This window comes from Antedon bifida, chromosome 8, assembly GCF_963402885.1.
Source record: "Antedon bifida chromosome 8, ecAntBifi1.1, whole genome shotgun sequence".
Classification (NCBI taxonomy): domain Eukaryota; kingdom Metazoa; phylum Echinodermata; class Crinoidea; order Comatulida; family Antedonidae; genus Antedon; species Antedon bifida.
In genome coordinates this window covers 18,106,538-18,220,043 of record NC_136233.1, presented here as the reverse complement: position 1 = coordinate 18,220,043, position 113,506 = coordinate 18,106,538, and the positions used below count along the sequence as shown (strand labels likewise).

The 113,506-nt window shown below is 33.1% G+C and overlaps 7 protein-coding genes and 1 long non-coding RNA gene across 9 annotated transcripts; 3 read left to right on the top strand and 5 right to left on the bottom strand.

Moving 5' to 3' along the window:
- Nucleotides 1–5,882: 5,882 nt before the first annotated feature.
- LOC144849657 (BOS complex subunit NOMO1-like) lies at nt 5,883–23,784 on the top strand. The gene is made up of 25 exons (XM_078706644.1): nt 5,883–6,048; nt 6,658–6,793; nt 7,173–7,273; nt 8,479–8,585; nt 8,936–9,161; nt 9,479–9,613; nt 9,782–9,871; nt 10,184–10,240; nt 10,725–10,924; nt 11,235–11,400; nt 11,770–11,911; nt 12,194–12,328; nt 12,644–12,777; nt 13,146–13,294; nt 13,935–14,189; nt 14,302–14,384; nt 14,568–14,733; nt 14,988–15,114; nt 15,638–15,814; nt 16,853–17,059; nt 17,382–17,588; nt 19,733–19,834; nt 20,150–20,269; nt 20,640–20,732; nt 21,473–23,784. Exons 1-25 carry the CDS (start codon nt 5,911–5,913, stop codon nt 21,599–21,601), a joined length of 3,582 nt encoding a protein of 1,193 aa, XP_078562770.1. The 5' UTR covers nt 5,883–5,910; the 3' UTR covers nt 21,602–23,784.
- Nucleotides 23,785–24,772: 988 nt separating this feature from the next.
- LOC144850038 (short transient receptor potential channel 4-like) lies at nt 24,773–41,306 on the top strand. The gene is made up of 16 exons (XM_078707203.1): nt 24,773–24,862; nt 25,705–25,891; nt 26,207–26,325; nt 27,274–27,381; nt 27,932–28,228; nt 28,505–28,618; nt 28,811–28,998; nt 29,212–29,381; nt 29,755–29,894; nt 30,078–30,649; nt 30,969–31,167; nt 32,389–32,571; nt 34,745–34,786; nt 36,283–36,401; nt 38,242–39,168; nt 39,330–41,306. Exons 2-15 carry the CDS (start codon nt 25,717–25,719, stop codon nt 38,474–38,476), a joined length of 2,661 nt encoding a protein of 886 aa, XP_078563329.1. The 5' UTR covers nt 24,773–24,862; nt 25,705–25,716; the 3' UTR covers nt 38,477–39,168; nt 39,330–41,306.
- Nucleotides 41,307–45,900: 4,594 nt separating this feature from the next.
- Nucleotides 45,901–82,729, top strand: LOC144850308 (neuromedin-B receptor-like). Its single transcript, XM_078707561.1, has 2 exons — nt 45,901–45,916; nt 81,518–82,729. The coding sequence occupies exon 2, from the start codon at nt 81,527–81,529 to the stop codon at nt 82,625–82,627; it is 1,101 nt and encodes a 366-aa protein (XP_078563687.1). The 5' UTR covers nt 45,901–45,916; nt 81,518–81,526; the 3' UTR covers nt 82,628–82,729.
- A 3,857-nt stretch (nt 82,730–86,586) lies between these two features.
- LOC144849609 (bifunctional peptidase and (3S)-lysyl hydroxylase JMJD7-like) lies at nt 86,587–94,096 on the bottom strand. 2 transcript variants are annotated; one of them, XM_078706575.1, is made up of 9 exons: nt 94,067–94,096; nt 93,345–93,535; nt 92,580–92,745; nt 90,910–91,066; nt 90,045–90,236; nt 89,309–89,441; nt 88,784–88,941; nt 88,390–88,563; nt 86,587–87,465 (listed from the first exon to the last, which is right to left on the bottom strand). In XM_078706575.1, the coding sequence occupies exons 2-9, from the start codon at nt 93,517–93,519 to the stop codon at nt 87,316–87,318; spliced, it is 1,305 nt and encodes a 434-aa protein (XP_078562701.1). In that variant the 5' UTR covers nt 93,520–93,535; nt 94,067–94,096; the 3' UTR covers nt 86,587–87,315. The 2 variants fall into 2 exon arrangements, with proteins under 2 accessions (XP_078562701.1, XP_078562700.1); XM_078706574.1 differs by lacking the exon at nt 94,067–94,096 and adding an exon at nt 93,972–93,997.
- Nucleotides 94,097–94,954: 858 nt separating this feature from the next.
- LOC144850312 (uncharacterized) lies at nt 94,955–97,053 on the bottom strand. Its single transcript, XR_013614068.1, has 3 exons — nt 96,918–97,053; nt 96,559–96,588; nt 94,955–95,788 (listed from the first exon to the last, which is right to left on the bottom strand). It is a non-coding gene; the product is annotated as an uncharacterized LOC144850312 (long non-coding RNA).
- Nucleotides 97,054–98,188: 1,135 nt separating this feature from the next.
- LOC144850594 (protein sax-3-like) lies at nt 98,189–100,242 on the bottom strand. Its single transcript, XM_078707911.1, has 4 exons — nt 100,086–100,242; nt 99,113–99,397; nt 98,457–98,750; nt 98,189–98,331 (listed from the first exon to the last, which is right to left on the bottom strand). The coding sequence occupies exons 1-4, from the start codon at nt 100,132–100,134 to the stop codon at nt 98,225–98,227; spliced, it is 735 nt and encodes a 244-aa protein (XP_078564037.1). The 5' UTR covers nt 100,135–100,242; the 3' UTR covers nt 98,189–98,224.
- A 365-nt stretch (nt 100,243–100,607) lies between these two features.
- LOC144849692 (platelet-activating factor acetylhydrolase-like) lies at nt 100,608–107,599 on the bottom strand. Its single transcript, XM_078706700.1, has 9 exons — nt 107,436–107,599; nt 105,807–105,967; nt 105,404–105,575; nt 104,862–105,000; nt 104,251–104,364; nt 103,572–103,663; nt 102,880–103,059; nt 102,204–102,352; nt 100,608–102,049 (listed from the first exon to the last, which is right to left on the bottom strand). The coding sequence occupies exons 1-9, from the start codon at nt 107,537–107,539 to the stop codon at nt 101,934–101,936; spliced, it is 1,227 nt and encodes a 408-aa protein (XP_078562826.1). The 5' UTR covers nt 107,540–107,599; the 3' UTR covers nt 100,608–101,933.
- Nucleotides 107,600–110,781: 3,182 nt separating this feature from the next.
- LOC144850520 (adenosine receptor A3-like) lies at nt 110,782–111,972 on the bottom strand. The gene has a single exon (XM_078707806.1). It carries the CDS (start codon nt 111,961–111,963, stop codon nt 110,920–110,922), a length of 1,044 nt encoding a protein of 347 aa, XP_078563932.1. The 5' UTR covers nt 111,964–111,972; the 3' UTR covers nt 110,782–110,919.
- Nucleotides 111,973–113,506: the final 1,534 nt, after the last annotated feature.

Genomic DNA, 113,506 nt, shown 5'->3' with positions numbered 1-113,506 from the left:
CATTATTAGCTCTGCCCCAACCATGGTGGGCTAGTACTGGAGACTTAATATTTAATTTCATATGTTAATGAACTATATGTGCACTTTCCGGGGACAAGCTCTATTGTCCCTGGTGAGTCTTATATAGTTTGTTTCATATAATTTAAAATCATGTAAAGTGCCATTTTTTTTGGGCGGGAACCTATGCAGCTCTATTTTTTAAAATTATCTTTGCTCAGCCCCAAGCATGGTGGGGTACTGAAGAGTCTTATACATGTTTGAAAAAATAATAGATGTCATTGCCGGAGACCTTGCAGCTCTATTTTAAACAGTTTGGTATGCCGTGCGTTGTTATGCAAATGAGTTTGTGCAGGTGTGTTATGGGCAAGATGGTATGTTAGTCATTCGCGGTCAACACGCCACACTGTTAAATTTTGATGTTGTTAATCTTTACATTAGAAGATTGTTCAAATCATGTAAATAAATCATTTTCCGACCGGGAACCTATCTGCTCCCCTCTTTTAGTTTGCAAAAGTAATCTCGAAAAGAACTCCATGTGGAAAAGAAGCCCACCCAAGAGTACTAAAAATGAAGGAACACATGGGCTTCTTTTCGAGGTTTTATAGCAGTCTATTTAATGGAAAATAATGCCATGCAACTTTGTTTCCGATTGTTTAGGCCTGACATTTACAACCCTCAAAATATCTCTCTTTCAAATTGTTATGCAATGGTTGTGCATGTGTAGTGGGAAAGATGGTATTGTTAGTCATTCGCGGTCAACACGCCACACCGTTACATTTTGATTTTGTTAATGTTGCTACATTGGTAGCGAAAATGTCCGATTCATGCAAGATATTCTATTGTAAAATGTTATGAATAAACTTTAATGGTAGTTGATGTGTATGGCCGCACCGTCCCCAGAATAAACATGTTTTAAACAGATAGTTTGTCTTCGATGGTCTCGAAAAGAACTCCATGTGGAAAAGAAGCCCACCCAAGAGTACTAAAAATGAAGGAACACATGGGCTTCTTTTCGAGGTTTTATAGCAGTCTATTTAATGGAAAATAATTCCATGCAAGTTAAAATTTTTTTTTTTACATTAGAAGATTGTTCAAATTATGTAAATAAAACATTTTCTGGCTGGGAACCTCTCAGCTCCCCTCTTTTAGTTTGCAAAAGTAAACTCGAAAAGAACTTCATGTGGAAAAGAAGCCCACCCAAGAGTTCCAAAAATGATGGAGCACATGGGCTTCTTTTCAATGGAAAATAATGCCATGCAACTTTGTTTCTGATTTTAAAAAAGGTACACTTGTGTTAGGCCTGATATTTACAACCCTCAAAATATCTCTCTTTTAAAATAAAAGAAAAACAATATTCATTATTTTATTTATTTATTTTTTATTTATTTTTTTTTTATTAAAAAAAAAAAAAATATCCGTAGAGGTTCGAACCCAATCTACTAAAGCTGAGAGCACCTAAACCTGAGCATTACCCGTTAGGCCACAACGTAGTACATGACTGAACAGCTGATAATAGTCTATTTATACGTGTATTACGTAATTCATCAGTACGTCATAACTATCATATTAACCTTATTGAAACCAAAATGATCAGTTAGCTCAGTCGCCTGAGCGTCGTGTTGACAACACGTATGTCGTGGGTTCGATTCCCACGCTGGTCGGTGGAATAGAGTTAAAGGCATGCGGCCACTGTGTTTGGGGTTCACAGAATTATACGTCCCCCTTTCCACCACACATCATGAGGCGACAACATCAATGCATCTGGTGATGTGCTGGAAACGACCCCAAAAGGCTGTGGCAGGGCCTTAGTGCTGAGGCAGGGAGAGCACATTTAACATCTTTTTTTTTATTTAATTTTTTTTTTTCAACCCGTATTCGATCTCGTAAATTTTAGGTTTGCCGCCCTCAATTTAAAAAGAAATTGAATTTATATTTTCATCGCAGGTGTACAAAACGGTTTGGTATGCCGTGCGTTGTTATGCAATGATTGTGCAGGTGTAGTGGGAAAGATGGTATTGTTAGTCATTCGCGGTCAACACGCCACACTGTTAAATTTTGATTTTGTTAATCAATGTTGCTACATTGGTAGCGAAAATGTCCGATTCATGCAAGATATCTATTGTAAAAATGTTATGAATAAACTTTGATGGTAGTTGCTGTGTATGGCCGCACCGTCCCCAGAATAAACATGTTTTAAACAGATAGTTTGTCTTCGATGGTTTTTGTATGGGGATAATGGAGAGTTAAATAAGATCAAATATAGAACATTTGCAAAGATGCCGATTTTTAGACCAATTTCGAAGCTTAGACTAATTCCGCCGCCGGGCTAGGTCTTAGGTATATACGAAGTCGAGTGGGGTACTGATGTTTGAAAAAATAATAGATGTCATTTCCGGAGACCTTGCAGCTCTATTTTAAACAGTTTGGTATGCCGTGCGTTGTTATGCAAATGAGTTTGTGCAGGTGTATTATGGGCAAGATGGTATGTTAGTCATTCGCGGTCAACACGCCACACTGTTAAATTTTGATGTTGTTAATCTTTACATTAGAAGATTGTTCAAATCATGTAAATAAATCATTTTCTGGCCGGGAACCTATCAGCTCCCCTCTTTTAGTTTGCAAAAGTAATCTCGAAAAGAACTCCATGTGGAAAAGAAGCCCTACCAAGAGTACTAAAAATGAAGGAGCACATGGGCTTCTGTTCGAGGTTTTATGGCAGTCTATTTAATGGAAAATAATGCCATGCAACTTTGTTTCTGATTTTAAAAAAGGTCCACTTGTGTTAGGCCTGACATTTACAACCCTCAAAATATCTCTCTTTTAAAATAAAAGAAAAACAATATTCATTATTTTATTTATTTATTTTTTATTTATTTTTTTTTTATTTCAAAAAAAAAAATATCCGTAGAGGTTCGAACCCAATCTACTAGAGCTGAGAGCACCTAAACCTGAGCATTACCCGTTAGGCCACAAAGTAGTACATGACTGAACAGCTGATAATAGTCTATTTATACGTGTATTACGTAATTCATCAGTACGTCATAACTATCATATTAACCTTATTGAAACCAAAATGATCAGTTAGCTCAGTCGCCTGAGCGTCGTGTTGACAACACGTATGTCGTGGGTTCGATTCCCACGCTGGTCGGTGGAATAGAGTTAAAGGCATGCGGCCACTGTGTTTGGGGTTCACAGAATTATACGTCCCCCTTTCCACCACACATCATGAGGCGACAACATCAATGCATCTGGTGATGTGCTGGAAACGACCCCAAAAGGCTGTGGCAGGGCCTTAGTGCTGAGGCAGGGAGAGCACATTTGACATCTTTTTTTTTTTTTTTTTTTTTTCAACCCGTATTCGATCTCGTAAATTTTAGGTTTGCCGCCCTCAATTTTAAAAGAAATTGAATTTATATTTTCATCGCAGGTGTACGAAACGGTTTGGTATGCCGTGCGTTGTTATGCAATGGTTGTGCAGGTGTAGTGGGAAAGATGGTATTGTTAGTCATTCGCGGTCAACACGCCACACTGTTTAATCTTGATTTTGTTAATCAATGTTGCTACATTGGTAGCGACAATGTCCGATTCATGCAAGATATTCTATGGTAAAATGTTATGAATAAACTTTGATGGTAGTTGCTATATTTCATATGTTAATGAACTATATGTGCACTTTCCGGGGACAAGCTCTATTGTCCCTGGTGAGTCTTATATAGTTTGTTTCATATAATTTAAAATCATGTAAAGTGCCATTTTTTTTGGGCGGGAACCTATGCAGCTCTATTTTTTAAAATTATCTTTGCTCAGCCCCAAGCATGGTGGGGTACTGAAGAGTCTTATACATGTTTGAAAAAATAATAGATGTCATTTCCGGATACCTTGCAGCTCTATTTTAAACAGTTTGGTATGCCGTGCGTTGTTATGCAAATGAGTTTGTGCAGGTGTATTATGGGCAAGATGGTATGTTAGTCATTCGCGGTCAACACGCCACACTGTTAAATTTTGATGTTGTTTACAGTTACTTTACAGTAGAATATTGTTCAAATCATGTAAATAAATCATTTTCTGGCCGGGAACCTATCAGCTCCCCTCTTTTAGTTTGCAAAAGTAATCTCGAAAAGAACTCCATGTGGAAAAGAAGCCCACCCAAGAGTACTAAAAATGAAGGAACACATGGGCTTCTTTTCGAGGTTTTATAGCAGTCTATTTAATGGAAAATAATGCCATGCAACTTTGTTTCTGATTGTTTAGGCCTGACATTTACAACCCTCAAAATATCTCTCTTTCAAATTGTTATGCAATGGTTGTGCATGTGTAGTGGGAAAGATGGTATTGTTAGTCATTCGCGGTCAACACGCCACACTGTTAAATTTTGATGCAAGATATTCTATTGTAAAATGTTATGAATAAACTTTGATGGTAGTTGATGTGTGGCCGCACCGTCCCCAGAATAAACATGTTTTAAACAGATAGTTTGTCTTCGATGGTTTTTGTATGGGGATAATGGAGAGTAAAATAAGATTAAATATAGAACATTTGCAAAGATGCCGATTTTTAGACCAATTTCGAAGCTTAGACTAATTCCGCCGCCGGGCTAGGCCTTAGGTATATACGAAGTCGAGTTTTAAAGTAGAAAACCCCACCTAAAATGTTGAAGTCGCATCTGGATAGTTGAAATTTTAACATTATCATAATTATCATAGGTGATTATGTATAGTTATAAGTATAAGTGCAATTCTTGGCTCTATTTTCATTATTAGCTCTGCCACAACCATGGTGGGCTAGTACTGGAGACTTAATATTTAATTTCATATTTCCATGAATAGGTGCACTCTCCGGGGACACTAAATAAGTATTTATCTTAGACAAACTCAAGTTATTAAAATAACTGATATGGCTTGAAACTAATTGTTATAGAGTACCGATATTTAACATATATACCTGGAAGTTTGAAATATTTTCAGAAGTATTTTTCAAAATTCAAACATGATGTGGATCCCGTAATTTCACCTATGTTACACTGTATATAGATATAGGCCTACAGCTAGTACACTGTAGAGTATAGGGCATATATTCTATGACACATAATAGGCACCAATCAGCACCATAAGCATCATATCAGGTCACAGGATTGCATAAATCAATATTTTGCAGTAATATTTAACATACATGCATGTTTTTAAAAAATTAAATATCAGTATAATTATAAAAATGATCACCTAAAATTCGTCAAAGTGACGAATTAAATTCTAGTTCTCGATGTTTTTGTATGTGACTATTTCGCTGTGCTCCACCACTGGTGCCAAATTGGATCTACTGGAGCACAGTGTATTAACATACGAAAATATATTGAAACTTAATTGGGTCCACTTATTGACATACTAAAAGATATTAACATTCAGTAACTTATTTCTAGTTTACATCACTGTGCTCCACTGGTACCAAATTGGGTCCACTTGAGCACAGTGTATTAACATACGAAAAGATATTGAAACTTAAATGACTTTATTTCTATTTCATATCACTGTGCTCCACTGGCGCCAAATTGGATCCACTTGAGCACAGTGTATTAACATACGAAAAGATATTAAAATTTAGTGACTTTATTTCTATTTTATATCACTGTGCTACCCTGGTGTTAAATTGGGTCCACTTGAGCAGTTACCGTAGTACAATTTCTATTATTGAATATTAATAAAGACATAAATGGCGCTCCGTAGAGAAGTAGAGGATGCTCCAGTCGCCAGAATGACGCTCTGAATATACCTCACCATGGGGTATGTTTAGAGAGGTATATTTACAGTACGTAATGTAGCTCTGCCATGGTTTTGCTACCGATTACGTACTCCATATATACCTCGGTTCACAGTGTGAGAACCGGCTTTTAAAAAAGTAGCGAAGGCATTTAAAATGCAATTTAAATTCAATGTTTTGGCCTTTTGGGCTTTATATTTAATAAAACTTATATTCCCAGCATTTTGTCAAGAGTTTATAGGATGTGGAGGGTTTGTTAAATCAGACATAGAAATAAATTACTCCCGTATTCAGGTAAGTAAATTAGCCAGGCCAGTAAAGCCTAGCGCCCTTGCTAGAGAGGTCCAGGCAGTCCGCCAGGAGCCAGTTAGTTAGCCGGCCTACATCACGATCCGGTTACACTTAGGCCTAGGATAGATAACTTAGGCGCCCAGGAAAATAAACTCTATAGCCTCTCTAGACCTAGCTTTATGGCAGGTTTTCGTTGGTTGATAAGAAGATATGATGAATTATATTTAAATTTTATTTTCCAAAATTAATTTTATTTTTATGTATGACGATGACATGTAGTGTAGGCGCGCCTAGCTAGGCCTACATGATTTGCAATTTGGATTGATTGAGTATTTGGATTCAAAATTGCGTAGCACGATATGTAAGAGAGCAATTCATTTTCCAGCATTGTTTGATAAAACCACACATCCTATATAATATAAATGTAGGATATATAAGTACTGTATATAGAATAGAATAATAAATTGATTTTTTTCAACAAACTTGTTGGTTTAAATTAAAAGCATTTGGTGGAGAAATCATTTCACAATTTCAAGTGGTGCAAATCTTTCAAATCATGCAATGATAATAAACTGTAGGGTACAGAATGAAATTTATTTTATTTATTTTCAGGTTAAAGTTTATAATAAACAAGGTGCTCTGAAATACCATACAGACTGTGCTCCCAACAATGGGTACTTCATGATACCTATTTATGACAAGGGGGAGTTTGTATTGAAGATAGAACCACCGGAAGGTTGGACTTTTGGTGAGGAGCGATGTATAATTATGTGTAGTTTAACACATTTCTTGTAGATTAAGATACAAACTCACATTGCATGTTCCCTTTAGGAGGCTGAATGTCTGTCAAAATGGATTGTTTTGTAGACTAAAGTAAATTATATAATTCTCTTTTAGTTATTGATGATGGCCTTGATATTTTTTCTGATTCATTGAATCAGTTTAAGAACAAAGTGTTAAGTTTATTATAATTTTCAAATGCTACCTTTTTATCTTTTTGGCATCGTTCATGTATTTGTATCTGTTTTGTGTTTACCCTCCTGTTAATTGGCGAATTTCTTTTGCTGTTGGTTGGGTTTGGAAATAAAAAATAAAAATAAAATTTGAATATAAATTTATCTCCACAGAACCAAGAGATGTTAAATTAAACATTGATGGTAAAACTGATGTCTGCAGTCGCGGAGAAGATATTAATTTCAAATTTATGGGTTTTGCTGTTGAAGGAAAGGTACTTTTATCCATAATAACAATATGAAAAAATATTATTATTACAAACTTGTAGGACTTTAGGAAAGGAGTTTTAGAAATCTATTAACTTTTGCCGAAAAACAATATGAACAAAAAAAATAATGATATCACTAAATAAGTAAAGAGAATATAAATAAACCATAAAAAAAATATGGTAATGATATGATGTCATCGTGTCCATGTATGGGCACATCAAATTTTTTGTCACATAAAGTTTAATGTAGAGCTTAAGACTTCTATTCTTAGACTTCCATTAAAGGCCAGGTGCGGGCAAAAAATTTCTATTGATCATACATTCCAATAATTATCGATCTATAGTTTCCCCTATGTTTCATAATTATTAGGATTTTTATTTGTGTTACACAAGCTTGTTGACAATAAGCACTTTCTTATCAGTGGGGGGATAGTTCAAATTACACAGTAAAATCTCTATTCTTTTGTACACAAATTTTGTAAATAGAGAGGAATTTTAAAAAGCTATGAAAAATAAACGGTGTGGTAAAAATTGTTAACAGATGACTAAATATATGTAATATAACTAGAATTTTACATTTCTGATATTTTTATTCAACTTCAGATTTTTATTTTCATGCTATAGCAAAAATTATCCACCGTATATCCATCATCTTTTTTCACCTTCTAGGGAGTCACCAGATATGTTATTACATTAGGTTAAACTACCTAACTACTGAAAAAAAGGCTTCCTGGTTTTTATGGCAGAATTTTGCCAAATTTTGTATTTGACCATATTAAGGGAAATTCATGTTTTTTCGTCTTGATTTCTGTTACAAATATTTGATTTATATACAATTAACCAGATATTATATTTAAAATTCATGCCTGTACCTGAGCTTTAAGCTAATTTTGCATAAGGCCTATTATGCCTTACTGTTATCTTAGTTTAATCATTCTTTTGTGTGTGGAAAATATCAATAAAATAGTTATGCAGGTATGTTCCAAGTCCCACCACTGAAAAATGTCTTGGAACTCATCAACTGACACTGTAGGTGAGGGAAATACATCTCGCTCTGATTACCATGTTTACAGGATACATGATTTATTATTACGCTTCATTACATTAATACAATGTAAGGATATAGTCAGGGAACTTTAAAAGGATAATTTAATTTCAAAATAACAGTTCTGTACCCATTTTTTAACAATGTTTTTTAATCTTACACTCAGGTCATCAGCAAAGGTCAAAGTGTAGGACCAAAGGATCTTGTTGTTTCCATGGCATTGAAGGGAGGTCAGGTGAAACCATTGACAACAGCCACTGACAATACTGGAAAGTATGGCCACTGAATGAAATAAAAAAAAATATTTAGTGGAACTCATCATTTAAAATTGTTAAAAAAAATAGCTGTTGAAAATAAACTAATTAATTATGCATAAATGAAATATTGTGAAACAAAAGTAATAAATAATATATTTAGAGACTTAATTATGCATAAAAGAACTGTAATAAAATGTGTAAAAGAATAAAAGTACTGTATAGATAATATAAGAGTCATGATAAGGCCTATACAGATTTTTTTTATTTTTGCAAAAAAAAAAAATGACTTTATTTTTGTTTGAAAAATAAAAGCTAAATTTTGTGTAATATACAGTAAATGTTTTTACAAATTTCTGTTCATCATAGGTTTAAGTTTCCAATGATTTTACCTGGTGAATACATTGTAACTGCTACACATCCAGTTTGGAAATTTGAAAAGCATTCAACAACTATCACAGTTGACAAAGATACTGTTGTCCTTAGTGATGCACTCATCATTGCAGGATATGATGTCAGAGGTCAGGTGTCGAGTGAGGGAGAAATGGTCCCAAATGTTAAGTTTGTGTTGCTGTCTGACACAATGAAGCCACAAGTAAGAGATTTTGTAATTGTCTGAAATAAATATAATTTTAATCGGTAGAAGGTAAATCCTAATCTACAGGAAACTTTATCAAAAGTCTGTTTTTAAATTCTGAGTTTGCCACTATATTTGGTGTCCACACTAGTTATTTTGTCCATCTGCAAGCAAGGTCACATGACAAAACTCTTATCTGATATGTTGAGTTCACAAACCTCATCAAACTACAGTTTTTCATCTATTGGGTAATGGTATTGATAGCATGGCAAGGTAAACAGTATTGTTTTTTGCTTATGAAATTACCTATTTTTATAACAAATTTGCTTTTGCAGGATGTGTCTGATTGTCAGAAAAAAGCTCCTGCTGGTTTCCAGAATTCTGGCGGCAAGACATTCCTGTGTTATGTTCAATCTGATGCATCTGGTCTGTTCGTATTCCCAAGTCTACCAATTGGAAAATACTCAGTGGTGAGGTTCACTGTATAGTATACTAGTTTATAAATCTCTTTCACATTGCCCAAGTCCGAGAGATTACCAGTGAAAGACCTTATACTGTACTGCAGAATATTGGTATTATTTTTGTACTGAATAAGTTATTTTTTTTTCTATTTTATTGTTCATTAATTTCCATTGCAGGTTCCATTCCATCGAAGTGACCTTACAACCTTTGACCTGACTCCAGCTAATTTAGACATCACTGTTGGCCATTCTAGTTTAAAGCTTAGTGTAAGTAATCTAATCGCAGATAATTATTATTGTTTAAAAGCTATTGGATGGGCTTCTTTTCAAACTCATGATTGTAGTTTCCAAATATACTCCCTTTTGTCACATAAAGTTTGATAGTGTAGACAGAGCTGCATATAATATGGCTTCTGAAGGCATAGTATATTACCAATTGTAAATTACTTGATATAAGTGTCAATGGTATATATATCAAAATTACTTATTTCCAAAAAGATGGGAATGATGTTTCTGAAGATTATCACAAGGCTTCTTTTAAACAGACTATTTACCAGTACATTGTGTATTGCTTTACAGACTCCATTCAAAATTGAAGGATTTTCTGTGATTGGCAGAGTGGTTAACTCTGTGAAGGTAAGGAAAAGTACTCAACACATGTATGATATTACCTATTATATGTTACCTATTTATATATATTGTTGTTACAACTTCATTATAGCTTTTTGTATTCACTTGTGACTATCATTCAGAGCCAAACACCTGAAGATTGAGTTCATACTCATGAAACAGCCTGTAGTGCAATAAAATGTTCAGTTGGTAATTTACTAGCGTCTTTATCATTTATTTATATTTGGCTCTACATTTTGTATCGAGCACTTTCGCTTTCATGATCTGCGTTAAATTTACCACGATTTATATTATTGTTATATATAATTAGTAGTGGCATAAGTTTAAATTGAACTATAATGATCATCCAGTTGGACAACTTTTTCAGTGGCTCAAATAAACAACCAATATTGCTGTTGAAAGCTTCTATGTAGAGAACAAACGTAAATGTCCCAAAATATCCTCTATGGAAGAGTTTACCTATAGTCATACCATCATTTTTTCGAATTAGGGCAAAGGTATAGCGGGCGTGACAGTGACCGTCAACAAACAGACACCAACCACCACAAAAGCAGATGGATCCTTCCGTCTTGAAAAGATGAAATCAGGTCACTATATGATCAGTGCCGTCAAAGAGCACTACCACTTCAATGAACTAACCACCAAGATTACTGCCAATACACCAGAGCTTGCAGACATTGTCGCAGCCAGGTATGTGTAATATGCTAACAACAGGATTTTGTCTGATGATCTAAAGCTTTGTCCACACTATCAAACTTGTTTGACAAAAGTGTGATGTGCCCAAATATGATAGTGATATGATGTCATCGTATCCATGTATGGGCACATCAAATTTTTTTGTCACATCAAGTTTTATAGTGTAGACAGAGCTTTAGCATCTCAGATGGCAGGCTGTACAGACTAATGTATAGGAATGTAAACATAATCATCTCAGAACAATCACTAAGCTCTCATATTAAACATATTGATTTTTAATATAACCTTTATTTTCTATTTCAAGATTTGATTTGTGTGGCCATCTTCAAATTGATCAATGGCCATCTGGTCTGGCAAAGCGATCTCACAAAGTTGTTGTGGCAGGAAAAGAAATTAAACCGATGTCAAAGACAATTGATAAGGAAGGGAAGTTTTGTCTTGATGTTGCACCAGGAACATACACTGTCAAGGTAAATAAATTAGATAACTAAAATGTTAATTTAATGTACATTTGCTCATATAACTCAATTCATACAATTTATGATTGAAAAATTAGAGTTGTTTTAGGACAGGAAACATTTTCTCTCGTCCTGTATACGCTACCGAAAAATTGTGTTTTGTAAATCTGGCCAATTACATACAAGCAATATAGTTTCATTGAATTGTTTTGGGATGTCACCCATACAAGACTTTTTCCATTTCAACATATAGTAATTGTTCTTGTTACTGTTTGATGATCCTTATTTTGTATCTCTAATTTCTGCTAATAAGCAAAAATAACCAGTATTTTGATGACAACAATCAACAAAATATCATATTAAAAACTCTTTTTTTTGAAGGTTGAAATCAGTGATGCAGAACATGCAGCAGGCCTTCAACTAGTTGAAGCGACTCGTGAAGTTATCATATCGAACAGTCCTGTGTTGGATGTTAATTTCCAACAATTTAAGGCAGTGATACAAGGCTTTGTTTATTGTCTTGGTGAGACTTTTGTCTAGGCATTCTTTAAGGACCATGTCACATTATTTTACTGCATTTACTGCAGTAACTGCAGTAGAAAGTTGATTCATAATCAATAAATATAATATAATAAAAGGCTACTGCTGCCCGAAAGCTCTCCTAATTTTTCTGGCTGTTTTACATTATCGTTTTGATTTAGCTTTTTGAGATCCAGCTACTGATACCACAGCATTGTCATCTTTTCAGTAATTTGTGTTTGGATTTATAATGTAACAAACTTTTTTTTTTCTTTTTTTTTTGTAGACATATGTGGTGAAGTTGATTTAGCTCTAAAGTCTGTAGACCATCCTAAACTCCCAGTCCGAATAATCAAACTCGCACAAGGTACTAATCGGGCCAGCTTTATAATCCGAGATGTCCTGCCTGGCACTTACACACGTAAGTAATGTTATTCTAATTATGCTCAGTTAATTTGCATAAACACACAATCATATGATCTGCCCAACTAGCACATATAGTGTGTTTTTCCTTACATAACATTATGTTTATCAGAAAAGGATTTCTCGGTCCATCTATGCGTTAATTGTTTTGTTATTGTCCTGGGTGGTACCTTGTACAATGGAAAGTTACAGTACTATAAGTCCTTATTTCCATTCTCAAAAAGAGAAAATTACTAATACTAAGTTTGCGTTGTAGTAATATCAATTTCAATTCAGCTTCCTCTGGTAACTATGTTTTGTTATTTTTGTCTAGTGAATGGCAATCATGCCAACTGGTGTTGGAAGGAAGCTGTAACCATTAAAGTCAGCAATTCTGATATCAATGACATTAAAATATATCAGAGTGGCTATAAACTTCAATGCCAGAGTTCTCATGCTTGTTCATTGGTAAGTCTCTCCTTGTGGAGAGTGTGGACAATTAGCCACAAATATTGTATGTATATAGAAATAAAAATAATCTAAAATTATATAATAAGAACACACAAATCAGAACACAGAACTGTTAATCATAATGAAATGAATAATTTCTTGGTAAATTATCATTTTTCCATACAAGGATGATGTAGAATATGTTCTCCCATTGATTCGCTTTACATGCTTGTAACGGATGCATAGTGTATGACTACTGTATAAAATGGTCGTAGTGTTGGTCCCTCTTATGAAGAATCACTTTTTGAACTGCGATAACATTGGAGTCAACCCTCTAGCCAATCTATATATAAACTCTGCGATATCTTTTTCCCAACTATTATTAGCATTACCAACATGTACAGAATGGTAAAAACAGTGGTAAGTTTGATGTTGTCAAGGGAAGAAATACATTCTGTGTGGATAAACCAGGTGCTTACAAACTCACCACTACCTCATGTCATCAGTTTGACAAGAAAGAATATCAATTTGATACGTAAGATACTAACATATTATTGTGACATTTCACCTATTTTTAATCCATTCACCATGTGGGTGTAGTGTACTTTATGTGCCACTGTATTTATCACTTTAGTGAAACAAACATTTATTTATTTAATACTGGGTGAACCCTTGTCCCAACGTTATGATGAGTGGCTGTGTGTCTCTTAAAAGATGTACTAGGTTCTTTGAAGTGCATGTGAGCCAAATTTGTACACTGGACCTATGGTCTGTATTCTTTATTCGAGAAAACTCGTTCTACCACCAGAACCATCGAGCGAATGAGCCTTGAACCCTTACTACGTATTACAGTTCCATTATCACTCAGCCACTCACTTTCTCATCCACTCACGCAGCAAGACTTTTTGGATCACTTTTTAAGTATATAGTTACTACTGGCTAGAATATTTTGAATGCTAGAATGTTTACCAGTGAAGAGAGAAAACCCTTACAATTGAAAATTCTCATATCTTAAGTAAAAACTACTTAAGTGAAATCCTTTAAAAATATTTATTGACTTAACTGAAATAATCACTTAAGTGTGATTGATGAATATAGCTAAAACTTGTTAAATTTAATGAAGAATGTGACCTGTATATCCAAAATGTTCAGCAATAATTGTGTAACCATTACAGATCAAATCAGGCGATGGTGTCCATGACAGCTTTGAAACATCTTGTACAAGGAAAGATTATTTCTAAGGAGATGGCCTCTGACATTGAGGTCAAAATTACATCATCAATTCCATCTGAACAGCCTGTGACTCTTGGACCCCTGAAGGCTAAGGCAAGTCCAACTGAGAAACAAGACAAATTATCGGCTAAAGATGCAAAAACAACTGACAAGGGCAAGAAGGAGTCATACGAATATGAGTTTTCCCATTGGGCAAGGTAATGAATTTGACTACCTTCCAGTTCCATGTCTTCTCTGTCAATGTGGACATCAAACAGTTTTATTATACATTTTAATGACGTCATAAGTAAATGTTTTCATATTTCTCAGGACTTCAGAAAAACTTACATTTAAACCAATTTCTGGTGAAGTGCTTTTCTATCCAAAAGTGTCAGAAGTCAAAGTAAAAGGTGGTAAGTACAATACTTTGTAATAGTACATTAGAAGTATGTTTTGATGGGTTTTTTTTTTACTCTGGAACTGGTCTTAAAGTTTCTCAAAGCCTATTTAGTTTCTCTTGTCATGTAATGTCAAAATGTTACCAGTATAAACATATTCTCAAGGTGCTCTCACAAATCTATTTTCAATTGCATTAGACTCCTGTCCTGGAGAAGAGGTAGTAATTGAAGCTAGGACTGGCATCTTTATATCTGGCAAAATAGTGCCACCACTTGAAGGGGTAAAGATTGACATTCATACTGAGGCACCAGATAAGGCGGTTGATGTAATAAAAACACAGACAGATAATAAAGGGGTTTATAGGTAGGTATATATGAATGCAGTGTTCTTCCATTAAAAAATAAAAATATTTTAACTACTGAATTCGCTGAAGTGAAAAAAGGAACTAGAATAAGTCTCAGAAAGGAATTTGGAAGATGAAAACATTCCGGATAAACTAAAGTGGAAAACGCCCTTTTTATGCCCGCTGTATTCTTCTATATTGTTACAGTTTTGTTCAGCCATGCTTTCAAGACCCATTTGTTCCTATTGATTTTTGTTATATATGTTTTCTTTAGAGTTGGCCCATTTGTTGACACAAATAAGTACACAGTTTTTGCGGAGAAGCAGGGTTACACATTGACAGCAGAAAAAGACAATCCTAGTAACTTTATCGCATTTAAACTTGGTGAAATTACTATTCAGGTATGTAAATTAATGTTACTCAAGTCGCTATTAAAGCGGACACTTATCTGTGAAAGAATTTTGGTTAATATATGTTTTAATACTCTGGCCAATCCCTATTCAACAGACACCCCCAGGGGCGGTCGCATGATTATTTGAAAGGGTTGACCAAAGAGTCCAGATACATTGTGCACTGTATTGGTGACTCTGTTGGTTTTTTTTTTATTTTACGATGCAGTTTGTGAATTTACAAATATTCTTTTCCAGCCCTGGACTATTATAACCTTATATGGATACTGTATACGATGAAATGGGATCTAAATTTCAATTTAGTGGCAGAAAAACACTTAACAAAATTAAGGGTGTTGCCAGGGCCACTAGGGCAACACCCCTGCGTCCGCCCCTGCCCCCTATTAAGGGTACACTTTGTTGTCCCCTTAATAGTGATTGTTTACTGTATTTGAGGTGGATTTGAATTTTAATCCAGTTAGTATTACAACACTTGTGATTCTTGTTTACTACAACAAAATTTATTTATTATAAGGTTGTAGATGAAAATGATCAACCACTAGTTGGTGTTGTACTATCATTGAGCGGTGGCAGTTTCCGTAGCAATCAGATGACTCCTCAATCCGGACGAATCACCATTGAATTTCTAGGATCTGGACAGTACTTCCTAAGAGCTTTCCTCAAGGAATATGAGTTTGAACCCAATTCTAAGGTAAATCTGCCATTTTCATTTCAGTTTTCATTACTTATCCATTTGATGAAAAGGAAAGGAAAACTGTTTCTTGCTTTCTATGATATACATCATGTGTATCCACATCCCAATGCATGTATGAGTTTCCTAATATTTTGAATGATGTCCATGTCCTACTGAAGGTTATGTTTCTCTCAATTGTTTTGAATACAAAAAGATATTACATAAATTTACTAAAGGTGAATGAAACTTTGGGTTATAGTTAATGCACATTGTCATATGCCACACTTAGAAAGTACATTGTACATCCATTGTTTACTATAGATCCTTGGAACAGTGAAAACAATTAATATTGTCAGTTCTTGGCAATTATACATAATAAAAAGGAAAAATATGATTTAATTTCAGCTCATGGCGATATTTGATGCAATTGTCGCCACTAGGAATAGTACTTTTTATATATTACTACAAAAGTTGATTCATACATTAAAACATAAAAGTGAAAAAAAGAAGTTCTAGGCCTTTTACATTACCTTGCCTTATACAGCTAACTATTAAAAGCCTGCATACAAATTAGTATTTAATGTAGCGACCTAATTCGTTCACAACTAATCACATCAATTTTTCATACGTATTTATGAATAAATTGTTTATTTTTTGTATTTGTATTTAATAATGTATAAGAATATTGGCAATTTGTTTGGCTAATCTAGGAGTGTCTTGTTTTGGAAAACTTTATACAGCTTATGGGTGTCTATTTTTGGAATATGTTTAGCCAACAAAGCATATTATTTTATAATATACGTTTTGGCACACTTTATATTTTGTTTTGTCCAGTTTTTAAATGTTTTCATATGTATTTTATTTCAATTGACAGAGGACCCCTTAATCATTTTTTTTTTATGGCTAATAAAATAAAATAGGGTTGTCCAAATTTGTCCAACCGAATAATGATTCCCTATAGTGGTGGTTGGAAATGGTGCTGGAATGAATGTTCAAGTTTGGTGACATCCAAATATTCACATTATAGCGTGTATTTTTTCCTATTCAATTTTCTAGATGATTGAAGTTAAAGAAGCTTCATCTGTAAACCTTAAGGTCATAGGTCATAGAGTAGCATTCAGTTGCTATGGTAGTGTGACCTCTCTGAATGGTGAACCTGAATCTAACATTGCCTTGGAGGCAAAAGGTCTTGGTGATTGTCAACAGTTAATTGAGTCAGCCACTTCAGATGATGAGGGCAAATTCCGTATGCGTGGCTTAGAGGTAGGTTGTTTACTCAAATATAAGGCAGATTACAGTCTTTGAGTATGCTCTCACAGTCAAAAATGATATTCCAATTCGTTGGAAAGGAGTTGGAAGGCAAATGTGCCAAATATTAAGCATAAAAGATTACCAAAAACAAATGGCTACCTGGTAATGTCAAGAACATTTTTTCGCTGATTACTAGCTGCATTATGGGAGTATGTTTCCATACGCATTTGATCCAAATCGGGGTAATAATAATGTACAGTGCTTTAGAGGTTTCACAACACTAAAAATAAATCCAGGATATTAATATTATTAATTTTGTTTTTGTTGTCATCAGCCTTCGTGCGAGTATGAATTGAGATTAGAAACAAAAACAGGCATTGAAGGCGATGACCAGATTGAAAGAGCTGTTCCTCCAGTGACCTTACTCAAACCTAATGGAAAAGATATACAAGATGTACACATCATTGTCTTCAGAAAGCAATCAAACTTTGACATTGGCGGAAACGTGGTGACTGATCACCAGTTTGTAAATACATTGAAGGTACAGTACTGTATGGGTTAGCCCTATATTCTCTTATTAGAAAGCCTTCAATTTTTGATGACCTATGACCTGCTGTATGCCCTAGGCATGGTCTGGGCCTAAACTTTGCCAAAAAAGTCAAGGAATGAAGTGACGTAAGAATGTGCCAATTGCCCTATTTTCGCAATAAACAGGATGTAACTAGGTCATACGTCTTCACAAACTAAAAGCTTCTATAAAGATCTGATTTTGGAGCTTGGATGAATAGAGAATAAGCTGCAAAAAAAAACCCCCAATTATTATTTGATGGAAATGATCCAACATTAACTTTCTAATGTAAAGGCTTTAGGCATGTTCTGCTCTATTAAGTGCAAGTTATACATGTTATTTTCTTGTATAAATAGAACAAAGAAATTATCTTAGAATTAATACATATCTACAGGCATTGTTTGACAATTTTTAATCATAATGATAATTTCAATAATAATTTAAATTACCGTTACTTAGGAAAATCACATCGTTCATTAAAATTTCACCAGCGGCCTAATCAAAGATATACAGTGATTATATATAATTAAACTAGATTGTTTGAAATCCAAAATTTGTTTTGAAGTAGGTGGAAAGAGAATTAATTTTACACAGAATAATGTTTGTAAAATTGTAAAAACCATCAATCTTGAATACATTAATTTATTTAAAATCTCTGAAAGGAAACCAGCTTCAAATCACATGTTTATATTAAAAAATCATATAATTATGTAAAGATGTATTATCCCCCAAAAACATGAAAAATGAAGAATAATTAAATCAGACTTTGAATAGAGTATTTTGCAGTTTTAATAAAGTTAATCACTTTCGTAAAAAAAAAACCCCTAAAAAATAATGTTTTCACTTATAAAATTACAAAATAAATGGTTAAATTTAACAAAAAATCCATTGGCTGGCAGCCAATTTGACTATTTTTTGCTTTAAATTACAGTTTTTTCAGGTAAATAATTTTTTTAGGATCTAATTTTTGGTCAAAGTGGATAACTATTATGTGGCATTAAAATGGCATATTCAACAGAAAAATGTTTAATAATTATTTTTTTAGGGGAACAATACATCTTTAAATTGTAAAAACCATCAATCATGAATACTGTAATTTATTCAAAAATCTCTGAAAGGGAACCAGCAGTATGACCGCTTCAAATCACATGTTTATATTAAAAAATTATATTATTATGTTTAAAGATCAATATTTTGTTGTAAAAATACATATTGTAAGATAAAATTGAATTAAATATACAATTGGTCCCTTATGATTCAAAGTCACTCACGCATTGTAACTATTTTTCGCAAATTTTATCAGAGTCGTGTCTGTCATAAAAAATGCATGAAAATTGGAAAAATAATAAATTTAACTGATCTAATAAAACAAAAGACAAACAATTTTTATAATTTGAAATATTTAATGTAAAATGGTGTACTCAATTTCAGGCATTGTAAATTTTAATTATTTAACGTGACAAATATAAGAAACATGACTTGCATATTAGGTTTACAGTAAGTATTTGATTACAAGTTCAAGTTCAACTTATTTTATTTGTCCTGGATAAATATAAGGTCATTCTGATGCTGTGCCACATACTATTTATAGTTACATTATTGGAGAGATTTTGATTTTCATCTTTTCGAGGGTTTCTTTTACGATGATAGTACACATAACTAAAGTAGAATATGCATCATCACATTTATAAACTGTTATGCCAATCAATCACACAGTTTGAAAGCCTTTAGGGCACATACTTTCTCAAAATACATGGATTATACTTGAAATATTGAAAGCAAAATTACATATGCAAATGTATTCTTAAACTGATAATTGAATACAGTTTTGTGACATGTATCAGAGTCAAACGCAATCATTAATGTGTTATAAATTTGTCTTAGAAGTTTCTAACTTCGTATCTAAGTCATATAAAGCAAAACAAATTTTAATTAGATTTAACAATATCAATATGTAAAGGTACAAAAATATTTTATATAGTATAATAATTAAAAAATGGTTGATGTGAGTTCAAATTTCAACATTTTATTTGCACATGTTGAAATCTATTTTGCCCTGCTTTTTTTTGCATCAAGTTAAACACACAAATTATAATATAAAGTATATTTATTTACAGGTGACTGTATTTAACGAAAATGATCTAGGCTCTGCCATCCATACTGTAGCTCTTGGAGCTAGCAGCTTCTTCCACCTTCCGCCTTTACCAATGAATGGACAGGTATGTACTGGTGGTGTTCTTTTATGTGATAATCCTTTTACAGCTCAATCGAAGCTACTGTATATTGTGATTGGGTGCAGGTGAATCCTAATAGAACAGCAAACTGCAGTAATATTCACAGGGTAACCCCCCTAACTCCTTTAATGGGCACACAGCCAGTATGGGCATAAACTTGTACCTACTAGAGTTTATTTTGATTGGTCAGTGATAAAAAGGTATCTTCATATTTTGTCTCAACTGGTACCTAGATTTTATTTCTATTGTAATATGTTCAGTGATGAATTGGACTAATCTCTTTGTTAATCTTATTTTCAGAAATATGTACTAAGACTTGAGTCGTCATTATCAAAATCAAATTACAAATACAAGACTCAGGAAGCCTCTTTCATTGCTGAAGGTGTCTACCAGCATATCACATTTGAATTTAATCCTGAGGTAAGTGTGCTTTGCCGTTTTATGAACATAAATTATGAAATTTATATTTATTTTTTGTTTGTAACTAAACAGTTTTCCATAAGTCATACAATATTTAATTGAGTTTACTAATTTTGTAAGAATAGATGAATATATTATCCCATTGTAGTAATAATAATCTGAATATTTATGAGTTGCTTTTTACCAAGCTGATCTCACAATGGTTTTAGAAAAGAATAAAACAGGAATGTTAAAGTGTCAACATTGGTGAATGATATACATCAAATTGGTATTACTTTAGAAAGGAATAGTACAATCGTAAAAAATGTCTTTCGATAAATAGAGTTTTTCAAGATATATTTTAAATCATTGTTCTGTTCTTTTTTTTCAGAAAAGAAATTTGGACCAAGATTTTAGTCAAGGGTCTTATTTTGCATTGCCTTTTATTATAGCATTAATTGTTATTGGTGTGAACCATTCTAAGGTAATTGATGTTACTTATTCAACATCTTAAAAAGTACAAGTACAGAATGTTAATGATTACATTTCGGTTGGTGTTTCATGTTTACCATGTTTTCACACAGCAATTTTGGTGTCTCTATAAAACTAATTTGACAAAAAAAGGTGTGATATGCCCAAATATTATGGTATCATGTCCATCCATATAGGCACATCACATTTTTCACATAAAGTTTGATAGTGTGACAGAGCTGTATAACGAAAAAAAAAAACACTGGGCAAGACCAATTGAATAATATCTACACTTAGTATTCTTGCAATCAGCAGGGATAGGGAAGAAAGAGCCCAAACTCTGGGTGCCCCAACCTGTCCTGTACTTATTCTATGCATTGTAGTAGGCCTAGACACTTGATTCGGTCCCCTAGAAGAATAGAAAACCTGAAAACCTATTGGACCTGATTGAATATAATAAACTCAAACTTATTTAATAGATACGTTATATACTATGTCGTAAACTGTTGTTATTTCAGCTGTTTATCAAGTTATTACAAAAGTTTGATATTCATGTTAATATAACTTTAGATTAGAAATGTTATTACTTTTTACAACTTTTTTCCTTTGTGAAATGGGTTTTAGTCACTACTTTTCAAATTTGAAACAAATATTTATTGTGTCTACTATTTCAATGTGTACTTTCTCATTGTGAATGTTAGTATCTTTTCTTTTATATGACCTACTTTACTATTATTTTTTATTGTGTTTTAGGTATTACCATTTCTAAAGCAATTACAAGAATCGATTCAAAAACGTAAACCATCTCCAGTCAGAGCAGATTCGCGTGAAATAATAGATGATGCAAGACAAAAGAAGAAAAGTAAACCAAGAAAGACATGAATTAGGATGGAAAATAAAAATGAGAAATAAAAATGAGAAATAAGAATGTAGAAATTGGAAAAGGGATATAAATTAAAACAAGAAAAAATAGTTAATGCTAGAATGATACTGTTCGCTAGGAATCTGATCTTTCTTTTACAACTACGAAGCAATCCGCTTGAGTCGCCCCCACCTGGGATTCGAACATGTCTTAAAGCAGAAGACATGTGATTGGATTCATTACTGTAGGTCCATATCCCGTTAGGTTCAATTCGATATTCACACCTTTCTCCTTTCATTTCAGTATTTATGTTGAAATATTAATGATAATACTGAACATTTATTATACAAATAATAAATGTTTATTCAATTCAATTCATCCACACAGGGCAATTCAAAGGTCTGGATTAAAATGATCTTACAAAATATACAAAATATCACAATACACAGTACAATATAACAAGAGTCACAGTTCAAGAATTTAAGAGTCGGATGGCCACTGGCAAAAATGAATTTCTTTTCCGGTTTGTTCTACATGGCGGGCATCGAAAGCGACGCCCATGAGGCATGAGCTCGAAATCACTGAACAAGGCATGGTTAACATTTTTTAGAATAGCTCTACTTTGAGTGAAATGGTACAAATAATTTCTATTCATGAGGCGAAAATATAACTAATTTCATCTTTCACCGAATGATATTATCATGTCACGAATGTACTGCACTACATTTTATTTTTATATCATGTGGCCCACAATGGTCCAATCAAATGACAAGGCGTGTTAAAAAGCGCTCTTTAAACTATTTAATCTAGTGAGTTTTAAAAAGAGAATTACATTCCTCTCTAAGATTCCAAAACTTACGAATGTGAAATGAAACTTTGAGTGGATTTTAAAAAGACCTTTTTTTTTTCGAATAACCCAATTTAAACTAGTAAAGTAATGATGTAAAGGAGAACAATATTTTTGTCTCTGCATCGGATACAGCGATAAAATATTAATTATTGTGTTAAATTAACCCTCAGAAATTGCAATCATTTTCGACGGGGGTGGGGGAGAGTAAAATAGTTTTCATCGGTTCCATATATGTTAAACTCATTGTGCTGCATTTGTATTTTGTTTTAAAAAACAAAACAAAGTAATAGAGTACAGTGTTTCTGTGGAGATTTATATCTTCATAGTTTAATATGCAATCATATCTAGAAAATTGTGTAAGATATTTGTTAAGGGTTTTTTAACTGTACGGTTTAATATATATGGGTAGTATTTGGTAGGCTATTGTAGTAATGTATGTAATATTGTATGTTTATTTGGAAATTATTGGGTGTAAATGTAATGTTTTAATCTTTCTGAATACAACGTCAATAACAAGTATGAAATTAACGTAATTGATGATAATTCAACAACTACAAATAGCTTTGCATCAGGGAGCTAAGTAAATCCGATGTGTTGCCCGCACGTTGCGAAACCGCACGTAATTCTCTGGCTAGAACATGGAACTATCATCAATGGTTGGAAGTTCGTGTAACGGCGTTGGTTGGGTAGCATTATTCCACTGGCTTGAGTGAAATAGTGACTATGGCGTGTTCGTAGTTTTGCTACGTATAAACTAATGTTGACATGATAGAGTTTACTCTTCGATCATTGTTAATAATCGAAGAAAAACTTTCAATTAATTAAGGTGGGAATTGAGATTTAGATGTCTTTAATATTCACTACGGTGGCAATCCTAGGGGGTAACTTGGAACAGCCATAACTGACCAATCTAATAATAATAATAATAATAAATAACATTTATAAAGCGCAAGAGACTAAGGTTTCAAAGCGCTGTGTTTTCCAAGATATGTGCAAGTAGTAGCGTGTGATTATGCTTCTCTATGACCAGACACCGAGCAACAGAATAGAGCAAAAGTAGTTGCCACAGTATTAAGGTATACCATTCAAAATCAGCATAAACTTTTTTTAACTTTTTTTTTAATCTTTTAGGGCAGCATGTCTTTGATCATTACACAGCTTTGTTTTATTATTTTTGTGAATTTCTTATAGGTAACGACTATTATGTTTTGTTCACAGATGAGTTAAAACTCTTTTGGGTAGAGAATAATTTTAACATAACATGTATGTGATCACGTTTAATTGAATTTAAAAGCGTTTGATTTAAAGATAACGTGTATGTGAACACTGTACGATTAAATTTAATATGAACAATCATTTTTTTATGAACTCAAAAGTACATAATTTGCATTTTCAAACAGTAACCCAGTTTAAAAAACTAGTTTCTAGTTTTTGGCTGTAGTAGTAGTACTCGTGACAGAAATATTTTCACGGCTGTTGGCAATATTGAAAACAACATCGACAGGAATATATTTTGCCAAGCCATGATGTGTAATTGTATCGAATAGTCTGTACATTTCAAAATACTTCGAAAGAGCACGTGGCTCAACTGCGTTACTGTACTTACTTCTCGGTAACAAGTTGCGATTTTTCTCACACGTATTCTCAAATGTAACGAGTATTCGGTAAAATGACGTCATAGTCTCGTAAACATTTTCCCACATGATTTCCTGGCGCAAAATATATATTAAGATGAATGTCAATGTAATAACAACTATCGTCATTGTTATACATGTTAAAGGCCTATTAAAGGTATTGTACAGATTGCTTGTAACTTAATCTATGTAAACTTAATCTTGCTGATCGGTGTCTAAATTAATCATGAAAAGAAATGTCCAAAACAAGTTAAATAAAATAAGAATGAAATAAAATGGTAAAACTTACAAACTAATTATGCATCTTCATTTTATATGCATTTTCATAATAATATAATTATATGTGTATAATGCAGGAGATGGATGTGTTGGTACCAGAATGTGTTCAACTGTAGGCTTAGTTTGCCATTCACACTAAATAACCAGTGTGCCATTCACACTAAATAAACCTTATACAACTTAATAACAATACAAAAAAGGTCAACTCACCTTTGACGGTAAAACGTTTCACTGGTTTTATTCAATATTTCACTATAGCTTATTCAAACACCTAATGTCAATATGGGTGTAGTTTGTTCTTTTTAACGTATTTTGTTCAGGTAGGCCTACTAATGTACCTACGTTGCCATCGAATTTAGCGTTATTTGGAATTTACTTTTCTTGGAAAACTTATTAATGTTTAGTTTCTAACATTAGAAATCAATGACTTGACTTTGTTAACTTATTACTGTATTCATCGCTTTTATATTACTGTAACAAAGGAGATATCTGCGTTTTCGGCTGGCGTATCGGTCGTGGTAAGTGCATTACTGTGTTAAGTGTACTGTGGTTGATTTCTTTAGCTTTAAAATTGTTAGTTTTTAGAAATAGTCGATATCATTGTATTTTACAATCATAACACATACTATTTGTATAATGGTTGAGTGTCCTAAGAGAATTACATATTCCGTTGACGCTATAGTGACTTCAAATCTCTACCCCTCCCAAACTTTGAAATGGCATAAGTATTAAACTGATATTAATAACGATATCCGTAGCACTAGTGACAAGTTATCCTAGACTAAGTTAATATTGATCACCGTTACATTACACATAAAATCTGAAAATGGATAGTTTTGAATGTTTTGATACTTTTATTTCGTTTTGGAATAAGAGCCCCTTTTGTCATCCACTGTACCGCTAAAATTGAACATAATTATGTAATTATGTGAGACTATATCGGTGGATCAGCCTATTTACATATATACTTAGTGTCACTTGGTATATTATTTAGTTATAAATGGAGCCAAGAGACCATGGATAATAGGGCATTGTGTTAAGAACAGTAGTTGGAATTCCTGACTTTTCACGAGTCAATTCACTGTTGTGTATATAACTCTATTTCAATTGATATTGTATAATTTCGTAATGGTTCAGTAACTATTTAAAGAAATATCAACTTCTATGATTTTTAATCAAACGGTTGAACAATTTGGGAAAATTATTACAGACCTTAAAATATAAATGGCATGTATTATCCTAAAATATATTTTTTTTTACTTTTGAAAGAAGGGCGATATTCTTTCCTGACAATAATTTTATCATTGTTTCACAGTTTATCTATTATGTGTATTAATTGCGTCTTCTCTTTCTCTCTTAGGTATGCATCAAAATGGATATCGATGATTTATCGATAAATGATCGATTCCTTAGCGTGATCAGGGAAGGAGAAATTACTTATATTGAGGAAATATTAAATAATAAAGAAACAAATGGATTGGATTTAAACCACCGGGATCATAATGGAAGAAGTGCTCTTGGGATCGCTCTCAACAATGGAAGCCTCTGTAAGTACTGTATATCTTTTTGTCATTGAACGATTACAAAGTCAGATACATCCAATCCAATATGGCAAAAGTAGGTCTATTGTTTTATGTTGAAATGTTTAGTAGTAGTAGTACAGTAGTAGGCCTATTTGTGTTCTGCAGCTCAATGTGGAAATACTCCAGTTTTAACTACAAAATAAAAACTAGTTCCTATTTTAATTGCTTCACCTGATTGTGTTTCAGTTGTAAATTTATTATTTATTGAACAGCTTTCTCTCAAACCAAGTCATTTTATTAAAACTATTTACTAATATATTTGATGCTATTAAATTGCAGTGATCATCAGAACTTTACTAAAACACGGGATTCAAGTTGGAGATTGCTTGCTGAGAGCAGTAGAGTCACAGTTTTTTGAAGCTGTAGTTTTAATATGTAATCATACTAAAGCACATCCCGTAAGTATTTCTTTTTCGTTGGTGGAGTAAACATGTCAATTAGGCCTACATATGTAGGCGTATTATAAAAAGTAAATGTCAAAACTATTAATATGAGAAATTGCTATAAAAAATATACAAAGATATTTATATAGGCCTAGTGTATAAGAATATCACGGACAATTAATTTCGAATTTTATATAGCCTTCAAGATATGCTATTTGATAAATATGCGTTTATTTAAGAAATAAAAGTGGCTGAAATCCCTACAAAAGAAAAAAAATATTAAAACATCATTATTAATGAAGTATGATAGGGCCTGTACTATATTGTTTCATAATATTTGTTTAACCAACAGAGGAAAACATTTCATGAATAACATTGTATATGTTCTCTTGGTTTGGAATTGGCCTATTGGCATCTGAATAAAGCAAAATGTTTGAAATATAACACCAATTTACCACTAATTTAATATAATATGCAGTACCGGTACAAAGAAACTCAAATTTTGACAAATTGTTTCACTTCACTTTATTCCAAATCATAATTTCTTATTAATTTTAAATCAAATGATAAAAATAATATGAAAAGGATTAGGGCAACCACGAACAAGCAAAGCTTTACAACTGTGACGCCCTGTAAAAATAAAAAGTGCCATAATAATGGCAATGCTTAAGGCAAGGCAATAATATACAATTTGTAAAGTGTTACATTAAACAAAGTATCCTTTATCTAATTCTATAGGTAACGCATCTCTTTTTTTCTCGGTTTTCTTTTCTTTTTACAATTAAACATTTTTTACTATAATATTTTGTTTGGTGGTTTGAATTTCTCTTTTATTTCTGACCATAAGAATATATTTGTGGAAGTAAGTTCTAATAATAGGAAATAATAATGACATAGGCCTGCCTTATTTTTTTATATTTTTGTTCTTCCTGAACGGTATTATTTTCAATTGATGTTTTTTAGGAGGATAGAGAAACAATAATCAATTGTCGCACTGAGAATGATGATTTCCATCCAGATGCTACTCCAATTATTTTAGCAAGTCATCACAATAACTACAAAATCATAAAGGTAGGCCTACCATAGTTTAATCACACAGAGGTGCGGTCTCGTGCATAAAAACACCATTGCTCAATGCAAGTACGGTATCAAGTCAACAGTGAACAAGCCTGAGAGCCATGGTGTGCAACGAACATATCCGTCATTACACATACACAATATAAACAAGGACGCCTGAAACTATAATAGGCCTTATACAATAGCTTATGCGTAACAAAGTTTACTATCAATACACACGATAGTGTCGACTTGATACCGTACGTGTATCGGGTGAACGATAAGTGCTTTATATATACAAAGTTTAGATTAATTATTTTCAAAATATTATTTACATTACAGTGCCAACGGCAACATTCTATACACAACATCATATACCTTCTGAACAAAGACACATTTAGAGAACATGCTATTACGTGGAACTCATGTAAAAACATAAACCGATTAAATAAGTTTTAAACCAGTAGTGGATTGGCTTTTTTCCTAGGACCTACTCTGTAGATATTCCTCCCGTAAAGAAGCAACATTTTATTTATTATGTTAATTTATTTTTTATTTATTTAAGGTTCTCTTGAAATATGGGGCAATCGTTCCTGATCCTGACACTTCGGATTTCCTTCGAACTGAAAAGCATACTCTGCAACGGTCTGTCGGTACTCTAAACATCTATCGAGCCCTTTCGAGTGAAGCGTACGTTTCACTAACAAGTAGGGACCCAATTGGCACTGCATTTAGTATGTGTGGTCGCCTACGAGCACTAAGTAACCAAGAGTACGAGTTTAGGGTAGAGTATACCGAGCTTGCCGACCAAATGGAAAAGTATGCGGCTGATATCTTGGGTGAAGCGAGAAACTCCGAAGAGGTAAATAACAAACTTTGAACTCTTTATTGAGCTGACTTAGTGTCTCAGTCTTGAGGTTCAAAGCCATCGAGATATCCATTGGTGTGTATATCAAATTTTACTTTTGATACATCCAAAACAAACTATTAAACAAAATAGAACATTTCTCTGGTCGTGGCAGACTCAAAAGTAGCAATAAGAAATCTAAAATTAGATGTTTAAAAAACACTAAAACTTAGATATAAATAGTTAATAATCATTAAAAATACACTAATTTTGATTGTGTTTTCTTTATAGTCAACAACAGTATTAACGCACCAAGAAGACAAGTTATACGATATCGTAGATCAAGGAATGGAGCATTGCCAACTTTACAAAGTTTTTAAAGCAATTGATGTTGAACAAAAAAAGGTACGATTTAGCTCACTCTTTCAGGTGTTTAAACTTTATGAAGATGTACCGTACCTTATTATAAAACTTTTAAAAAATACATGTTCATTTCCATCCAGTAAAATAGAGAGCCTCTGTGCATATTTCTCCTGCATACAACTATCTAAAATTTCACATGAATCTTACATTGGTCTATCAAATTTTCTCTTAAAGTTTGTTGCACATCCGCATTGCCAACAACTGCTGATTAAACGATTCTATGGAAGATTCTCATTCGTTCGTGATTGGGGAGCTCTACGACAGCTTTGTTTCACGCTGCTTATTATGATATTATTTCCTGTTCTTTCTACCATATACCTCATTTTACCATTCGATAAAGTTAAATATATGATCCGTGTTCCGTAAGTATTTTTTTTAAAGACATCAAGAAAACAATATCACGAAGAAACATTATTACAGAAAGAGAATCATATGTCAATCAATTCAAATGTTGCTACTTGCCATATCTTAGGGCTATCATCATAGCCTGGTATTTTATTTTTTAAGTCTGAACAGAAAGACATTTTAATTTTGAAAGGATTAAAGCAATTATTTTTATAATGTTTTGTCTACAGGTACATAAAATTCTTGATGGATCTGGGCTCAAAGTTGTATTTTTTATCGTTTGTTTTTATGACGACAGCAGTATCAAAGCCAATTACGGACACTGATGCCGATTTGGATGATCAGAGCTTTAGCCAACTTCCAAATTGGTTGCTATGGGTTATCTTTGTCTTTGTTGTAGGCAAGTTATTCTTTTTTTGCCTTTAATAATCTACGTTATCAATACTTTGCATTGTCATCGTTTTCATTTTGGACAAGTAGAGAAATTTAGGTAGGCTTATATATTTGGATATCTGAGAACTTCGAACTGGCCAATGGCTGAAGAGGAGATAGAAAATACATGAGGATGGATAGATGTAGGCCTACATCCAGCTTCAGGCGATGACATTACCCATGATGGTGATGTATACACCTAGTGTATCCATCGGTACAGTTGCGACATGTATACACAACCACAAATAAAAAACAAAGTACTCGTACTCATACGTGTTAATACGAAGTTAAAATTAATGTACAGTTATACAACAATGTTTCTTGTTCATATCAATAAACAGCTCTGACGTGGCACGAATTGAAACAGTTAAATCGAACTGGTTGGCAGCGGTTCAAAGCTGACGGACAAAATTTCCTGGATTTTGTTTTGCTTGTTCTCTATTGGAGTTATTTAATGCTAACTCTCATGTCTTATCTTGAGGTAAGTCCATTGTTTCTGTCAATCATTGTGACATACATTAACTTAAGTAATCATTAGTTATTCATTTACTACGTGTCAGAATAGATGCATTATACAATACACTGCCGAAAGGTCGTTACAGGTGACAGGTAAACGATCAATTAATTAAAAATAATGGAGTATTTTTTGTTATATTTACAATAGCTTCAACAACAGATAGATGTTAACAACCACGATTTGCAAGTTCGTGACCTGACAGTGGAGGAGCTAGATGATCACCTAACCAACGTTACTCTACCCGACCTCAAGCAATTCATCTCCAGCTCACTTAATAACACAGAGTTGAACATTAACGCCTATACTCAAGAACAACTTACTCTAGTCATGACAGAATTAATGAACACTTTATCTTGCGATATGCCGGAAGAAGCACAACCTAATGTTCCCACCAGCGACGATACAGTTTCGTACTACAGGCTAAGCCTCGATCCATTCCACCCAGAGTTGGTTGCCGAGGCGTTGTACGCCTGTGCGACTATAATCGCCTTTTTAAGATTGTTAAATTTGTCAGTAGCAAGTCAGCTGGTTGGACCATTGCAAATCTCTCTTGGAGGAATGTTGGTGGATATTATTAAGTTTATTCTTGTTTTTGCAATCGTCTGGTTTGCATTTGCTCTTGGCCTGAACCAGGTTTACCAATATTACGAAGATGTCCGCCACAGATCATGTGTTGCTCAGAATGGAGAAGACGAATGCCGAATCGGGCCATTTTATGAGTAAGGACAATTACTATCATAACATAATAATATCATTTATTTCGCTTGAATGAACAATAAATACATACAGCTGGAAATTAAAAACAATGTAAAAGAAAGAGGCAGGAATACACAAATGATAGAGAAAAAATAACAATTGAGAGGGTTTTTAAGATACTTGCACAAAATATAAAAGTATAGGCCTAAAAATGTAGCCTACATTAACGGAAACTTGTTATAATTATTGGTCATTTTGAAGACCGCCAGTGTGTTTATTATAGTACTGGTTAGTTTATTTTGAATATGTTCTTCACCGTCACATGCATTTTGTTTTTTCTAGTATATGGCAATCTTTACTGACTCTATTCTGGACTCTGTTTGGTCTGCAAAATGCCTCAGTTGTCCAGTTGAACGATGCAGGACACACATTTACGGAAATAATTGGAACTCTGTTATATGCTTTCTATCTGTTATTTGCTGTTGTTGTATTGCTAAACGCCCTCATTGCAATGATGAGCAACACGTACACACGAGTGGAGGTTAGTGTGATCCATTCAATTGTAAATTATTCCGAAGCACTGTAGGCCTACAGCATATTTGTCGAATTACATGTAGTTTAACATAATTTTCGCCAGTGAATTGTCGCTGATGAAAATAAATATTCTATGGAGGCACTACTTGTATGATTATTCGTAATAATATTAGAAGAACCAGAGAAGAGTGATTTTCCGAAGAATTATTTCACACTTCCCGAAGAATGATTTCACTCTTCAGGAAGAGTAAAAACAGTCTTCCCTGTGAAAACATTATAATCGCAACTATTTAGTTTCCACTTTTGGTTACATAAAGGAGTCATATTTGAGAGGTTTTGTGTATACTAATGTAGAATGACAAATTTATAAGACAAAGATAGATACTCTAAACTAAGATATAAAGTTTTAGTTTAACCTCATAACAACTTAAAAACAACTTTTAGTCTTACCTAGTAATTACTTCATGAAATGGTTATATAGCAACAAAAACAGCAACCGAAACTTTCGAGAAATTCTTGCCTACTTTACTTTATTTGCTTTTCGGACACATAACATGTATCTTAATCTGCTAGTGTTTTTACCATGTATACAAAAAGGAAGAGATGGCCAATTCGCTTTATTTTTATTTTGTAAACACGGCAATAAAATAATACCATTTTAGAGAAACAAATTACTGACCTACATTCGATCTCCTGCGTTAAAATGGAAACTTTCTAGGCCTAATAATAATACCTAATAATTTTTTGTCTGCGACATGTTTTGCTCAAATTTTTTATAATATACAATAATCTCTATCTCAAACCCTTAATTCGGTAAAAATGTTTACCAACATTTGTAAAATAATTCAATTCAGTTTTTTCAGCTTTTTCCCTTAAAGAAAACACACACGGAGGATATTTCAGGATATATTCTACGCAAAATACAGATTATAAGCTAATGTGCACCCTAGAAGCAAAATATAGGCCTAATGAATATAGAGAAATAATGTAAATAATATGACATAAATACTGTAAATTTTGATCCAAGAATAAAGCTGTCTACACACTATCAAACTAGTTTGAACAAAAATGTGATGTGCCCAAATATGGTAGTAACATACACAAATATGGTAGGGATATATGGGCACATCATTTTTGTTACATAAAGTGTGATAGTATGACAGAGCTTTTGCCATACTGAAGCTTCTTATATTTTTTTAATCAAAACATTTCGATTAAAACTTGATAGGAAAATTCGGACACAGAATGGAAGTTTGCGAGAGCCAAAATGTGGGGAAGATTTTTGGAATTGCAGAATACCGTTCCTCCGCCATTCAACATTATACCGTCTGTAAAATGGATACGAGTATGCTGGTTGAACTTACGGTTTGAGTGGTGTATTACTCGCGCCGCTTACAAGAAACGGAATCAGGTACGTTGAATCAAAGTCCATTATGACAATATAAAATCGTTCTTCATATGCTTTGTAATGATTGAGTTAGTACTTTTCTCATTACCTTGCTTTATTTCCATTACGTGACGGAATTATGATTAGAAGTATCAAATGTGGCCCTACGGATGCCGATGAAATGAGTCCATCTGGACGCCACCTTGCCGTATGAAATGAGAGGCGATGAATATCATCTGATTGATTCTGCAAAAGCCCAGTTGGAAAATCCCGTTGGACTAATGATTGTATTGTTATTGGTTGTTGAAACGTCGTAAACCAATTAATAAACGTGCGGTTCAATAAGAGATCTTTTTTGTGGTAAAATCCAATCGTGCTCATTTTCTTAAACTCATAATTATACTACCCATTTGCATTCTCAAATGATGAATCAAGTCGTTTTGGAGACTCAACATTTTCCATTCCAATGTTTAATGTCTCAATTGGCCTGCGTGGGTACACAGTTAATTAGTTCCAAACAAATGTTATCGTAATAGCGTGCACTAGTTCCTGTCCGTTTCAGGACATTATTTTAATTGTAATTTATCGGTGGCCTTTGGTAATACAAGTAACCAAAAGGTGAAACGATGTCTTTAAGTTTTAAATGTTCAAAGAATGAAAGAATACCAGATCAGTTGAAAATATCAATAATTATACAACAATGACTGGTTTTCATAAATAAAAGATAAGATAAAGATATTCATATTCGTACAGAAAACTAAAGTTTTATAATGGGAACATAGGATGACAATTTATACCTATTTTTCGATAATCAAATTACTTTACCGAAAAATATTAGTCGAGTCTTCCTTAAAACGCGAATATCTACAAAAACCGCACACCCATAATTCTCAACTTATAATAATTACTGACAGTCTGTTCTGGTTTAAAAACTGGCAGAATTATGAAGTTGGCTTATCCAAACAAGGCCATGATAATGGTGTTTTGACGCCGATGCGCAAATGCCGCATGAACGAAGAAAACTCTTTCAATGTCAACACCATACATAACACCTAATTTGTATCACCGCTTTTACGTCATCTAATTGTCTATTTATCAACTAAAATCTTCTAAATGTTCCCAGTAATGGAAATTTATTTGAAGCATCATTACATCGTAATATAATCTGTAAATCTGTTTTAATGTCAAGAATTTCGAGTTAGGATGATCAAGATATTCCATCAGTACAGTATTAAACGAATTCGTGTTAATTTACCTTGGTGTAGTTATTCAAAAGTTCATGCTATTGAAATGATTAAATGTAAAACATTGGATTATATCTATTATGTATGAACGAATGTTGTTCGACAAATCATTGTTGGTAACGATTAGGTACGGTGCAGCTATTAACTCTATGTAATCTCAAGTAAAGACTCATCCGCATTGTATAGGAAAGATATGATGTGTTCGTAAAGCATAGGAATTTAGACCTATCACGATATAATCCGTTATTCTTTATCTCGGCGACAATAACAAACAAAACATCTCGCTGCGCTGCTAAACTTTTAAACCTTTCGCGTATAAAGTGCTACATTCATTTACAAAAAAGTTATAATTCCAAGATTTTGTTTAGGCCTACATACTATTTCTTTATACGGCACAGTCTTTCTCCAAAACTCATTCTTATTTTGTTTACGTTTGTAGGGTATTCTTGTATAAAACGACATTTTCTTTTTATGACTGTAATTTTACAACAGTTATGTTATGTTAACATGTTATATTATGAACAATCCAAAAAAAATATGAGCTTTTGATAAAATAGGCCTAAATGGTTAAAAGTTCAACATCAGGACAAAAATGTTTATCAATTGGTTTTCGGTCATGTCCGCGCAATCAATCAGAAACGTTGATTAGAGACTGAGTTCGAGAAAGTTACTTTACTTGTATGCATCAATATTTTTATTAGTTTAGTGGCACCATGTGCGAGCGTGGTAACTATAAAACCGGTCTCAATGCAGAAAGATTTCTGGCATGATTTATTTATATGACATATTGGATAATTACTGCACATCATGACTGGATCTAGGTCACATTTGATGACGGCATTAGGTACCATGGGATGACAACCAAGTATTTCAATATATTGGCTCAATAATAGAGTTGATTGAATTGAAGTAGAGTGGGATTATCCTGTTGTGTGTTTTTTTCTCTCTTGCAGGCTAAACATCGTGACGTTCAAAGTGCCGAGCGGCAGTACTTTGTAAGATATACTGACTTGTTTTTATCTATAAAACTCACTTGAGAATACAATTTAAGTATGCTAGGAAAAAATAATTCTAAGAAATATAGGCCTAAGGAAAATAATCAGCGTAAAACCTGCCACCTGAGTTGTTTTTTTTTCTTCTTTAAAGAGGGTAATTAGTGATATCACTGCTTTCAACTGGGGCCCTGTAAATTTTTTCTAAATCTTTTCTTGTGGGTTATTCCAACTTTTATTTTATCTATCTGTAAGAATAATATAAACATTTTTTATATTCACATTATATCAATCCATTCATTTATTTATATTCTTATTCACATATTTAAGGATTAAATTTGCTAATACTGTTTAGATTGGTTTAGTTTGCTAATCTAATAGTTAACTTGAGACGCAAGACAACGACATAACGCAACGTAAGGGATTTGACCAATCACAAGCGATGAATTATTCGATCTGTCGCTTTTCATTGGTCAACTCGCTTGCGTTGCGTCTACGTCCTTGCGTTGCGTCCTAGTAGGAACCAAGCTTCACATGCAACTCCACAACGCACGTAGGCTCAATGTAACGTGAGTTTGACAATCACAGGCGACAATTGCTATGATACATCGCGTCGTGATTTGTCAAATTACTTGCATGCATTACGTCCAAATGCGAAGAATTTATTAAATAGTGTTTACTATATAGCGAATACATACCCTCACATACATAATGCATACACCCCACATAGATCCCCCACTCCAATGATGTTGCTATTAGGCCTATAGGACATAGTGTTTCATATATCATGGTAGTGTAACACCTGTCAGCTAACTTCTATTTCTTTATTGAGTTAAACTAGATTCTGATACACGTAGGCCTACATTAACATTATTACATGCACCATTGTAAAATGACATTCATCATGAATGATCGGCATCGTTATGGTCGTGTTATGTTTCATAATAAACAATGTCTTCATTTAGAAATCAAACACTACACCATGTTACAAATAACACAATATTCATGAGTAGCAAATGATGAAGAGAAAGAATAAAATCAAGCAACATAGATAACTGTCTACAGTAAATATTATATTTGGAAACAAGATTATATATAATGTATTTGTGATTGTTATCGCAATTTTATCATTGCTGCCATTATCATAATAGATGATTACCTCCAATAGTTACACGATCGAGTCAGGTGTACAGTACACTGGACCTCCAGTTTTAAGTCCAAAAAGACTCTTTTTCTGCCGCCAACCGAACTATGATCGATGAGAGCCTTGAACCACCTGTGCATATCTTATGCTGTTGTTATCTATTGATGTCTTCATCATTATCACCATCCAAATCAAGTCATCGTTCTGTTTCTATTCCATAATCACATCCATAACTTTAATAAAAATATATCTTCAGCCGCGATGCCAACGTTGCACCATCATCATCACAACATATTATTACTACTAATATCATCTCTGTCACCCCAATTCATCGTTTAAATTAATATTTTTTTAGATGGTAATAAAACAACTCGTGACTAGATACATAACAGAGAAAACTACCTCAAGCGATACCGAGTCTGGAGTTAGCCGAGCTGATGTCATCAATATAAAAAATGATCTCGCTGTTTTCAGGTAATATATTTCTTCTAGATTGCTATATAATTTCTTCTTAATTTTTTTTAGGTATAATAAATAATAATTCAGACGTAAAGTCAGGCGATGGGTAATTTCAGAATACTTACAGTGATTAATTGACACACGAAAAAAAATCCACTTGACTTAAAACGAGTCTCCATCTTTCTAAATTGGGATATATTATTATATCATTGAGGAATAAATGTATGTTATTATTTCATGTTTATATTGTTGTGTGTATGTTTTAGTATTGTTTATAGTAGAGCAGTTGAAGAAGGAGATGTATACAGTATTGTGAGAGTTGAATTATATTTTTCACGTTGAGCTGCAAACATAATGAGTTGTGATTAATATAATGATGGTCCGATTCGCCTACATCACCGTTCCGTAAAAAGAATAACAGCCACTACAGTATTCAGATAATGAAAGTTCGATCGTAATAATGCCCTTTATACTCTTATAAATAGTCGTATAGATTGGTTAGTTCCAGAAATATTATGTAGGCCAGGAAATACGATGGCCAACATATTATTAAAGAACTGATAAAAAAAATGAGTGGGGTTAAATACATCGGGTCGATTTCCTCTCATTTTGGCTTTTAAAATATGGCTTTAACATCCAAACACTTATTTACATTGGTTATTCTCAATTTCAATGAATTTGAGATTTCCCAAAAGCGTCAGTTAACTATAGGCCTATTAGATTACATCTGGTTAAGTTTTGTATTTAAAAGAATTATTTTATTACGAAAGTACGAAATCACAAATAAATAGGTTGGGTTATTCGCAAAAGAATATTACTATTAAATTCGATACAATACTTTGTCAGTATAATCTGTAGTAGATTTAACAAGTATTGAAATGGGATAATATGTTTATAAGAACAATTCTGTTTGTTACGATATGTCGTAAAAACGTACATTTCAAAACTAGTACATCCACATTGGAAACTCTGGAAATAACGCATTATATTAAAGAGTTTGTTTTGGCTAGAAAAACATGAGTGCATAGTACTAAAGCAAATGTAGTTAAGGAGTCGTTTCAAGCAAGATATAAAATGATTTAATTAAATTTCCTCACGCCCTACTCTTTTCCATTGTATTTTATAATTACATATATTTTGTGCAGAGAACAGACCTCCTAAACAGCATAACTTAGTAGACGGCAACAACGCTTGGTTCTCACTAGATAATTATTAATCGCATCATAATTTCAATTATTTGAGTTGACGTCACTGCGTCGCGTCCTAGTGGGAACCAAGCTTAAGGTGGATGGCGTAATAAGGAGTATGGTCATCGGTTGTCTGCGATGCTGCTGAGTTTGTTACACCTGAGGTTGAACGTTTTTGTTTTTTGTTTTTTTTTTGAGTAAGAGAAATTTAAGGGGTTAGCTTTTAGATCTAGATTGAGTACGTGCGACATCTTTTTACGTCGCTGAAGTTTGGTTCCCGCTTGGACGCAACACAGGGACGACGTAAGCGCGACTCAAGTGAGTTAACCAATTCACAAAAGTTCGAAGATCCATGGAAATAAATTACTTGCGGTTCTTGTTGGAAACCCAGCTATGGAAAGTTCTGCCCTAACACGTTTGAAAAAATGTATTAAGCTCTGTCTACACTATCAAACTTTATGTGACAAAAAAAATGTGATGTGCCCATATATGGACATGATGATGTCCTATCACTACCATATTTGGGCATATCACTACCATATTTGGGCACATCAAACTTTTTTTGTCAAACTAGTTTGATAGTGTAGACAGAGCTTTAAACATTGCTATTATTTTCTTATATTTTTTTTATTACATATATTTATGTATTATGTATTATTGTATTACAGATACGAGACATTTAAGATGTTAACTGGTCAAGAGAGATCTTTTGCATCGCTAAATATCAGATACAATGAAATTCGTGAACAACTAGAAAAAGTTAATGAACTTTACGACAAAACATCCGACCTAGACACAAACGTACAAGACCTGCGTGAACATACAATGGAAATACGTGAGACGGTTGATGATATGTCCATGTCAATATTACCAGGATCAAAGCGAAGTACAAGTAACCTTTAGAGGTGTTCAGAATCTGAAGAGATATTCTGAGTGTAAGAACAAGAATAACCCGGATGCCATACTTATATGTCAACACTACTGTATTGTCAGCATTTTAATAATGTGTTCCCACTTCGACACAACGCAGACAACGTAAGTGAGTTGATCAACCACAAGCGCCAGTTCGGATGATCAATCGCGTCATGATTGGCCAAATTACTTACGGTGGGCTACGTCATTTCGTTGTGCCCAATTGGAAGCCAAACTTGACACTAATCATCGTGTGTTTTAACAGAAAATGTTCCTGCTTCTGGGTATAAATTAAAATTATTATAAGTTTTCTAAATTGTCTTTCAGCAAGTGCTGTGGGCAAATATTATACAATCAATAGTATTCAGAGTGCGATATGGCTACTCTTTAGTCGATTTTAGATACTGTATATAATTTTTCCAATCATAGACAATTTCTGTAAGACATTTCCACATATACATCACATGTGACGCCTGTATCGTAGGTCATATGAGCCTAACTTAAATGTAATGGTAGCGTAATATATTATACATTATATGCCATTTATCAATTATACTGAATAGATAAAGTATCAAATGTGGAGCTGAGATCAGTACAGAGAAACATACAGATTATGGAAAGAAATCGTTTACCATAGGTATGCATAGTTTTGCTCAAAATTATGATCATATACGGAATCGTGAGTAAAAAAACGTCACAAACAGCGTAAATTGTATGGTCCATACGATATCGTGAGTAAAAAAAAACGTCACAGACACAGCGTAAATCGTATGGTCCATACGGTATCGTGAGTAAAAAAACGTCACAAACAGCGTAAATCGTATGGTCCATACGGTAGCGTGAGTAAAAAAAACGTCACAAACACAGCGTAAATCGTATGGTCCATACGGTATCGTGAGTAAACAACGTCACAGACACAGGATAAGTCGCATGTAAAAACATCACACACAGCGTAAATCGAAGATCCACATGATATGCCTACGGTATCGTAACAAAAACATCATAAGCATAGCCGAGACTGCTACGTGAAAGGATTTATCTTTATCATTAATCAGTAATATGTAATAATGTAAGCCTTTATACCTATATAAAACTACATTCCCATATTGAAACTGCAATATATCATCATTTATGAATACGGATTTATTACGTTCTCATTTTTCACCTGTCCACTGAATGGCCTTTTCTTATAAATCACACTTGACTTAATAATATATATTATATATATTTATATATATATATATTTGATAATTCTACCTTCAATATTTTTAATATCTCAAGCAATAACAAGATAGCGTTTCATTTGACTTACATATTTATTGTAAGAATGTAAAAACACGTTGATATTCCTCCTGAGTTATTACCGTATTATTACAATGTATATATTTTTATGTTATATTAAACACATGATCTTGAACCGCGTTAACCTGCAGTGTTCAATTTCTGATTCTTCTTTTTTTTCATCGTCGTAATCAGTTATTAACTTTGCGAATCCTAATGGGATATGGTGATTTATAAATGTTACAGCATATAATGTATACTTAATCCATTATACACTATCATGAAAGATGCTGCACTCAGTGAAAGCAAATTAATTTACTGTTGAATAATTCCATCGAGTTGATGTCGGATTTATTTAATAATGACACGACTAAACCGAAAGATTGCAACGTATGATTTTATAATATATTTATAAGTAACATCAGGATTAAATGTTGCTCGGTATTAAACAAAAATATATAGGTTATGTTTTCAAACATGATTTAGGCCTATTACCTTGATTACTAGAAAAAGATCAACTTTAATCTCACGACCACATCTAATATACTGTAGCTTTACTTTTACAGTGTTATAGTAATATAAGGTCACACGTCGTAAGTTACTGTATCATGGAATTATTTTAAAGTCAAAGAGTCGCTCCGGACTTATCATAAATACCTTTGCAAATACTGTGTGTACATTGATATTTACAACAATAAAGAATAGACATTTTAAACCCGGAGCTACAATGTAAAAGGTAAATACTGTGGCACTACGTCACATGTGGTATACTGTAGCATGGAATTATGTTAAAGTTAAAGGGAGCTGCGGGTCTGAAATATACTATATATACATATATATACTTTTGCAACTCATTGATATTGGCAACAATAAACAATAGAAAGATTAATCCCGGAGCTACCCTTTGGGTAAAGGTAAATATCTGTACAATGACCCTTTTAATACAGATATAGTAATAAGAATGGGCTGTATTCATTTTGTTTAGTTAATTATAAATTGGTGGTCTTCCCTTACGTAATTAAGTTTAATTAATTGGCCATGAAGCTAAAATGAAAAATCCACCCGCCCGTTTTTATTCGCAGGCAATTGAGAACTAAAATGATTCATGAGTTAAAGACTGACGCATGCGCATATTCAAAAGTTTATTCGAACTTTATGTTTGGTGGAACATGTATGTGTAAATAGTAAAACTAAATATGTAAACCAAATTCAAATTATTATAATAATATAAGTAATATAACGTATAATGTTATCATTGAGTTTCATTTTGATTATGAACTTATAATGTAAACTTTTAATCGTAGCTATTTTAGGAATAGTATACTCTACTCCCAGTGTTTTATATCAGTTATTTTATTGTTTTATTACGTTGCTAAGCTTGGGTTACACTATCAATCTTCACAAAATTAAAATGAAATATCATACTAAAATTATCAAATACATTTGTTTCTTTCACGAGTGGTGTAACATTACCAATGAACTATTGTACAATTCAAGATTCATTTTTTCTATTTTTTTATTTGTATCATAATATTGTCATGACTTTACTTGTGATATGGTAAACAAACTTAAATTTCGCTGATGACGATTATGATTAAGTCTACTCTTAAGGTACAGTATAATCAATTTATGATGTATGGAGATGAAGTCTACTACGATTAATCAACTTATTTTGGATATATGAACACCTTATAAAGCTTTGAACTAAGAACACATTCTAAAGTCTTCTAAAATTGTGTATGATATATTAAAAATCTATAAACTCTTCTGAAACTACTCCTCTAGAAACATCCTATAAACTCTTATAAAACTACTGCTCTATGAACACTCTATAAACTCTTCTGAATCTACTGCTCTATGAACACTCTATAAACTCTTCTGAATCTACTGCTCTATGAACACTCTATAAACTCTTCTGAATCTACTGCTCTATGAACACCTTATAAACTCTTCTGAATCTACTGCTCTATGAACACTCTATAAACTCTTCTGAATCTACTGCTCTATGAACACTCTATAAACTCTTCTGAAACTTCTGCTCTGTGAACACCTTATAAACTCTTCTGAAGCTACTGCTCTGTGAACACACTATAAACTTTTCTAAAACTAATGCTCTATGAACATCCTATAAACTTTTCTAAAACTACTGCTCTATGAACATCCTATAAACTCTTCTGAAACTACTGCTCTTTGACCCCCCTATAAATTCTTCTGAAGCTGTAACTGTTCTATGAACACCCTACAAACTTTTCTGAAACTATGCTCTATGAACACTTTCTAAAGTTGTCAATGAAAACCTAACTTACTATAGTTATGACCATTATTCCAAAGTCTAAAGTTTGGCTTAAAGTCGATGTTTCTCTGTAGTAACTGTCCATTTTCCTACTAATTATCAGTTTTATACCTTAACTACTTACTAACTAAACAAGTATTATATAAATTAAAGCAACTTCCTTTTCTCATATGTTCATCTTTCTAATCTCCTCAACATTGCTAAGTTTGAACAAAAAAAGAAATGTAATTTCGGGAAGAGGAAAATGGGATTGCATGCATGCTGTAACTGGGACCTGAACTTGAAATAACATATCTCTAGGCAGTGATAAGCGTCTTTGTATGATTATAATTCATACCGAAGATGGGCACATCTGAATGAGTTTGAGAGTGACTAATTACGTGATTGCCAAGGGATATATGATAACTTTTTTCAGTAGGTTCGTGATTAAATTCGTGGTCAATATTTTGGTTTACGGCAAAGTTCAATCGACTCTCCAGTCAGGAAAAATGTATAATACAGTTGTATATGTGTGACGCACCACGTGTACAGAATCATAATTCGAATCTCCCGCTTGGTGTGATTTTGATTTTTCCTCATAGGCATATTGAGCAGTCAGCCTGTAGTTCTGTGCTTACGTTATATTTAATTAGATCTCGGTTGGGCTCCGTTTAAAATAAAATAGGAACGCAAATAATAGCAAAGTTTATTAAAGTTCAGTTGTTATTGTTGTATAAAAAAAAAATAAAAACATGAGGTTGCCAAACCCTGGAAATTCATTATAAGAGCACCCGAGCCTTGGGGAAAATATTTTACCGATTCTTATAATGAAAGTTGTACAGTATAGTGATTTCAATTATAATTATCTACCTTTATAAAGTACACAAGGTCAAAATCGTTATATCAAAGTCGCTAAGAATAAAATCGAACATATAGACTTTTTAATTAACTACGTCATTTTCGTCAGAAACGTTGATTTCATTGAAAGTGTAGGTCACCATCATTCCACACAAACACATCCAAATTAAATTGTTTAAATCGAATGATCGGTGGAAAAATAGATAATATGAGGTAATAATATTAAATAATAATACATAATATAAACTATTAGTTAGTAATATATCTGTGAGCTTCCTACCGTTTTGACTTATGTAAAGTATCAGGTGCATCAATATTATTTATATGCCTTATAGCAAACTTTACCATTTTGTTTTTAGAAGTGTGTAGGCCTAAGCCTAGTTCCAGGCTAATTACTAATCATTTTGTCTACACAGCCAGGATCAAGTGACTCAAAACGAATGTGTTGAATATAAAGGCATGTTACTAATGTATACTTGTATTGTATTGTCTTTACCTATAGAAGGTAGTATGGGAAGACTTCTCAGTATTTATTCAATGATAGCGATTTGAAATAGTAACCAAATATAATCATTTATATAGGCTATACTACTGGAATCGTATATTACTGTTTACAAATGATTTTGACTAGCTAATTATAACAGCATTTCAATATAAATAAAGTGGCGTCTTATTGTTGTCCTATCTAATAAAATACATACTGTATCATAATTATTGCTCTAAAAAACAACCAACCAGACGCTTTGGAATTTGAAATAATAATACAAGTTGACGGTTTCATAATTTATAATCGAAATGTTTGATCAAATCTGTCGATGAAAAGTCGGTCAATACAAGGAGAAATGTAGAAAGTGCCACTTTGCACCATATACTAGTAGAGGGAAGACATTGGGGAAAATTGTTGTACGCTTGTTCCTTATTATTAAAATATGGATCCATATATAATGGGGTGTCGGTGTGACCGGAGTTGAACTACATTTTAGAACAGTTCTGGGTATCTTACTAATTATCCCATTGGTTGTGATTTTAGGTAAATAATTTGTTATTTATATAGATTTAAGAATTGCTTAAAGTTTAAAAGATAAGGTAGCTTGATATTATTTTTTCAACCATTGAGAAAGCTTATCATAAGATAATTAAGTTGTAACACAATCACATCTCTGAAAGTTTGAGAGCGCTCTTTTTGTGGTATTCCGATGTGCAATGAAGCAGAACTCAATTTTAGCGCTGAAATCAACATGGTGAAATTTCACGAGTGGAAATTAATCTGTGGGGTGTGCCTATTCGGTGGCTTAGAACAACTTTTATACTACTGTAAGTATATGTTTGTTATTAGTAGTAGACTTGTATAGCATTGTATAAGGCTAAATAGTACTGTTTTGACATGTTCATGACCAAAAACGGTTTCATAGGTGTTAGGCCCTATGCCTGGTGATATAATTCCGCTAGTAGAACAATAGGCAACCAAATTAATGTTAGACCATAATAGGTGTACTTTCTAGCAAAGGGTACGATGGCTATTCTTTGATAAAGTGTACACCTTACGTATCACAGGTACTAGGGGAAATGGCGGATTATCGTAGCAAAATGTTGTAAAACGTCGTTTTAGTCACAATGTCCATTCAAATTAAAGTAGTCTGAAATGCAAACAAAATACAATATCATGGTGTTTTAAATAATTAGTTAAATGCCTCGCGTATAAATGGCAGGCAAGAAAATTGTAGGACTAGGCCTCCTAACAGTAGCCCTTCGAATTACACCCGAATACTGCACGCCAAAAAAAGCACACAATGACGATTCTGAAACGGTTTAAAAAAAACTATTTTTGGCGTCTAGTGTATATTTTTATATTGCATTCTTTATTATTCCTGAAGATAATTTGACAAAAGTGTATGAGTGTAATCTTTCCTTATATTATCCTATTGACACATCAATGCCTAACAGGGTGACATTACAACCACATTATATCAGATTAATTACCTATTGGGGAAAGAACACATAGCTTCAAACGCACTTAAAAGAAACATAGGCCATAAAGGTAGAATGCCAGCAGTATGATATGACACAACAAAATTTGAACTGTGCAATGCTTTAGCTTTCTGAAAGGTTAGAAAAGAAACCATTACTTACTTGAAGTTTAGAAGCATTTTGAAATCAGTATTTCGGATCTGTTCGGCAGCTTGGTAAAAACTCGTACATGTGTTGCAATCAGTTATGTGCAGGCAAGGCATTATTTTTTGTCCACAAACCTGCTGGTCGTCAGTTTTTAATCTTACGGGGTCCGATATTGATCTTTTAATTCAGCTTTATTATAATATGATTATTGTTAACCTGTCGTCGTCGATTGGTAATTGATAATTACTGTATTTGACCTAAAGATAGTTTGGAATATGCCTATTAGGGGTTTTTTTTTTTTATTCTAATGCGTGGTCGGATTACATTATATATGTATTGATTTATTAAGTTAATAATATATTCAGTTTTCCTAAGGTTATATAAATAATATTGGAAAAATTAAATTCACATTTCGGAATTGCTAATCGTTTTGAAGAGTACCTGATTAGAAATAATACATTCTACTAGAGTATGGTAGACTGCGTTTAATTAACTTTCATAAAACAATTTGTATGGGGTTACCCTGGGAAAACATGTTTCACTTCACCGATAATGTAACCGTTGACTTACTTACTTCTAGTTACATCGAAAGTGCAAATTAAAGTTGGTAAAACTTATAACATTTCTGTTATAATTATTTTTAAAATCTTTCAGCATAATGTGTAAATGTTTATGTAAATGATTACCAAGTGTGTATATCCAGCGGAACACCATAGGTATATGGCTGTATAGTACTCCTAGGTATAAAAAAAAAATCTGATTTACCTTATAAAAATGATGATGACTTCCGTATTGTATAAAAGGTTCCGGAACCATACTAAGTGCCTTCTTCCCTTTGCTGCTCAAAAGAACACATTTTCGTCATAAACATTCAGAACATTATTGTTGATCTACGTTACTTACAGGTATGTACTTTTTATTTAAATATTATCCATTTTAGATTTTCATAGACAGGAATTGCTTTAATGCGATAAAACTAACTAGCTGACTTGTTTAGATTTTATTTTATGAGTGAATATGATATTTGATTTTATACACAATGAAGATCGTTGTACCTACAGTAGTAGAACCCGGAGGCAGGCCTAAATATTGTAATTTGAATTCAACCGAATGTTCCATACGTTGCATTGTAATTTTCAAAAATGAAGCATAGGCTGGGCCGAGTTAACTCACCCCCGTCTTCCCTCCCCCGTCTATGGTAACTTGTGACTGGTTTCTTCTGGCCGACGAAAGGTTTCATTTATTTCTCAAGGTCGATCGTCTTGTCCTTGAAGTTATACGTGTGTAATGGCACTTCGTCCACGCGAAGTTTTAATTTAATTTTCCGTTGATAACCCTCTTAATATTGTATACATTTACGTACGTCTTACGTAAGCTTTAAACTTTAATTATTTACCATTCTTTTTTTATAACCCGTTTCAACCAAATTATAACATATATAATAACAAATTATAATAACAAATTACAATATATTTTATTATTAGTATATTGTTTCATGGATTAAGGAATATTCCTTCATCCATGATTGTTTGATGGTAATTAAAAGTCTTCGGTACAGAACAGAATTGTAGAGTTTTATATCAACGTATTATGAGTTTATAATAATTCGATAACAATAATTAAATAGCAGTCAGTCCATCTTGTAATAAGCTAGGTCTATACATCATAAAAACACAGTAAATATACACTGTTGCTGTTCATCATATGCATGTATTATTACGATAGTTTGAGGTTGAATTATCAGTTGAATTGCGAGTAATATATAATGTTACGAGGTTGTTTGTAGTTTAAATTCAGCAATATTAATATGGAACCTTCATCTAACGAAGTTTTGGACAATTTAGAGTACCATTGTCACATTATAATCAAGTTGAATTTAAAATTTAATAAAGTAATTATATTTTATCTATCTTTCATGGTCAGACGATGAAATTAAACTATACGTGTGACCATCTGTAAAATTTAATTTAAAATTTAAATAATATTGACGGATATACGCCTATGTTGTGTGGTTAATCCTATGTTATTAAATATTCGATGAGACGCACAACAATATACAGTAGGTATACGATTTACCTGTTGGTGTGGTCTAGAATAAAGTCACGTGATGAAACTCCCTAAAAATAAACCCACACTCGCAGTCAATTGAGTAAGTGAGTGAGTAAGTCAATTAAAAATACTTTTAAATAAAATCTGGAGAAAATAGGCCTATTATAAAATATTTTATTTGTTAGCGAAGAGATTTGTTTTATATATTTTTTTTTCAAAAAGTACCTCAGCAAAAGATGCATTTGCAATATAAAGTATTTAGATTTCTTAACGATTGTGAAAATTAGACACGTACGTACGTAGTCTCGTAATTGTCACCGTCCCGAAACAAAAGCTCGGCTTTCAAAATTAATCTGCATGCATATTGGCATGGATAGGTTTTTTTTTTTAATATTTTGTTTACCAGATTTTACTATATTCCTTAAGTTATTGTGGAATATTGCATTTTAATGGCTTATTCATCTACCTGCACAGAATTATTGATTGCTGGTTTGGTATTCTTTTTTGTCTTAGTTGTTTTTCTATATCAGACAAGTCTGCATTGATTTTATTTTACATTAACCTACGGTAATAAATGAATAATGTGCATAAATATACTAGTGCATTGTGTTTCATTGTATTTTTGCAATGCTTAAAGGTTGTTAAAGGTGACAACAAATATCATTACTTCGCTGCTAATACTATTGTGAGGAAAGATAAAATAGTTATATATTGTACAAATTTGCTATGTATGCATATCAGCCTAAATCCAAGTGTCCAATTTTAAAAGCACGTTACACGTTCTTTCCTCACAGTCAATCTAGGTGTCTGACGTTCAAACGCAAAACCATTATTTTATATACAGTGCCTCCGTGCTTAAACATCCGATATACCTCGTCGTAATCCTGTGAGGAAGTTTTGTCGTTATATTTTGAAAGTTGAGATGTACTTCCGAAACCTATCGGAATTATATCTGTATTGACACGAATGTACGAGAGTTAATCGGCTGAAAAGCTGCATTCACAATGTTTACGTTTAACGGAACGGAAGACGGCACCGTATATATATGTATATAATTTTCCTTTATTTAATAACACGGTACCGTCTTCAGTTCCGTGAAAGTGTGCCCTGAGAAAACTATCGTAGAAAATGGGTTCAGTGGTAAAACATAAGATCGTTCAAACCAAATTCGTACGATTTGAATCCGTACCTGATTTGGACCCCGAATTTGGTGCTATGGATCGAGAACCCATTTGTTTGCTGAAATCAATTTTTTTCTTTTGAATAATCAACAGTAGTGAGCATGAATGACCTCGCTTGACACCGATATCCGTGTGAAAGCACGCTCAACGCTTGCGATATTTTTCTTAGGCCGCTGGGCCGAATCCGGCCGCGATGTGGAAGTATCTTTACTCGGATGATTCGGATTGGCGATATAGACGTGTTTCCAACAGTTAAAACAAAAGCAATTATTTAAGTTTTCATTATCGTTATCGTCCTAGTATAAATGGCCATTTCTGCACGTTGGAAAATATTGTCACTCTCTGCATTAGACCTATCATTATATTACAAAAGAATACTGTACAACAAGAAAGTAAATCAAATTCATTAATTTCCATGTAAAACCATCTATTAAACCGCTTGAATTACGTGTCATTGTAAGTGACAGATTCCCTTACTATCCATCTTCGATGTGTAACATCTTGAATGCACAATTAAAATAACACCTACATAGAAAAGAGAAAATAACACTTACAATGATTTCTTTCTCTTAATATAATCACTGAGATTATCTTACAATTATTTTATGCTATCACCTAAAGTATTCGTTAACACTGTAGGTCAGTGACCAGACGTTGAATAGCTAGCTCAGTATCGTTGCATCAACCCTAATAAGCGTAAACTTCTCCATTATTTTAACTATCGATTACCTATAAATGTCTAATTATTGCTCTTCACAAAAAGACGAAAGTCCTCGATTAAGTTGCCCCTGACATTCAGGACAGGAAACATAGACATGGATTAGTTATGTACACGGGTTTTGTTGAAAAATTCTCTAGCTATTGAAATGCTTTATCGTATAATTTCATCATTGAGTGTGGGTTAGTTATTTACCCGGGTAAGTTGATGTACGAATACATCGATACTATTTTAAATAATACTTAGGCCTAAACTACTGGATACAAAGAAAATAGAGGTGCCGAATTCGTTTCCACATGTGCGGAGAGCGGCGGTCTATGTCGCGGTTTCGAGTCCCATCCGATTATTAGGCTAATTGAGATTTTTTGTTCGCACTAAATATCAATGTATTGTGCTTGATTATCAGACAATAATAATTATCGTCTGCGTTTTCTAATTATCGATTTGAATTTCAAAATTTAAAAGAAACAAATTCAAGATTGAATCTAGGTAAATTTATTGATTTTAAACTAATAATTCATCACAGTATTCATTGTGTTACAGTTATAGTCACATTATGCAAATTATAGCCTGTGTTAGTTTACTTTTCGAAGAATATAGAATGAGATATTGTCTTGGTCGAGATATTTAGTAACATGCCCATAAATCGTCACATACGTTTCTTTAAAATGTTTATAGGCTTTCAGAATTTCAATTAGCATTGTATTTTTACAATCGTATCCACAGCTTTGTTTTTATTCCTAATCACCATAATGATTAATTACATACATGGTAATTGTAAGAAAGTAAACTTTCCGTTTTTAGTCCTGCTTAACTAACTGTTTATAAAATAAAAGAGAGATAAAGAGACCTTAGCTATAATAATCAAAATAACCTCTTAAATCGCGTTTTATACTCGTGCGAAACGCGAGAAAATGCTATTTTAAAACGTGTTTTTAATATACTTATAACAAAACGCGAGAACCCGCTATTTTCTTTAAAAGACAACAACAATAACAATTAAAATCAAATCAATTATGGATCAATATGTTAACCACGAGTTGATGATTTCTAGTGATGAACCTGGGATTACTATCGAAACTTCGCGCGTTAAACGCCTTTTGGTTTACCATTTAAATTTCATGTTTAAATGATTAGGCCTATTACAAACGTCATCCTGTGATTAACACCACCGATATAAGATCAAGCTCTCAACATAATTTAAACGCCTACACAAGTTAAAACACCTTGCGATCCATTGACTCTTCAAATACAAAAATAGAAATGATAGTGTCAATATACACGTGAAAATACTACAAAAAAATCTATATGTTTTATGTTTTGAAATGTTTTCTTATGAATTCTTATGAAGACGTGGGTGTACCAATTTAGACGTATTTAAACTGGTATTAATTTGTTTTTATTAGTGTTTTAAGTTGTTTTTCAGTCAGTACAAACGATTGGATTGCTACTTGTCAAGCTGTGTTCTGCATAAGCAACTTCTCCAAAAGGTTTCGGACTTTGGTTAAAGACAACTTATTCATTTTTGTTAAAAGATAATATCTTAGCCCGCATACAAATATCCTGGATAGTGCCCGTGTGTGTTAAAGCTTTTTCAGAGAGAAGTCCTATACAAATCAGTTTATTAGAAATTCTGGCAACTTCTGCACAAAATCTATAACCAGTCGTATTGGTAGCTTATTTACTGTTGTATGGGAGAGGCCACTCCATAGTTGCTATAGCTCTCAAATATCTTTTTGTCATTTTTTAACTAAAACCTGAAAAGTTACATACGAAAAGAATCCGGTTTCAGACCTAATACTTTATCTGGAAAATTGATCAAAAAATATTTGCCAGAAATAAATTTTACTGAACATTGTACTTGCTATTATTATTGGGAAGAAAGAGTACGTTTAACTGTCAGTATGGTAATAAATTCAACCTCAACCTACTCCGATCCTTTCATCTATCAAATACGCAATACCGTGAATAATGGCTTCTTACTCGAGCGTGTACTCCTCGAGTACCCTGGGGATTAAAAAGTGCCGAGATATATTAATATTTGCTGGTTATACACTTGTAATTTCAATATCAAGCTGGAAAAAAAATTATATATTCGTGCATTTCACTAAAAGAAGAAGCCTATTTAAAAGTTCTCGAAAACATTCATCTGGTTTCAAATAATTGATGTTGTATTTTTTCTTTCTATTAAACATAGCAAAATAGTAAGTCTATTTTTTATGGTACAAATGAAAAATATAGAAAATTTTACCAGAACTGTACTGTGTACACTATTATTGGCATTGGAGAAAGTAGGTTAGAAGCAAATGTTTATCAAACGTGCTTAACAAGAAATTATCTTAACTTTGTTTTAAGTAAATGATTTTGCTTAAGTAACATAAGAACATTTATATAATATTCTATTCCTCAATATTTCACTTAAGCTCTTCTTTACTATCTTAACTTAAGCAAAACGATTTAAGTTAAGATTGATCCTGAACATTTTCTTGGGCCTATTCATATTTGTATTTATTTTCAATAAGATATGATAACTATACGTTATATTATAATTGATGGATCTTGCATTGTGTTGAGTTCTGTTCTTTCTAAGACCATTTTACAAACAAAAAAATCACAAATATATACACAAAGATAAAATAAAATAAAGAAAACGTTATTTGGTGTTGTTCCAACGAGGTTTTATTGTGGCAATATCAATGTTTTTAGCAAAATGTATGAGGAAAAGCCAATTAAAAAATATTTATGAATAATAATGAATAACTATGTCGGTCGGTTGGTCGGTCGGTCTGTCTGTCTGTCTGTCTGTCTGTCGGTCTGTCTGTCTGTCTGTCTGTCTGTCTGTCTGTCTGTCTGTCTGTCTGTCTGTCTGTCTGTCTGTCTGTCTGTCTGTCTGTCTGTCTGTCTGTCTGTCTGTCTGTCTGTCTGTCTGTCTGTCTGTCTGTCTGTCTGTCTGTCTGTCTGTCTGTCGGTCTGTCTGTCTGTCGGTCTGGTATCACTATGCATTGTAGCACGCGACTTAATGGCTGTTGGCCTTGTTCATAATACACAAAACTTTGTTGAAAACCAGTTGCCGATCGGTTCCATTGATATAACACTATGCCAGCAAGTAGAGACATGCGCAGACGATCGTATTCGGTCTGATGGACTTTGTGCGTAACGTCGCGTCGTGTAATTGAAAAGTCCCTAAAAGACGCCAGTTAATATTCTCTTTATGATCACCGTCTGCGCTAAACTCCTTATGGAGAATGAGATAAAGTAAACAACTTATAACGATAGATATATGATGCATTTGTACAGTCTAGTCAAGTAAGTGGAGGGGAAAATATAATCTCTAAAAAGTGATTGTCGACACGTATGCAAACTTATAATTCATTTTCTCTGCGGTGGTTACCCTTGGTATCAGGAAAAAATAAACAGATTTTATGCAAACTGTTTCTAGACGAATAATGTTTCTGAATTCTAGTCTATGTATTAACACACTTTACAAAATTGTTTGCGAACCTGGAGTTTGCTCGAGCTTGCTAGTGTAGACGTGTCAACTACGCTATAAAACCAGCACCAGTTTGTAAAGAAAATTGTTTGTTGCAGTGTAGTCTATACAGTAAATGCCTATATACTGCGTAGGGTGATAGTTTTGCTTCTGTGAGCACAGTTAATTGGTCAGGAAAACATCTGACCAATTAATATTACCGCAGAAATGTTACGACCCACGAACATTATATTTCATCTTTTATCAATATCTCATCTTTTATCAATATCTCATAGTCAACGTAATAGATTTTCTTAATCAGCAAATGGCATGGCGTGTTTGTTAATATAAATACTTTTGTGGTGTGCATTTTGGAAATGTAACCAAGATGTCAGACGGAACAAAGTAGACTAATAGTGTTAGTGTTGGTTAGATACTGTGGCGCAGTGGTTAGAGCATTGGACTTGCAATCAAGAGGTTGTCGGTTAAAGCCCCGTCTCGGTCACTGCAGTGTTGAGTCCTTGAGCAAGATTCTTTATCCACATTGTTCCTCCCCACCCAGGTGATAGAAATGGGTACCGGTATGTAAAAAGTACTGGGAAGGTAAATCAGACTCGTTTGTGCGGGAGGAGTGGCGTACCCCCCACAAACATACACACTTAGTGGAGTCTGGCCCAAACGCTAAAAGAAATGGAGATGGGCACCACGGCCGTTAGCATTAGGTTTCGACTTTACCTTTACCTGGTTAGATAACTGTTTTTTTAAAGCAATAACTGCAGTAGAATAATGTTGATCTCTATTTAAAATCCAGCTTATTCACCTTAAATTCAACAATAATAGTATAGTTATAATCTCTGTACACTGATAAATTAATAATTAACGATTTCAAATATTTTTCATTGTTTTTTTTCATTTTTTATTGTTACAGATTAACGCCCTTAAATTTAATATTAACTTTTGGTAATCCAATATTTTATGATATAATTTCAACCTTGGTGATTTCTAATAGATAAATTATATTATAAATAAAACATCTTACTGAATTAGAGGAATCAGAAGACCTCGTTATTTAAAATGCTTGACACTGTTTTCCATTATTTTTTAACATTTAGTTACTCGTATTTATCTGATACATTGTAAGAATTAATTTACCATAGTAAATTTCATGTTTGAAAAATATTCTACATTGTAGCGATTATGATAAAATATATGTTCTGGGAACGGAAATATTACGTCCGCAGTAATATCACTTTGATGTGTTTTGACAAATTTGGTAAAATATATCTTGACAAGATCATGGACGAATAGGAAATGATCTTATCAATCTTAATCTTTCAAGTGTGAATGTACCGTTATTCGATATTAATGGTTGAGCATCTAAATTGTTGTACAAATTATATTATCTCACACAGAAGTCACACGAATTACCGTAGCTAACAGTACCTTAAGGCACGTTCACACTGTAAGAAATTGAAATTTCCTAATGGAAACCCATTTGTCTTTGTCATTCAGAAGTTAATTGGAAAGCTCTGATTGGGTTAAAGGTTCAACTAACTAGTATTAATTATGTTTGTTTTTTTCACGTTCTGATTCTTACGTGTTATTGTGATTCGGCATAATCAAACATATTGGACAAAGATTCGGCATAATCAAACATATTGGACAAGGCGCCAATGGCGACAAAAACAGTCATCATTCTGTCACTGATCTTCCAATTTTCATTTCCAATATATTTGTAATGATATTTTGCATTTGATACATGGTTCATCCTAATAAAACCCATTCGAAAAAGAAGTGCCGATGCCGACAAAAAAAAGCTTATCATTCTGATCGATATTCCTGTTTTTTAAGTTTGTTTGTTTTGATACATGGCATATGCAACCCGTGCTATATTATTATCTATATTAAAATGTTAAATATCTGGCTCATATTTGAGCCAGATATGCAAAAGGCAAAAGGTTCGTCATAATCAAACCCAGAACAGTAAAAAAAGACTCCAATTCCGACCAAAACACTAGTTTTATAATCTTTATCATTCCGTCATTGGCAGTCCTGTCTGAATGGAACCATCATGACTGTGCGATGTTCTCTAAGCTGAAGCATTCGAGAAGTATCTATATTGATTGGTCATTTTGATCATCCTCGGCAGTGTAATAATGAAACCAGCATACAATAATGTATAAGTATAATCGAAATTCCATACGGTTTTCTAATTTTCTCACTTTTAGCATTAACAATATTAAATTATAATAATCAAAATATAATATCGTGATGCCGGTGTAATTCCAAGGGAATGGGAAATGAAAGACTTCCCTAAACTTAACGTCGACACAGTGCAATATAACAACATCTATTTAAGTAATTCCCAAAACAATCAAGCATGCCATCTTAAATTAACTGCAAACTTATTGCGAGAATACTAATATATGATTCTGATTTAATTTTATTTTCGAAAAGTGTCACTGTGTAGAAACTCTTGATAAAGAGGCTACGATCAAACACAATGATGCAATGTGTAAAATTATTTATAGGCAAATTATAATTTTAACGATTTTAGTTATTTTTTAAAGTGAATATTATTTACTTTGTTACTTCGTGGGGGCTTCAATTGATACGTAAACTAAACATTGTATTGTAATTACAAAGTCATATTCATTTTTGCCACGACATAGTCGCGTGCAAATGCCACTCTACAGCTCACTATGTCGGTCGGTTGGCCGGTCGGTCGGTCGGTAAACACTAACTCAAATTTGAGCACGCGACTGCAGCCAATTATAAGAAAATTATATGAAATATGAATAGAACAACAATCCGAACTTTCACTGTATAAAAGAATCTATTGAAACATAGACGAACGTAATGAAATGTAAACATTAAAAAAAATACATAAAATCGATAACATAACGTATAAGTTCGGTTATTGATACCTAAGTAAATACATTACCATGTGTTATTCCACGCAGGCAACTAGGGTAAAGTTAACGAAGATCGTTTTGAAGCAACATATTCACCAGGTAATTCAAAGAACGACAATATTGTTTAGCAAAGTAAAAAAAAAATGTGTTGAAATGTGATTAAATTTATTCATCTATGACATTAAGTTATTAATATTAAGTTAATGGTTAAACCGAGTACACACGTGACTTATTTATTGAAGTAAAGCGGAGCAGCGTAAACTGTGTCAATTGCCGTACAATATAAACGATGGGTATATAATGCCATTTATATGCACTTTTCATACCATACTAAAACAAAAGAAGTTTAACAAGTTTTCATCCTAGAACTACAGGATTATCATCTATGCTGCCTTTGACGAAAATAATATTTCCACACGTCCAATAAAATGACGTCATGATTAGTAAGAGCAATAATATCGTTACAATACAAAGATTTTATTGTTTTTATTGACCATGACGTCATTTGATTGGATTTTTGAAAATATTATTTTTATCAAATATGGCATAAATGATTATCCTATAGTTCTAGAACGAAAACTGTTCTAATTTGTTTTGTTTTATCAAAAAAAATGTATGTTTATCTATTAATCGTCGATCGTTATCGCCCTTATAGTGTAAATGGGCTTTAATAGCACAGTCGGATGGAAGTACTATCTCAAGCGTTTGTCTTATCTTTCCTAATTTTTACTTTTCATTTACCAAAATCTTTATATAATGTGTAACGAACAGTAAATAAAAAGTTATTGTGAATTATATTTATTAGATTATGCAGCACTTCGAAAAATAATGTATATACAATATAAAGGCCTAAACGTATTGAAACAGATTCCAGAACGATTCCAAAGGTCCAGTTCCACAGCTGAACGCTATACCATTCAGCCACATAATTGGCTTGCAGACAACTAAACTTAGGCCTACAAAACGTAGATGTGTAGTGAGAGGAAGGGTCATTGGTAGGCCTACGCGTCACTACTTCACGAGATGAGTTTAATAAGTAATTAATTCATACTGTTTATATCTAAGAATTATATTACAGGATCGCCTGGAACGAATTCGTAGAATTCCTCCCAATGTTAACATTTTCAATTCAATCACGTGGAAAATCACTTAATCATTTTTGTTTACAAGCTTGGCGTATAGCTGTAAATCTACATGACCAGTTACTGTCAGAAGTCGATCATTTATGACTGACTTCATAATTCATTTTAAATCACATGGCAAATGTACTTATAAGTTATTTCAATGCTTTCCTTCACAGTCTATTAGCATAGATTGATTGATGTGATTTTAAGTTATTTATCAGTAACGATAGTTACTTAAAAAAAACTGCAACTATAAGGGCCCCTCTTTGATGGTATTAGATGGTGTTTGATTGGCAATGTTACTTTTAATGTTAATACATCTATATAGCGCATTCTACGAACAATTTAATTTCACACAATGCCGTCCCAATGCGATGTGGACTTAGATGGACGTTACAATGTTCAACCATGGACTTATCTAATTTATAGATCCATGGTTCAACTAAATGCTTTTTCGAAACTGAGCTATTTTGCCTGTCCACAACAGTGGCTGTTAGCTAGTACACAACCTTCTACTCGTCTCAGAAGATGTACAGGTTCTTTACAGTGTACATGAGCATTGCGTGTACACTGGACCTACGGTTTATATTATTCAAAAAGATAGAGACTCGAACCCTTGCCATAAGGCTATATGGATTACGACGCGCGCTCGGTCACTCACGGTGACTAGTACCATCCGAGCGTGGTACTCATTACATGTATTGTAATAGAGCTGGTAGTTTTTATGGATTCTTTCCGCTAAATGTTTAATTCTAGAAAGGAAAGTATACACACATTTCTATTTCTAGAGTGAATTATTGGAAAGAATGTAGTTAGATGTTCCCGTGTGGGTGTACGTTGATCCAAAATAGTATCCATTGAGAAACTTGCGGAATTAAAGATGCTTTCCTTTTCAAATACTGTCCGTGCGGCTCTTGCGTTCACTTTCTCTCGAGGAGTTCAAAGCACAATGTGCATTTTTTGTTCGGTTTATATTTACAAATTAATCAGAAAATTTACGTGGAGCAAACGCCATACATAACTGACTTATTAGAGCCTTTTTTATTATTATTTTCCATAACTGTTAAATTAGCAAGAAAACTACACATTTTTTCTAGAAATTAATAATTGGATGGAATTTTAGTGAGCTCAGAGTGTGTGAGTGTACACGTTTACTCACATTGGCGTAATTTTTATAAGGATCATAACAAATTAAAATTATCATATTAGAGGATTATATCATGAATGCGGTTAAAATGATGACAGACCATTTGTCAATTTTAATTACGCAAAATATTAACGGAATACATTTATATATATATATATATATATTGGGGCTCTTTGAATGACGTCACTTAGTGAATTATTTTTAGCGTGGGTGGTCATATTCGTACACGAACACAACATTTAACATCAGTTATGGTTATAAATAAACATCATGATTAGAAATGCGAGTATCCATCCTTCTATCTAGATTATTGGTTCCCTCTTCTTTGGACGCAACGCAACGACGTAGGCGCATCGAAAGTGATCGAGTTGACTGATCGTTAGCGACGGTTCGAGTTATGCGCTGCGTCGTAATTGGTAAAATTAATAAAGTTTGGTTTTCACTAGAAGCGAAATGCAAGGAAGTAGACGTAACGCAAGCGAGTTGACCAATGACAAGCGACTGTTCGAATAATCCGTCGCTTGTGATTGGTCAAATTACTTTCGTTGTGTCTCCTGATGAACCAAGCATAACTATGTGATTCCGCCCTTTCATTGCGTCCAAGTAGGAAGCAAGCTTAAACTTAATTCTTCTGGTTCATTATATGTTGCCCAATTTTGAAATTCACCCAGTGAACCTTGGACGTCCTCAAGAGTTTTCAAAAGTGTGTTTTTAATAAGTTATTAATTCATGGTGTATTTGTATGTATTCATGTCTTTTGGAGGTATCTTGTGTGTTTTGACATTTGTGCATGCATTGGGCATAATACGTTATTGTTGAAAGCTGCTTTGGTGTTGACGTAGGTTTATTCAGAAAGACAACAGTTACACTGGTAAAATAATTTTGAACTCACTCAAATACATTTGTTCGTTGCGTCCTCTGATGATGTTATGCATAATAATAGTGTTGAGGTAACAGTAGTAAAAAAACAACAATGTTAAACACTGTAAAAATGTATCAGATTATAATAATAACAATATTAATCGTTACTTCTTTAGAGTGCATACGCAAGCTGGTTTCAATGCGTTGTGCACAAATGTAAAACAGAAAATGGAAAATGAAAAAACATGATTAGAAAAAATTAAAAAGCTTGTGGTCTTCAGCTAAGTCTGTTTTCTCATTTGCGAATATTTTCGCGCGAATCGAACATTCTCGAGTTCTGATTGGTTGTGATTTTTCACGTCACAAAAAGTAGATGAAATTATTAATACGCATGCGCATCAGTCAGTATTTTCGATTCTCGCGAATAAATTCGCCTAGTGGTAAACCGGCTTTGCCTTTATTTTTTATCTCTCCTTATTCCGCTCCTTAACCATAAAGTCAATTATAGAAGAAGAAGAATACCGTGCCTAGTAGAAAGTATCATCAATATAGATACATCATTGTAATTGGTATGCGGATGGCTTATGGTTATTATTAAATAAAAGACATGATGAAAAGCACGTGAGCATACTCATAAACAATATGATTTCTTCTTTATACACATTGTTTTTCGGGAATTGATTCCCCCAACATTATGTTGCGTACGGCATTTGAGATGACCAATGATGTGATCGTTAGCCATGACATCATGAAAATTGATGGATGCAAACTTTGCGTTCCCCGCTGATGCAGATTGTTGTGGTATATAAAGCAGCGTTCGATTGCTTGAGCGTTAGATCATGTATTGATATATTTTGTCTATTATCTGTTATTTCGCTTACAGTATACAATCGTCTCTATCATACAGGATACAGTACCAAGTTTTTCCCGCTTCTAAGCCGTATTTGACTACAGGTAAAGATTTGAAAATTATCTATTTTATGTTTTGCTGGCGGTCTAACAGTGGGTCAGTCTGTCTTGTTTGTGTTTGTATTCATGTCAGTCTACCTCCATGACCGTCTTTACTAGTAGGCCTAATGGCCAAGAGTGAGTCATTTACCTGCTTCAAGTATAAGTATGTCCTTAAGGATATAATACATAAATACATATGAACATAATATAATATGTTGTAGATTCATTGTGAACGTCATTATTATTCTTTTCTCGTTTTCCTATCGTAAGGAATTAGTCTAGTTTGATCTTAAGCATTGCAATATTTGTTTGCAAGTTGGCAAACAGTAAAATAGTATTTCTTCATCAAGACAGATTATTTGCATTTGATATTCATGCTTTAGTCTAGTTTCTTTCATTTAGGGACCTCGTGGAAATAACTTACTTTTCTGTATTTTGTATCTATGAGTTTTTTTTTTATTTTGTAAACTATAATATAGTTATAAGAAATAAAAGCAAATTTATTGTCAAGTTTGAATTATTCCGATTACTTAAGTTACCAGTCAAACAAATAGGTAGCACCCATATGCAGGTCCATCAAAATGCAATTAAATTTAATCTGCGGTTTTGAATGTTGAAAACAAAATTATCATAAACAACTATATATTATGTATTACCATACCGATAGAAAACATCCCTTTGACCCCTATTCAGGGGTAACTCCTATTCAGGGGGCACCCCTATCCAGGGTTAACTCCTATTAAGTAGCAATGGGAAATAATGTTTTAACACTACACCCAGTTCCCAGAGGACAACCTATTACCAGACAACTCATTAGATCCAGAAGGTGTCGTCTTAATATATGTTTAACTGTACGCGCATTTTATGAAGGTTCTTCATATTTTAATATGTAATCCGCATAAAACAATAAATAAATATTTCCTTTAAAAGGTGTCTGAAAAATAGGTACAGCTGTACTAGGCCTAAAGTGACACCTTGATCTCAATTATGCTAGCCTCATGTCACCATGTAATTGTCAGACCAAATTACCGTCAGTGGTAGCATTATATCATGTAGTTTGTTCGGAATTATTCAAATGATTTTAATGATAATGTATTATACGTTATAGTGACTAATAGCTTTCATTGCAACCATTATAGTCCAACCGTTAACAATTCTAATAACGAACAACAATCTTGTCTCAATTTTTCTTTAGAATTTTAATATTAATATAATATCATTACACTTCCAATATTAAAATATAGCACCTGTGGGATTTACTCGTATGGCAATTCATATATTTTATAAAGAATAAGGTCAACACTATCTCATAAGTCCGATGATAAAAGCACTTAAATGAATTGGCAAAGGGTTTGAGTATATCACACATTAATAACGATAACGACAGTTACTGTAGTCGCCTGTAAAAAAAAATACAATATCACCAAGGTATATACATGACCTATACATTTAATCGGCCGATGAGCATACGAAAAATATGATTCAATTCGGTTGTTTTCCAGCAGACAATAACACATCGGGTATACTGAAATATGAAACATAAGTTTATTATGGCTACAAGAAGACGTTCGATTCAATTGTTATGAACGATTTTCATTTAATGAATCATTGTGATGAAAAGACACAGTAACGCGGAGCGGACGGCGGTGGTTTCCTCTCAGGTTAGATACAGATTCTATGCGAGACAAGCTACGCGGTTTCCGCTTACCGCTACCGCTCGTCTATGTCAATTCGTCCATTCTTATGGACACAACCGCTGTCTGTCAGTCTCATCCGAACCAGGTAGAAAGTATTAAATACCGATATAAATTCCTAGCACAAATTTTATTACTGACATTGGTAATCTCATTTCCATGTAAAAAAAATACTAGACATAGGTGTATAAACGTCGACCAATATACATGATCGGCTGATAAGCTGGGTCTGAAAATTATGAAGAACGCATTCTATTGATATAAGCCGATGTTTCTGAATATTAATAGAATAACTATACAGGTATATAACGTTAGTAGGTCACTCATACAATAAATGTTATGTTTATCAAACTAAAATTTCTATTTAAAAATATGAATGGATGGATATGGAGAAGTGTGTGTACTTTATATCAATTAATTAAAAGGTATAATTTTAAGAATTTAGGTAGAAAATACAATATATTAAATTAGCCTAAACAAAGATGTTTTGAGAGGAAAAAAAAGAAAGAGAAAAGATCTTGCAATCACTTTCATAATGAAGGGCTGGGACATTTTAGATAGCACGCATCATACAATAGGCCTATACTTTCAACTGTATGGTACACGTCAATTTTGTTTTAGGTATTTTTGTGGAAATACATTGAAATTGAAATAAAATCTGATAACAGTGTAGTGTTAACAACCACTATGTCATCTTTGCAACGTTGATAAAAAAAAAAAAAAAAAATGTAGCTTTTGCGAAACAAAGCATGATGATACATCAACAGAAGTTTCTATCAACATGCAATTTGTAGGATCGTATAAGTTATAAGATCCTACAAATTGCATGTTGATAGCAACTTCCGTGGATGCAAGACACATGATTCCTTACGATCCGAGTTGGATTTCACCAATAAAATAACGTGTGATTTCTTATCTCTATTTTAATCAGTGACAAATACACACAGCTGTGGATGACCCATCAAATTTACCACCATCAAAGCTGGTATTTTAAACGTGAACCTCACTGTGTTAAAACTATCTTACCTAACATCAATTTGATAAATATTTAATAAATTAAATTACTAAGTGTCAGCTTGCAAACATATTTCATTACGCCCTTTTGAATACAGTAACATGTTAGAGATGACTATCTACAGTACTGCAATGTAATTATAAACGCTGAAATTGTTTTTAGTTATAGCAAAGAGCAACCAAAAAAATATCTTGAGAAACAAATCTTTCATTTTATAAATACTATAGCTATGGCTAAGTCACATTAGGCCTATTTTACTTTGCCTGTACTTGACAACAGACCGAGAACAGGATAGTTTAAAGGAAAGGAGGAGCTACTTTATATTCTTTCAACGACGAATTTATAAATAACAGTGTTAGTTACATTCACATGTGAATACAATAGGCCTATTTGCAATATCTAGACACTTGGACAGCATGTCCGACTGTTTATCTATGAATTAGTTGGTGTCACAACTTTGCTGATATTGTACTTGTCACAAATATCGGATTTGTTCATTATTCATCATCAGTAACACAGACGTTTGTCACTTTAAATCCAAACTGTAACGTCTGGAACATTGTGATTTTAAAAATTCATGTTATCTAAGAAAAAGTCAAAAAGAATTAATAAAACTCAGCCGCTTGATTAATCACTAGTAAATTCAATAACGCATCCATTCGTCGTTTCAGCAAACAAATGTATTATTTAAAATCTATACAGCAAAGTCGGTATCTATGTGGCTTAACATATACACAGGACATGCTAATCCAACGTGCACTGGTAGCTTAGAAACTTAGCGGGAAACATGTAAACAGTCGGTGTAACATAATCTTTCCAGTTGTTTGCGACAGTTTTCAAAATGTTCGTGTTCGTTGCTTCATTAACACCTGTAGTTTGGCGGCAATATTATGAAGTCTGTTTCTATATGACATTATGCGATATAACGTAATTAACACTTAAGCTTGGTTCCCACTAGGACGCAACGCAAGGACGTAAGTCGCAACGCAAGCGAATTGACCAACCACAAGGAACGGTTCGAATAATCCATCGCTTGGATTGGTCAATTCGCTTGCGTTTCGGCCTACGTCCTTGCGTTGCGTTCTAGTGGGAACCAAGCTTTAGGCTTACTACACCACAAGTGCTCCTAACGTATAGGACATCCACAATGCTGTATGTTTTGCATAATGCGAATTGCAACAGCATAGGTTCTAGACGGAATTTTGACTTAATCTTATCCTAACCCTCTAAATGACCTCTCTCATTATTATATATACAGTATATATAAAACATTGAACAACCACCTGTGGCCCGAACCCTTGTCTTCCGATCGAGAAGCTAAACATAACCAGTCAGCCAAACAGGAAAGCGCATAAAGTAGTTTAACAAGGCCTTATATACATGGCTACAGTCGCGTACTCAAATTCGAGTTAGTGTTTACCGACCAACCGACCGACCGACTAACCGACCAACCAACAGACCGACATAGTGAGCTGTAGAGTCTAGGTAGCTGGAAAACTGTAATAGTTTTATATTGTGTAAGTTTCCACTCGGCCATTTGACCCGTTTTAGTACACAATTTCATCGTCATTTTAAATCTACCGTAGTCGATTATGTTGCACGTGCATTGAATTTGTTTTTATTTCATTGCACGTTTGCACGCGACTAAAAAAGAGCAAACAAAAAAGAAAATTTAATCGACTCATAATCTCTTATATGAAAAGAAATGTATTGCAATTCAAATTTAACACGCAGGTTATCCGCGTGTATTGTTTGAGTGAATTGTTCGAAGTTCAATTGTTTTAATCATTTAATTAAATTATTTTTTGTTCATTTCGTTCAGTATTAATATTTTCAAAGCAATAGTAAGAGGTTATTTATTCACGATCTACACTTCTATCATCGTTAATTAAATATAAAATAATTACCACGGCTTATAATCGAGCTCATCATCATTATAGTCGTGCACGTCGTTACAGCGGTTATACATTTATTCCTCATAATACTTATGACCTAAAAACTAAATATCTACGAAAGTTCGTCTTGCATTTGTATCAGTGCTGTTTAGCTAATCAGATACCTAACGGCACAAAACTAATTTTAATCAATTCTGAACGTTCCGCGGGCGGTAATTTGCATGATAACAGCAGAAACGCGATTTTACCGCCGCCTCATCACAGTGACGGATTTGTCGATTGTACTTAATCGTTAGCAATCTTCATTTACCTTCATTTTACATTATACACAACGTGCATTTTTAAAATTTAGTTAACATAGGTCTACACTACATTCACTAACATAATTACCATCCGTAATCTATACCATTTTTTTTTTTCAACATCTCATGCATGATTTGACAGTTTTAATGGGGTAGTATAATGTTAGTTAATCTTCTGACACAAGAAAAAACGTCTATCAGCCAAATTAATTCGTATTTATTTATTTACAACATATCTTGCTTGTTAAAAAGGCATAGGGATTACCAGACTCTCGTACCACGAGTAACACATCATGCCCGTTTTTGCATTAATTAATCAACTAATAATTAACTAGCACCATTGGCGGGATCAGCAAAGGGCTACAATATCGCGCATCCTCCCTAAAGTTCCACAACACAAGACCATAGCGCATATGCAGGTAATTTCGTCCAATCACGACGCTAGATCATCATTGGAACTATGTCGCTTGTAATTGGTCGCACTCGTTGTGCCTACATCGTTTCGTTGCGTCGACGAGGGAACCAAGCTTTATCGTACAACTCATATCGGGCCTGAACCACTTAAAAATATACCAGTAGACGCCAACGTGTAGCCTACAAGATGATAGACCGGCTATAAAATAAGACGAATAAAACAGTTTGTTATGATAAGGCCCATTTTCTACAGATATTATCACAACATAACAACAACCCCTGCCTCATCGCACCTTTCCATTATGTCTAAACAGCAAAGTTCTTAACTGATAATACATAGAAAAAGCAAAATAAATGTGTAAAATATGTCTACTTTGATGAAATACTCCCTACTCAAAATCTGTTAAGTATAGACACATAACATACGCACAGCATTGCTAACTGAAATTGCAAGTGCTGAGTGGGATGATGCGAATAATATATCATTCAACAGACGCATAACGTAATATATTTTTATCAAACCTACGCACTTATTAAAACATTACAGTGTCTCATCATTTTAAATGTTGTAATATCTGTTTTGTTATCTTCATACAATCATCATATAAATTAATTTACAAGCAAAAATCCCACAGCTACTGTTTGTATTTTGTACATTCATCACATTATATCGTTTTGGTAATGCTGTTGTTCCCGCAAAGTAGACAGTAAAATACAGCTCTATTATTATTTCAATAAGATATGTCTCAACTAATTTTAAAATGAATATGTTTTATAGTTTGTAAAGTAATTTTGTAAATTTTGCTTCCGTTCAGTTCAATTTTGTATTCTAGCAAAATTAATAAAAAAACAATCTTCTGTCATCAAAGCTGAAATAGACATGTCTTGGGATCATTCTAGTCACCACACATGGTGGAAGATAGACTTTCCCATTACCGGTAATACATGAATGAAAACTATTTGAGATAAGGAACGTTTAATCAAATCCACAAACTGTTTTATTTTATGAATATTCGGGAAATTATCTCACGTACGCCGCATAATATTTACTCTTGATTCGACCAGAATCTAAAATTACCGTAATTTGTTTCTATCCTGAGCGGGTCTCCACTCAACCGCCCGTTCGCTCCCCGTTTTGTGTAAAGTATGCTGAAATTGTGAAAAGACTTTTTAATTACCGGTAACAAACTTCTTCTTATTTCCAAATCACACTAACTTTTATTTAAAGCATTTTCATTGTTAAAATGATTTTTTTATATACAATACAATTAAAAAGAATATTTTCAAAGATGGTTGTTCTAGTTATGATAAACAGTTTTAGATTTGCTGAAATATTAGCAATTATGGTTATTATATTTGTACAATTATTATACATCGGGCCCTAGGGTTACAACTTTCAAAATGTAATTTTCAACGCATCAGCAAAACAAGCTATTTATAAAGTCATATATTATGAATATTAATATAATATTTTGTATTGAAATTAAGATTGTAACATCATATCTTATCCCATTAACGCAGCTTAGGAATTGATTTTTATAGATTAAAAATTTAATATAAAAATACAGATGTTTTTTTATGTGAAGTATTTTAAATAGATTAGTGTTATTGTTGAGAAAGTGATTTGTTGAAAGCACCTCGCATCAAGTATCGTACCGTACCGTATGACATTGATTTCTCTATAAACAAATATAACTACGAAGAGAGCAGCTGCTTCATAAAAATTATAGGTTTTTTTATTATGAATATTAGTTACAAGATAAAAGGCAATACGCTTTGCTACATTGACCATACAGCGTAGATTATTTTTGCAATGAAACGTCAGGTGCTTAAAAAAAACCCAGATGCTAAAATATGTTCTAGATGCTAAAATGAACCTAGGAATTAAATGAAGCTCTTTATTTAGAAACCACATGTACTAACAGACAACATTTAATGAGAGTACGGAGAGTTAAATCAACATCCACTGAATTCAAAATTCAATGACAGGGAATTCAATATTCATTGAGATTGAATTCAACATCCAGTGAGATTGAATGGAAAATTCAGTGAGAGTGAATTAATTAATGAGAGGGAATTCAACATCCAATGATATTGAACTTTTAACACTCAATGGCTGTTAATTCAACATTCACTCTGAGAGTGAAATCAACATCTAATGAGAGTAGTGAAATAAACATCCAATGAGAGTGAAATCAACATCCAATGAGAGTGCAATCAACATCCAATGAGAGTGAAATCAACATCCAATGAGATTGAATTCAACATCCAATGAGATTGAATTCAACATCCAATGAGTGAAATCAACATCCAATGAGTGAAATCAACATCCAATGAGAGTAAAATCAACATCCGATGAGAGTAAAATCAACATCCAATGAGAGTGAAATCAACATCCAATGAGAGTGAAATCAACATCCAATGAGATTGAATTCAACATTCAATGAGTGAAATCAACATCCAATGAGAGTGAATTCAACATTCAATGATAGTGAATTTAATATTCAATTAGAATCAATTCAACATTCAATAGGAGTAAATTAAAAATTTACTCTGTGATAATGAATTCAACATACAGTGAGATTGAATGGAACATTCAGTGAGAGTGAATTCAACATTTTGATTTTTTATTTGGTCATCATAAGAAAGTTAATTCCAAATTATAGACAATAAAAACAACAAAAAGATGATAAATGATCATATTTAAATGAGAGTTAATAACAAATCAGCTCGTTGAATTACATTGAATTTAAATACCAAGGTGACTTGTAATAAATGAAGCCTTATTTATTATAGATATTATCTAGATTATAATAAGCCTATTGGTTTACAGTGTTTCATATATTAATATTTTGTATTATCCGAGAAAAGCCGAATATTACGGAATAATCTAAGAAATCAAATACGTATCATCTCATTTGGATGAATAATTAGACACTTTAGTAGGTCATGACACACTATTGGGAATACAATAACGTGTTGAAATATTGAATTCCAATACAATGCCTTATTATTTGCATTTATGAACGGAATGTTGCAACTATAAACAGAATCGTTTGTCTATTTGTATTTACTGAAAATCCCCGTTTTCACTAATAAGATGGCCTCCAGTCATAAAAATAAGAATAATTCTAGACCTACTCGATTACAACAAATCTTGACAGACTTAAAATCATAGTATAGACGTAAGCGGATCACATTCATTTTTAACACGTCGTTGGCGAAGATCGTGAGCGGGACGCGAGTTTTTTTTACCGAACATAAAACGAATATCTATATGAATGCGTTCGGCGAAAGCCGAATGTACCTAATAAATGTCGTATTGAAATGTACAGAATTTATCATGGTAACATGGTTTGTTGAAAAATGCCATGGTGACTTTATAATGAAGTGCGTCGTTCTTTTATGCTACATTTAAGCATGGAAGTCCTATGATTTAAGAGTGCATATTCCACATGCATCCATTTACTTGCAGTAACAACGTCCTATTATAACCCACAGCGTCCTATATACACTAATTTAGCATGCGACTTGAAGCGATTGGTTCAGATCCTTTTCTTATATATCACACTGAGCTACTGAGAATTATTTGGGCTCTCATATCTCTCTATGTGAATCGATAGATAGAAATGATTGTTTATTATGGATATTTTGTTTTATTTTGCATCACTGTTAATTAGATATTAGTGAATATTGCATAATATAATGACATGAAACATGATATTTGAATTCGTATCAATTTCATCTTCTGTGGTTACTGCACTGTCCCATCTTACCACGAAAAAAGATATGTTGAAATAATAATCAGATAATTATTGCATTTAAGTTGCATATTATAAGCAGAAGATCAGTATGAGGACGTTTGTTGTCTTACCAATGCCAGATATACCGTTAAGTATTATTAAGTATTACTATTAATTATTATCGCCGTACAAGTGATACTTGTTCTGTTTTTATTACAACCACAGAACAAAGATTTCTTGGTAAGATGCTTTCAGATATTTTGCTAAAATTATGTGAACTTAAAAGCTAATATTTCTAAATAAGGCAACATTATATTATTAATGTTTTCAGGCATCATATTATGTTCCCAGATTGTATATACCATGTAACATAACAACGTTTTCACACGTTTGTATCCGAAGTAACAATTTGTTACATTTTGTTGTATACATTACGTGTGAGTACAACGATTAGGAACGTACGGCTTGAGACGAAACAGCATACAGTCATGTGAACTGACGGTTATGTTTCCTTTATTTAAAATTGATATCCGTGAATGTTATATGAATATTTTGAAGACAGTAATACTTGCTAGAAGCATAATATATTAGCCCACTGATGTGGTACTCAGGGTGAATGTTAATATGTCCATATACATCAAGTTTCAATCGGTATCATATCTAGGCCAGTTGAAATACCAAATAGATGTTCGATAATATTTGAATTTGTATACTAAAAACGCCACACTTAATTACTAATATCACTCATGTACTATTTACTATTATTAGTTGTGATAAAGTTGTCTACACTATAAAAAGATTGCTTGGCACGTTTAACAGGCAATATTCTTCAGTAATACTAGGTGTTCACGTATTGCTTGATGTAAATAACACATACACATATATTCCATATATCACTTCATCCTTCCACTTTTATTTTTGACTACATTTTTCAAGACAATCTTTTCCTGACGCTTATAGGTCCATTCGTAAACACCTCTGTTGGTATAAAGTTTGCGGTACTCCACGTAGGACTATTAGTTTTGAAAAGAACTGTTGAAGTTTAATTCTTTTCAGAACTAAATACAACATATTTATTTCGCCATGCACACCTTCAATATATTACCCATAAACTTCTGCTCCAACTGTAGCAATATTAAATTACTATGACGTTCAACCAAGAAAGAGTGAAATTCTATTTTTGGATTTCTCTAGGAAATATCGACACATGCGGCGTACAAAACGCTGTAATTTGTATCAGTGTGTGTACGCGGCTGTCAACATTTTGCCGAGCGTGAATTCGCTGTAAATGTTTTGCCGAATTAGGTCGAGTTTTGCCGAATTTGGTTTCACCTTTATACCTTGTCGAGTTGTTAGCGTCATTTTAATTTCCATGGTGTCTCTTTAATTTGTATCATGACAATGATTACTCGTTAATTTTATAATAAATTATAAGGAAATTATTTTCATTCTAACAGTTATTAAACCGGATGCCTCACGATGACCTTTTTAGAAAAAGAATTAACATCGTATCTTTAAAAGATGATGAGAATAGAATATGCAATAAGAGGTTATTTAATGCTAATGATTACGAGAATAATTACGTCATTTCAGTCTTAATAGCCACAAAGGGACATATTTAAAAAAAAACTATAAAAAGAGTTATTATCTATAAAACTTTTAAATCATATAATGCACTTTCTTACACTTATACGCAGACAACAAAGCTAGATACATGTGGTCAATCGCCGTTGATTGCGTCTTGTTTCTGTATATTATATTATTATGACAATATTGCTGGAACGTCTCCTTGTTTGTGACCACGTATCGTAAGATTATGGCGATTATCAATGTTCTTAAAATCGGATTTACTTGTAGATTAACGAGATTACTTAATTCATATGTTGTCTTTGACTCCACTATTGATATTTTCTTTAATTGTTTATCTTTATTTAAATACAAAATGAAAAAAAATGTTTGTTATTGGTTCTTGTGGATCTTGTCGATGGTCTTTTGTCTTGTATTTTATGTATTCCAGTCTGTAAATAGCGGGTTCCCTGCTGTTGATTGTGAATTTAAATAAAATTTAAAAAATATTAACCGTTTAGTTTTGTTTAAGCTTCGCTTTTAAAGTTTCGCTTTTGAAGTTTCATTATGAATGCGTCTGTTTTGTTCTGTCCATCGTCAATTGTGACTGAGCCGAGATTTGAACATAACCATGAATAAATATTGTAACCATGATCAAGTTATCGTATATTATATATTTCAGATACTGTTTATTATCACTATAATAATAAATAAATGTATTTATTATTATTTAATAATAAATTGCTTTGTATAAGGCCATTTAATGTTCGCGTTCTATTAAAGTTTGCAATAATTCACTTGACGATAAGACAACACTTCCGAAATGTAAGGCGAGTTAAAAACCAAATTCGCAAATGGGTGAGTTTTTTTTATATTAACTCATTCATCAACTTTTTATCACACTTTTCTATTGGGGTTATTAATCAATTCAGGTTTAATAAGGCTAAAATGTTTTCTCAAGACATTAGCATCGTTGTAAAATACCAATTATAACTTAATAGGCCATTATAGACATTACATCCTCTACTAAAACATTACATTTAAAGGATAATCTCAAGATGATATCTTTATTGCTTTGTTTTATTGATAAGTAGTATTCTAAAGTTATGGAACATTTTCTATTTAGTTTATCATTAACACATGTTGCTTTAATACTGCTAAAAGGTTGTCATGAGACATCAACATCTTCACAGAAATTTAAAATACCAAAATCGATAATAGTATCGCTGTTCATAGACCATTAACTCTTTTATTACATTTCAAAGATGCATTTCTATAGATAAATTTAAAAGCAATTGTTTTGTTTATCGATAAGTTAATATATGCCTGCCTTACTGTATCTATTAACATTTTAAGCTTGGTTCCCACTGGGCACGCAACGCACGGATGCATCGATGACAAGCGGCAGTTCTAATAACAATCCCTCGCTTTTGATTTGTAAAATCATTTACGAATTTTGAAATAGGTGGTAAGGTAGGGATTATGACCTTAACATGATAAAATTAACTGCATTAGGCCTACACAATGTGAATACGCCTAGATTGGTTGTAAATATTTGCTTTCACGTTGATTTTATTTCTCTTTCTCTAACATCCTGAACCCTGTGAATCTCTTTAAGGAAGGAAGTAGGTGTATGGCCTTCGCCATTTTTCGAAAAAAAAACAACAAAAAAACCTGTACTGCCCGTTTAGGTAAAACTTAATGCATTATTCGATCGGTATCTTGTGTTTTTGTTAAAATTTAAACTTTTACATTAAGGGGTCATTGACCAAATGTCAGACTGATATTTCAGCTTAAACTCGTCTGAACGCGCGCGACATTAGTCTTCTTTTCGATAGTAACAAATCCTTAATTGCTTGCTATTTTCAATCTACAATTAGCTGATATTGTGTAGGTCACGTCAGCGTGTTCTCAATAGATTTACTCTGTCCTTTATTATGAAATAATCAACCTACGTTAACAAGACTGTTTTCTTGTTATAATAATTTTCTTAAAAGCATGGTGTTTTTTTTTGTTGTTGATTAGTTATTGTACATCGAACAGCATAACACAAAAAATACAATGATGACGGTTATTGTAAAATGAAAAGTTGGTAATAATACTACATACGTCATGCTACTTCAAAATGACATCACAAACAGATTTATGATATCTTTCATTGGTCAGATGTCGTAAAAAAATAAAATTTACACATAGGAGTGTAATAGTCTGTTACCTTTTAGTTTGTTGTTTGTATTTGATAAAGCTAACACATTTAGTAGCCACAAGTTTCAACAGTAAATCAAATTTTACATCTGTCACTAGATACATCTTAACTGGATAATTGCAATTCATCCAGATACACAATTTATCCCTGTCATCAAACTCGTGTCTGCAGACAATTATTATGAAAGTGAATGATATTACCATGTGATTTTTATCTGAATCTTAAAGACCAACTTTACCGGTAACCATATTTGTCAACGTGTATTAGATGTGTGCATATCAGAACAATTGCAGGATTTTTTATTTTTCTTACACGCGCTTTCCGTACAGTCATCACATTCTGATGAGATTTCACTGTTGATTAACATTGATAGGCATTCATCACTTCAATTGTATGTAGGTATAAATTAGCCAATAAGTCTGTTATTTGAACAATCCAGATAGATAAAAGAAAGAATTTTAAATATATATATATATAAATCCAAAGGCAAATTACTAAAAAAAATGACAATGCTGTGGGTATCAGTGGCTGGATCTCAATGGAGATACAAAAAAAAAGCGAAAAGCTAAATCAAAACGACAAAAAAGTAAAACAGCCAGAAAAGTTAGCAGAGCTTTCGGGCAACACTAGCCCTTCATCAGTGCAAGTGTATATATATTATATATATTATTTGAGAAAGCTTGTCGAATAAGCCCTGTGTTTAGCAGAGTAAACGTTATTTATTTAATCATTCTCCATTCTCAATCTCTACTGTAATTTCGGATGTCAATACATCATTTGAGTTTTGTTCTCTTTCTGAAAGATAACAAGCACAATAATTGCTAAATTTGGCATTATTTCGAAAACTTTCATTCTGCCTAATTAAAAACAATGTCTGTTTTCTGTTCACCTTTCAGCCTAATTTTCACAAAAGTCGGCAGTTTAAGAGATATATTTACAAATAATAAGACCATAAAGATATAGATCCGTGTTTAAAATTTAGATTGTCTATTATATACAAACCTCTGTAACTACATTGGCAATAGCTCTACTTATTGTTCGACAGTGGTGAAACAGAATGAGCAGCGTGTGGACTAGGCACTTTTTTAAAAAGTGGGTTTGAAGTGACTTGAAAAAACCGCAGTTTAATGACATCGCTGGCTTCATCTAGTAGTAATTTCTTTAGTAATTTTAAAGTTTATCTTATACGTGCGACAATAATTATAATCACATTATTAACTCTATGACTATGTAGTATCTAGGAATCACATAGTCATTCGACTTGAGCATCGTCCTACTTCCAGTGAACCGTTTTTGGGTAATTTATACGTTTAACTTGTTATATAGCAACTTGAACCAACCTATTTGAGGGTTTTACACTTATAGTCTAATTTACTCTACATCAAAAACACGAACCCAAAACATCGTGTTTAGCTGCGAGGTAATGGGCTTCTGGTATTATTAACATAATAGTCAGAGAAGACGATGTTTCCTATTGTTATTGGAACCTTTGACTTTCTGTACCGTATCTCCACATAATATAGACAACTTTTTCCAGTATCTTAGGAAAATTGTGTAATACAGTGTCACCTGTATTATTCTAATGCTGTTTTTTCAGGTTTATGGCCTATGATACGAGAGTCACATATGATTTAAACAAAGTAATATTCCATTTTAAAAAAAAGTGTTTAAATGATCTATCTTATAGTTCCATAATGTGTTAACAGTTTAATTCATCATGATATTCATGCGCATTTTCTTTATTATCTTACTACGTGCATGCTCAATAAAATTAAATTAGCACACAGAAAACTGTTTACGCAACGTCTTTAATCTTTTTTAAAGCCTATTTTGTTCGCAATTATCTTCAATCAAACTCACTCTTCTTCGAATATAATAGTTTTGATAAACCTACTCAGGCAGGATATGGTAAACATTAATAACGCCACTTACATACACAAGAGATGTACATTTGCACCCATTATGTAGTAAATCCGTTCTCGTCAGGCTTCAGTTGAGCATGACACATAGCACTGGATATTGTAATTACTCAACGTCTTGAGTGGTTTTGTCCCGCTAGAATTATACTAGTATTGTTGCAACAATAACAAACATAACTATAAATAATGTATAGAAATAATCAGAAAGATTAATGAAAGAAAACAACATGCATTAGTTCTTCTACACACACCCTCCTTTACCGAAACCCTCACAGGCACACCTGTATTCAGAAGAGGAATGTTTTCGTGACCAACAAGGTGCATGCAATGCTACCAGTCCCTATTAAGGTGAAAGCTATTTTATTGTTAATTGTCTCATAAACATCTGGAACTTCTTGTACTCTTCTAGGTTTTAGTTTTGTACATTTTTCTTGTGTTTTTTTAAATAAATTTTTAGCATAATTGTTATAGTAAACTGTTGATTCAATAGTTCTTTTCAGAACTAACATACGTGGTGTACCGCAAACTTATATCAACATTTGATTTCGACATGCAAACCTTAAAAAAATATAGTAAACTGGCAAAATACCCAGTCCAGAGCGAGCGCCTGCTCATCCTCCCAACCACACCACCATCACTTTGAAATATATATCTTCCAAGTACGTACCATTCAGTCACCCCTCCCAGTTCAACGTCTTTCCAAATCTCGATAGAAATATACATGCATGTTTACACACTATGGCCAACACTCATTTCAAGGTGACACTATGTTGATTCTGAATGCGTCCCCAACTATATCGTTCTTTACAAACTATAACATTTTTATTATACATTATGATTTTATGATTATCGACTATAATTTTCACAAAATATAATAAAAAATATATAATTTAAAAATAACAATGTTTATAGTTTTTATAGCTTTATTTTGTATCTTTTTCGCCTTGTCCTAGTTATATATATATACCGTATCATGGCAACCACGCATCCAGTACTATTATTCTAAAATTGTTATTAAATTGTAGACACTTTTTAAAAAATCACATTATTTGCTGCTATTGATACGACATAAAAGTAATAAAGTAAAGTAGTAGTAAAGTCGGATGTATAATCCGAGAATCGAATTAGTCGATCCAAACAAAATCCGATTTCTTTTCAAATAAAGAACAACAGAACATAATATTTGAATATGTTTTCTCTATTGTCTAGTTTAAAGCGGCGCTAACAAGGAAATTATCAATTTTATTTGACAGTCCACGTCTGGACATTCCTTCCCCAAAGCTCTTCAATGTTTACTTCTCTCTTTTTGCTATTCTTGCAACTAGTTGTTTTTATATTTTCTCATTCATCTCTCTATCTCATTTTTCTTTTCTCTTCCTTGGTTGCCAAATTGTAGTCTGCTTGTCCATCTATTGTCCTGAAATCTTGCAAGAAGTGACCTTTTTATCTTTATAGTACTTTGCATGGAAACTTTTACATTATTTATCTAGTTTATTAAAAAGGAACAGGCGTTAGCATTGCGCATTCATCTCGCACTTCGTTCTGCTATTAGCTATACATTTTTTAAATTATCATTCTCCGTCATAAACGGATAAAATCAATAAGTGTATTTCATAGGTAAGTTACAATCACAATGGAATGCATTTTTATAAAAAGATAAAGAGGCATTACAGGGTAGTATTATTGATAATACTGACTCCGCGAGATGAACAATCTATTGTAGTAATTGTTTGGTTTCATTCTTTATTGCGATAATAATCGCTTTATTTCGTCCACGAAAGGTAAATACATCATTATTTTTGTTTTAAGTCTGTAGTAAAAATCATCCTTATGGTTGGTTCCCACCTGGAAACAACCACGAAGGCGCAACTCAAGTAAGTTGACCAATCACAAGCGACGGTTTGGATGCCCACGCGTGCGTCGCTATTGGCCAGATTGTTATGTTACGTCTACGTAATCAAGTTATATGCAAATTTAAAAGACAACGTCATAATTGTTATGGGTGTGGTAAATATGTTTTATTAGATCTGCTTTATTTTGATACCATCGTCATAATTATTATCAAGACCATCATAGCACCACCAGTATCATTATCATCGACTTGATCAACATCGTCAATGGTGCCTTTATCCTCATCGCGAGCACAAACACACAATCAGCCAGAAAGACAAATAGACGGATGACGTATTTTTCACGTTCATTAAAAAAAAGTATTGACAGGTTATTGACATCATGATAAATAACATGGGACGTCGACTTGCTAAACTGCCGTCCCAATTCGTGTAGGCCGTGAGAAAGACAGTATTAGTTCAGTATAATACTGACGGTTAACCCGTTATGTTACACTCGACAAGTTTAAATCGATCACGTAGTTTACAGGTTCATTAAGAGCATGTTGAGAGGTAATTGTCAACATTAATCGACATTATTTACAATAATTATTGTATAACGTGGTTGAATGTAAAGATCGTCGCTATTAAGTCTGTACATTTTTATGTGTCACACGGAGTACGCACTTGTAAAATGTAGTAGATAGGCACTGAAGTATGAAGTTTAAAAAACAATTCGATTTATTAAATATTTAAAACATGACGTTTAAAACATAGCCTACTGCAAATCAAAACGTTAATAACGTGTTATAATGGTCAAAATACACGTATACAAAACGTACAAAAAGGTATGTGATTAACTAATGTCACAGTTATATTGAAAATATAAGTCGCCAATGTTTTCGACCAAGTTCTTTTCATGAGATATGTAATATCACTGACCTTGAATAATATTAATAGAAAACAAAATAATCTAGAATAGAGACGAAGCTTAAACAGTACACTAGATATTCCTAGTGATTGTTGAAAACAATAAATTATTAATAATCTTGCAGTTATTATTATCTTGTTTTAAAAATATTAAAGCTTATGAAAGGTCTCTTAAATTAGGTCTAAAAGCAAAATGGGTTGCAAAGTAGGATGGTTGTGTAATGTTTTTATCTTACCAGTTGTTTTGCTTTTAAATCACAATCGTTTGCATTTATAAATCATTAAGCCGATTCTGAAGACTGTATCTAGGTAACATCTGTAATACAGTATCATAAACAATAAATTGTATCCCTAAAAAAACACACTTTGAATATCACATATTAGTTTCATTTGACTAAATTGGATCGAAAACAATGCCATATACATGGCTGCAGTCGCGTGCTCAAGTTAGTGTTTACCGACCGACCAATAGAATATCATGATTTCCGGACATTTTTTATTGTTGATCGTTAAAGTTACGGAGATCAACAGAGTTGACCGACCGACCGACAGTGAGCTGTAGAGTCAAGTTACCTGGAAAACTGTAATAGTTTTATATTGTGTAAGCTGTTGCCATAACCACTCGGCCATTTCCACTCGGCCATTTGACCCATTTAGGTACACCATTTCATCGTCATTTTAAATCTACCGTAGTCGATTATGTTGCACGTGCATTGAATTTGTTTTCATTTCAGTGGAATATATTATTTCTCCACTATATCGCGACTAGCCGGTATTGAAATTGGACGAATACGGCCTGACGCAACACGAAATATGATGCAAATATGGGCTGACGAGTAGATTAATACAAGAGCACATATAGGATGGCATTAGTTTAACATAGATGTTCTTTGCCGGTTATTGTACACGATCATTAGTGATAATATAAAGCTTGGAGAACCGTTAGGCGACGCTCAGGAACGGTTTCAGAGAGGGTAACGCGGGGCGCGCTCTTCTTCCTTTTGGACAGCTAAGACAAAATTATGAACTGTACTTTTTGATATATATTTTTAACTATTATATCACGTAAGCGCTCTTTCGTTTGGAAATTCCTGTGCGTCGAAATGTGCCGTAAGCATGTTATACGGCAGGCTAATATAATAGGTATCGGTTGGAATGTTATGAGTAACATTGTTGTTTTCAGCTACGGGTATAGCCTAATTGTTATTTTCCGGTACAGAAGTTTTGCAATTCGGTTTATCACACCGAATTTTGTAATATTAGTACTGAAAAGAAATCTCTTCCGATTATCTTTATTTTATTCTTGATTTATAGTATCCCAAAAAAATCGGAACCTTATAGTGTTCGGCGTGAGGTTGAATCAAACAAATAATTATTACATGTCAGTTAGGATTTTAGGAATAGAACCTTACATAAAAGGTCGAGCGTGTTTAGTCTTTGCCTTTTCTATGTATTTAGATAAACTCAATTACAACAATACAGGAAAAGGCATGACATCAATCTACAAAATTAATGTGAAGCAAACATGTTTGACGACAGTAAGTCTTTAATGCTAGTTTACAATTCCGTAGTTGGAATTGTAATTTTTCTTACAAATTGACAGTAACAATTCCAACAGTAACTTTTCAAAAAAAAGTGTTACGATTGTAGGAGCATGCCAACAGACAAATCGGCGTTATGATAGCGTTGGTAACTAAGGCAAACACTCTGAAATTAAAGTAATAAAGACATTCAATGCACGTGCTGAATAATCGACTATAGTAGATTTAAAATGATTATGTAAGAGTGTACTTAGGCGGGTAGAATGGCCGAGCGGTTAAGGAAACTAGAAATATTGCATAATTATATATATAAATCCAAAGGCAAATTACTGAAAAAATGGCAATGCTGTGGGTATCAGTGGCTGGATCTCAATGGAGATACAAAATAAAATAAGCAAAAAGCCAAATCAAAGGGATAAAGTAAAACAACCAGACAAATTAGCAGAGCTTTTGGGCAACGCTAGCCTTTCATCATATATACTTTTGTAAATATTGCAAAACTAATTCATTATAAATGTTGTATTTGACGGAGAAACTCACCGCGTATGGGAATTCACCCTTTGTTTTAACGTCAGTTGATCAATTCACCCCTTTTAAAGGCTTAGAAACCCACACCGGGTATTGCCTTACGCAGGCATGTTTTCTGATTCAGAGTAATCTAAAAGCTATATCATACGATAGACCTGTTTTTGTATGGACAAAGCATTCACAGGGAAAACAGATATAAAGTTGAATAGCCTACAACATGCCGGTATGTAATCCGTTTCCCGGTATGACTTACCAATGCATACATGATGGACTTTAGGCCTACTTAATCTAGATAGATATTATGAATACAGTTTTCGTTTAACAAAGTATACAACATGTAAGGCATTTTTATACTCCGTAATTTCATTTTATCGGTTGAAACGTCAATTCTACTTGAAAATATAATTTGTATATATTACAAGATACAGAATAAGATTGTTTGGCTGTGAGACATTAATAGGCCTACAATTCAAAGTACAATAATCTCGATAAAACAGTCACGTCATTCTCGTACATTCAGTGCCCTAATAACTAGCTGGAATGGAGGCTGTTAATGAACCTGTGTAGAATGTATTTAAAAGTACAAATAATACAGTTCTATTTATTAATATCATTTGGATATACAGACAATAGGCCTATACATAGAAGACATAGAATGCATTTACAAATCATATACATTGTACATTAATGAAAATAATAGTACTACGTAAAAGATCGCCATTCCTTGTGTTTATGTTCCCACCCATCAACTTTGCAGTGTCTTTAAGAAACGATGTCATGATATTATTCTTCCATGTTATAGTTTTCTCGAATTTTTAGTCGTATGTTCCATACAGTTCTTCCATGTTTTTAGTCGTATTTTCTCCTTCTCTCTGGTCTAGATCAGTTCTTTCATGTTTCCAGTCGTGTTTTTATCCTTCTCCCTGGTCTTTATCAGTTCTTTCATGTTTCCAGTCGTATTTTCTCCTTCTCTCAGGTCTTTATCAGTTCTTTCATGTCTTCAGTCGTACTTTTCTCTTTCTCCTTGTCTTTAACAGTTCTTCCATGTTTTCAGTCGTGTTTTTCTCTTTCTCCTGGTCTTTAACAGTTCTTCCATGTTTTCAGTCGTACTTTTCTCTTTCTCCTGGTCTTTAACAGTTCTTCCATGTTTTCAGTCGTACTTTTCTCTTTCTCCTTGTCTTTAACAGTTCTTCCATGTTTTCAGTCGTGTTTTTCTCTTTCTCCTGGTCTTTAACAGTTCTTCCATGTTTTCAGTCGTGTTTTTCTCCTTCTCCTTGTCTTTAACAGTTCTTCCATGTTTTCAGTCGTACTTTTCTCTTTCTCCTTGTCTTTAACAGTTCTTCCATGTTTTCAGTCGTGTTTTTCTCCTTCTCCTTGTCTTTAACAGTTCTTCCATGTTTTCAGTCGTGTTTTTCTCCTTCTCCTTGTCTTTAACAGTTCTTCCATGTTTTCAGTCGTGTTTTTCTCTTTCTCCTGGTCTTTAACAGTTCTTCCATGTTTTCAGTCGTACTTTTCTCTTTCTCCTGGTCTTTAACAGTTCTTCCATGTTTTCAGTCGTGTTTTTCTCTTTCTCCCTGGTCTTTAACAGTTCTTCCATGTTTTCAGTCGTACTTTTTCTCCATCGCCGTTGACTTTATTCTTCCATGTTTCATTCGTACTTTGTCTAATGTTCGCTAGTCTTTATAGTGTACAGTTCTCCCATGTCTTCAATCAATTGTTGTTGCCAATCTTGTGGCTTAAAAAAATGCATTTTGCGTTGTAGTTTTGTAATATTGATTAAGTTTGTTTAATGCCTGTGACAATAATGGATTACGTCGTAAAACTAAAGAATGAATAACGCTATCCGAATGCATCATTTCAACGATAGAAGAATAATCTCTTATTTAATAAATGGTTTTAATAGCTAAAGCCATGCAATTCTTATTGAGCATTAGCCTACTCATTATTATTTTATAATTGTATAGGCCGAGCTGATGGGCTAGATTATTTTTATATTTACAGCTCTGCAACTAGGTTCATCGGTTAAAACCTGTAACAACTAGGCATATAGGCTATAATTGCAGATACAGTAGCTCCTATCACCCGTCACTGTAGAAAATTGATGTTTTCAATAGATATAACGCTATAAAATTTAAATTACAATAACTAATGAATAATAATATTTTGTATTTTCGGACAGTAATATGCTTCACTCGAATTGCCTCATCTCTAAGCGTTGGTCATATACACGCAACATAATATATACCTTTCTGAACAATCTAAAGCTATGAATAATACAAACGGTTGCTTGTGATTGGTTATTTACCTCAGTTGCGCGTACGTTGATCATTGTCCTAGTGAACTGAATTTTTGAATTGAAATATTTAATTTTGAGAGCCCAGCTTTTAAAGACAGACGCCGATATCAATTTTCTCATACATTTTAAAAAGCTTAATGTAATCCAAATAAATTGTGAATATTACATGACTAATTTCATTCATTTAAAAACATTTAATATTTTATCTTTTAGAGAAGCTCGATGGATTTCAACAACACCTCCAGCACCAGCAGCAGTAGCTATGATTATCCAACCGAGTTCGATCCTACTTCTAAGCCGTGGCAGGATTTCATCGTAGCGATGGAAATAACGTTTATAATTATTGGCATATTTGGAAATACGCTGTTGATTTTTATCATCATCGCTAACAATAACATGCACAGTGCCCACAACTACCTGTTAGTATGCTTAGCAATCGGAGATTTGCTGTTACTGACGCTCGGTGTACCAATTTTTGTGTTTAAAAAAATTACTACTTACGCCTCTTTTCTACATGAAAGCTCAATTGGATGTAAACTGGTTCACGGCTGCTTAGTGATGGCTGAGTGTGTATCCATTGGTACCTTTACTGCCCTCAGCGTCGATCGTTACATGGTTATACGGTACAGGATGACCAGTTGCAACTCTCAAAGCTACCGAAAGTATATATGTATCTGCATTTGTATCTGGTTTTTGGCTATTTGCATCAGTGCACCAATATTCCACCAAGCTTATATCACAGAGTTACCACTGTACGGTAACATGTCAATGATCACGTGTTATCCGTTTGTAATGCACTCTAATTTTGCAAAAACTTACCAGGTTACGGTTGCTATAATCATGTATATGATACCATTGGTGTTGATTTTGATTTGCTATTCAAAGATGGCGTTTATATTGATGACAAGTATAAGGACAAATAATGTTATTAGCCAAGGCTCTGCTACAGATGCAATGACGAGAAGACGATATTTGGCGCGGAGCGTACTAATCATGATCGTCATATTTGCCATTTGTTGGTTACCACTACACGCCTCTGAAATAGTGCGACAGTATAACGACGAAGATATAGACTTTGCCGTTAGGGAACACCCATTGATGCAATTAATATCAAATATAAAATATTTGATGATTATTTTTAGCGCATGCGCCAATCCGTTGGTTTTGTTCACTGTAAGCAAACAGTTTAAGAGATATCTGAGGCAATATTTCTGCTGTAAGAAGTCCATTGATCTCAAGCACCCGAAATCTTTCACATTAGTGCCATCATATAAAAAGGTTGGACAGATTGAAAAAGACACAACACGAAGTACTTCTTTGTGACAGAGTAGGGGAAAACAGAGGGCCATACGAAGCAGTATCTTTTGAAATACTGTATTAGGCAGCTCTGCTGTTTTGTTGAAGAGACAGTTTTAAGACAGTGACTTTTACAACAAACATAAACAAGAATTACTGTTTTATACAGAAAGCAGAAAAATATAGTAAGTCTGCATAAGAAACAGCACAAAACACGATGGAAGAGCGGGTACACATAGAACAAGAATACGTAGTCGTTTGATACACTGAAGTACTACAATGGACGGTGCATGATATACAGCTTTACATTAGAAGGAGTTACTGTATAAAAATCAACTGGAATTCAGATAACAAGTATTTTAGACGACCAACAGCATATTAAATAACATTGTAAAATAGGCTTATATCGAATGTAAATATATAACTAGAAAATAGTATGTTTTTTAACGTTCGTAACGTTTTTTAACGTAAGAATTTGACTCAGAGATGAAAAAAAAGTTCTTTAGTTCATCAAAAACTTGAATTACAATGACGGACCAGACAGACCCATAGACATACTGACTGCTGACTGGCATACAGACATAGTTAACAAGTAGAATTATTTTCCAATTACATTCAACAATTACTTACAACGCGCATGCGTCATTGCGTTGCGTCCAAGTGAGATCACAGCTTAAAGCTACGGTCTCATTAAGCCCACATTCAATTTGGTGGACGGGGAAACTCCAAGCCGTCTAGCTGCGTTACGTTTCGAGCACATAGTACGTACCTAGTAGGCCTGCAAGAGTGAACAAGGTTGCTTAAACCGAGATTTTAAGTTCTTCTGTTTGCGGCATGCAAACGTCTAACCACGAGGGCTTTCAAGATAATAATGTGTAGCTCTCCGGATGTAGGTCTAATGGCTATAAATTAAGTACATAGGTTATAATCTTTGTATATTATTTGACATGTTAAATCATATATGAAACATTATAGAATAAGTGATTGTCTATTGTATTGTTAGCGAGCTTTTCTAAGACCTCTAGTTATGTTATGCTAATTAATTGTGCGCATGCGTAGTGGGTTTTAAACTCGACACCATTTTGTTGGATTAAATGTTCAGGCCAGTGGAAACAATATTATGCGTTACGGTATACGTAAACATGTACAAAAACGTAAAATAAAACAAAAGCTTACTGTATTCAATTATGTATATAAGATAAATTATTTTCAAATGATTGTTCATTCATTCATGAATACTATTATGGTATTCTACCTATAGTAAAAATGGAAATTAAGAAATATGTATTATTGATGTATTAGTGAACAATAAAGTATTGTAATTGTAAATTATGCATTTAATAAAACCGTTCTTGATTGTTGACAGTAGAAATCATTTGAAATAAAAGAAAGGTAACATTACATGAAATTATAATATAGCAATATAATCACAAAATAATTGAATTTTGAAAAGTCGATATTATGTGATTCTGCGCATGTCATTTTGTTAAAAAATTAAGGATCCAAATGTTGCCATTTTTTTTTAATGGAAAAATATCAGCTGTTTAAATTATGCACTTAGGTAACATGCGCAGACCACATTATGTGATTCGGCACCTGCCATTTTGTTAAAAAATAAAAAGGGTCGACATTTAGCTTTTTGTCGAAAATGTCCATGTACATGGATTTTTTTTTTAAATTGCCAACTATTGACTGCTTAAATTATGCATTGAGGTAACATGCGCAGAACAAATTATGAGAATCTGCGCATGTCAATTAAGATATAGTAACTAGAATTTTAAAAGTGGCTATTTTTCGAAATTGCCAAATTTCGACCCTTTTATTTTTTTGACATAACAAGCTACTATGGCTCTATAATATGATGATAACACAATATATACGCATATATGGCAATATATATATATTGAAATTTAAAAAGTGGATATTTTGGCCATTTGTCGAAAAAATCCCTGTACTTTAGTACAGGGAATTTTTCGAAAAATTAGCAAATTTCCACCCTTTTATTTGTTGACATAACTAGTTACTATGGCTCTGTACGATGATGATAACACAATATACGCGCATATAGGATACTATTATCGCATAATTATTGAATTTTAAAAAGTGGATATGTTGGCCATTTTTCGAAAAAATCCCAGTACTGTAGTACAGGGAAATTTTAGAAAATTGGCAAATTTCCACCCTTTTATTTTTTGACATAACTAGTTACTATGGCCCTATAAGATGATGATAACACAATATATGCGCATATCGGGCACTATTATCGCATAATTATTGAATTTTAAAAAGTGGATATTTTGGTCATTTTTCGAAAAAATCCCAGTACTGTAGTACAGGGAAATTTTAGGAAATTGGCAAATTTCCATCCTTTTATTTTTTGACATAACTAGTTACTATGGCTCTATAAGATGATGATAACACAATATATGCGCATGTTATCGCAATATTATCGCATAATTATTGATTTTTAAAAAGTGGATATTTTGGCCATTTTTCGAAAAAAAATCTCTGTACTATATAGTACAGCAACATTTTAAAAAAAGGGGAAACTTTCGACCCTTTTATTTTTTGACATGGTTTTTTATATGGTGTTTTTATTACGAATGTAACGGGAAGCTGAGTCTCACATTTTATAATTATTATGTGACAATAAAGTATATCTATGTCTATGCTTATGTCTATAAGATGATGATAACACAATATAATGCGCATATATGGCAATATTATCGCATAATTATTGAATTTCAAAAAGTGGGTATTTTGGCCATTTTTCGAAAAAATTTGCCAAAATATCCACTAGAGAGAATACACTAGCCATGCTAGGCATCGGCATCTTTACACATTTCTATTTATTTGTTCCTAATTTTCTGACATAACTTAGGTGTTCTTAAAATTGAGGGCGCCAAACATAAAATTTACGAGATCGAAAGGAGGCGGGAGCGGCCACAGAAAAAAAATATGGTGTGCTCCTTTGCCTCTAACACGGTAAGGCTCTCTCACAGCCTTGGAGGTAACACATCAGATGCTTTGATGTTAATGCCACATGATGTGTGGTGGAAAGGGGGGCGTTTAAATCTGTGAATCCCCAAAACAGAAGCTCGCATAGCTTAAAATCTTTTCCACCGACCGGCATGGGGTTTGAACCCACGACGATAATCGTGTTCCCAACGCTCTACCGACTGAGCTATCCGGTCCTCTTGTTTATAGCAAGGTTAAAACTAGATTCGTTTCCTCAAAATTACGTCATATGCAAATTTATGACTTAACGATTAGAATGACATAATATGAAGCCGCGTATAAGAATATATCATATATACAGCTGAGCTCTATCAGCTCTACTAGCTGGGATTCGAATCTCTACGGATTTAAAAAATAAAAATAATTATAAAATGTTTTTCTTATTTTGAAAAAGATATTTAGAGAGTCAAGTTAATTTAGGATAGGCAGGGGCTGGTCCTGGAGACTTATATTCTTTCCATATTTTAGTCCAATTTACGGACACCTAGCAATTTTATTTTCAAAAATATTAGCTCCTGTAGACTTATAATTTCTTTTTTATATTTTAATGTATATGTGCAATTTTCGGGCACGTAGCAGCTCTATTTTTCAAATTATTAGCTCCTACCCAACCATCATTAGGAAACAAACCAAAATAATCTTTTGTAAAATGTAAATGACATAAGCCGCAACGCAAACCAATCACAAGCAAGTTGGAATAAGCCTAGCTTTCAATTGGTCAATTCGCTTGCGTTGCGGCTTACGTCTTTACGTTGCGTGCTAGTGGGAACCAAGCCACATTGCATGCCGCTGCTTTAGAGAGTTAAATCATGGAGGTATAAAATAATAATATTACATATATACATGGTTTAATACAGTCACAAATTTACATAGACATTGCATTGATGTTGCAAGTAGTTCGTGGTTGGATTGCCGATTATACCAACAAAAAAACGCAAACGTAGCGGGCCACCAGTAGCATTTTAAACAAGAACCACACATATCAAGGTTTAATCATAACTCCATGGTTTAATCTAAACAGATCTTCACTTTGAATTAGTTACACATACAGACTACAACATCTAATTAAAAATTTTAAAATGAGTAGATAGAAACAAAAACAAAATGTAAAGTCAGCTACTGTGTCGTTAGGGCACAAAACGAGCCTTATAGTATGAATCTGGTATTTTATCTAGATGAGATGTTTAATGACAGATGTATGGAAACATCCTGAAATTTCATCATTGAAATTATAATTGTGAATTGTGTCAATAAATATATGTATGTACGATGTATACTTATAATATCAACAAAATGTTTTAAAACATTTTTATTTAAATGTACGTAAACATATGCCTCTATTTTAACAATGATAGTGAAGAAAATTAGATAAATATATAATAAATATTTAACTATATCATAATAAATACCTTTATAAATTAATAAATAAATATTATTAATAAATTTTTGCAAGAATAATAAGTGGAATGTAATGAAGGCTTTTTATTTTTGCATGTCTATAATTTGTGCTTGCCCATAATTTGTGCTTGCCCATAATTTGTGCTTGCCCATAATGATATGTCTATCATTTTTACATACCCATAATTTTTGCGAAAACAGTATGCACTACAGTATGTTAATAAGCAATTATATTAAAATTTATTTTTTAGTATTTTATTTTTTTTTAGAATATAAATAAAAAAAAACTGTGAAATTAATTAAAGTTCATCACGCAGAGATTTGTCATTGAGTTGATAGCTTGGCTCATCTAGCAAACGTGCAACATCCTTGAACATCTCAATGTCTGCTTCAACAATTTGTCTCCGAGTAACAAAGCCCCGATTACGCTTATCAAAAATAGAGAATGCCTGAAAAGATACAAAAAAAATAAACCTTGGCTTTCTGTTATGATTTTAATGGAGGATTGTAGTAGTGAAGTAGTAATAAAAGTATATAATAATAATAATTATAAGCAGTATACATCTGAAACAAAGAGGTTATATAATTAACTAGAGAGTGAACTCTCATGTAAATAACAGAGAGAGACCATGGAATATAACTGCACCACATTGGCCAATCAGATAGGCCAGTTTGAAATCAGGGCCCTTGGTAATCACTACTATGCAACATAAGTGCCTAAGCGCCACTCGATTAATCCTTTGCTTCCGATTGGTCAAATTACTTGCACAGTGCTTACGCTCTTGAGTTGCTTCGTGAGAACTATGCATTAGTCACATACTAATTTGCCTGTGTTGTAAAAACACCTTCTTATAATATATTATTTTCTTGCTATTAAAAATGATGTACTGTCAAAAAAATGTTTTTAATTATGTGTTTTTTTATATCTTAGGTCCTTATTATTATATACTAATATATATAATATACAATAAATAATTTTAACATTTTTGAACAAATATATTTGGCAACCAATTTAGGAAGTCCCTGCCTTGTTGGCAAAACTTCACTGTTCCTAACAAAATATACAATCTCTGAACATTGTACTTTCTTTTACTAACTTAAGTATTCACATATTATGCAACTTTCATTCCTTACAATGAAGTCACCGTATCTTTAATATGATCTTTTTACATAATTCTTACAACCAATTTAGGAAGTCCCTGCTTTGTTGGCAAAACTTCACTGTTCCTAACAAATTAAAAAAACTCTGAACATTGTACTTTATTTTATTAACTTAAGTATTCACATATTATGCAACTTTCATTCCTTACAATGAAGTCACCATCTTTTTACACTATTTACCAGGAACAAAAAAATAAACTCAATGACTATACCTTCATTGCACTTGCTCTCAATTCTTTATTTTGTAAATCTGGTTCAAGATCATCCAAAAAGTAGTCAGCATAAAAAATCATGAATCTTTCAAATGATAGACGGTCATCTTCTCGTAGAATCTGCAGGAATGACTGGCGGATAGATTCCGGATCCATATAACCCATTTCAATTACCTGGAAAAAAATATGATTATTAAAGTTTTTTTATTAGGTATAACAAATCATGAGATAAACATGCAACTTTCCATGACTGTAGTTTGATAACCAAACCACTGGAGGACTAGTGGTCTTCTAAATCTTAGTAACTATTCCATCTTGTATTGCATTGTCAAACTAGGACTTACAGGTTCATCTACAGTAACTACTGATACCTTAAAATGAACACAATTATTACCTTGTCTCCCTCTTTGTAAGTCCAAAAGATTGGAACCTGATCCAGTGATGTGTATGGGAATTCATTACCACAATCAGTATCGTTGAAATGTGGTTCAGTAGTGAACAAGATGGCATAAGACATGCTACGTCCGTATGAACGAACTTGATGAAAGTAGCCTAAAAAAACATGTACAGAAATTTGTAGGTGAAATGTTTAACGTCATTACTAAAAGTTAAAGGAATTGCAAAGGCTTCAGGAGGGCTACATCTGACAGGGGGATGATTGAGCCGAGGTGTGTTACAGTAATATCATCATAATACTACAACTATACAATTTCCAGATGTAGCAGTTGTGTCCAGTTTGTGTCAAGTTGTTGCAGATGTTACTTGCTAGAGCCAAAGTACATCATAGAATAAATGTTGGACTAGGCGACAGCTCTGAATAAATGTTAGACAGCTCTGTAGCGAAACTAGTCCTACAGTTAATTTATCAGTTCAGATTAAATTGATGATGAATTGAGTTGGATACAAGCCACATGCATACCTGATGGGATAAAGACACAATCGCCAGGCCAGATGGTGGTCCACTGCCATGGTACCTTAGAAAAACCACTGTACTTAAACATATTGATCATCTCAACATCAATCTGTGAATACCCGGAACCTGAATCTGGTGACTACACAAGAGAAAAGATATGTTTTGGTTAAAAGTCGATCAGGACCTCAATAGGACGGAACCAGCAAATCTGTTCACTTTTTTTTTGTGTTGCATGTATGCATGTTACAATGAAAGAGTATATCATTTTGAAGAAAAAAATATATTGTCTTGAATCTAAGTGGAAACCAAGATTAACAATGTAATTATTTTGTTTAAAATAAGTAAACAAACACTTAACCATGACGTTATTTTTTGTTTTGTACAACACATGATTCTCAAACAGATTTTTACCTAAATACTTTACACAATTACTTTTTCATAATAATCTGACACTCTAAATCTCATTTCATCAACAATTATTTTGTGTTGATAGAGTCTGGTCTCCCAATGCAAGTGAGTTGACCAATCACAAGCAACAGTTTGGATGATCCATGACGTTATGATTTTTTCTTTTTTTTAACATTTATTTTGATAATAATAATAATAACATAAAAAACATATGAGTACAAACTACATTGGTAAAATTACTTGCGCCGCGCTTACGTCGTTGAGTTGTGTGAGAACCATGCTTAAATGCTGAGGTAGGATGGTTCGATTGAGCATTTCAAAATCTTTAAATTACCTTATTTGCCATTTCAAGAAACTTAGAATATTTTGGATGGATGAAGATAAAGTCTTTGCGACCATCCAGCAAACAATGGATGTTATGGTCAGCGTCGTAATGCAGGACAGACGATGTACCACCACTGCTCATCCAAAAGTTACTTTCTTGAATCAGCTTCTTGAATGAACCGCATAGCAAACACTGTGGAACCTGCACAAAAGGTAAAGAAAGTGCAACGTAAATTATTTCATCATAGATTCGAGAGGGAAAAAATAAAGGTTACAATTGAAATATTTTGAATTAATTTCCTCTAGATCCAAATTATTAAATCGGAAAATTACACTTTTTCTGTTTGTGTAAAAGGTCAGAGAATCTAGTCTGGATTGGAAGATTGACTGGACTGAAGAAGCAATGAACAGGGATATGCACGGACTCTCATACATCATACATGCTTAGCAATACAAGAGGTGGAGGAACCATTTTCAAAACATACAAACATACAGTAACATCACACTACTGGCCAACTGTATTCAGATGTTTATTTCTAGTTATACAAAATCTGTTCCTCAATTATGTTTAAAAATGTATCGTCTTCTAAACAAAATAATTTGTTGCCATTATAATGTTACATAAAGGTTCAAAAATTGTATCCAAAAAAAAATTACCTAAAAACCTTTAATTTAAAGCAAAGAAATAGTAAAATTATGGTTTTAATCAATTTTTTATTCGTTTAATTGATTTCGTCTATGGAAATTAATAACTTTTTAGAACTGAAAAAGTCTGATTTTATTAATCTTTACAGTATTTTTCAGGGGAAAATACATCTTTAAACTTGCATTACATACAGTATCTCTAGATCAAGTTTTTTGCAATTGTTATTTACCTTTACATATGATCTCATTTCGTCAGGTAAAACTGTTACAGCATACCAGTCCTCCGTCTTATATCCTTTTAGGAATTCCTTCAATGGCTTAACATTTCGAACAACGTTGGCTCTGTTTTCTTTTTTTAATTCAACTATAACTTGAAGATTTCCAAAACTGAAAATAAATCATACATACATATAATTAATAATTGTATTATTTGTGTTGAACCAGGGTTTGTTGATGGGTTTCTCTCAAATAAAATTAAGAAAATATTAATTTTACCTTCGCCTAGGAGGTTTATTTTTGTCTGAGATATTTGTGTGTAGTGTATGTTTGTCTGTTAGCAGGATAAAATGAATACTAAAAGAGGGACCAAATTTAAAACACAGACAGTTATGTGGTCACGGATGACTCCATTGAATTTTGGAGGCAATCCAGACTCGGAATAAAAATTCTGGACAATTATTTTACTTAGGCTGTACGTCAAAACTACCAAACGGATCGTTATCACGATTCTTTATCCTTTTTTTCTTTTTACTCCTGGCATGATTTGATAATCATGTATCTAGTACAACATGGCCTGTAACACTGTAAGATCCTTTAAATTTTATAGAAATTTGTTTAAATAAAGGCAATATATCTTTTTTGTCTTTTTTTTGTGGGTTTTTCCCACTTTTATTTAATCAAAAAACGTGATAAATATTAAAAAAACACAAATCTAATATTATATGTGTATACATAATCCACATAATATATTACACATACATGTATACAGTATATGTATACATATGTATATATCTTTATTCTATGGTATATTGAAATTATATACTTGAATCTATGGTGGTATATATATAAGCAATATTCATAATCATTACGATATTTGATTTCTCTGTTTGAAAGAGACCATTGTTTAATTCAATCCAGTGATAATCAATGTTGCATTGCTATTTATTTTGTTATTGTCTGGTCTTGTTCTTTTATTGTTTAGCTTATCAGTCATCAAAAAGGAAATCCACAGCTGTTTCAACCTCTTAACTGTTGGGATGGAAATTTTAATCGTAAGTATTACAGGAAATTCATCCACTTTTTTAGTTTTTATTCATTTTTATCTTAAACCAACAGCTGTTTCAATTCAATTTTAATCTTAGTACAGAAAATTTATAAATTTTGTTTAGTTTCTTTATATAAAACTGGTTGATTGTTATCTTACACCAACGACTGTTTCAACCTCTTTTGTTGGGTGGGAATTTTAATCTTAATTAGTACAGCTAAATTGCTGTTAGTTTCTTTATATAAAACTGGTAGATTTATATCTTAATCAATGGCTGATCAATGGTTTCAACATCATCACTGTGAAGATAGGAATTAAAAAAAAAAAAAAAAAGGGAAGTTCTTTAAAATTAAACTTGTTGACTTTTATATATTAGGCCAGGTTATTATTAGTTATTAGGTTTACTCTTTAATAATTAATACCCCTGATGAGTTAAACTTTTGAACTTAATCAATTCAATGATGAGCAAAGGCAAATACAAAAAATTATTTAATCGTATTAAACCCTAAATTACTATCCACATCACTACGCCAAAGTCCAACTAAACTTACAAAACTGTTTTTAACTGACCAATCAGGACTTTCTTGACTCTTATTTTTCATAACTGTAGGTCAATATATAAGGAACAGAACTTACTTTTCTTCCAAAAAACTATCATCCCATTTTTCAAAAGCTAGCGCATCTTTTACTGCTCCTCTCATAACCAATGGTTTCTTTTTACTGACATGAAGATCTGAAAACTCTCTAGGGTGAGGTACCACAGGGACTTCCATGACTTTGCCTTCTGCCTTGCGTTGGTAGCCTTAAGATATAAATAACAAATATAACATTAATTAGTTTGTATTTCATCACCACTAACCCTTGATTTTGATGTTTAATATTTTCAATGGTGCTTAGTGAGTGACTGGCCGTGTGGTTAAGACAGTGGGATTGTAATACGTTGCCATATTATCGACAAGGGTTCGGGCCTCACTAGCTCCATGGTTTTGGTGGAACAAGTCTTCTCGGATAAGGACTATAAACCGTAGGTCCAGTGTACAAAAAATGCCTCATTTGCACTTTTTAAAGAACATAGTACATCTTTCGAGACCAGTAGGGGTTTACCGCGGTGTACTAGTTTACACAGCCACTGTCAAACACAGCCACTACTTAAAAGTAGGCATTCTAGTAGGTCTCTTTAGTTATAATAATAAATTTGTTGATTGTGGAACTTATGACGATGAAGAGTGTCAGATGTGTTGAGTGTGAGATCATGGAGGTATAAAAATATTACATTTATACCTCCCTGGTGAAATATTCCCCTGACCAGACCTAGAAAATAATTGACTGGCCAAAATAGAGAAGGTTCTTTGTCTAAGTCTATGACTACTGCAGTTTATGATGTTGTGAGTTGTTACTTACCTAATGGTCTCAAATGACCATCCGGTATCCCAGATCCTGATCTGCTGGGTTTGAATTGTACTGGAAATTTGACATCCATTCTCATGTCCTTCGGGAAAGGAACATTACATTCCACCAACAACATTAGGATACCAATTATAATCAATTGCAAAATTGAACAGTTTTTAACTTCCATGTTTAAACAATTAGATCTACAGCAAACAAAGTAAAATATATTGTCTTAGAAAAAAAAGACGCCACTGTAAGTACCGTGAGCTACATGTAATTTCAATCAAAACGTTTTTCGTTTATAATAGAAATTCTCTATAAAAAAACACCTGTAGTCGGCCGAAATTAACTGAGAGAATGACACGATAGCTTAACTAACAAGTATGCCACGTGTAGATAGCTTTGTGGTAACATCACCCATATAATACTCTTCCCGATCGATAAAGAATGAACTCATTGTAAGCAGTGAATTAATAGCATGTATTGGAAGGTCATAGCTAGGCCCAGGACCAATGACAAAGCCGGCACAATCAGTGCACCATGACTCCCCAATCACTGAGCTTCCAGCTGTCATACTCTAGCCTACGATAATCGATTAACATAAAATCGATAAAACACACGTTCCTCTTCTGTACGTACTGATTGAACATGATCTAGGCCTACTATTGGATCATTTCTATCGTTTCCTAACAGACTGTGCGGAATATTTTTCCCACCGTTTCCTCTTCTCTTACCTCTTAAATTCTTGCCTTTTTGTTCTGTGCTCATCATGATGTATTGTTGTGTTCGTGACGCATGACTGGGTCTGAATCCAAACAGTCAACCAATCAGATGCGAGTCTAAAATAAGTTTTTTTGTTCAATTTACTTTGCCTTAAAGACCCCTTCCCTGCAATTTTGGACGTTTTTTGGAAAATAATACATATATATCACTTTAAAAACATTAAACCATGTCATTCCTTGTCTTAAATGTACGTTTTATGGTAAATTATGATATAAAGTGAGAAACAATGCACTACCTAAGTAGACGGTCTTAGGCCTAGCCGCGCCTAGCTAGGCTTAGTTTTGTAGGCCTAGCTGGTAAACATCGGTAACGTACGAACATCGTACATTAGCTATATACCTAGCCTGACGTTGTATAGTTGCTGCATTAATTGTCTTTCTATTTTTGCCAGACTCCGTTGATACAAATTGGGGAAAACTCGGTCATTTTCGCTGAAAAGTTAGGAGTCTTCCATTTGTTTTGGCCTCACGATCGATCGAAAAGTGGGCGAATTACAGGTGAAAAACAAAAATATCAATCCGCGCGCAATGCAATTTTGGGATTCATAGCGGGCCGCTATAATTATTAGAATCGACTTATTTTTCACATTTTTAACCATTTAAAGACGAAAAAAGTTATCGCAATAGGACCATATAGTATTATTTTTACATTAAATATAGTTTGTGATCTTAAATTAGATCTAAAAAACGTAGGGAAGGGGGCTTTAAACCAGGGAGATGTAAAATAAATATTTTACATCTCCCTGCTTAAACTGCCTTATAATTACTGAATATTGAGGGCAAAATATTATCATATTTATGTATTTTTATTCAAATTCAAAATGTAATAGTCTTACCGCCTATACAATAAACATCTGAGTATATTTTTGGTCTACTGCCTTTGATCTACTACTCTGTTAGCAAACTTATTTATTTATTTATTTATTTTTATTACAGTTTTACTTGATTGTTGAATTAAAACCTAAACTAAAAACGAATGAATAATTATCGCAAAATCATTGAAAAGCTCGATTAACATTATACATCTAAAATTAAGAATACAAAAACAAATAACAACAATAGTAACATTGTGTTACTGGAGACCTAACCTTTTCCCTCCGTTTTATACGTGAACTTCGATCTGTCATTTCCTCCATCAGTTTCAACACATCCGGTTATTGCAGTATAATCAGTACACAATTAATGTAAACTCTTTCTGTTTATTGATTTTCCATTCATTTTCAGAATTATTATGGGTCCAAATGAATGTAAATTATGCGTTCAGGTTAAAAACCATGATACCTAAAACAGGGTCAACCAATCTTAGGTCTTGGGTCTTAGCTTTCGTGATATTAGGTTTCGTTACACCCATCTAAATACCGACCGAATTAACTAAACAAAACTTCACATAATTATCTTTACATAAATAGGCCTACAAAAGTTATGTATTATATATGGTTGTAAAAGTTTTTATTATGCGTACGATTATACAAGAGTTATTATCTACACATAACAAATACACTCACGCGCCGCGCTAATTGTGTTGTTGGGATCAATCCAAATTGATAATTGCTGCCGGCGAAATATCTTTTATTTTTTTCTTTTAACATTGACATATACGGGTGTATCATCCGTCTTCCTCTGTAGATCTTGGTAAAGGGTGCCTTTTTGTTCACCATTATAAACGGTGTAAGTCTAAAAATAGAAACAAAAATGTGGAAAGTACAAATGAAATATCTGTAGTGAGGAATGTCTTTCAGTAGTTCACAAGAAGACTTTTGAAGTCATCACTATCAGAGGTGTGTGAGAGTATTTTTTGTTTTGTTATTCTTTTAAAGCTCACACTGGACATAATTGTTCATGAACACACAGGGACGAGAACTGAGAGCTATGTTGCACTCATGTATTTGTTACTCAATAACATTTAGTTAGAGCCTTATACATGCAAGTGAAAAGCTGCAAAAAGTAACAAATGGTTGATTAAAATATTGATTATAATATCGAACAATTAGTATATCGCAATTCTTAAAATACCCAAAAATATACTCTACTGAACTTATAATAATTATAGCATGAAGGAAGTAAAACCAAGGAAATCTAACACCAGGATGCTGAGCTCCAGAAAGGGTTTATATTGCGGCTGCGACACGATTGGTATAGTACCACTTCCCTTGGCGCCTTAGCAGACACCGCGGACCACGCGGGGGAATTTATTTGTTTATACTGTTGGTATTTGTCGCAGGCAGACATAAGTTCAAAGAACTGTTACGAGTTCCTATTTTGGCAAGGCCAGCTCAGTGTCCTGTTGTTAGATTGCCCTGGTAAAACTTATGTCTTCATAATATGTATGCGGCAGGGCCTATTGGTATTGCTCTTCTCATGCGGCGTCTAGTTGTAAAATGATAATTATTTTACAACCCCCTAATTATTTACGCAACAACGTGTAAGACTGAACATTTACTTACTGCCTGTGTTTGGTTCGAAGCTTCTAGTCCCTATAAAAAGATAAGGAAGTAATTGTAAGTTAAAGTTCCTGAACTCATACACATCAGATACTGTCAGTGATGAGACATAAACCGTTGTGAAACAAACCTTTAAAAAATCCTCACAACAGTTAGATATTATTTAACTACTGGTAGACCCCACTTCCAGGTTGCGTACTGTTTCATCTTTCAACGGCTTGCAAGAGCACTATCCTTTTTTCGTTATTTTGAGCTGCTTTTACTGAGGATGCTTCCAATCAATACAGAATGTTTTGTCTTCCTGATAATGTAATCAGGTTTGATAGAGCGGCGTAGTAAAAGTACTATAAAAGTATACTAACCTGATTCTTTGATGATTTAATTTTGCCGACGATTAAGAATACCGAAGAAGTTAAAAGTATTCCAACCGAAAGTCCAGCAAATGCGATACCAACGATCAGCCCGCCTTTTTGATTTTCTGAAACTAAAGCAAAAGCATTGTGAATGGTTCTATTCGGAATTCGTAGGTTAAAAAAAATAATAACCTGATTCTTTGATGCTTTAATTTTGCCGACAATTAAGGCATATAGGAACATAACAAAACATTTAATAAAATCAGACTTTGAATAGATTATTTTGTCATTTTAATAAAGTTAATCACTTCCGTAGAAAAAAAAGCGAAAAATAAATTCAACTAAAAATCCATTGCATGGCAGCTAATTTGACTATGTTTTGCTTTAAATTACTGTTTTTTCAGGTAAATACATTTTTTCGATCTAATTTTTGGTCAAAGTGAATAACTATTATGTGACATTAAAATGGCATATTCAAGAGAAAATGTTTTAATATTTATTTTTTCAGGGGGACAATACATCTTTAAATCAAGAAAATTAATTTAAATCACGTTCGCTGTTGTTATATTAAATACCATTATTATAATAATTTACTTTCAATTTTCAATTTAAAATGGTCAGATGAATAAATGTAAGAAATTTAAGTTGACGTTCATAAAAATTATATTATAATTACCTTCAATAGGCCTACTGTCATTTGAATTCATGGTTGCTAAAATCACAAACAGACGATTATATTATGTTAATATGTTTTGTCCACAAAAACATGACAAATAAAATGAGATTAAACATGTTCATTTGGTTTTTAGTTTCTTTTTCTCGAAAAGAATTGTCACAATTTACTATGACAAAGATAAATAAAATCAAAGTTTCAATAGACAATTTTTTTTTCAATTCTAATATATATGCCACAAAATGAATAAAAAATAAACTGTAAAAATATAATGTAACCAGGAACCCTTCCAGACAATGTGCTTCTAAAGATTCCAGTTGACTATTTTTTTTTTTAGATTCAGGTTTTATCATCATTTTGTATTCGGTCAATGGAGAGAAGAGATCTCTAGAAACTATTTCCAATTGTAAATCAAAATTCAAAATCAAAAATCTTACAAAGCAACGAAAGTGTTCCTATGTTACTCAACTTTCCTTCATTTCCGATGTAAGCGGCATTTTCCGCTCGACACTGATAAGCGCCCTCATCCATTTCATTTACTTTGTTAATCTCCAAAAACAAATAACTCCAATAACTCTGAATAAATGACATCATGTACTTCTCTTTATTTGAGACATTCAGCAACTTGCCGTCTTTGAGCCACTCAGTGGTGATATGGGGGTATCCATTTGCAACAGAACAAAAAAAAACCACCAGTTGTATTTTGTCTTAAATGTATTTCAGGTGATTTGAGAGTAATCTCTCCAAGATCTGTAATGATATTGTTTCTTATTATTAAAAAAAATCAACCTTAGCGTTAATTAACCATTTGTTTATTATAGCATAGGCCTACTCGTTGTTTCAAAATGTTGCGGTAAATGGTTCAGTATACTTACAACTTACTGCAAAGTATTTTGGTCTATTTGACTTCCCTTCTGTATCTTTAAACGCATCGTTCTCTACTTTACAGTGGTACCGTCCTATGTCCTCCTTTTCTAATCTAATGATCTCTAACGACGTTGTATTAGTCTGCGAATACTTCATTGTGTCATTCACATTAAGAACGTTCCGATCTTTGAACCATGTGGCATTGTACAAATTCGGAACGCCTTTAGATGAGCATATAAATGTTGCATTTTCGCCTATCTTGCTGTACGTTACGGGTAGCTTTAGTACAGGTACTTCTAGATCTGTGTTTACAATCCACCAATTCATTAAATAAATTAGTAGAAATACCTTTTTTCATCCATGCAACAACAATTAAATTCACTTGCAAATGTGGATAATCTATGCCTATGGCAATAAACCAATTACCATTTGACAGTCATGATTACAATCATATCACTGTGACTAGGTAGGTCAGGACTAACCATTGAAATAATTGAGAGAAAATCACGTTAACACCACCAAGCTACAAACTCCATTAAAAATACAATTGAATAAACATTATGTCAATCCAATGCCTCTTTATAGTATCTACATGACAACGTATCTCATTCGAACCTACAGTATCTATAATAGTAGAAAAAATGGGATGTGTTTTTTTACTTACAATTGACAACCAGCTGGTGTGTTACAGTTCTCCCTATTAAATCCTCTCTGCAAAAGTAGGAATCCGCATCACTAATATCAATTTTTCTAATAGAAAGAGCACCATCTTTTTGTAAAATGTATCTGCCATTAGTAGAAATTCTTTTTTCAATAGAAACAATAGGATCTTTATCTGACGTTGATGATCTGTACCAACGGGTATCGAACCTTGCTGTTGTTGAACACGGCAGTTCTCTTGATTCACCAGCTTTAACTTCAATAATAGAACATTTTGTTGTTCGAATACCTACAAAGATAGTTACATTTGAGTTCTATTGTGCACAAACAATCGTTAATAGCAGAGCAGATACAAAGTGAATTCATCTGCAATGATGGTTACATAATAAATATATAACATATTATATGATATAAATGCTTGCGTGTACCATGTGAATTGAAAGTCGTACTTGGTAATGAAGTTACTACCATCCGTTGTTCGTGATTAATGAATTATGTAACGGGCGGAAATATTGATAAATATTTGTACTCGGGGTTCATTGTGAGTACGGGAGTTCGGTATGCTTGATGCTATTGTAACAATTAGCCAGATATGTGTAAAGGCGAATAAATTTATCTGATTGTGTCGGCCGGACAAATATCTACCGACATCGTAATAATCACGGGTGTTTAGTTTTTAAAGTTTAGAGAGAAATACAGCTGCCTCGACATTTTCAAATTTGTGTATTCGGGAAATTCTAGGCTTACGTGTTTTTTAGGGAGGAGGATTCATAAAACAATGAAATAATAAAAGATCGGCAAAGTAACCCTAACTCTTAAACGTATCTATATTGTATCAACATAAAGTTAGCTTTGTAGGCCTACACATCGTCTAGGCTAGGATGTTTACCTTCTCTTGAATTATTAAAGTATAACGAATACTGACATCAGTGGGCACAAAATAAACGTTAAGCAGCCAAAAAATAAACTATACTTACTGAAACATAAAACAATTATTATTGACACGTAGTGGTAATGAATGTGCATGTTTACAATGGTGTCTAAGTACAGACTGAAGAAACAACTGCAATACTAAATACGGGATTTTCCATTTACTACAAGTATAGGCCTACACCGATACCGGACACATTTCCGCTTTTACAAGTATTGTTTGTAATCAAGGCCAATTAACTTTCTTTTTACAAACTCTAAAGTTATGTTAATGTTACTACCAATGTTTCCTGCTCAAAATTAAAATGTATATATTGTAACTGGTTATTAGTTTTGATCATATTCATGATCTTAATTTTGTTTTTTTTTCATATTTAAAACGACATTATACAGAATCGGGATTTTTTGTAACTTGGTGTTGATTTGTACATTTAATCAACTCGACTTTTTTGGAAAACCGAAGGTCCATGTACGTGTTAGATTAAAGCGTTCTAGAGAACATTCTTGAAATTTTTAGGGAATTTCTGAGATCCGCTCTGGTAAAAACAAGGAAACCGATTAACTGTATACATTTAATTAGAATTAGTCTACATCCCATACAATACAATATACAGTAATATATAATGTCATTATCATATCAATAATATAAAAATATTAGCATATTATCTGTAATAGTATAATAATATAGTTTGTAAAAAACATTTCCACAATATAAATGATTAAAAAAGGTATAAAATTTAAAAAAAAAAATACTGTTATTTCTGTTTACAAAAACCTTATTCCATGGGATTGTATTTCACGAATATGAGGGTATAATGTTGGTAACTTTTTAATTTTAAGGATAAACATTAATGTCACTGTACTGTCAACGAAGCTTGCGGTTATTACCACATCTGCTTGGTAGCGAGATTCGATTCGGCCAAGGAAGGATTCGGCCCAAAAATGTATTTTCATGACCATCACCCTGTTCTATCAAAGCCTATATGCAAGGCTGACATTGTTGAACAATGTGCTTGTTGTTGGTTATGTGTTTTTAAAAATCGATTACTTAATTGGTTATTGATAATTTTCACATATATTATATTACTGTTGACGAAGAGGCATTAGCATACCACAGAACCTCTTACAACAATTATAATTCCACCTTCCCTTATATTGCAACAAAATACAGGAGTCATATATTCGTTATAATTTGTTCCTTATCACAAGGACGTACGCGCAACGCAAGTAATTTGACCAATCACAACACAACGGATTGTTCAAACTTTCGCTTGTCATTTGTACGTTCACCATCCTTTATATTGCAACAAAATAGGCCTACAGGTATCAAATTAAAGACTACTTAGTTAAATCCAATTCGAGAATACTGTCCGGTAACATTCATTTCATTCATTCTGTTCATTTCGGAAACTTTGAAACTACAGTCCACACTTGAAGCTCGGGGAAGAGTTTTCACTCTTTTTCGAAAATTATAACAAAGAACATGAACCGAGTAGTTTGCATCAATACAAAACAACGGAATTTCTTATATTATGATTAACAACAATTCTTAATAACCTTATTATTATAACCAGCGGAAGCAGAACATTCGCCGTCAAATAAGCATTGTTAATTGGGTAACTATTTGTCACAGTATTTTCCTATGAAAGATTGATTGAAAGTCAATTTGTTTATACCAATTGAAAGTAAGGTAATATACTTGAAAATGTTAAATTTTAAAACATTAGGCCTAGAGTTGTTAATATAAAGTTTCCGGCACACCACATATATATAGTTCTGAAAAGACCTGTTTGAGTTGAGTGTAGAATTGTTATTATACATGTTAAGCTAAAAATATATTGGTTTTTTTCTAGAGCAAACATTTTGTTTGCTTTATTGGTCAGCTTGACTGTTGTCTAAAGAGAAGCTTTTGGCAGTCTTTCAGGATCAAGTTGTATATTAGTGCCATGTATGACGTCATCGACTGCATCATCAGTAAACACTTTGTCTAGGTCCGAATCATAGTCTATACCTAAAACAAAAGAAGATATTTTTTAATACATTTCTCCTTAATATGGTATTATTATATTACCATTCCTTCCTTATATGGTACAAATATTAATATTATATCAAACAGATTTGAAATACACACAATACAATAACAAAAATAAAAAGATCATGCCTACCTAAGTGTTTTGAAATAAACGCGATAAGCGCGTCGTTGTTGTTATCCATAGCAACGTACGGATCAGCGTCACCTTGTAGTCCGGCCACTTTACCGATAAATTTGTTTGTTAGAAATGTGAAGTCACTCTGGCTCTGATGAACTGTTCCGCTAAAAAATAAAGTGTCATGTAGTCGTTATAATGTGTTCCTTATCACAAGGACGTACTAAGCGCAACGCAAGTAATTTGACCAATCACAACACGATGGATTATTCAAACTTTCGCTTGTCATTTGTACGTCAACTCACTTACATGCTTTGCGCTTAATTCCTAGCGTTTCGTCCTAGTGGACTAAGCTTAAAGTCTAGTCTAACAAACTTGTTTTGCCACTGTTTGGAGAAGGTTGTGTTATTGAAGGATTCTATATAATTAAAGGCCAATTTACACAGACGAGCGGTAACTGTAAGCGGAAAACAAAAATGTAGAATCTATGTTATTCCGTATGACAACGTACCACAACGTGGAGCTGACGGGCGGTTTCCGCTCAGGAAAGGTAAAGATTCTACGTGGGACAAGCTACGCGGTTCTCCGCTTACCGATCGTCTGTGTAAATTATACTTAACATGACTACTTGCTGTTAGATGTGAATACAATCTTTACAAAAATATAATAAGTAAAATGATTTTCAAGATCATACCGAAGTGTCAACATCTTCCTGTCTTCAGTCTGATTGGTGGGATTGACGAGGTATGTCATCGCTGCTACGTTTGCTGCCCATTGAAAATTCTCTGAGTTGATGATGAGGAGAGGTTGCGTTATTGTACTGAGCATCGGTTTCTCTAGTGGATACATCCAGGGATCAAACGCTACACCAACTCTGATAATAACAAATCTTGCACTTAGTGGGGCAGGGAATATTTGTTATAAATTATATTTTTATTAAGACGTTCCCAGTTATGTCTTGAGCCTTTGAGATATGATGGTTCTCCCTCTTATGGTTCTGAATAACTGGTCTTGGTAAGCAATGTAAATGTTGTGAATGCTAGAATGAACATTATACTAAAAGCAATTACGCGCGTGGAAATAGATGTGGGTCGGTCTTCGTTTTGTTCGAGTTGCCAATTTTAAGAAAATCAAAATAGGTGAAACCATTGCTCAAAGTGAAGTAATATGAGAGTCGCAACTTATGTGGTAAATGACACCAGAATACATACAGCATAAAGGAACATCACTAATCTTATGTAGGAGTATGGTAGAAGGAAGTGTGCAATGATTGAGTTAAATAACAATGTATATATCAACATATACACCCACACATTGAAATACAATTTATTCATCTCCTTTGTGAACTAGCAATAAGAAACTGACTATTTTATACAAAGAACTCACTTAAAACGTTGCTCTTTCTTTAGTGTTTGTATTGCTGTTCCTCCTCCGAAGGAGTGACCAATCATTGATAGTTTATCAAAATCAAGTAAACCCTACAACAATCAATAAAAACAAACAAATAATATATGAAATTAAATGTTTACAGAGTGACTCAATACATCAATATAAGCTAATGATTTTTTATCTGTACTATAGTGTCAAAGTCAAGTGTTCATTCAAGGTCAAATATTAGATAAATCCTTGTGATTATTAGAAATCATGAGGACTATCAATGCCACTTACCATTAATCTTACTCTGGCTCATATATTAGATGAATATGATAATGATGATTTATAGCACCAATTCGCGATGGACTTCCAACAACATTCTTCTCTCCTTAGAGAGGCACCATTACGTTTTTCCACGAAAGTTGCTGTGTGAGCTAGTACAACAGGGTTTCGAAACATGTACTAGGTTCTTTAAAGTGTACACAAGCATTATTGTTTACACTGGACATACGGTCAATAGTTCTTATCCGAAAAGATTCCTTCTATCAGCAGAACCATGGAGCAATTGCAATAAGGCCGTTAGATTACGGTTCAACTGTCTTACACGATCGGCCACTCACTCACTGAAGAAGATTACTTAAGTGTGACCATATGAGTACAAAAAAATGTTTAAAAGAGCAGAATACTGTACCTTAAATTGTGACAAATCAAATTTACTTCCAAGATAATTTCTAACTTCTGACCCATTATTAATTTTTTCCAGTAAATTCAATCCTCTAATACACTCATCAGCTCTCTGGTTGACCTTCAAAGAACAATCGAGAAAATAATTTTACGTTCAGCAACAAAGTGTCCGCTTAATATGGGGTGTCCCCTGAATACAGGTTGGCCATTAGTGGTATACAGTACGTCTACATTTCCCATCTCATGGGAAAGTGTTCCTTAAAGGGTCTTTCACATCTTCTCCGGGTTGGGCAAATAAAATCGCACCTCACCTCGCGCATATCGATCATTGGCGCATAGCCGCATGAAAACGGAACATTGAGGTTCGATTTTATTTGCCGGAGTCGAACCCAGAATTGGATTGGACAAGGTGTGAAAGACCCTAAACATAGGTTTCCTTAATAGAGGTTCTAATGTAAATATAAATTGTAGTGGTCGTTATACGCCTGTATGATTTCTGCAATCTTTTATTAGTTAAAATAAAATAGTTTTAAATAATATGTTTTCATTTAAATTGCAGAAATAAACTGTTTTAAAATAATAAATATTTTACTTCCATTACATTATTATTAGACCTACCTGTCCATTTCTTATTTTAAAATCTTCGTCGGTTTTGTCTTTTACTCTGATGAATTTAACATATTCCTCCTTATACTCAGACTCTGAATCTGCTGAATCACCATCTTTTAAGTAATATGTAGCGCATGCCGATTTGTCCCTTTAAATCATGAGTGAAACACATTTTTTTTTAATAGTTTACATACAATATTCATACAAGATGCATATAGGCTTATTCATATATGAGATGCATATTCAAATAAGATGCATATATTCAAATGAGATGCTTCAAATGAGACGGATGCGTATCAATTTTATTCAAAAGGGCTAATAAAAAAGAAGGCAGAACAAAAATGCGATTATTGTCATGACAAACTATACAAGTAGCAAGGGTACTGGTAAATATGGAATATCACAACTGAAGATAACATATATCTGAATTACCTTTTTTTATCTCTCTTTTGTGGAAAACAAACGCAAACAACACTTTTATTCACATTCATATTATCTCATGTCATTACATAAAATCATATTATTTAACACATTTTTGTTATCTAAATTACCTATGCTCAACTGCTGCAACGAAAAATCCTTGTGATGCTAGCTCCAGACAAATTGTTGTGTACGTTGTTCTCATCGCACCCAATCCATGTGAAAAGACAACGACTGGCAGCGTCTGATTCTCCGCTAGTTTACGAACATTTGCATATTGTATTGCAGGTACACGATAACTACCTTAAATCATGAACAAAAAACAATGGAAATTAAATAAATACAAATTTGTATTACAATTTATATTATAATTTGCAGAAAATAAAGTACTGAATAATCTACCCAGGTGGCACTAATGAATAATAATATCTAATGATAAATTTTGATTAAACTTTACATAATAATTTGTAGAAAAAAATGTATGGAATAATCCACCACCAAGGTGGCAATAATGAATAATTAATGAATAATTACCGAACATCAAATGAAATAACCACTTTGAAAATTTGCTAGTGAAGGAAGTGAATTCACTATAGCTATCCGAGTAGGCACGGTTTGGTATCCACAATGGCTGCTTCGTTTGTTTTAAATCATCGGCTGTTAGGTCTGTCGGGTAATACAATCTAGTGAATGTGCTAAAATACGGGAAAGAATTTGTTGATAGGAATGTGCAAAAGGTAAACAATCTCGGTATAGATTGAGTTTTCGAGGACATATACAGTAATATTCAAGTACAAGTACCATTTCTAAGGTTTGCATAGGGAAATGATTATACTGCAGTAACTTTATTTTTTAATGTCCTAACATACAATTTAAAATGTAGCCTACTATTGAGGTTTTATGAGGTAGTCAAGTCTGCAATAAACAATGATGATTTTCCTAAAAAAGCTTGCTTAATTTACCTGTTTAGTTACTAAAACCAAGGAAGGGTGAAATTATTTCTTCCCTGCTAAAACAAACAAAAACCAAAACCATAAATGTAGTTTCTTTTCTGCAGTAGATTATATACTTAATACTATTTAGTATTATTGTTATTGATAAGAACCTACTGTAATTCATGTTCACATCTAAAATTATGAATAATCAATGTTCAAGCATAGAAAACAATGATCCCAGCAGCTGACCTTGTTTTTAAGGGGTGTACTTATGTACAGTATTGAATCACCTGATAAAAGAGATAGCATAGTACAGTCAATATAATAGTAATACTTAGTGCAGAATCTCAATAAGGTGTGAATGAGTGACTACGCCTCTTCACAAGAAACCCCCATACATTCTAAAGAGGAAGATGTAGCATCAATGCTTCAGACAGATTTTTTTGTTTAAATCAAAATAAATTTTCCACCCTATGCACCAAAACTAAACCTGGTGCTAACTGGCAACTACATACAAATCTATTATTTTTACTTTTACAAATTCCTTACAATTGAATAAACTGTTTCTACACAGAATGTTTGAGGTATGGAATGGATTATAGAGAAATTATAGGCCTAGACATAAAGTATTTCTTGTCAAATCCACACAAAAACTGTAATTGCTTATATGGAGACAACTATCAATATAAGAACTTGTCGTTAAAACGAACACCCACGGTTCAATGCCTACATTAAAATCATTGTATTGAATTGAATAGTTGTATACACAGTAGCTCAAGGAATGCAAGTCAGTGTATCACCACACAGGAAGTCCTTGCTTATTCTTTTAGAATTGGGAGTGTTTTACAACTTACTTACATTACAATCAATGGATTTAGCACTAAAATAATAATTCTATACTAATAATAATAGCAGAGCAGAGAGAACAAAGAAACGCCACGCATAAAAAAATATATATAATATGACGGTAGGCTACTACTACAGCTACTACTAAGCTATACCGTCTTTTCTGCTTTGCTGAAATTTCTAAATATTTGATTACACTCAAAATCAATCGTAAAAACTGGTCCCGATCGTCTTCGGACTGACCGTCTGCGGTTCCGATTGCCTGTTTTCCTGATGGTGAGTTACTGTTAGGCCTCCTATAAAAGTAGGCACTGGCTAGGCCTAGCTCCGCACACATATAATTATTCAACTAAGGTTCACCAGTCACCGGCGAGGCACTTACCCATTTATAGAATTGTCCGACATAACATCTGCAAGTCCGACAACAAATGGCCCTCGTCCTGGAGGAATTCCATGACATTTATTTCTGGGGACTGCCGGCTTCATTGCGAGAACTGGTAGTTGTACAAAACAAAAACACAGAAGGACAAACTCATACTTGTGAATTAAACGCCATCTATCGGGGACGCTACTCCGGGAACTTGAGCAATGTGATTGTTGAAACTTCATTGTGCTAAATGACGATATCTTTATTCAAAGTGTTCTTAATAGGCATTGCATTATCTACGAAAAAAATCTAATCAATATGTAGGCCTAGACGGAAAGGGTCCGGAAAAAACAATGACTTGTAAAACTAAAATTAGATTTAAACATTCTTCTACTTCTCAGCAACAGAAGTGCAAACAAGTTATTGCAAAATTCAACAAACAATTGTAAAAGTGAGATAATCATTTATTGTAAAACTGATGTTTGTTAAAGCTTGTAAAGTAAAAGAGTATGGAACGAATGCTATGCGGCGCAGTTTCCATTTTTACCGGAGGGTTTAAGTTTCAATCATTGACTGACAAGCAGAACACTATAGGCCCTACATGTACCGCGGAGAAGCGCAACAAAAAACTTAAATTAATAGAATTCATGATTCAACATTCATCCATGTCTGACGTGGCACTTATGAAGAAATTACACTTGCCAGATAACAATTACATTGTATCGATTGATCTGGACCAGGGAAGAGTTAATTTCCCTGATCTGGACATTGTACTTTTCTTCCAGACAGGGCCACACGTTATCATGAAATAGCGACAAAATGACTCCAAAATATCGCAGACTACGGGTCAAAGTTCAATTACAGTAGGCTATTCAGATGTAAAATGTAGTTAGACAGCACTTTGATCTTTTTTTGGAAAAGCGCTTTATAAATCTGTATAGTATAGTATTTAATAGGCATGCTCTGACTTCAAGCAATAAATTAATAAAATGGTCAATAAATTAGATCAGTTTGACCTACTCTTGGATTCATTATCTGTTGGTATATTATTGCTTGAACAAAGTTTACAAGCAATCAGCGACAAAATCAATGTTTTCCGTCCAAAGTTCGTCTTGTCAGAGGAGACATTATTATTAAGCATATTAAAAGTAAAAATTACATTAGAGATCTATCTATAAGCCTGAATGTATATAAAAGCGGTTATTTCTTAGTTGTGTTTTGTTATATTTTGCTCTTTTTTTTAAATTATTTACCTCCTTTTGTTTTATTCTGTTTACACCACAAGTGGCAGTGAATGTGTCACCAATAAAAAAAAAGGTCATAACAATACTTAATACAGTACTATAAATTGATTTAAAAACTAGAAGTGAGCCACCTTTGTTTCAACAAGCAACTTAATAATAAGGTAGGCCTAATGTGGCAACGAACTGAGTGACAACCACACGTTGTTCTGTCCAAAGTGTTACTATGTATATAAATATCGTCTTTTTATGTATATTGACTGTTTATCTGATGATAGAGGTCAACATAGGTCAAAGTATAAAAGAGATTAATACCGGTATACAATACAATACTGTAAAAAGTTACCACACGCAGGTATTAATTATTACCAAAACTCCGTTTCTTTTAAAATGTTCTCGATATAATATAATACAGATATATTGCCTGCTTAGAGGTGGAAATATAAGAGTTGACATCCCCTAGAATATTCGTTCTTATATAGCGCTTATTGTACAATGTTTCTATTCGTTTCAAACTATTAGGCCTACGGCCTTTTTTTTTTATCAAACACGTATGGAAACATACTCTCATAATTAATCAAGCTGAAGCTATAGTAATCAGCCAAAAATTGTGCCTTGACCTTACTAGGTACTCATTTATACCTGGATGGATAGAGTCAAACATAAGTAAAGCGTCTTGCCTAATGAGCAATAATTCGGCGAGCGTTTGATTGGAACTCAACAACAATCCAACAAGTAAGCCACGCGGACACCACCCTCACATACAAGTACCAAACAATGTTGTTACGGTCAAGGAAAAACGCCAAATAATAAAGAAAACAAAATAATACAAATAAACAAACTGGGATACAATTTATAAATAAATATAATTTATTCTTATTTACACAAAATGTATCTTACCAGCCATCGAAGTTCGTTTTTAGCATTTTGTTATTGTTAGCGCAGGCCTAGACCGGTTAGACCTTCGTTCAGTTAAAACATTCTATTCAAATATATATAAATATCTATAAAATATATCATTGTAAAAGATTTTCAAATTAATATCATGAATGAGTTAATGAAAGCAGGGAAGAGTGATATTATTACAATTCTCTTCACTGATGACAGAGACTAATTCCATAATTACAAGAATTTATTTGGCGTCTGTTTAATTTCTGTTTACGTACGTACGCGTCGTGACGTTTGCTACAAAACCCTTCCCATCATGCCTCCCGAAATCAGGCTAATTTAGTCTCGAGCCAACTATAAATTATAGCAATATTGTGAAAAAGGGGTTTATACGGCAAACAAAAAAATCAATCTATTTGTGTTCAGTATTTTTTTCAATAACTATAAAACTACAAAATTGCCTATTCGAATTTTTATTCTATTTCATTTTAATAATAATAATGTTTTGCATTAAAAAGACCATTAAGGAATAATTAAGGCTGATGTATCATGCATTGTTCAGGTGTACAGATACGTATATCCTTGCTTCCGTTGTTAACATAATCCACGGTAATTGTCGTATAATATAAACATTTTAAAACAAAATTGTCAATACGTGATTAAATGATACATAAGGCTAATTAATATTGCAAAACAATTCATGAAAGTACGTATTCATTACTTTGATGGCACATAATTATGTTATTTTTGATTATGAGGTAGATGAATGATGACGTAATTGGCCAAGGGCATCCTTCACCCAGTTCCGCTATACGATCCAAGACCTTCGACTTAATTGTCACACAAGTTCCAACTAAAAGCTTATGAATAATATGTATATACTATAAGCCGATTCTCAGTTCCTTTGTTTTAAGTCGTCAAACACTTTCAGTTCTTCTAAACACATTATTCGATAACAAAACAACTGTAATATTAATAATTAAATAATTTAGTTTTTATTAACAATAATATTATTTGGACTATTGTAGAAAGGAATAGTTAAAATAAAAGAAAATAATGAAAAAAGTGGATAATACATATAAAAGTATAAAGTATATATATATTTGACCGAGTTGTTTCGATCAAATCGTACTAAAGATAAAAGAAAGTACAAGAAAATAACAGAACAGAATAACAAGGGAATATATATTATATGAATAAAATAGTGGTTAACGCCACAAAAGAGAAAAAAAAAAATTATTTGGACTGGCGTCATACAGATGGGAATTCAAGGTCAACATCTTTTCCTTTGTTTGGAAGATTACAAAAGAATAATACTGCATACGTAGACCATGGAAGTGTACAATTAAGTTTATACATCTATGAATAGACTACGATTTTACTATCTGGAAATCGTCAGAATTTGAAATGTTTGATTTTGCTTCCTTGCATTTAAAAGTTCTTCTAAAAGCAATTCTAAAGTCTCGTCTTCTACAGGCGTAAATAAACGGGTTCACCATAGAGCTAGCAAACACAATTGCTTCAAAAAACCACACCAGCACCGGTATATTGATATCCCAAATGTATTCGACGTATGTGAGGATAGTTAACGGAGTCATAGACATTATAAAAACCACCAAAACAAGAGTAATCGTTATAAAGGATTTCAGTTGAAGTTCGACAGATATGAGTTCTGACGTCCCTTTCCTCGGCCTGTTCTGTCTCGTTAACATCATCGTACCGGGTATTTCTTTCTCTTTTTTTCTGGCAATTACGTACGAACTCATATGTAATTTAACCATAATTGTAAGAATAATCAAAAAATAAAAACTGCATATATAATTTCTGATCCTGTTTGCTTGTTCTTTGATTGTGATTATTCCTGAGGTCAAGTTTCTCTCGACTCCCCAGAAGAAAGGTATTAAAATCGGTATAAAACTAACAATCCAGGCTACAGCAATGTACTTAAATGCTCGACCTTTTGTCGACTTTCCAATATAACTAAGTGGCTGAGTCAATGCACAGTAACGGTCCCACGTAATCAATAGCAGGTTGTGAATAGAGGCCCATGAAAACAAGAACAATGGCATTACGTACATAGTCACTCCATCGCTTAAATTCGCATTAGAAAATTGTCTACGAACAAATACGTAATGCATAATAACTCCTGGTACGGCAATGGCACCCGTAAGGAAGTCTGCGACAGCCAGACTCCCCAGATAATAATTCCTAACAACTTGCAGTGTTGGGTAACGGTAAATAGTAAACACAACTATAGCATTGCCAACGATGCTAACTACTCCAATCGGTACAAATACCACAATAATATATATAATCACATATATACTTAATTCAGAGCTGGACGGTACTAATATCTCTGTTGTACTATTCACAGTAAAATATAATTCCGTTTGGTTTTCAATTGTATATTCCATTACAGTAGGCCTATATTCCATGTTTTTCTTCATTCACACCAAACTGCCCATTGTTCCCAACTCAACTGGCCGCTTGAGCCTGTTTGATCGTTTTCGCACGAGCAGCAGCAGTACAGTTATGAGACAATAATAAGTATTTGTGATCGTTCAAGCGTGAAGTTCAATTTGCGGTCTATAGGTCGAAAATCATTTTAGTGTTTAATTGAGTTTCACTTAAATGTGCATCCTTTTTTCTGATTTTATGGTTCATAGTTATACTTATCACCAACCACTGATTTATAATATGGTATTAGTCAGAAGAATCTTGTTGAGTTAGTGTCGTTTAGTCATTATTGTTTACAACAAACTATGTGGTGCTTAAATAAAAACAGGAAAAAGATTAAGAATTTCATAAATATGATTATTAAGAAATTAGTGAGTTCACTTTGATGCTGTATTAAGAACTGATGTATATACTCATTGTAGTTAAATTGTTGAAAATGAAGAACCTTTACAATGAAAAAGCAATCATATGTGTTGTAAATTAGTCATAAACCATAACCTTATCCCACCACCAGGCCATTATGATATTTATGAAATGTTTATATACGATATTAATTAACAATGATTGTTCACAATTGTGATTGGAAATAATCAAAAGTATTGATCATTATCGTTCAAAACCGCACGTTTGGCAATTAACATTGATTTCAAGATTACCATAACACAATTGAAATTAATTCTGAATAATTATTATAATCTGGCATTGAATCAATCATGGTTGCTTATTGGATATCTCAGCTGCAGATGGGGCCCTTTGCGAAAGACAGAGGTCATGAGGTACGTGTTTAAATACAATGTGCAGTCCAGACAACTATAGAATAAGCCTATACTTAGAAGTTGTCCTTAGCATTGACAAATATTAAGGAAGACTTCTAAAGCTTTTATTTGTTATTAGTTATATTATCGTATGTAGGCGTAAATATCATCCCTCGGAAACAAAATGTAATTTCTCCGAGGATGTTAAATGCCATGACAACTAATTGACCAGGCCATTACCCCCTGACTGAAAACTGTAACATAGGATTTCACCAGTTCTAAGTGACTTATATGATCGCTTTCTTTATTTATCACCCATGAAATCATGATGATGACGTATAACCGTTAATGTTGACTTTTGTGTTTGTGTTTACGATACTATTTACTCCAATTAAATGACGTAGCGGTGTTAATGATAAGTTGAAGGTCGTCCATAAACAAACGAATGCAAACTATAAACTTCTAGGCTACTATTGATCTTGACTAAATATTAGATGACTTACTTATTTTATTTGTCAAAATGTATTATGTGTTGAATGAACAATTCTGTACTCTTATATTATCCCGAAGTGGTAGGCTCTGTGTCCCTAAGACAAGAAGAAACCGATCCCGTTACACCTATAGCCAACGTCATACATTTGGTAAACTCACGGCAAAAAAGATAGGAAACTGTAGTGTTAACGTATCATTGTGCAATTCTTCCTTTATAATATTGTATTTTTAATAGTTTTAATAATGTTATGAT

Coding starts and splice junctions, on each gene's coding strand:
- LOC144849657 (XM_078706644.1), top strand. CDS start 5,911: ATGCAATTTAAATTCAATGTTTTGGCCTTTTGGGCTTTATATTTAATA. Junction 11,401..11,769: donor CAGGAACATACACTGTCAAG/GTAAATAAATTA, acceptor TTTTTTTTGAAG/GTTGAAATCAGTGATGCAGA. Junction 20,733..21,472: donor TTGGTGTGAACCATTCTAAG/GTAATTGATGTT, acceptor ATTGTGTTTTAG/GTATTACCATTTCTAAAGCA.
- LOC144850038 (XM_078707203.1), top strand. CDS start 25,717: ATGGATATCGATGATTTATCGATAAATGATCGATTCCTTAGCGTGATC. Junction 28,229..28,504: donor AAGCGAGAAACTCCGAAGAG/GTAAATAACAAA, acceptor TTTTCTTTATAG/TCAACAACAGTATTAACGCA. Junction 29,895..30,077: donor CTCTCATGTCTTATCTTGAG/GTAAGTCCATTG, acceptor TATTTACAATAG/CTTCAACAACAGATAGATGT.
- LOC144850308 (XM_078707561.1), top strand. CDS start 81,527: ATGGATTTCAACAACACCTCCAGCACCAGCAGCAGTAGCTATGATTAT.
- LOC144849609 (XM_078706574.1), bottom strand. Junction 91,067..92,579: donor GATAGTTTTTTGGAAGAAAA/GTAAGTTCTGTT, acceptor ATTTATTTTCAG/TTTTGGAAATCTTCAAGTTA. Junction 90,237..90,909: donor AAATGAGATCATATGTAAAG/GTAAATAACAAT, acceptor CCTTTTGTGCAG/GTTCCACAGTGTTTGCTATG.
- LOC144850594 (XM_078707911.1), bottom strand. CDS start 100,134: ATGCACATTCATTACCACTACGTGTCAATAATAATTGTTTTATGTTTC. Junction 98,751..99,112: donor ACACCAGCTGGTTGTCAATT/GTAAGTAAAAAA, acceptor TTGTAAACACAG/ATCTAGAAGTACCTGTACTA. Junction 98,332..98,456: donor AAAATACTTTGCAGTAAGTT/GTAAGTATACTG, acceptor ATATCATTACAG/ATCTTGGAGAGATTACTCTC.
- LOC144849692 (XM_078706700.1), bottom strand. CDS start 107,539: ATGAAGCCGGCAGTCCCCAGAAATAAATGTCATGGAATTCCTCCAGGA. Junction 104,365..104,861: donor TTAAAATAAGAAATGGACAG/GTAGGTCTAATA, acceptor TGTTCTTTGAAG/GTCAACCAGAGAGCTGATGA. Junction 103,060..103,571: donor AAGAAAGAGCAACGTTTTAA/GTGAGTTCTTTG, acceptor TGTTATTATCAG/AGTTGGTGTAGCGTTTGATC.
- LOC144850520 (XM_078707806.1), bottom strand. CDS start 111,963: ATGGAATATACAATTGAAAACCAAACGGAATTATATTTTACTGTGAAT.